This window comes from Pelodiscus sinensis, chromosome 4 (genome assembly GCF_052426305.1).
Source record: "Pelodiscus sinensis isolate ZL-2025 chromosome 4, ASM5242630v1, whole genome shotgun sequence".
NCBI lineage: Eukaryota > Metazoa > Chordata > Testudines > Trionychidae > Pelodiscus > Pelodiscus sinensis.
The window spans coordinates 106,917,122-107,048,135 of NC_143055.1; the positions used below are offsets into that span (position 1 = coordinate 106,917,122).

The following is a 131,014-nucleotide window of genomic DNA, read 5'->3' on the forward strand; positions in this document are numbered from 1 at the left end:
CTGTATGTACAAAGTATTTTATTCCTTTCAAAGTGTAAAACAGCAGCAGATAGAAGTGTTTTTGAAAAAGTTAATTGTTGTTTGTGACTATCCTACTCTAGGCTAGTCTTGATTTCCTTTCTGGTATTCTAAAATTTACTGCTAAAGCAATTATCAACATTAATTTGAGCTGTGACATTTAAAATTTTGACTGAACAAATCTAAAAACAAACACTCCCCCTCAGTAGGTTTAGTAAGAGTTTTTACATTACACACCCAAATAAGGAAACTTTCTACAGCTACAACAAGCTGTTTCTTGTTCTTATCAAGCTTGTACAGAACTTGCAAGAAAATGACCAGATAAATATTAAAAGGAGGTATAGCTTCACCACTGTTGAATAATACAACACAAGTGTTGCAATGGCATAAATATCTCTCAGTACAAAAGAAGTGTTTAACTTCTTCCACACTACCGTGTGAGACATGTAAACAAGGTTTTCATATGGCAGAAAGCTTGTGGATGTCAAAATTCTGAGAAGTACCCATCAACATCACAAAAGGAAAAATATGTACAAATGCATTATACAGTACCCAGGTCACCAGAGGATATCTATTTCTGCATGAATTAGATCAACATTTAATTCTTTAACATAGTTGTAAAATCCCAGTTTCCTGAGACATCTCAAAACTATGAACATGACCATTAAAATGACTTTAAACCTTGATGAACAAAAGGCTGTTATGGGGAGTTGTAGGTACATAGTGTCGCTTCCCTTTCTCTGAGTACCCAGAGCTCTCAGCCCGTTCCCCTCAGAACTCTGATTCATTGTTTCCAAAATTGTATCCAAGGATATACCCATGCAAACAGCAGCAGCATAGATGTGGCAGCAGGGGGTTTAGCACAGGCTAGCAACGCAACATACTCAGGGCCCCCACTGCGCTCTTACAGCCATGCTGCTGTGTCTATACTGCTATTTTTAGCCATATTATGTTAGTATAGAAGAATAACTGATACCAATCCAACTCATATACACAATTGATGTCAAACTTAAAAAAATGTTTTCTTTTAATATACCTGCACTTTTGTTCAGCTACCCACTGACTTCTGAAACATTTCTATTATATGCATATGAAATATTACTCTGAATAGACACCAGAACAAAGAACTTGCCTGCAGCTATCTTCTGAAATGTTAGAGGCTTCAGTTGCACATTATGTCAGCGTGAGTCTACATTTAGTATAATTGAAGAGTAAGATAACTCCCTCACTATCAAACTGTGCTGGAACAGTCTTGGATTAATTTCATTCCTGACAAAGAAGCTCCTTCAAGTGTGAAGTTTTAACTACATCACTGAAATTACTGAATTATTGAATTATCATTAGGATTTAATGGGCAAAAACAAAAGAAGTGGGCTTTTTGTGGGGGTTTTGTTGTGAAATATTAGCTACTGATGTCACATTTATTCAGCATATGCCCATTTTGGTTAGTAACTGTAGTGGACTATCTTAAAATGAAAGAAAGAACTTGAATCTGCTCTTTATTCTTTATGGAAGTCTCTATTTCCCCAGCACTGTAGTTTTCAGTCTCATTTTCCAACCATCAGGGTCTAGATCTACCAGAGTTTATATGCACATATGTACTTTGGGACTGGCAAACATGTTGTGATACAAATATAGGAAGCAATAAAATATAGCCACAGCATTTGTGATAAATATATTTGATTCGCCTCAGCTGGAGCTTTTCTTTACAAAAGGTGTGTAGACTAATAGTAATGATTAAAGTGTATAGTACAGTATACACAACAATCTACCAGCAAGCTGAGACACCTACCCTAAAGTGTATGCAATGTAAATGAAAATTAAAAAAAACTAGACATAAGATAGCAATTCAGGTTAAAAAAAAAAAACAGAATGGAGAGATTAATGCAGGTTAGAACAGGAAAGGAAGCATTCCAGGAAGATATAAGTGGTAAGGAGGGTTTGGAGGAAGATGCTGGCCATTGTCTGAAATGGGAAATCATGACAAGCCTGGAAGATAGAACTTGTAGAGCCTTGCAAATCCACAGAGATCTGTTTATACACACATCCGCAGCTCATTTTTGCAAACCAATACATATTTTGTATCAATAACCCTGAAAAATTGTGGATATCCACTTTATATCCACAGGTATCCACCTCTGCAGATATCCACAGTTCATTTTTGTGGATATGGATACAAATTTTGTAAACAGGAAAGGCTCCAAAAATGTGCAGAAGCAACATAAAGGCACCAGGAAGGAGAGAATAAAATGGGGAATCACAGAAAAAGAGCACAAAAAGGCACAATAAGGTAGGGAGAGAGAATACATAAGGTTTTGACAGCAAGCTTGAATTTGATGCAGTAATACGGGATGAAGAACCTTTTTTGGGTCGGGAGGCTGCTGACACACTGAACAATCAGTCAGGAGCTGCACAGAAGTGAGAAGCAAAAAGAGCCACAACAAAAACAAATCCCTCAGTGTCATGGCTCCCAAGTAAGAAACAGAAAGACACTCCCCACATTCCCTTCACATACCACAGCTTAGGCTCCAGGCTAGTAAATTTTATGTACTCCAGACCTGTCGTGGGGCAGTGGAGGGACTGGAGTGCCAGCATGGGCTCCCCAAAGCTGGGGAGGGGAGCCCTGCAGCTTGGGGGTCAGATCCAGGCAAGTGAGGTGCCATATGCTGCCCCCAGGATTTAAGTTTCCCACCCTTGCAGTAAGAAATACGAGTCCAGTGAAAGGATTCAGAAGGGGAATAGCTTGGTCAGAACAGCAAGTTCCACATTTAAAAAAAGAAAGATATTTTAGAAAACAAAATACCTAAGGGTGCATCTACACTGCACGATGGCTGGAAATAAGAGACACAATTTGAGCTATGCAAATTGCATATCTTATTTCAATGCTATTTCAAAATAGCTTATTTCATCATTTGGCGTTGTCTACACAAGCTCGGAATAGAGCGCTATTTCCGAACATCCCTTACTCCTTGTAGAATGGGGTTCACAGGGGCATCAGAATAGCGAGCCTGAAATAGCAGGCTTGCTGTGCAGATGTGGGATAGCTATTTCGGGATACTCCGGTATCCCGAAATAGCGTTGCAGTGTAGACGTACCCTAAGTGTGCACATTACGCTAGTGACAGAAAGGCAGATTCTAAGTAAGGCAGCTGTCACGCTACTGTTGGGGCAGGGGGGACGGGACATGCAGGCCCTGGTTTTTAAACCTGTGCAGCAGTGAGGCATGCAGTTGTCGGCATAGTTCTAATGACCAAACTCCCCTTAACTCTGTTTTGCTAACCAAGCCACATGGCAGAGACCCCTGGGAGACAGGCAAGGCCGACTTTAGGGGTGCTCAGATCAGCATGGGGGTCTGGAATCAGCCCACTCGTTAAAAATACAGGGGCCAGGTCTGAAATGCTCAACTGGCTCCTGCCACCTCAGATCCTGCAGGGCGGATGCTGTTGGGAGCTGGAGTTTGGGTCAGCCCAGTGATCCAAAACAAAGCCGCTCGCTGCAGTGTGTGTGTGTGTGGGGGGGGTATTATTGCAGCCCCCTCCCCAGCTGGAGGAGAGCAGCGGGCTGGCCTCTGAGTCCGCTGCCGTGCTGGGGGTAGCAGCCAGCCCATGAGGGATAGGATTAGGCGGCCCCATGAGGAGGTCTCCTCCTCAACCCGCAGGGCGGGGAGGGAGAGGCTTCGGCTGCCTGGAGCGAGAAGGGGAAAGAGGCGGCGGCTGAAGGAGGGAGGCGGGGTGGGGGCGGGAGCAGCAGTCCCCGGCAGGCCAGGAAGCAGCGGAGGACCAAGACGGACCCGGCAAGGCTGCTGGTGGGAGCCGCACTTCGAGTTTTCCTTTGTGCCCATGGCGAGCTCCAAGCACCTGCACCTCGGCAGCAACTCGGGTAGGGCAGGAGAGCCCGGCGCGGGGCGAGAGGAGCTGCTGTGGCTCGGTGGGTGGGGGGAGGCTTCGCGGTTGTGTGTGTGTGGGGGGGGGGGGGAGATATTGTGTCTAGGGGCGGGAGGGACTCCCAGGCAGGGGGGAGAGAGGAGCCTAAACCCCCTAGTCCGGCCGGGCTGGACAGGGGCGGCGCTTCCCGTTGCTCTTTTAAAGAGAAAGTAAAAGGCGAGGACGGAGGAGCCACCGGGCCTGCCCTTTGTCTGCCGCCCAGCGCTGCTGCCTCCCAGCAACACAAACAGCGGCCCCGGGGGAGCTGCTGCTTCTCGTGCGTCGCTCGTGCGCAATGGACTAGGTGCCAGGACTCAAGCAGTGTGTATTGCCCTGCCTCACTGACTCGCCAAGCCCCCAGGGGCCAAGGCTCTGAGCTGTCACATCGAGAGGTGTCAAAACAGAGGCACACATTAAGCACTGGTTGCACTGCACCCGTTCTGCAGGGCGAGGCAAACCGCGGGCTCATTAGCAGCAGCCAGCGTGGGTTGGCAGGGTGAACTGTCCACTCCTGACTGATAGTGGTGAAAGGAGAGAGCCAGCAATGATTCGAGTGCAAGCATTGCAGGTTAAATTAAGGGGATGGGCAGCAGTCACACTCAAACTAACGGTTTCTTAAAATCAATGAAAGTAGGTTTGCAAGATATGAACAAGAGAGATGTAAAATCCTGATTAATCAGTTAAAAGTTAGGCAAACCTAACATTTAACTGGTTCATTGACTGAGCAAGGTCCTGGGCAGGGGACTGTTCCAGTCTGGCCGCAGCCTCACAGGGTTGGCTTCTGTCTCCCTGGTCCCGCTGTACAGTGCTGGCTGGCGGCCCCATGCAGGGCCCGCTGGGGCTGCTCCTGATGAGTCATTCACATCTCTAATTTATAAAGGTGATTTGACAATGCTTTTTACAGTTATTTTATCTCTTCTAAAGCAGTGTTTCTTAAACTAGGGGAACACTAGTGTCCCATGAACAACGTGCAGGTGTGCCGCAACCTCTTCTTTGTTTGTCTTTTTTTGTTTGACAATTTTTTTTGAAGAACATTTTCATAGGTGTTCCCCGTAAAAAATATTATTGATTGGTGTTCTGTGGTCTCAAAAAGTTTAAGAAACACCTTCTACTATACCCTTTTTACATTTAATGTCTCTTCACACATACATATGTATTAATCCAAAAATCAGTTTAAAAGGAATAACCAGATCACTTCCCCAACCATCTGTTCAGAGCTAGCATGTGTAGTAAAAAGAAAGAAAGAAGCAGGCTCTTAAACCAAGGTCTGGTGTACAGGAAATTTTTTTAACCAATTATACCAGTGTAGTTGTAGCTGTATATGCCTGTGGATACTTATTTCATTGTAAGAGTGCCTTTTCCAATTTAGCTTCAGCCATCTTCCTAAGCAATATAAGCTAAGTTTATATTCTTATGCCAGAGTGAGACTGTCTACACTGCCATTTTTATTGATTAAAATTTTCATCAGTCAGGGACGTGAAAACACCCACATCCCGATTGACATACTTTTCACTGGCAAAAGTGCGGATGTAGATTGGGTTGTGTTGCCCAGAGAGACTCTCCTGCAAACATAGCTAACACTTCTCAGTGGAAGTGATTTAATTATGCCAGCAGGAGAGCTCAAAGAGCAGGTAGATGGGAAACCTTACAGTGGCATGGCTGTAGTGTTGCAGTTGTGCTGCTGTAAGGGTGTGTCATGTGTACATAGCCTAAGGCTACGTCTATACTGCACCCTTCTTCTGCAAAAGCTTATGCAAATGAAGCACGGAGTAGAATATCACTGTGCTTCATTTGCATAATTAATTGGGGCGTTTTTGCACAAGAGGCTTTTGCGCAAAAAGGAGGTGTGTAAATGACTCCTTTTTGTGCAAAAATCCCCTCTTGCCTAAGAGCTGTTCTTCATTTTTTCAGGAAGAACAGTTCTTGTGCAAGAGAGGGTTTTTGCTCAGAAAGGAGCCATCTACACAGCTCCTTCCTGCTGCTAACCTTATAATGGGGTTGGTGACCTATGGCTGGGGAGCGATTTAGATATGGCTCTTTGACTCTTCAACAGCAGCACTAACCTTCCTTGCACCTTGAAGGTAAGCTGCTGAAGGATGGGGGCGCGGGGCAAGACTGTGTGGCAAGTAAACAGGCGGTGGTGAAGCCTGTGGGGGGGGGGAGGTCAGGCCTGGGGTGCACCCTGAGTCACCACACTGTGGCTGGCTGAAGCTCTGGCAGTCATCAAGTGGCAGGCGGCTGCCAGTGTTTTATAAACAGCTCAGTTACGCTGGAAGCAGGAGTCATGGGGGAAGGAGAGAAAGGGCCCGGGCTGGCTGAGGTGGGGAAGAGAGAGAAAGGGCCCAGGCAATGGAGGGGGAAGGAGGGTGGAAATAAAGGAGGGGACTTGGCTGGCAGATAGGGGAGGGAGAGGGAGCCCGGGCGGGGGGCCCTGGCTGATGGAGAGGGTGAAGGTGAGAGGGAGAAGGGACCTGGGCTGGCATGGCCACAGCCCGGTCCTTCCCAGTGGCCAGGAGGAGAGCCAGGATTACCTACCCCCTGTGACAGGGGGGTTGGTGAGCACAGTGAGCAAGGAGCACAGCCCCCTAGTATTTTATGAAGAGAGGTTAAAGTGACTGGGACTTTTCAGTTTAGAAAAGAGGAGACTAAGGGGGGATACGATAGAGGTATATAAAATCATGAGTGGTGTGGAGAGGGTGAATAAAAAAAAGTTATTTATTAGTTCCCATAATAGAAGAACTAGAGGACACCAAATGAAATTAATGGGTAGCAGGTTTAAAACTAATAAAAGAAAGTTCTTCACACAGCGCATAGTCAGCCTGTGGAACTCCTTGCCAGAGGAGTCTGTGAAGGCTAGGACTATAACAGAGTTGAAAGAGAAGCTAGATAATTTCATGGAGGTTAGGTCCATAAAAGGCTATTAGCCAGGGGATAAAATGGTGTCCTTGGCCTCTGTTTGTCAGAGGCTGGAGAAGGATGGCAGGAGACAAATCGCTTGATCACTGTCTTCGGTCAACCCTCTCTGGGGTACCTGGTGTTGGCCACTGTCGGCAGACAGGCTACTGGGCTAGATGGACCTTTGGTCTGACCCAGTACGGCCATTCTTATGTTCTTTATACCAAACTAATGTCATGGGGGAGACTAGAGTTTCTCAAATTAAGAGTCCTGACCCAAAAGGGAGCTCCAGGGATGGGACATAAGGTTATTTTAGGGGGGGGTTGTATTACCCCCCCCCTTACTTCTGCGCTGCCATCAGAGCTGAGCAGCAGCTGTTGGCCAGGTGCCCAGCTCTGAAGGCAGTCCCCCTTCAACATCAGTGCATCAGTACGGGTAGCAATGCCATCCTTACTTCTGCACTGTTGCCTTTAGAGCTGGACAGTGGTGGCTGTTGACGGAGGGCCCAGCTCTGCAGGCAGCAGTGCTGAAGTAAGAGTGACGATATAGTACGGAGCCATCCTTTTGTGTTGTTGCTGGCAGTAGCTCTGCCTTCAGAGCTGGGCTCCTGCCTAGCAGCTGCCACTCTCCAGCTGCTCCTCTCCGAAGGCAGCAGCACCACCTGCAGCAGTGCAGAAGGAATGGTAGCAATACCACAACCTCCCCATACAAGAACCTTGCAAGGCCTCCACAACCCCTTTTTTGATCAGGACTCCTACAATTACAGCACTATGAAATTTCAGATTCAGATAGCCAAAACCGGTACATTTACAATTTTTAAAATCATGACCATGAAATTGACCAAAATGGACTGTGAATTTGGTAAGGCTTTAATTCACACCTTAGCTTATAACTTTCCAATGTAGACAAACGTTTAGTCTGCATCTAACTGAAAATTGTTAACACAATAATGGTTTTTTGTTTAATATTGTATGTATTTTGGGAGCAACATTTTTATTAAAACAAAGTGTGGGTGGAGCAGGATGTGGTTGCTCAATCCTCCATGAACCCTGAGGCACACCCCTAGCACAGGCTGAAGGGCAGCATTGGCACTTCAGATGACTCAGGATGAGATTAGAGAGAATAACTAGTGCTTTGAAATTTGTACCCATGCTATCTGGTATACTGTCCTCTACCCACGCAACCTACTTATTGCCATTGCAGTACACTTACTGAAGATACACATGACTATGCGTTCTAGTAAACGGACCGTGTGACAAGGCTATAAAGATGTGTGCACATTGACTTATGCCTGTGCCTATGCTCATAGGAAAGAGGGAAAAAGGCATTCCTGTTGTTGGAGGAGAAAAATCAGTGAGGAATTTAATAGGTGAAGGAGGTCATCAGGGCCACATGTTGAATAATGAAGATAAAAATAAATGGTTTTCGAGTACCATTCATCTTGAGAACTGAAGAAAACATAATATGTAGTAAAAGATTATAAGATGGAACCTCTCTAAACTGGAACTCTCTGGTCTGGCAACATAGAGTGAGGTGCAGAGGCAGGAACCCTGCGGGGGCCAGGAGCCAAACCGGGTTGGCTGCAGGGGGGTTGGATGGCCAGGAGCCCTGCTGTGGGAGTTTGGCTGAGCTGGCAGCAGGGTGGTCAGAGCACCAACAGGACTGCAGTCTGCTCTGGTGGGGCCAGGAGCCCCAGTGGCGGGGCCATTGGCTGGGGCTGGGAGCCCCGGCCTGGTGGGGCCAGAACTCAAACCCCTGTGGCAGAGTCGCAGGCTGCTGCTATGGGTCTGGGAGCCCAGCATTGCAGTGGGATGGGAGCAATGGGACCCAGCAGGGCCCATAGCATGGGAGAGATGGCAGGGAGGCAGGCAACTGGGCCAGGAGGAGGTGGGCTGGGATGCTGGGGGGGGGGGGGGCGCAGAAATGACCTCCTCTGATCTGGCAAAATCCCTTGTTTGGGACCAGTAACTTGCCAAGGGTGCCAGGCCAAGGATGTCCAACCTGTATCATTATTTATACATTCAAGAATGCGACAGATTTCACAGCCAGACTTAATTCTGACATTGACTAACTTGAGTGCCTTAATTTACATTACAACATCAAAGTTCTTTTTAAACAGTTTTTTAAATGTAATTATAGTTGTGCATCTCCCAGTTCTCATAGGATAAAACACTCTAATCCTCAATAAATACACTATTATTATGCGACTGTAAGCATAATATGTTTTCAGTGCCCAAGAATTCACTTAGAGCTAACCAAAAGGGAATACAGGCAGTCCCCGGGTTACGTACAAGATAGGGACTATAGGTTTGTTTTTAAGTTGAATTTGTATGTAAGTCGGAACTGGCTCAAGATTCAGCTGCTGCTGCTGAAACTGACCAGGGGCTGACTACAGGAAGCTGGAGGCGGAATTGCTCTGCCCCCAGCATCCTGGAATCAGCCACTGATCAGTTTCAACAGCGGCTGAATCTCGAGCCTGGGACAGAACAGCTGGGCAGCCAGGTAGGTCCCAGCTGCTCTACCCCAGGGTCCACAACAAAAGCCTGGTCTGCTGGAGGGGGGGGCGCAAAGCCAGGGAGGCGGAGGGGTCCCGCGCCTCTGAGGCTTTGCTCTGGCAAAGCTTCAGAGGCGCGGGACCCCGCCACCGCTGCGGCTTTGCGCCCGGTGCCTCTGGTCTGCTGGGGACCGTCTCCAGCAGACCAGGGACACCGGGAGCAAAGCCGCAGCGGCGGCAGAGTCCCGCGCCTCCCCGGCTTTGCCAGAGCAAAGCCTCAGAGGCGCGGAACCCCTCCGCCTCCCCGGCTTTGCTCCAGGTGTCCCTGGTCTGCTGGAGACGGTCCCCAGCAGACCAGGGGCACCCGGAGCAGCTTTTCTCGCCCTGGCGGGACCGCTGCGCTCTGGGCTCGGGGACTGCCTGTACACAGATCTGAGTATCAGTGAACTTTGAAAGGCATGTTATCACTTCATTTGGCCCAAAGTTTATTCTGGGATTTTCAAAGGCGACAAAAGAAATTTAGGTTCCCATATCCTACTGCATTTCAATAGAAGTTGGGTTCCCCTCTAACTCCCTGATGTTCCTTTGAAAATCCCAGCTTTACAAGACTTATAACCAACAGAACACTCTCATTAATTTAAAAAAAATAAGGATTTTGTAAAGAAAACTGGAACAGTTCCCAGCAGCGCTTGCAATTCGAAGACTGTAACATTGTTTCACATATAAAGAAAAAAGTAAAAATTACTGGAAACTGATTAAACAAAAATAAAATTAGGTACAAGCAAGATGTCTTCTTTAGTTTTCTTTAGACTGAAACACAGCAAACCAAGAGTATCTTACCTCAGTTAGATAAAACTCAACACACTACATAGCTTATTTCAGCATAATTTACCAAAAGACAATTCCTTTGGCTCAGCTGTTAATCCTGGAAGTGTATTTGTCTCAAACCCCTTGTTTGATTCTTTCACTTTTCTAGGATAATGAGGAATTACTTAATTTCCCCTGTCTTGGACTCCTCTGCATATCCCATCATTAAGCACATATAGCTGTGGCCTTTCATAAAGAGCAAGACTAACATTTCCTTGTCAATTCTTATAGACACCTTAATTATGTATTTGCATACTTAGGTATATTTTTTGGGAGAGGCTGGTAGAAACTTAACTTGGAATTTCTAAAGTAATGACAGTTTGTAAGGAAAACAGTGTTTTCAGGGATTGGCTTTATTTTGGCCAAAGTGATACTTTATCAGCCTTATTTTTCCAGGTTTGCAAGCAGAAACTATTTTTAGCCTCATATGCTCATGCCCTCTATTATAGTTCTGTTTAGGGTTCTGAACTACATGATCGCAGCTAAGTACTTTTCAGCTCTTCTACCATCATTAATCTAGGATCCTTATTGCAGTTCTGGTGGTAGTAGACTTGATAGTGTAGACAGTTTACAGGTGTTTTCTATACTGTTCCATCTAACCTTGATGGACAACAGGATGGTAAAAACACTGGCAGCTGATTTACATTAGCATTTCCACCTTTGCTGTTACCTGTGCTAGATCAGTAATAGACATGTCAATGTGGACAAGTACTTAGTAACTTGATTTTAGTGGTAGGGTGCCGATGAGGAAACAAAGGGCAAAAAATCTTCACAAAAATCAACAAACATGGTCTCTCATGGTTCAGTGCTATGACTCCATTCATTTGAGAAACAAATTATTACAGAAACAAATTATGAAATGATGAGAGTTATATATATTAGAATGTGTTTGGGTTTTTGCAGCTGATACATTGTTATGATAATGACATTAGTGTTCTGTGTTCAATTGCAGGGCAAATCCAGTTGGATAGTAAGCCTGCTTTAAAGATCAAAGGTACAGTAAAGTGTATTACTTTCATAAAATGGCTCTTTTAAAAAGAGTATTGTGAGTGCTCACACTGTTGGTAATCTGGATTGTGAGAGTTCTTCAAATCAATGGACACACTAATATATAGATGGAAGAAGATTAGAATGAGACAGAGTCGACAGCTTTATCTTTAATATCTGTGGAATAGTAGCTCCAGCTCTGTATTCCTTGTGTGCTCAATAGTAGGGATATAAGAGTTTAATCAGTTAACTGGTTAACCAACAAACTGATGCTTATCAGTTCCTGTTAATGATTAAATTCTGCCAGGGAGCAGAAGGCCGGCAGCTGGGAGTTAGTGAGGCTGGCAGCATTGGGAGCCCATGAGGCTGGCAACCCACAGAGCCCACAAGGCTGAAAGCACCAGCAGCTCACAGAGCTGGTGGCAGATGGGGACCAGCAGCAACCAGTGGGGCAGCTGTCCGTCCATGGAGCCAGTGGGAACCCACACGCAGTGTGAGCTGTGGGGGCCAGTGGCAGGGATCCCGAGGAGCCTGTTGTTGATGAAATTTTGTCAACTGATGAAATTTTGATTGGTTACATGATTACTGTTTTGTAACACTTTTTACATCCCTGCGCTATAGTGTTAATTTCAATGGGAGTTTTGGGTGTACTAATGCCACTGATGTACATATTCTGTGCATTTTAGTAAAAGAAAGTGTGTGAGTTGTTCAGTGTTTTGGAATTTCTGCTAGTTGGATGTCCTTATACTTACACCACTACTAAACGGTTGAATAACACAGCTAATCTCCAAGAAAATGCTTAGTGTCAGACTGATTGCATCATGTATTTAATAGAAATGCCACTATCTGCTAGAAATTAAATAGGGTACAGAAAAAGCACAGACAGTTTTTGCAAGATAATACAGATGCTGAGTGTTAAAATCACGAGACAGACAAGTTGTCATCTGTACATGCAGTGTCCATGATTGCAGACATACAATATGTGCGTGTGCATTTTCGCAACTTTAAAAACGTGGTCTTTTGGAGTCAGATGTTAAAGAATGGCCTCCAAAAGTAATCCCATGAAATAGTGCACCCCAATAACAGTTAATACAAATGAAGGAATTTCATACCTATCCTGCCTGTGCATGAATTGTCCTGTTTATGCGACGAGGAGTCCTGTGGCACCTTATAGACTAAGAGATTTATTGGAGCATAAGCTTTCATGGGCAAAGCTTTCATGGGCACTTCGTCAGATGCATGTAGTGGAAATTCCAGAGGCAGGTATAAATATACAGGCATAAGAAGAGTACCAAATCAAGAGTAAGGCTAGAGATAACTAGGTCAATTCAGTCAGGGATGATGAGGCCCACTTCTAGCAGCTGATGTGGAGTTATCTACACCAAGAGAGGAGAAACTGCTGTTGTAGTTGGCTAGCCATTCACAGTTTTTGTTTAAACCTAAGCTGATGGCATCAAATTTGCAGGTGAACTGTAGCTCAGCAGTTTCTCTTTGAAGTCTGTTCTTGAAGTTTTTTTGTTGCAGGATGGCTACCTTTAAATCTGCTACTGTGTGTCCAGGGAGATTGAAGAGTTCTCCTACAGTTTTTATATATTTCCATTCCTGATACCTGATTTAAGTCCATTTATTCTGTTACGTGGGGAATGTCCAGTTTGGCTGATGTATGTAGCAGAGGGGCATTGCTGGCACATGATAGCGTATATTACATTGGTAGATGTGCAGGTGAATGAACCCAGGATGGTGTGGCTGATCTGATTAGGTCCTATGATGGTGCCACTGGTATAGATATGTGGGCAGAGTTGGCATTGAGGTTTGTTGCAGGGATTGGTTCCTGAGTTAGAGTTACTGTGGTGCGGTGTATAGTTGCTGGTGAGAATTTACTTTAGGTTGGGAGGTTGTCTGTGGGCAAGGACTGGCCTGCCTCCCTTGACCTGTGAAAGTGAGGGATCATTGTCCAGGATGGGTTGTACATCACTGATGATGCGCTGGGAGAGGTTTTAGCTGAGGATTGTAGGTGATGGCCAGTGGTGTTCTGTTGGTTTCTTTGTTGGGCTTGTCTTGTAATAGAAGGCTTCTGGGTACACGTCTGACTCTGTTAATCTGTTTCCTTATTTCCTCGGGTGGGTATAGTAGTTTCATGAATGCTTGGTGAAGATTTTGTAGGTGTTTGTCTCTGTCCGAGGGGTTGGAGCAAATGTGGTTATATCTTAGTGTTTTGCTGTAGACAATGGATCACGTGGTGTGTCCGGGATGGAAGCTGGAGGCATGAAGGTAGGCATAGCGGTCGGTAGGTTTTCGGTATAAGATGGTGCTTATGTGACCATCCCTTTTTTGCACCGTAGTGCCCAGGAAGTGGATCTCTTGTAAACTGGTCCATGCTGAGGTTGATGGTGGGGTGGAAATTGTTGAAATCGCGGTAGAATTCTTCCAGAGTCGTCCAAATGATGAAGACATCATCAACGTAGCATAAGTAGATAAGGGGCAATAGCGGACAAGAGCCGAGGAAGTGTTGTTCCAGGTCAGCCATAAAAATGTTGGCATATTGTGGGGCCATATGAGTGCCCATAGTGGTGCCACTGGTTTGGAGGTATATATTGTCACAAAATCTCCCTGGACGCAGTAGCAGATTTAAAGGTAGCCATCCTGCAACAAAAAACTTCAAGAACAGACTTCAAAGAGAAACTGCTGAGCTACAGTTCAACTGCAAATTTGATACCATCAGCTTAGGATTAAACAAAGACTGTAAATGACTAGCCAACTAAAAAAGCAGTTTCTCTTCTCTTGGTGTTCACACCTCCACATCAGCTAGTAGAAGTGGGCCTCATCCTCCCTGACTGAATTGACCTCATTATCTCTAGCCTTACTCCTGATTGATACGCTTTTTTTATGCCTGTATATTTATACCTGCCTCTGGAATTTCCACCACGTGCATCTGACGAAGTGGGTATTTGCCCACGAAAGCTTGTGGTCCAATAAATCCGTTGGTCTAGAAGGCACCACAGGACTCCTCGTCGCTTTTGCAGATTCAGACTAATACAGTTACCCCTGTCTTGTTTATGTTAACAAGCATTGTTTATAAATGATTGCATGTTCTCTACCTGTGAGTCCTTAAAAAAAGCAGCATTGGAATGGATTTCTGGAACTGTCACTCATACGTGATAGTAATGGAACACTGCAAAAAATGTGCTAGGCTGGCATTCAGGGTGTTAAAGCATGACTCAAGCCCTGATTCAAGTTTAAATGTGAAAATCCCACACTATCTAAGACAGGGGTCACCGACCAGTCGATTGATCAACTGCTCAGTCCTGGGGACTCTACCTGTCTGTCATGATTTCCAGCAGCGTAGAGGGGCTGTCACAAAGCCAGGCTTGCTCTCTGCCTGCGCTGGCCCACACCTCTCCCTGAAATGGTCAGCATAGCCCTGTGAGAGTGGGGAGGGCAGAGATCTCTGTGTGCTGCCCCTCCCTTCAAGGACCATTGGTCAGGAATGGGGAACTGTGGCCAATGGGAACTTAGGGAGCAGTGCTGGCACGGAGGGTCTATCCTAAGGGGCACATTGGCCCCTTTTGGGAATGGTGTGGGTCCAGGGCAGTTAAAAAGCCTTCCTGAGCCTTGCTGCACCGCCAGCCCATCTGCAGTAAGTACCGACTGGTGGGAGGCCATAGCCTATACGCCCTCCTGCACCTCAAGCCCCGAATCCCCTCTCAAAGACAGCATCCTGAGCCCCCTTTTGAATCCCTGCTCTAGCCCTGACCCTCCTTCCAGTCCTTACCCCAAAAGCCCTCCTTTACCCCAACACTGTGCCCCAGCTGGGAACCCCTTCCTGCACCCAGACTCCCTTCCAGAGCTTGCACCTTTCTCCTGCTTCTGCACACCAACAATCTGCCCAAAACTCACCCTGGAGCCCCTTCCCACGTAGAAAACCCTTTGGCCTCAGCCCAGAGCCCATACTCCCATCAGAACCCCAGAGCCCTTCGCCAGCCTGATGAAAACGAAGGAGGATGGGGAGAGCGAGCAACAGGGTGCGGGAGAGGGCAGGGCTAGATTGAGCAGAGTGAGGTTTTGGGGAAAGGGTGGGGCCTTGGAGAAGACAAGATAGTTCCTAAGTTGTCCTTAAATTCAAAAAGCGACCTTGGGTGTAAAAAGGTTGGACACCATTGAACTAAGATATCAAGTATTCTTTTAGTAGCTGGCTTAGTAATTCAAACACCCTTTGGCTCTCTATTTATTATAGGTGAAGACCAAAACATCACAGAAACAGATGCTTTTGGGAGAAGGTAAAGGCCTTTGTTTTAATCCGAATGACTAAAGATGGTAATGGAAAGTGAAACTCAAAATATTTATGACTTGGGTTTTTTATCTCTTTGGTAAGAGTCCACAGAAAGGCCCCCTAATGATACAGAACATGTGGATCAAACTCCTACATATCATTGTAATAGTAGAGTTAATTATTATTTATTATGACACCATCCGGAGGCGCTAGTAAGGACCAGAGCTCTTTGTGCTGGACTGTATACAAATACATACAGTAGGAAGGACACTTTGGGTTAGATGTATGAGAAAACTTAGGCATTAGAACACCAAATTGCTTGGCATTCTGCTGTTGAGTAGAATTCATAGTCCCAAGTCAGGAGCTCAGGTTTCTCGTGCAATGCATAGGGAGAGTTAGATTCCTAAGACGGGATTCACTGGAGCCAGCAAGCTGATTAAGGAGCTGCCTAAGTTAGCCAGGAGTGAAATGCAGAGGAAAGGCTTAGGGTTTAGGGCAGGGATCTGCAAAGGGACTTAGGTGCCCAAGTTTCCAATTTAGGTGCTTCTGTGATCCACAAACTCACCCAAGATGTGGGAGTGAGCTCCTCATCTGATTTTGCGGAAAAACTTGCCAGCTTGTCTACACTGGCTGTTTGAATTTCTGCAAGAACACTGACGATCTCATGTAAGATCGTCAGTGTTCTTGCGGAAATACTGTGCTGCTCCCGTTCAGGAAAAAGCCCTCTTGGGCAAATCATTTGCGCAAGAGGGCCAGTGTAAACAGCACAGTACTGTTTTCCACAAAAAAGCCCCGATTGCGAAAATGGCGATCGGGGCTTTTTTGCGGAAAAGCGCATCTAGATTGGTCACAGACGCTTTTCCGCAAAAAGTGCTTTTCCGTTAAAAGCATTTTCAGAAAATCATGCCAGTCTAGGCGTAGCTTAGGAGTTTCTGTGAACTCTTTGTATAAGAGCCTTCAAAACAGGCCAGAACTAAAGCCAATACTTGATTAATATGGAAAGTAGTATTTACGTACACACACGCATACACACACGTTTTATCTTACATTTCATATTAGAATGAATGCACAATATCAAACCAAAACAGATGAAAGCTTGAAACTGGAAGTGGGGTTTTTTATTTCGTTCTCATGGAAAGCTTTAAAACAACTCAGGATGCTTGAAAGAATCTTGGAGTATACCCAACGGCTCTTTCATAACAATAATATGCTTGGCAGCATGGGTCCATAGCACTGTCCATGAGCACATTGTATGACTTTATTTCAGGCATTTAAAAGAACTGCAAAGTTATTACTGATCACAGATGACCACAAGGCTGCTACCTATCCTATTCAGGGCTGGACAATGTCTCCTCCTGACCTTTAGTCCAGTCTTGGGGGTTCAGTGTGCAAGGACTTTATCTCTGAGACAAGCTGTGTGATCAAAAGGTTCCAGCTGGCACTGACCAATGAGGACTTCAATCCTCTAGAGGCCAGGTCTCTATAATACATCCCTATTACTGATAAAAATCAAACCATCAAAAATGCCCATCAGTTGCTGTTCACAATGCATATGAAATGCCTAGTTTCCTGTTTAAGAACTGGACTAGAGAGTGAGGGTACCTGTGAGCCTGGCCCAATCACATTTAACTCAAGCAGAACAACTTCAACAGATAAGAGATCAGCAAGCCCAGGGCTGTTAAGGTATGTCTACACAGCAAAGTTAATTCAAAATAACAGCCGTTATTTCGAAATAACTGTCCTAGCATCTACACAGCCATTCTGTTATTTCATATTTAAATTGAAATAGCAGAGGGTTTATTTCGAAATTGGTAAACCTCATTCCACAAGCAATAACGCCAATTTCAAAATAGCTATTTCAAAATAAGTGCTGTGTAGACACTTATTTCAAAATAGGGGGCCTCCAGCCTTCCCAGGGTGCCCTGGTGGCCACTCTGGCCTCAACCAAGAACACTCCTCTCCCCCCCACCTCTCCGAAGCCCTTAAAGGGGTAGACTCTGGCCTCAGTGCCTGTTCCAGCTCCAAGCCAGCCATCCCAGCCCAGAGCCAGCTGTCGCTGCACCTGACCCAGTGGCCCTAAAGCATGAGCCAGCAAGCCACTGGCAGCCAGCCCTCTACCTCTCCCCAGGAGCAGTCTGCCAGCTCCCAGGAGCCTGCCAGGGCCTGGAGAAGGCGGGCGCCTTTCTGGTCCAGGTTGGAGATCATGGATCTTATTCAGGTTTGGGGGGGATGCCCCCAACGTCCATGATCTCTGCACTAGATGGAGGAACGCGGCCATCTATGGCAGGATAGCTACCAGCCTGGCCACCAAAGGCCACATGTGAACCCAGAAGCAGGTTCGCATGAAAATCAAGTTGGTCCGGCGAGACCCCCAACCCTGAGCTTCACCTTCCCCTTCTTCCCCTTGCTTCCTCCTTCCAGCTCCCTCCTCCCAGGTTTCCCTCTCCCTTCTCCCACCAGGGAGGCTCTTAGTGCTTCTCAGGGTGAAAACTCTCCCACAGGGCCTCCTGGATACCGACAGCCCCCCGATGGACCTCCCAGATGGCAGCCTGCAGAAAGTGCAGCCAGGCTTGCAGCAACGTGTCCAAGAGAAGACCAGCATGCCCAGGGGCAGCGCTGGCTCCATGTTGCTGAGTGCTGAGATGTCCTGAGTGAGGACAACCATAGTACGCAGAGACAAAATGCTTTGCTGTCCCTCATCGAGGTAGGCAAGCAAGCAGGGAAACCTGAGAACTGGCTGTCTGGGGTGGGGGGAGACCTTAACCTCAGGAAGCAGCTATACAAAGTAACTCCTGACCTGATGCCCTGCTGGACCTGGTTCCAGCTGGCCTTAAATGCGATTCAGAGTCCACTCAGTGTGGACGCGCTAGTTTGAAATAGCCAAATGCTATTTCAAAATGCATTTTCTGTGTAGACGCGTTATTTCAAAATAAGCTATTTCAAATAATGCTGTAGTGTAGACATACCCTTACAGAACAGGGGCAGGCACAGCGACCCTCAAATCCACCCCTGCTACAGTCCAAGCCCACAGACAAACCTCTACAATACAGATCAATCTAGAAGCAGCTCTTGGTCTAACCAATGTTTAATTAAACCCCTTCCATAGGCAATAGGGAGAAACTGGCACCACATTGCCCAGGGCACACGCAACACAACTGTGTTTGAAACCCCTCCAAAGCCCTTCATAAGGAAGGCAGAGAGTGGCTTCAAACCCACACCACAGATAGTTTAACCATTGAACTGCAAAGTGCAGAGCTGTTGCTGCCTAATATTTAGCTAAAGTGTACAGGTTGGATCTCCCTGGTCTGGCACCCTCAGGACCTGACTGGTCCTGGATGAGGGATTTTCCTGGCTCCCCCCTGCAGCCTAGCTGAGCTGCATGGCCAGCCCCTCCCCAGCCCATCTAAGCCATGCGCTGGCTCCCTGCTGAACCCCTTCACCAGTTCAACTGAGCTGTGTGCCAGCTTCTGGCTTCCTTCCCCCAAACCCCCACCCTGCCCGCCTTGCAGGCCAACTGAGCCACAGGCCGGCTCCCAGGCCCCCGCCCTCCTGCAGCATGCCAGGACTCTGATCCTGGAACATCTGTGGTCATGCTAGACCATAGAAGTTACCAGACCAGAGAATCCCAGCTTTTAAAGGTAGAACCTGTATCAGCTTCAACAGGCAAGTTGAAGGGGTCTCCAGCCTCCATCACCATAGCTAGCTATATATCCCAGACTTGTACATGGGCTGTTGCCTCTTCCCTCACACCCTTTTCAAGAAGCAGAAATAGGCAACAGGTTTATACCAAACCAAAGGTGGCGTGTCTTCCTGCAAGGCACAGTCAGCATGTGGTCCTCCTTGCTAGTTGATGTTGTGAAGGCCAACTTGTAAGTGGGTTCAGTTAAAAAGTGATCAGTTGCATGGAGAATGTCTTGAAGGGTTATTAACCAAGATGGTCAGGGACACAGTCCTGTGCTCCAGTCATCCCAAAACCTCAGACTGCCAGCTGCTGGGAGTGACCGACAGAAAACAGATCACGTGATAATTGCTCTCTTCTGTCCATTGCCTTTGAAGCATCTGGCATTGGCCACTGTTGGAGGATGGGTGACTGGGCTAGCAGGATCATTAGTCTGATGCAGTCTGGTCATTCTTACAGTCTTAATTTCCTCTGTGGTGTATAAGGCTCCCTCTTTAGGCCGGTGGTGGGGCTTCTCTGTGTCTGCAATGTGCAGGGGGCCAGACTAGATGATCAGGATGGTCCATTCTGGCCTGAGTCTAACAAAAAAATTTATGAATCAACTAGATTTACTATAAACACTATAGCAAGAGTGGATCTTTCAAAGGGACTCAAATGTGGAGAAGGTAGAGATTTTGCATATGAGCACAGGAAGGTCATGCCATTTATAGGGGCAGTGAGTAAGTGATTAATAAGGAAGAAATACTGGGGAAACTGTGCCCCAAACCATTTCTACAGATAGAGAGATGACATGCAAGAATTGCCTACATGCTCATACCAGCCAATATCACAGATTTCATTCAATACCCCTTTCTCCAACCATTAGCCAGCCCCTCAAATATCTTTTCCCCTCATCATCTTTCTTTCTGCTAGATAATATCCAGGCCCCCAATAGCCCTGGCTATATGTTTATAATAGTTCACAGCATTTCATTGCAAGTCTGTTCTGTTTATCAGAATAATTAGTGTATACATATGTTTATATGTATATGCATTATATGTAGGCTAGTCAGACATGATCTGCACATACAGATGCATATAATGCAAAGAGGAGAGCACAGTGGAAGAACAAATTGCTTCTTGTGACAAAGAGACATAGCAGTATAGGGACTAGCAGATGAGAAGCAGCCTCCAGCAAGGTCTTTGTTTACTGGCAACATGACATGTCAGTCCTAGGGTGCCAAGAGTGATAGTCCAGGTCAGGTCACTCTGCCTCAAAATGGGCTCTAGTCATGCTAGTTATTTTTGACAGGTTAAGTATTTGCTTTCATGGCTTCTTAGGTGGACTGTTGAACTTTTGACCTGATTTCAAGAGAGAAGCTGTTTAAAATATTGTCTTAGTGGGTGTTTGGAAATAGTTTTTTAACATGCCTTTCAATTTAGACAAGGATCACTGTTTGATTCCATAAAATAATGTCTTTCTTCACTAGATTCTGATAAGTTGAATGCCCGAAATATTTATAGTTTATAGTCATGAAAGAAAAACAAAACAACCCCCTTCCAAAACCTTGTTGTGATCTATTGTAAAAATGTATCTTTTAGATGTTCACATTGTTGCTGTTCAAGTGATTTGGAGACTGCAGCTCAGAGGTCTCGAACTCCCAGCCTGCAGGCCATCCCCAGCCAGAGCAATTGCACAGTCCAGTCTGAGAGGCCCAGTGGTCATGGGGGGGGCCTATCCATTACTGGCTCCCGAACCCTACCGCTTTCCACCTTCACCCTGCCCCCTTCTCCCATGGCACCACATTCCCTGAGCCCCCAGCTTCGGGGATCACCAAGGGGTGTGTCAGCAGTCCTACTCTGCCCTTGCCCTGGACTTCCTATGGTAGCAGGAGCTTTGGGGGCAGTGGAGCACACTGGGTGGTTCAGTGTGGATGTGTCAGAAATAAGTAGTGTCATATCAACATGATAGTTTTCTTTGAGGGAGTAACAAGCCTTATGGATAGAGGGGAAGTGGTAAACATGGTATAGCTTGACTTTAGTAAAGCTTTTGTTACTATCTTGCATGACCTTCCTATAAACAAACTAGGGAACTGCAACCCCTAGATGGAGCTACTATAAGACGGTTGCAAAATTGGTTGATAAATCTCTCCCAGGGAGTAGTTATCAATGGGACATGCTCAAAAGGCATAAGAAGTGGGATCCTGTAAGGATCAGTTCTGGGTCTGATTCTATTCAATATCCTGATCAATGATTTAGACCATGGCATAGAGACTGCACTTAGTTTGTAGAGAGTACCAAGCTGGGGTAGGGAGGGAGTTGCAAGTGCTTTGGAGAATAGGATTAAAATTCAAAACAATTTGGACTAACTGGAGAAGTGGTCTGAAATAAATGGGATGAAATTCAATAAAAACAAATGCAAAGTACTCTATTTAGGAAGGAACAGTCAGTTGTATACATAGACAATGAGACGTGATTGCCTAAGTAGTAGTATTGTGGAAAGGAATCTGAGGATCATAGTGGACCACAAACTAAATATGAGTCAACAGCATAACCTTCTTACAAAAAAAGCAAATATCATTCTGACATATATTAGTAGGAGTCTTGTAAGCAAGACATGAGAGATCATTCTTTCAGCTAGAGTGTTCTCTCCAGTTCTGGGCACCACATTTCAGAAGTCCAGAGAACAGCAAAAATAAAAAAGAAAAGAAAAGAAATGTCTAGAAAATACGAACCATGAGAGAATATTGAAACAGTTGTGTTTCTTTAGTCTAGAAAAGAGAAGACTAAAAGGATACATTATAACCATTTTCAAGTACCTAAATTCTGTTAGTAAGGAGGACTGTTCTAAAGCTCTCAGAATAGGACTTAAATTGCAGCAAGGGTGGTTTAGGTTAAGAAAATCTTCCCCTAACTTGGAAGCATTAAAATAAATTACATAGTGAGGTCATGGAATGCTCATAATTGGAGCTTTTTAGAAGCAGGTTACACACCTGCCAGAAATAGTCTCTAGATAAAATACTTAGTCCTTCCCTGCGTGCAGGGGATTGGACTAGATGACCGCATGAGGTCCCTTCTAGTCCTATAATTCTGTGAAAGTTATGTGCTGCTATGTTAATATTGTGTGTGATTTAGTAAGCAGTAACTTGAAACAAAATTCCAACTAGTGCACATTTATATTCTTGAAAGGTGTCTTCACTGTCATTTTTAAAGTAAAGAATCTGGCTAAACCGTGAAACCTAAAGAATTGGTAATGAGTCCAAAATCCACTTAAATTTATCATAATGTACCTGGTTATTGGACTGACAGTTTTCTTTCCTGGAAGTCAATGGATAATCCAAGCAAACAATGAAAGTTACAGAAACAGCTTTTTAAACTCAGAATTGACTGGCCTTTATCTACTGCAGCCAGTTCTTTAATGAGATTTTAATGTGCCCCAGTTTTTCAAATGTGACTAGGGATTTGGGTATATAGCATCTCTTAAAATCTTGGCTTCTGAACATGTGTAGGTGGACTAATAATTATTTAATGTTTAATTAAAAGGCATGTTTTCTCTTTCTAATAGCCAAGCTTTTGATCCAGAAGCACAATACAAAATGAACCACAGGCGTAGAGGGATTGCTTTAATCTTCAATCATGAGCGGTTTAACTGGCATTTGACACTGCCAGATAGACGTGGCACTCTTGCAGACAGAGACAATCTGAAACGCAGGTAAGATATTTGCTGGTTTTTCTGAAGGATTCTTTTTTAGATACGTTAAATAAAAATATGCAATTCAGAGTGATTTGTCATACAAGTTATGCCAGCAGCTCTAAAATAACTGATTTCATTGTGTAATTGTGACTGAAAGGTTTTGCACAGTACCCCATGATAAAGAGTTAAATGCCTGCTTCTGCTCCTTTTGAAGCCAGAACTCCCATTGATTTCAATGGGGACAGGATCAAGCCCTGTGAAAATAGATTGTTGAGGTACAGACAACTATCAAGGTGGGGAAGACAAAGTGGCGGTCTTAATTTTTAAAGGCTTCTTAATTTTGCATAACTAAGCAAATTGTATTGTTGCATTTCAATATGAGGGCAGACAAAATATTTTCAGAGGTTAACAAAAAAAGAGGTAAATTTCATTGTAATGTCACAAACTGGTAGGGAGAAAGGGAGGTATAGTACTTGACATTATTTTTAGCTTTTTATTTTATTATAATTGACTAGATTTCAAGCTGACTGTCCATTTAATATTGTTTGGCAACATTCATTTATCTAATATCCCTAAATGCATTCATGTGATGGCTGAATGCAAGTGTCTGCTGTTGAAACAGAAGTTCTTTCTTTGTGATTCTTATAATTGTGGGGCTTATGGTAGGAGATCAGTTGACCTTTTGCTGATTCATATCTTACGCCTACTGTTATTCACTTAACCAGTAACAGTAAATGTTCAAATAAATCTACAAGAGGCCCCTGACTTGTGATGCAATTGGTTCCGAAAGAAGCGTTGCAAGTCGGGGGTTTGTAACTTGAACCCTCATTTATGGTAGGCACCGTGCACCATCGTAAATGTGGGCTGAGGATGTGAGTCAGGGTGTTCCAGCCCCTTCCACACTTACAAAAATGGGCATCTCGGGGGCCTCCTGTAATTTATGTCATCCAATAGCAGAATAGTTCAATGTTAGATCGGTAGGATAAACAGATGTGCTATGGTATAATTTCAAAAACTGACTAAAAAGTTGAGGAGGTTGAGAGAGACCTTTATTCCTATTCACCTAATAAGTGCACACAGTTCTAGGTATTGCCTATTTTGTATCTGCTAACTGGTAGTTATCGAAAAGCAGCTTTGGGGAAGCCGGACAGCTGTGCAGCCAAATAAAGCTCTAGGCCAAGGGTGGGCAAAAGGGCCTCTGTGAGTTGGATCTGGCCTGCCAAGCAGGTTGATGCAGCCCATGGAGGCCCTGCCACTCCCCCAGCCCCAGGCCAATTAGGGCCTGGGGATGGAAGGAAGCTCATGAAGATTCCTCCGCTCTGCCAGCAGCACATGGCTCCTGGCAGGATGAGAGGAGACTTCGTGCGCTCACCCGCCACCAAGCCCTGATTGGCCTGGGGGCAGAAGGGGGAGCATACAAAGTGTCATCCCACCGCCAGGGGCATGGGTGCCTAGGGGGAACCTTGTGGGGGGGGGGGCAAAGGCACCTCCCTCCCCACCCCTAGACCAATCATGGTCTGTAGGTCAGGAAGCAAGTAAGAATCCTGGCCCCACCCCCTTTCACTTGAGGCCCCGCCCCTTCTGGTACAGCCCAGGGCCACTTCAGAAATTGCCCACCCGTGCTTTAGGCACAGTCGTGATAGTCACATTATATATATATATATATAAAAAAAACTCAAGGAGCCAGTATAATCTAAGTTTAGTCACATGCTATTTTACAACAAAAATAGATACCCACAAAGAAAGGGATGCATTACTTACAGAAAACAGCTAGCTCTAGTTGCCTTCCTTTGTGGACTACCAACAAATTCAGAGTCCCATCACTGACAATATGTTAGCTACAGAGAGACCAGGTGAGCGAGGTATAATCTCTTTTATTGGATCAACTTCTGTTTGGTGAGAGGGGCAAGCTTTCCAGCCACACACAGGTCTTCTTTGGGTCATCCCCAGGCTTGAAGAAGCACTCTCTCTGACTTGAAGGCATCTCTCTCTCACTAACTAGAAGATGGTTGGATAAAAAGTAATATCTCACCTACTTTAGCATTTCTCTAATATACTGGGACCAACACAGCTATTACTACACTGCATACAATATTAGATGTAGTAATTAGAAACATGTCCCTCTAAAGAAGTGGTAGCAAGCCTCCTATTCCATTCACAAGCAGTGTAGTTCCATTGTGATTTTTGCTTTAATGTATAGACCTATGCACCCAGCAGCACATCATGGCATTGAGGAAATGAATAAAAATTGGTAAGAGCACCCAGGGTAGGCTGGTACTGACCTGATGTCTGTAAAGTAACTAGTCACCATTGTGTAGTAGATTGGCACAGACAGCCCTGCTGATGGAGAGGTTGGGGGCAGAGGACAATTTCCCTGGGGCTCAGCGATTCAAGGGGGCCTGGGACTCTGGCAGCTGCTGCCTTGAAATTGCTGCTGGAGTGCAACAGCACATGGTCCAGGCAGCACTAAAGGCTGGGGGAGGGGGAGTGGAGAGGGAAAGCTGTGCTGTACTCCTAGGCTGTGTCTAGACTGGCAAGTTTTTCCACAAAATCATCTGCTTTTGCGGAAAAACTTGCCAGCTGTCTTCACTGGCCGCTTGAATTTCTGCAAGAACACTGTCGATCTCATGTAAGATCGTCAGTGTTCTTGCGGAAATACTGTGCTACTCCCGTTCGGGCAAAAGCCCTTTTGCGCAAATCATTTGCGCAAGAGGGCCAGTGTAAACAGCACAGTACTGTTTTCCGCAAAAAAGCTCCGATCGCGAAAATGGTAATGGGGGATTTTTTGCAGAAAAGCGTGTCTAAATTGGCCACGGACGCTTTTCCGCAAAAAGTGCTTTTGTGGAAAACGCGCATTTCCAAAAATGCTTTTAATGGAAAACTTTTCTGTTAAAAGCATTTCCAGAAAATCATGCCAGTGTAGACGTAGCCCTAAGGATTTGCAGAGGCTGCCCGCTCCACTGGGCACAGAGCTCACAAGGCAAGGGGCTGCCCATAACCAAATGAAAACATAATATAGAGGAGGTTGCATGGCCCAGCATTAGCACTTTTCAAGGCATGATTAAGTTTTTATGTTCTGTTTATATGATGTTTCTGATTGATGGTATTTTGCCCCTTCAAAAAAAAAAAAAAAAAAGTCCAGAACTGTCATTTAGGCTAACAGTGGTCTGAAAATGAAATTTTGGCAAAAATGGAAATTGTCCTACTTTATTTTGCATTTTGGTTTGGTGGTTGGTTTTCAGATAGGTCCCTGGGGAAGTACTGAATTTTGTTTTTCTGTTGCTCTTTAAGATAATTCCTATTTTATTAAAATACCTTCACTTTATAATTTTTTTGTTGTTGTATGCAGCTTTAAGGCACTCCTAGCTATCAGATTTGGGTGTCATTACATAAATTGACATGGATATTTATTCTCTTAAGGAACAGGTACAAAGTTGCAAAGGGAAGCAACAAAAGGGGTGAAATTTATAACTCAACAAGGATACTTATTAAAATGTGTGTGTTTAATGATAGTTTGACAGCGCTTGGCTTTGAAGTCAAATGCTTTGATGACCTTAAAGCAGAAGAAGTGTTGCAGAACATTTATGAAGGTAGGAATCTATGTCACGGGTATGTCTTAGTCTGCTTGCAGAGGTGGTTCTAGATAAGATTGTATTTCTCCATCACTGGTAGACAAATTCATGTTAACCTGTACAGGCAGTCCCCGGGTTACGTACAAGATAGGGACTGTAGGTTTGTTCTTAAGTTGAATCTGTATGTAAGTCGGAACTGGCATCAGCCGCTGCTGAAACTGATCAGTTTCAACAGCCGCTGAATCTGGACACCAGTTCTGACTTACATACAGATTCAAGATAAGAACACCAGGCGTCCCCAAGTCAGCTGCTGCTGAAACTGATCAGCAGCTGATTCCAGGAAGCCCAGGGCAGAGCAACTCTGCCTCGGGCATCCTGTAGTCAGCTGCTGGTCAGTTTCAGCAGCGGCTGACTTTGGGACGCCTGGGGTAGAGCAGCTCGGGTGCTGCTGGCTTGGTCCAGTAGCGCGGCTGCTCCTCGGAGCTACTGGACCAACCCAGCAGCACCCCAGATGCTCTGCCCCAGGCATCCTGATTCAGCCACTGCTGAAACTGATCAGCAGCTGAATCTGATCAGCAGCTGAATCAGGACGCCTGGGGCAGAGCAGCTGGGGTGCTGCCGGGTTGGTCCAGTAGCGCCGAGAAGCGGTGCTGCGGGACCAACCAGCAGTGCCCCACCTGCTCTACCACAGGCCCCCGGCTTTGCTCCACGTCTCCCTGGTCTGCTGGGGGGGGGGGGGGCACTAGCTGCATCCCCCCCAGCAGACCAGGGAGACGTGGAGCAAAGCTGCGGAGGACCCGGGCCGAACAGTGGCGCTTCCAGATCAGCGCCGCGGTCCGGCCCGGGTCCTCCGGGGCTCTGCGCAGCGTCTCCCTGGTCTGCAGACCAGGGAGACGCTGCACAGAGCGGCGGAGCACCCGGCAGGACCCGCGCCGCTTCCAGCTGATCTGGAAGCGGCCGCGGGTCCGGCCCCCGGTGCTCCGCCGCTTTGCTCCTGTCTCCCTGGTCTGCTGGCTCCGCCAGCAGACCAGGGAGACGGGGAGCAGCTTTTCTCGCCCCGGAGAAGGCGGGCGGCGGGACCAGGCGTCCCGCTGCTCTAGTTCTCCGGGGCGAGAAATCCCCGTTTGTAACTACGGATCCGACATAAGTCGGATCCGCGTAACTCGGGGACTGCCTGTATTGTTTTCCTTTTGTGATGAATTCCCATAACATAAAAAGACTAAGTAACAGAAAATACGTAATTTTATACCGGTATTATCTTCATTTGTATTGCATTGCAAGCATTTATATTCCCAAAATGCACCTGTGACCAACAAAATTAGTATTTAATAGGCATCTCTCTGACTTCTAGTAGACTGGCTACTCAGGTTGTACGGATCAGTGTAGTTCCAGACTTCAGCAGAGCTGATTTACAGCCACTGACAATATGGCTCAACATATTTGGAATAGGACTGATTTGAGATTAAGTCATTTAATGAGGTTTTGAGTAGACTAATTGTGTGGTGTTTAATAAATAGCATAAAACTTGCATAATCATCTAAACACAGCTCCACTATTCTAGTGTCAATGGACAACCACAGTGATGCTGACTGCTTTGTATGTGTGTTCCTGAGCCATGGTGAAGACAATCACATTTACGCCTATGACGCTAAAATAAAAATTCAGACGGTGACACACATGTTCAGAGGAGACAACTGCCAGAGTCTAATAGGAAAGCCTAAAATATTTATAGTTCAGGTAAGATGTCGGTTTTTGAATTTATGTACTTCCCTTTCTGTGCTATTACCTGCCCATAGGCTGTCTACACTACAAGGTTTTTGCATAAAAAATGGTGAAGCGTCCACACCTCAAGCACATTTTTGCACCAAAATAAACAAACCTAAAAACCCCGTAAATCGGCAGGACAGAGGGCTTTTGCCAGTAGAGTTATTCCTCTCCAAACGAGAGCTACAGCTCTTGCACAAAAAGGCATGTGTGGACACTCTGCAGGGGTTTCTTGTGCAAAAAGAGCCTACAGAAAAAGCACAGGTGCTCTGATGGCCATTCTGTTAATGGCAATCAGAACTTTCTTGTGCAAGAGCATCCATGCAGTGTGGACACACTTGTGCAAAAGCACATCGCTTTTGCGATGCACTTTTGAGGTGTGGATGCGCTTTTGTGCAATAAGTTTTTGTGGAAGATCTCTTCCACAAAAAGCTTCTTGCGCAAAAACCCTGCAGTGTAGACATAGCTTTAGTGAGAGAAAGTCTTCTCTGTGGATCAACTTCTTGTCTCCACCCGTCTCTGGCAACACAAGCACTGCATGATCTCGATCTCTCTCTCTCTGCAGGTTAATGATAGGTGCATACCACTTCCATAGTCCTTGAGTGTTCCTCAGTCCATTTCATTGAATTCGCTGAGATTCACTGCTCCCAAAAGACTAACAAACAGCATCTTACTTGAGTCAACTAAGATCCCCCACTCTGCCTAACAGATGGCACTTAGATATGTTTAAAGTGAAAATAAGAATGTTTATCAAAGAATAGAGATTCAAATAATAGAAACTAAGACTATTAGAAACAAATGGTTACATATAAAACCACAACACACTTTTGTGGAGCCTAAACTTAACTCATGGAGCATTTTCCCATCTTTTACATGATAGCTTTACTCCAGTGCCTTTTCCAGCCAAGGTGGCTGAAATCCCTCTTTTATAAGGTCAAGAGTGCTAGCAGGATCTCTCTCTGCAGCCCCAAATATACCAGATGAGAACTTATATTTTTACCTCTTCTCAATTCTCATCAAGTTCTTCATGAGCATTTAACTCAATATATTAAGAGACATCTATTGAAAGACACAGGGATCTGCCAATGAAATAAACTTCTCCAGATAGGAGGTGGGAGACACTTGTTTCAAGATGTGCTGTTTTTAGCTACAAGGCCTAAAAACAATTTTCACACACACACACACACACACACACACACACACAGCCATCTATTGTGACACAGGCTTCCATCAGAGACCCTACAAAACACCTTAAAGTTAACCCAGGGGATCCCTGTCTCTTAATGCTAGATGGCATCAAATCTTTGGGTTACAGTTATGTACTGGGGTTGGAAAATAACTAGTGTACAAAAGCTTTTGAGAATCAGCTTAAATTTAATTTTTTGCTATGCTTAGCTAAAACAAGACAATCTTGTATTGAAGCTGCCACGGTCACAATGGTAAAATTATATGGATACATGAAAGCTAGCTCAAAATCAAGACCATGTAAATAGCCAACAATTGTCCAATGGCAGACACACCTTTACCATCAGTAATTTGAGGGAAAGAATCTCAATTCCTTAGGTAACCACAACTAGTGCTTATATACCAGACTTAGGAAAGCTAAAAACTGAATAGGCATACTCCATGAACTAAGTTCTTGCCTCATCAGATGGTTCCCTTCCAGTCAAGGTTGAGGTCTCTTGGCCTGATGCTGTTGGAAGTTTGTACTACATGACCTGTGCTGTACATTTTTGTGTAAACCCCATTTATATTTGGAGCTCAATTAGTCATGCACTATATGTTGGCCTCTCATGACCTTTTAGCAAAGAAATTCTTGCTTCAGTGGGTCTCAAAATTGGCTGCATAATTCAACATGAGTAACAGTGGCCAGGGCCTTCAGGAGATGAGTGGCCTCCATTTACAGCAATCGTGGGCAGACATGGCCATAATTTAAAGCTGTTCCCCTCCCTGGATGAATCACTTTATCACTTCTCTCCTCTTGGGACAAAACTTCCTTCAGACTTAAGAGTCCCTGCAGAATTAAACCTGCTGCTAAGTCAGTATCTTATACTAAAGAGTAAATCCACTTTGGATTTTATACAAGTCAAAACTGCAAGAAGGAGAAATGTTCAGTACCACAACTGGAACTTTAATTATTTGGAGGCTCTTACTAATGTAGACTCATCCATAAAACAACACAACCAAAAATCAGTTCCACCCTTGTTTTAATTTACAATGTACACTAAGACATTAAAAGATAGTAATGATGACCCTGCTGAAATATTGGAGGCTGCAGTGAAGAAACTCGCATCTTATTGCGTCCCCGACTTTGTCTCCTGTGCTACACTGAGTGCATCAGCCTCACACTACTGCTTCTCCCATGAGTATACCACCACACTGTTTTCAAGCTGCTGCTTAAACACACACCACCATCCCTGAACTGATCTGTAAGGTACTACCACCTTCTTCCAGAAATGGAGAGCAGATCGGTACCGTGTCAGCTATGCCTTGATATTTCTAAGTTAATGCCCTTCACTCTTAACCAGCTTGCTCTACCAATGAAAATATTGTAGTAGGATAGAACGTCGTTCTTTCTGAACACAGCTACATTAATGAACAGGAATGCTTCTGCTTTTAGCATTTTGTTCTGTGATGGCTAACTGTACTCAGTAGATAAGAGGAGTTGACAGTTTTCTTTCCTGCTAGGCATGTCGAGGAGATAAACACGATGACCCAGTCATTGCTCAGGATGCAGTGGACAGTATTACAGATAAGTCCAACATCAATGAAACTGAAGCAGATGCTGCAACTGTGTATACGTTACCTGCAGGTGCAGACTTTCTAATGTGCTACTCAGTTGCAGAAGGTATGTTATTTTGCACTGACATTTCTAGCATCTAACTCCTGCAGGAGTTTTGCAGCTGTATCATTAAGTATAGTAGGTTTGCAGTTTCTTCACTGCACAATCAAAACAAGAATTCAAGTTCCTTAAACTCACCACTTTGCATGTCTGCATTAGTGGCGTCTCTCCCAAGTGGTGAAAGGGTTGAGAATAAGTCAAAACATGCCATCTAACTTGAAATTTTTAAATCAGTTCGCTCCTCAAAGCATACTGATCACATCCTTATCACTGAGTTACTTGTTGGGAGGAAATAGTCTTCTGCATCTCTCTTCAGTGTCATATTTCTTCAACCTCTTCACATAGCAGGATGCCCTCCCCAAACCATCTCTCAATCCTAAAGACTATCTCATAATTCCACAATGGGTGAATTTACAGAACTGTTTCTGCTATTAAATTAATATTGCACTTCATTTAACATTGCCTGATGTTGGAAAGGTATACAAATATTAATACAAAATAATTTTGCATAATATTGTATAAAAGTCAAAGAGCAAAATTAAACACCAATGTGCAACTCCAGTGACAGAAATGAAGAGGTAGCAGGTTTAAAACAAGCAAAAGGGAAGTACTACTTCACACAACACGCAGTTAACCTCTGGAACTCATTGACAGGGTGTGACGTGAAGGACAAAACTAACTTGTGGGTTTTTTTTTTTAAAAAGGTAAGTTTATGGAGGTCCATCAATGATTAGCCAAGATGATCAGAGATGCAACCCCATGCTCTGGGTGTCCTGAGCCTCTAAATGCCAGAAGCTGGGCATGGATCACTTAATAATTGCCCTCTTCTGTTCATTCCCTGTGAAGCATCTAGCAGAGGCCACTGTTAAAGAGAAGATACTGGGCTAGATCAACCATTGGTTCGACTGTGTGGCTGTTCTTATTAATCCCAGGTTAAATTTGATTATTCAAATCTGCCAAAGTGCTGTTTTTATCTCTGGCATCAGAGTACCCAAGATAGCACAAACAGTGAAGAGAGATATCTAGAACTTACCTGCAGCCCATGAAAATGACTGGCAATAAGTAAAGTGTGGCATTAAGTGTTATTAACTGTCACTTCTAGTCTTCATTTAAGGTTAAATGGAATCCTATGCTCTTATTTCCCAATAGGTTATTATTCTCATCGTGAAACTCTAAATGGCTCCTGGTACATTCAAGACTTGTGTGAGATGATAAGGAAGTATGGTTCCTCCTTGGAGTTCACAGAACTTCTCACTCTGGTGAACAGGAAAGTATCTCATCGCGAAGTGGATGTGTGCAGAGACATTAATGCCCTAGGCAAAAAGCAGGTTCCTTGTTTTGCCTCAATGTTGACTAAAAAATTACATTTTCATCAAAAATCAAAGTAGAAATGCCCATCTGTGAGTGACATTTTATCCACAGTCACCCAAAATATGGAAAATTTCTTCATCACATAATCTAGTAATCTAGATCACTGAAAGTAGTTTAAAATATGATTTTTTGATGTGGCTAGAGAATTTCACAGGTATTCACCTCATGCATTTTCCTCAACAGGACCATTTTGCAAAAATGCTAGGATCAAATTTCAGGATTAATTTAAATATTTTAAAAAAGTTTCTGTATTAGAAATAGCTTTGTTACAATACATCAGCATTGCAGCAATAGCATTCTCAGGGAATTTTTGGGGAAAATAAATGTAATATTGATTTCTACGTAATAAAAATTGCAAGGTGCTCAGATCCCATGCTAATGAGGGTTATGCAAGTGCTAAGAGAGAAGCACTTTTTAAACCAATTTTTTAAAATGTTCTGATTTACACTTGAATGACACTTTCTGCTTTCTATCACTTTGTAGCTTTTCACAATTTGTAAAAATTGCATTAGCTTATAAAAGCTTTTTTCTCCTCTACTCTCAATTTATGGGGAATGCAACTAAGGCATGTTTTGTAATTTTTCAGTATCTTAAAATATACTTCACATCTTCAACACATTAAAATGTGCATTTCAGTAAACCCCCAGCCTGTGTGATATTTTGCCTTTAATTTAAGGGGAGGAACTCAACATCTGAGAAGCACTGCTGTTTTGGGGTTCTTCCTTACTAGATCAATACCTTTTCTTCGCTTTCCTTTAAAGAGTTGATGTAGTTAGAAAAATGACTGCATGTGTTCCATTTATTCTCTAGCTAATTTACACAGTAACTACACACAGTTCACAACCTAACTGACCTATTAATAAAAAAAAAAATTAAAAAAAATCGAACCCCACTATTCTTTGTATTGAAACTTATAGTACCCTGGACACTGCATGCCAAACTAATCTTTTACTATAATAGCACACTGAGTTTATAATAGTGCTACTCAGGAGAGCTATGTACATATATGTTCTTCAGCCACCTGAACATGAGCCTACATGTCACACTGTAAAATTCATATACAATATATTATGAATTAAGAAAAATACAGATGATTGGTGACAAATTATTTTTTGTTTCAGATTTAAGGTACTATATTATATAGACATCTGAGATGATGTACAGTATATAGTGACATATGATTAGGGATGTTAAATTTCGATTAACTAATCGAATAGTCAATGGGATTTCCATCAACTATTTGATTAGTCCATAAGGATTAACGCATTCTGCCTTTTATGTACAAGAGGCCCAGCTATGTGGAATCTGGGGCCAGCGGGGAGTCCCACTGACCCAAAGCATGTGGGTGCGTCTGCTTTGAAATGTACAAGAGTCTCCAGTGGGACTTTGTACATTTCAAAGTTCGCCGTCGCTGCACCCCTGCCACCTCCCACGGAGCTGGAGCTAACCAGATTCCCCCAGCACTTCTTCATCCTCTCCCCCCCTCAACCTTGCTGCTTCTTTGTGCTAGAGGCAGCAAGGGAGCAGAAGCAACCAATTGACTAGTTGCTTACATCCCTACCTAAGATCAACTAGTTTTATTGTTAATTCTATTAATTCCTTGTATAAATAGCACGGAGGATTTGAGTCTGTGGTTCAAGGTTTTAGTGCTTTGACTTTGTCAGTTAAGAGGACATAACTGCCAGAAGTTAGATACATGGAGAGAAATCCAAGAAACTTTTCTTAATCCTGGGTCAGGGATTTCCTCAATGACTATGGTTTGGTTAACTTTCTCCATCTGTAAATGTGAGTAATACTTATCTACTTTCATAAGTGGCAAGAGGTTCTGGATGGAAGGTGTTATGGAAGCACTTATACACATTCTTAATTTTAAACATAAACTTTCCTGATTGGGACTTAACCAGAAACCCGTTAAAGCATAAAAATACATTTGGCCATAAATACCAGAAACCGTTCCATGAGATCAAGTTTTCTGAGCTATTCACCTCTGCTGTTAATAGACCCATCAAAAATAGTAAAATGCTTCAGTACAGTAGAACACCATTCTGACTCTTATGCCCACATCAATTCACTAAAATGGAGAGAGATTTTTATTACAAGATCAGAATGCATATTTTGAAGGATTTATTTTGGTAATTCATTTTTAAAAATCTAATGATATAATAGTTTTAATCAGAATTTCTAGTAATGTTCAGAACTACAGTCGTCAAAAATATCCAGTTTGCAACATAGTAACTATATATTGAAATCAGTTTTGAAAAAATTAATCTTTATCATTCATTTCCTGTATTGGAAGTCTCAGGTGTAGAGGCTGATGCAGGCGTCTCAGGGACTCTTCAGTCTGTAAACACAAGAGAAAATTAAATGGATTATGTGTCCATATTTATCCCTTTCAGCCACCCTTAATTTGTACCTTCCTTTCATACTTCTGATATTCTTTTCATGTAGCCAGGTCTTTCATTTCTGAGAAAACACTAACCTTATGATACAGATTTCCCACAATAATCACAAGTACAACCTATCATTCTAGGGATAATCATCCAAAAACCATTCTTGCCAGCAGTGAGTTAATCTGTCAGACTGACCACAGGGACTATAGTTATACAAATGCACAAACATCCACTTTTCAGGCAACTGAATGTACCACTCCACACACAGTGCTCTCCCACCTTCAGTTTAATGCCTAAAAACATTTATAAAGCCAATTTTCTCCAACAGCAGAACTGAATTATTTTACATGCTCTAACATAAATTGCAAAAACTTCAAACTAGTGTCAGATAAAGTGAAAATATTTTGAAAACCCAGCTTTGATAAAAGGAACTAGTTTGAATCCTACCCATTTTTTTAAAATTACCTCCCTTCACTTGATTAAAAAAAACCCCACTGAAGTAAAGTATTTCCGTTTACTTTAACTAGACTGCAAATCAGGGTCCTTTATATTTTATTGAAGACTGGGGGACTTTATTTCTCATGGACCACTGAAGACTTTCCCCAGTTCCATATCACTGCTACTACAGAAGATGGAGATGGGATAGAAACCAATTTATCACTCTTGAGAAACACAAGTGAGTGACTTCTCTTCTCCCTCTCTTCCAGCCTCCATGGGCTGCCTGTCCAGTGCTGAAAATTTCTGTCCAGATAATGTGTTACATGTTCACATTTTAGCCTTGATGAAAATCAATAAATCTACAAGTCATTTTCCAATTAGCTCATGGTTAACTGCAAAGTCACAGTGTCTTGATTTCACTTGTACCAAGAGACTTATGAAAATACCTCTGCCAGCGCCTCTTTTAGCTTGTTATATTGTTCCACATCAAAATGTTGGCTTCTGGATATTTGATAGAAGTAATGGAGGAATTGCCTGTTTTTGACATCTGGGTAAACATAATCCTAATAGACAGAAAAAGGACACAAATGTTTGGGGTTCTGGGGCAGGCAGGCAGACAAAGACATTTGTATAAGTAGAGTTAAATCAAAAGAACGTACATTTAAAAAAAAACAACCCTTAAACCTTGACAAATAAATGACCTTATTTTTAGAACTGCCAAGCACTCAGTGCTCCCATTAGACTCAATGGATGAGTCCATCACAGGACACTGAGGAAGTGGGGCTCTTGACTCCTTAAGTCTCTTTGAAAATCACAGACAATGGCAGCCTCTGAAAATCAGGCCATTCATGTATGTATCAATTTATCCCAAACAGAACTACAACTCTCCAGAAATTCAGCAGAAAGCAAGAGTAGAAACACTCACAAATCCAGCTCTCAACAAACCAGCTGAGCTCCAAAACCCAGTATCCCTCTCCACCTGATGTTTCATATCTATCATAGTTCCATATATGCAAGTAATGGATATTCACCAACTACATCCATACCAAGCAAAATTAAAATACAGGAGTGCATTATTGAATATGCATCACAAAAAAAACGACAAGTTACTATCCAACAATGTGCTTTAGGAGCCCAAATGTGATGTGGGTAAACATGTAAGCTCCTTTAATTATATGGGAGTTGATGATCATTTCAACATACGGTACTCTGTCCATGTTCTGGGTTTTTGCTGTTCAGGAACTCTCCTCCCACCCCCTTCTCTTAAATATGCCTCACTTCAACTTGTGACTTCTCCTTTGCATATGCAAGAGCAAAAAAGGAAGTTAGGCCACTAAGAAAAATCTGTATCTTACTCAAGGAAATAAAATAGGGATTCTTAAATGGTGGGTTAGGACCCCAAAGTGAGTTGTGACCCCGTTTTAATGGGGTTGCCACGGCTGGTGTTGTCCCTGGGACCTAGTAAGTCTGAAGCCCAAGCCCCAACACCCAGATCTAAGGTTCCATGCCTCCCTGCCAAGGCAGAAGCCTTTGGAGCTTCAGCTTTTACCCCCGGCCTGGAGTGGAAGGGCTTAGGTGGTGGGTCTCGGACTTTGGCTCTGGGATTGTGAAGTAATTTTTACTGGTCAGAGGGGGACCATAGTGCTAAGTTTGAAAACTGCTGAAATAAAGTAGGGGAAACAGCTAGAAAATGTCCCAACAGTTGGGCCTCAAGTCAAATATGAATGCCATTAAACAAAAACAACAACAACAACAACAACAAAGATGGAAGTTTTCCCTGGCCCATCATGAGATTGCATTCCTTGACCAGCTCTGGTTTAGTACTTGCACTCTGTTTGCAGAGAGGTATGCAATACAGTAAACATCCAGGCCACATACAAAGAATAGACTCAAAGAGGATAGTTTCCATTTCCAGTATCAAATGGCACCTCCCCCGGTCACTGATTCCAGGCAAGCTTTTTAAGTGCAGTTCATATGGGCAGCTCATTTGTGAGCTTCATTAAAAACCCAAGTTCCCTCTTGAGTGCAGTTCTACAGAACACACACATGCTTTGACGCTTCAATACAAAGGGTAATTTATTATGAAAATTGGCATAATATTAACTTCAGACCTGTTTATAGAATGGAACTTACCAGCTTAGTAAGTACAAAGTAAGCATAGAATGCCAGGGCACTCCCGTAAGTGATAAAATACGTGACCGGCTCCATTATATCCCATGAATAGACCCACCACGTGAGCCAGGCCAGGGCACCACCTTGAGTGGACAATAGCGCTAAGCCAATCCATAGGAGCCTACTAGTCCTTGCATCTGCTCTTGTTGCAATTCTGGCTTTCATCTAGGACAGAAGAGTTACTCATTCAATATGTGGAAATTAATTTCATACATTTCTCAGACACAAAGGAGAGAACGTATTCCAGTATATACTTTCCTCCTGGATCAGTGCTTGCATTCAGGAGTCCTACTCATTGGCCGGTCTTCCCAGAAAGGCTTTGCATTCATTCCCACCATGGAGTACAGAAGGGAAGAGTTTTGCCTGGCCCCAATCTTTCCCTTCATTCACACCTTCGGACTCTACCACTTAAATCTACATGCATGAACAGATGCTGCCTGATTTTTCAGAGGGGCACTTTGACAGCACATCTGGGATTTCTGCTTTTCAGTGTGAGGTCTGCTCCCACATCATGCTCTTGCTGGTCTCCTCCTCCCTACTATGCATTCAGGTCACTTGAACTTGGCCTGTCTTAGATTCACAATGCTTGCCCTTTCCATTTTAGGTTATGGTCATCATTAGTCAGACTCAGCTGGCTGACATGGGATAGCTTTGTAACAGAAAAGCAATAGTGTTATTAACTTTTTTTTGGTGGCATGACACCACCACTCTGGGCACACAAAGTGAACAACCAGGTCCAGGCATAGTAACCAGGTGGCAGTCCAGGATAGTGCCAGCGCTCACCATAGTTTTTCTCCAGCTCTAGAAGTTCTCAACTGGATAAGCCAAGTAAAAGAAGAAGGCAGTGGGATGGAAATCTTGTGTCCACATTGGCTATCTCCAATCTGCCTGTCTATTAAGGAGGGCTTGCCTCATTTTTTCATGCTCAAGCTATTACATCATGGAAATTAGTGTAGAGAAATTTGTTCTTCTATTTAAAAAATCCTTCCCAACCTGCTCAAGAGGTACCAGCTGGTCCCTCAAACGGTCCAGTTTCTGAAGCAGTTCTCTCTCTCTCCTTAACTGGTGGTCTTCTAAATGAAGGGCCGTGAACAGTCTGTGAACCAAGGATCTGACATCTTCTGCTTCAACAGCATGCTCTTTAGTACACTTTTCTGGAGAAAAAAAAAAAAAAAAAAAAAAAAGACCACGGTTGTCATTATAGGGACAAGGTGGGTGAGGCAATATCTTCTATTGGACCAAAGGAACAAGTTTTCCAGTTTTTACAGTAACCTTAAGACCTTCGTGTATTTTTGAAAGCTTCTCTCTGACACCAACAGAAGTTGGCCCAATAAAAGATGATTACCTCTCCCAGCTTTTTTCTCTAATACGCTGTGACTAACATGACAACAAGACTGAAAACATGGTTGTTGTGACTGGTAAGTATCAAGCAATGCTCATTCAAAAAAACCCAAAAACCACACAAACAAAAACAAACGAACAAACCTGTCATTGTTTACAGAGTATTTGTGTGTGGTCACAGTCTGAGGCTCAAAGGGAAGATGAAGCCACTTCTGTTTTGAGAGGACTGCCATGATTTTTTTTTTAATCACATACAACTGGATAATTAGATTTATTAAGGCTTCAACAGAGCTGTGGTTCTCACCTTTTACAGGGACGTGTACATTATAAGTTGTGTTGTTGATTACAAGTTTGAAGTCATTCATCAACAAAACTTCCATCAATGCTGTAGCAGGGATCTTGCTACCGTCTGCAGGAGAAAACACAGAGGCTTAAATCCTTCACACAAAATTACTTTATTTAAAAAAAAAAAAAAAAGAGAGAAATAGAAAAACCTTTGTCATCAGTTTCCAAAAAGAAATGTCAGCCAAAAATGTCTTAATAAATATTGCATTAAGTCTAGAAGTAAACAGTATACAGCTACAACTACTAACTGTGCTGAACAAATATGCTTCTTAACCAGGGCCGGCCTGAGCCATTTGTGCGCCCCAGGTCCCGGGAGCGCAGCACCACCCCCCCGGGAGTGCGACACATGCATGGCTCCGCCCCCGGGCGCACGGCACTCTCCGCCCCCGGACGCTTGGTGCATACGCGGCCCCACCCCTGGGCGCCTGGCGCATGCGCGGTGCCACCCCTGCCTGGCCTGACAGCCCCGCGCGGCGCCCTGTACAATGGGGCGCCCCAGGGGGGTAGCCTGGTTGGCCCAGACCTTGGGCTGGCTCTGTTCTTAACAATATTAAACCAAGAGAACATCACCTGAAATACTTAGCATGTGCCTATATTTCACGTAACCTGTTTGGAATAACTCATTATTAGTAACCTTTTTATTTTAGTTTTAGGGTGAGAGACAGTAAAGATAAAACCATATTTAAAGACTCTCTTTACCTGTGTCAAGACCTTAACATTCTCTCTACTGTATCTAAACCTATATCTTTTTGTGTTACTTTTTGCATCTGGAAAATTAAACTATTTAGACCAGATTCACTTTCTAGACAAAGAATGGTCTTGTGTGATTACTACACAGTACTTCTACCTCAGGAAATCTAGCTTCACCAAACTTATTGAGGGGTCCAGGTAAGTAAAAGTTTCTGTGTCTGTTTTTTCTTAGTTGGAGACAATGTTTGTAGTGTTTTGGATGGAGGATACAACAACATAAGACTGAAGACCTTAGAAATTTCAAAGAACTACTCAAGGATTGAGAGATTGTCAAAACTTCATTGAAAATACTGCATTTCCAGAATTGTGTATGTAATCATCAATAATAAATAAATAAATACATACATACATACATACATACAAACAATCCTCCAGGCACTATCTCTGAACAGATGCAATCTGGAGTCTCTCTTCCAAACAGGGCTTAAACACATTTAACTCAAGTAAATTAATCATGATTAAACAAAGTTTTAATCACACTGTTAAACAACAGACTACCACCTGAAATGAATTAAATATTTTTTTACATTTTCAATTATATTGATTTCAATTACACAATTCAAAATGCTCACTTTATATTATTTTTATTGCAAATATTTGCACTGTAAAAAATGAGAAACAAAAGAAACAGTATTTTCATCATACCTCATACAAGTACAGGCAGTCCCCGAGTTACACGGATCCGACTTATGTCGGATCCGCACTTAAGAACGGGGCTCTCTCGCCCCAGAGCTTGCAGGCACGGGACCGCCCAGAGCGCAGCGGTCCCACCACCTCGACCTCTGGGGTGAGAAAAGCTGCTCCGGGTGCCTTGTGAGAGTTCATCTGCATCTAAACCAGAAGTGGAAGATAGATCCTCCTGGATCCAATCTCATGTTTTGTTGTTCTACTCCAGCTCAGACCCACTAGCACTGTGGACTTCAGTTTGCGTGTGGTGTACTGATAGCCCCAAATTTAGGAAAATATGTAATCATAAGTTTAAGTCCACTCCTAATGCGCATAAGCACTTGCTTAAGTACTTTGCTGAACTCGGCCCGAAGCACCTGAGACCGACAGACTGCCCTGGTCAGAGAGTAAGTTACAGTCCGAACCGTTCCATCGGTTTCCACATGCCTGCTATAAAAGCACTCTCTATGTACCTCCACACCTGTACTCTCTCATTGATACTCTGTTGCCTGGATCCAGCTGGCAGTTATCTGCTGAGACATCTACTCATAAGCTCAGGAAGCTGACACACCAGCTGGCTCTGCCTATCCACCTTGCATGGCTAGAACAACAAGCTGGGAGCACTATCATTTTCAACCAGAAAATGGAAATTGTGCACATCAACTCAGTTTTTCAACATTTTACAAATGTCACCTTAATAATTTACATGTAAATGAGCTTCAGCAGTCTCATTAAAATGACACTTAGGACAACAATACTTCAAAAAGGAGCACTTATTTTTAAATGCCAAGAAAACAGGATTTTTTTTTCATATTTGATGCAATACTGAGATTTATTAACCTGACCAATGGTTTATTAACTGGAAGAAAAGCAGAAGAGAAATGGAAGCCTGAAAAACAGAACCATTTTCTGGACAAGGCAATTTCCCCCTTCCATTTATCATATCCATAGAAAATTAAAGTAAATAAGTCAGTTCAGGTTAGCTTATCTTTAAAAAAAAATACAATATTAGGTTTGATCTTTCTACTCTCATTTTATCTACTAGCAAAATCAGGAGAACTATTTGCATTTAAATTTATTTCTTGTTTAAAGTGTGTGTGTGTGTGTGAGTGTGTGAGTGTGAGAGAGAGAGAGAGAGAGAGAGAGAGATTTTAAGATGTAAAAACCCATAGTGTTCAGATTTGGCTAACACTTTCCCCTATAATACTCATTTCCTGATAAAGTGAATAGAAAAGTTATTCTTCGTTGTTACAATTATTTGGCATTTGAGGGAATGCAGTGGAGAAGATTAACTAAGTCACTACTGTTAAATGCAAGCCAAGTATTTATCAGATCATATGTTTCTATCCTTTGTGAAGTTAGCCATATTTCCTTTAGAACTGGTAGCCTCATGGACATCTGCAAAATGTGTGGCCTTGGGTCAGTTGCAGGGAATATGAGAACATGTTACAGAATATAACCTTTATAATGCCTGTATTTTATCTACATGCTCAAATTGACTATTGCCTTCATTAAATCAATCTACATGCTTCATGGATTCAGAGGATAAAAATATTTTAAGAGAGATGAAAATCAATTACAAATAGAATATTAAGAGCCTATTTTGTAGCTCAAGTATGACATGCTCTTTTTCTCTGGAAAGAAGAAAATCTGCGTTCCTGCTTATAATTGCAAAAACGTATAAGTAGAAATGTACTACCTCAGAGATGACAAAATTCTTACAATAGAAGCACACCACAGTAGTGACAGTCTAGTTCTGGTTGAAAAACTACTTTCATTATAAACTTCTATTTATAGTGGCACCTTAGAGACTAACAAACAAACAAATTCATGTGTGTGTGTGTGTGTGTATATATATATATATATAAAGAGAGAGAGAGAGAGAAATAATGAGCTGTCATGGGCAAATCCCACTTCTTCAGATGAGCTAGAACGGAAATCATCAGAAGAAGTGGGTTTTGCTCACAAAAGCTCATGATATTATATATAATTTTTGTTAGTCTGTAAGGTGCCACAATTACTTGTTTTTAAAAGTTACAGAGTAACACTGCCACCCTTCTGAGGCTTTCTGTTTTCAGGAGAGTATAAATAAAGTTCCCTGCTTAAAAAAAAATTCACTTCTGGCTCATAAGCACACAGAGACCAAAGGCATAGTTTTCATAAGAAAATTTGCCTGGTTTTGTATTACAGAGATTTGAAAAATAAAAATGTCTCATTCCTAGTTAAAAAACTACAGAAAGTGCACATTCTAATAATTTATCAAGTGACTTTATGTTAAAGGACTGTGGTGCTCATAGCAGTTTGTGTTACCAGGATGTGTGTTTCTTTAAATTTAAAAAAATTGGTAGAAAAATAAAGATACAAGGCAACATTTTCAGAAGTACTCAAGTGACAGTTCAAGTTCTCTTAGGGGTGGATCAACCGCAGTACACACTGATCGTGTCAGGTGTCTGAAAGAATCTATCGCTCTTTATCACTATGCTGTGGGGCTTGTTAGGTTTTTTCCCCTAAAGGATTTATGCAGTCTACCCTCGGGACAATAAGTTCTAGGTAGAGTGCCCTTGATCAGTACCACGTTTTTAGGGCTGCTACAGTACCAGTGATGTTGGGGTTGCGTTAGTGTCCAGCCCTTTTATTTACTCCCTCTTCCCTGTGCCAATCTTGGGAGTAATATGACACACAGGCTGCGGCAGGGATAGAAGTGAAATTAGCAACAAATAAAGTAATACAAGAACTTCAATTTTTCCCATTGCAAGCAGGGGGATCCAGAGAGAGATATTGACAAAAAGGAGGAGACAGGATAGGTGGAAGAGATTGTGGTGAAGAGGTAGATTTTAGAGTAACAAACAACGGAAGCATAAGAGGTCACCAAGGGAAAGTATGTATGGTCTTGAAGGAAACAGAAGCAATGGCAATGGGAAATGTAAATTTTTCTTCATAAAGGGGTTTTAAGTTCGCAAAACAAAGTCATTAGCCCAGTCAAAAATTCCCTCATGACAAGTCTATAGGTAGATCCCAAATTGCCCATAACTGAGCAAGTCCTTAGGAATTTTTATCTTTCAGGAAATGACAAGAATTTAGTTCCACAGTGCATATTTTTTTTCAGAATAATGGAACTCACTTGGTTTTGGTTGCAGAACAACCGAAGACAGATTCCTTAGCATGGAAGGAAAATCTATGCTTACAACTAAATAAAAGACTCACCGTTTATTATTTTCAAGTCATCCCTAGCCTCTACATCAGGGCTACTCAACTTTAGAAGCCCCGGTGGCCACAATGATACTCACAGCACATACCGAGGGCAGCAACTTAAGTGTGGTTGCACATACATGCAAATATATATGCAAGTATATGCAAATAGCTTCTTTCACACTGACAGGCATGAATACAAAGATTAAGGCAAGACTACACAACATGCAGGCCCCATTTAAGTCAGTGCTGCTGATTATTAAAATGCAATACTTACCCGATTTCCACCTACATGACAGCACTTTTAATGAGCAAGGACAGTCCAGGAATTTAACTACTAAAACACACATCAACAGAGGACCATTGTATTAACTACTTTTTCTTTTGGCTCCTACCCGTGGGCTATGTGTTAAGCCCTGCATAAACCCAAACCAAACCAAGGGCCGTAAACAAACAGACTGCGGGCCGCATGCAGTCCACATGTCGTGTGTTGAGTAGCCCTGCTCTACATCATACTTGCAGAAACTCTGATAGACACAGCTAGTCACAGAAAGAAACTCTCTCAGCCCAGTACAGGGGCCCTTTAAGATTAGCAGTAAGAGAAGTACTGGGAAAGCCAGAAGACACCCATTTAGCATTAAAAGTCACTGTAAAAACGGTGCATTTTTTGAAGAATGTAACAGAAAAATACCAGATTATAATACTTGTAAATTGACAGGTCCAAATTTGTATTTTTAACCAGGTTTCTCTAAGGATAAACTGAAATTATCCCTTGAAAAATCATTAATTTATTATGCTCTTTAGGAAAACAATAAAGAACCACCTGTCCTCTTTAGGTCTATAGAATCTGATCGATGACTGAGAAAAAGATTATTGTCCAAGACCATTCATTATTCTTTACAACCTGTTTAAGAAAGGACAAGTTCAGGTTATTTTAAATAGGCAGCAGAGTTTGTAAATACCAGCTGTAAAGGCTTCTGCACTCTCAATTCCATTATCTTCTTTCTGTAAATCGTGCAGGAAGGTCCCTACTTTTGTTAACATTGGCTTGATGGTAAACTGACAGCGCTCTTTTCTCGAGGGTAACATAAGGGTTACCAAAGGAAGGCCATATTTGTAAGTGACGGTTACTTCTGGAAAAAAAAAAGGAGAGAAATTGAATCATATGGTAATGTAAAACGTTTTTTCACATCTGTTTTTAAAGACAAAAATGTTTAATACAAAAAGACAAATAGCGCTTCTGCATTTGTTAAATGTGGTGTGCTTCACTGCAACACAATGTCTTATACTTTAAACTTCTGGAACATCTTTCATTATCAACAATAATTAAGACCCACCACCCCACAGTGAAACCAGTGTCCTTCCCATTTTAATCCTGGGGCAACTCAAGTACCAAAAGGATAAGCAAATTGCTCCAAGTCACTTAAAAGCCATTGGCATGGGAGGAATAGTAACCCAATCTCCTGACTTCTAGTTCTGTGCAGTAACCCCTCAATGTGGCTGAATGAGAGGTAGTGCACATTTCAATGTTTCTATATGTGTCCATTTCAGACATCTGGAATTGAATGTTCAGTGGATTTAAAAAAAAAAAAAAAAGATGAGAAAACTCACCATCAGATGGCACCAATGTGCCATAGCATGCTGTTTTATGGTGCTTCAGAGATCCAATTTGCCTCAGATGCTGCATCTGAAACAGAGATTTCACAGTTTGAACTTCCTCAGTCCACCACCCTCAGGACCTGACAGGTGCAGAACCAGAGAATTTGCCAAATTTGCCATGGGAGCAGCATTACCAAAACTTCTACTGCTCACTGGACTCTTAGAAGACATTTAAGGGTAAATCAGAGCTAAATAACAGCATAGAACACAGACAGGCCTGGTTTCTGCAAACAAACTTTATGGGACGGCAGGAAATTTGGCCACACCCACGATAACTGGATATTTGGCTAACTAAAATCATTTCGGATCACAGATGTTGCCAGACCAGAGAGTGCTAAACAAGAGAGATTCAACTTGTAGCTTTAAGAGAGGATTAGGATAGAATGCTTCCTTGGTAAGAGGTAGCCCACAGCCCAAAATGGTAACTTACTGCACAGACCGATTGGCAAATGTCTGAAAATCATCTTCTTGAATACAAAGGGCTTTAGAGACCCTGCCTGTTGAGCAGAACCATACCGGTTTCAAACAAAAATAGTTTGCAAAACCAGAAAATAGCTGGAAAGGAATAAACAGTGAGGCTACGGCTATACTATACGTTTTGCCAGAAGAGGCAATGCAAATGAAGCACGGATTAGCATTTTCTCGCGCTTCATTTGCATAATCTCTTCCAGTCTGTTTTTGCACACAAACAAGCAGTATGGATGTTTCCTTTTTGCCTGGGACGCATAAGGATCTTGCGCAAAAAGGGGGTTGTGCACAAAAAGGAAACATCCACACTGCTTGTTTTTGCGCAAAAACCCCTTGCACAAAAACGCACTGGAAGAGAGTATGCAAATAAAGCGCAAGAAAATGCTAATCCACACTTCATTTGCATTGCCTCTTCCAGTGAAGTGTGTAGTGTTGCCATAGCCTGAGTGGTTATAACTGGAAGCTACTTAATGGAAAAAGGTCGCTATAGATTTGCTCTAGGGTTTGTTTTGTGACTACCCTTGTAAATGTCATATTTAATCAGAATATAAACTTATAACAAAGGCTTGCTGCTGCAAACCATGTTCTAGCAACCAATATGTAGCATCACAACCAGATTCAGAGGCCATGGGACTATTAATTAATTAATTGTCACTATGCTGTTTAATGTACAAAAACATAAGCGATCAGCCTGAGAGGGAAAAGAGCCAGTAGAAAGTAATGACACTTACTCAACAAGACATCATGCAGCAGATTGCCATGGGGCACGAGCCTGAGACCTCGGCAGCGGGACCAGGGCCAGGCTGGCAGCAACACCATTAGACCATGGAAGCATGGGGCCAGAGCCCCGGACTGCCTGAGGAAGTGGGGCTAGTGCGGGTTGGGGGAACGGAGCTGGAGCCCTCAGCAGCCCCTGGCAGCCCAATCAGGGCCAGAGTCAGCCCCCAGCAGCACTGGGCTAGAGCCTATGACAGCCCATGGCACTGTGGGCTGCTGGAGCTCAGCAGGCAGCCCAGTCAAGGAGTGGCAGCGGGGCCATTAATCCAGCAGGCAGCCCGGCAGGGGCTGGAGATAGTCCCCCACTCCTCTCCATACCCGGAGCTGGCAGAGCAGGCGGCTGTGAAAAGGAACCTTCTCTAGTCCAGCAAATTCTCTCGTTCAGGATTGGTCAGGTCACAAGGGTACCAGATAAGATGTCCAACCTGTAGTTCACTTTATAGTTGGCTTAATAGGAATAAGTTCTTTGGCACTTGGATGTATTCTTCTTAGAAGATTGTGTATTTTTTGTAACCCACTGGAAAAAAATTCTTTTATACTATATTTATAAAGATTTAAATTAAATTATTTGAATAAGATGAAATGGATATCATTTGGATCTGTTAATTAAGCACTGTTTGAGTGAAACAAAAGGAGTATCCTTCTTTTGTATTTTATATGGTTTCTTTTTCTGCAGACTTTTTTCTGTGCTTCTCATCAGTGCAACAAAATAAATATAAACAAGCCTTGATTATATATTTTTCTTCCCCCCAAAAAACAACCTGTTTATAATCAAAACATAATACTTACACAGAGACAGGAAAAAAAGGAGGCTATTCAACTGGTTTTATTAGCTTTAGAGAATGAGATAGCAGGGAAAGTTACCCACTAAGAGTGGAGTCATGCTTTAGGGGATAATTTATTAAACTAGAAAATAGCTGGAAAAGGAATGAGTGGCTGTAACGGGTATCTGCTTGATTGAAAGAAGGCACTATAGATTTGCTCTAGGGTTTGTTTTGTGACTACCCTTGTGAATGTCATATTTAATCAGAATATAAACTTACAACAAAGGCTTGCTGCTGCAAACCATGTTCTAGCAACCAATATGTAGCATCACAGCCAGATTCAGAGGCCATGGGAATATTAATTAACCAACTGTCTCCATTTATACACTATGCTGTTTAATGTACAAAAACATAAGAGATAAGCCTGAGAGGTAAAAGAGCCAGTAGATATTAATGACAACTGTACAACAAGACAGTCATGCAGCAGATCAGTCAAGAAAGATTTGCTTGCAAATGCAGGCTAATCATTTGTCATCTGCACAGCTGCAGTACTGAAAGACACAGGTACATCAAAGGAGCACAATTCAAATCAAACCAAGTTATTGTTTCAGTGCTAAGCCTAGTTTTTCTGCATGGGGAGGACAAAGAGGTGAGTTAACATCCTCTCACGGCTCAGGATTTAAATTGGGGGTGCCAGATGTAATTTCAAGTATGGAGCTCTGGCCATTAACCTATCCCCTCCAGTGTAAAGCACTGGGCTGTAGCAACTGCAGTTCTAAAAGGTCATGCTGGTACAATAAAAGCTAATATCTTTTCAGACTACTGTCACTGTTTATAAAGAGCCATGAAATCACCACACATTTTAGTAAAAACAAGCAAAGACTCAAAATACATAAATGTCAAAAAAGCCTACAATCCTATTTCACACCCTGTTTTGCGATAGTGTTGCCTCTTCCAAGGAGTTCATCTTTAAGCATGAGGGATTTACTGTATCCTAGATTAGATTGCCAGACACAGTAACAAAAGTTGAAATACATTACATTCTATCATAAGCTTCTCTTAGCTTAACCAAGTATCATATCTTCTGGTTTTAGCGTAACAAAACTATTTTAGGCTGTGTCTACAACACTAACACAAGTGAGTTAAAGGACCCACTTACAAGACTCTTGCAGTGTGTGTCTAACTATGTTCTGTCATCAGTCAAAAACTTGACTGATTGATTAATCCAATTACAAAACACTTAACTGACTTAGCTACACTACACATTACTGACATAAAGGTCAGCCATATTACGAAGAGATCCCTTGACACAGTTCAAGCCCTCAGGGTGAGAATCAGAAAGACCAACCCATTCTTTTGTTGACATCCTCCAAGAATTCCAATAGATTAAAATATTCCAATACATTAATACATTTTCCATTACAGAAACCATGCGGGCTTGTCACTATTACAGCTGTTCCATCTGGACATTATAATTGTCTCTTTACTTACTGTGTTAGTCAATATGTCTGGTCCTAAAACCCACAGATCACTAGTTTTGAAGATAACCCTTAAATTTTTTTTATTAAATATTTATCGACAGAGACTACTTCTGCTACCAGTCAAGAGAACAGTGGATATTGATGCAAGACAGCACATTTTTTATAACAATCCAGTCACTTCAGAACTCAGGTGTTTGCAGTTTGACACTTATTGCTAATTAATGTATCAACTTGTCTTAAACCTCCTCTTTGGACATCTTAATCAGACAATTTTTCATCTTTATTACTTAAAAAGGGTGGTTTTGGTAAGTCTCTCTCCAGCATCCTCTTTGATGAAGACTGATGGAGAGAAATCATTTAGCTACTCTACATTTTACATTATTACCCTCAATTATTCCCCTTTACCTACCCCATGGCCGAACACACTGAATCTCCAATAGGCTTCCTACTTCCCATATCCTTAAATAATTGATCTGTCAACATTTTAGTTTATTTGTTCTTCAGATTAATCCTCTCTCCCCACTCCCAGTTTCATGTTACATTTTGCCTGCTATAGTTTATATTCATTTCTGTTGACTTTACTTGGGCTGGATTTCCATTTGTTAAAGGATACCCCAATTGATTAAAATTATGACTTGATGCTTGGCTATTTCACAATACCAATTGTGATTTGCCGTCTTACTTTCTTTTTCATTTAGGAGTCTGAATGCTTTCCTGATGGTGTCCTTAAACAGCTTTCAGACTGGGTTTTAATTGCCTTGTTCTTGACTGTAAAATACCTTTGATAAGTTTTCTAATTTATTGATTGCAAAGCTCTATGTAATGTTATGTTTAATATTACAGCAATAGTTCCGGATACAGTTCCTTCTCTGAGAATGCTGAGTTTGTTTGTAATGTAGTCATTATTGCTTAGAACCTCAATTATAATTATTTACTTGAGCCAGCTCCTGTGTGTCACTTAATGCTGTGTTGAAGAGAGCCTGTCTTCCTGTGTGCTCCACAATTAGCTGTTCCAAGAAACAACGAAGCTGTTAAAAAAACTGCTTCTTCAAACCTGGTCTCCAGATTTACATTTGACTAGTTTAGATTTAGGTAAGCTGAAGTCATCTCTCATTAAGGCTTGATCTCCCTAAAACATGACACACTCAACTTTAGAGCTAGCTAGGAAACAGGGTTTCTATTCCCCAAGGAAATTCTGACATTTCTGCACACACTCACTCACACATACAAAAAATAAATTCTGAATCTGAATGAAAAGTTTGGAATTTCTTGTTTAACAAAAAGTCCAAAAAGTTTTGACTTGCAACTATGTTGCCATGACCAGAACAAAATGTTTCAAATAGTTTCACTTAGGTAAGTGTATTGTTTCAATAAAGTCAAACTCTGTTTCAATTTGATCTTTTAGAGTCATTCTGTTTAGATTATTATACATTAAAACATTTTAATATGTTTATATAGGATTTAATTTCAATGTAGAAGTCAAAATGAACTGAAATGACATCAAAATAAATGCGAAAGTTGAAAGAATTCACTTTGCCCTTTTTCCCCATTGAAAATTTTGGGTAAGTCCATATGTTCCAAATACATGTTGTTGTTTTTTCCTATGAGACTGCATCTTTGGATGGAAAAATGTTCCATCATAATTTTTCAGCTAGCTCTACTCACTATAAATTTGCCTGAATCAGAGTGTCATTAGCATAATACTATTAATGTATTTGTATTCTTCATGCATGGGAGTTTATCAATCATTTCAAGCGTCAAAGATGCTGCCTTTAGAGAAACTAACTGCCCCAGATGCTGCTATACTTCATACTGTACATGCTAGGCAACCTGTGCTCACATTTCTCAAAGGCAATGATCATTTGTGTTCTAGGCTTGATCTATGGAAGGAGCAGCCATAACCTCCATCTCAACAAGATAAAGTGGAGGAGTAAGTTCTGCAAGGGGTTCCATAGCTTTCCTCTACTGTAAGGCTGTGTCTAGACTGGCCAGTTTTTCCGGAAAATCAGCTGCTTTTCCGGAAAAACTTACCAGCTGTCTACACTGGCTGCTTGAATTTCCGCAAAAGAACGGACTTCTTACTGTAAGAAATCAGTGCTTATTGCGGAAATACTATTCTGCTCCCATTCAGGCAAAATTCCCTTTTGCGCAAAGCTCAGATTTGTTTTCCACAAAAAAGCCCTGATTGCGAAAATGGCGATCGGGGCTTTTTTGCGGAAAAGCGCGTCTAGATTGGTACGGACGCTTTTCCACAAAAAGTGCTTTTGCGGAAAAGCATCCATGCCAATCTAGATGCTCTGTTCCGAAAATGCTTTTAACGGAAAACTTTTCCATTGAATGCATTTCCGGAAAATCATGCCAATCTAGACGCAGCCTAAAAGTATATTGTCTCAGTGCTCAACTGCAAAGAACCCAGTAAAGTTAATTCACTGGGACTGTAATCAGTCAGAACCCAGACTTTCCTAGACACTCATCTGCCCCGCTGCTGAACAACAGGCTTGGTGGCTGAGGGGTTTCTATGCTCCTCAACATTGGATTAGGTAAACAGAACTGTAGTTTTAATATATTAATATGTAAAAATATAACATGAGATAAATATAAATATAACCTGCTATTTATGAGCAAGTTCTCAGTATTTTACTTATATGTTTTAGCATTCTCCCCACACAGAGATGCATGCATGCATGTGATATTATTTGAATTTTTCTCTTTGAAGAGAAACATCTGGAAAGCAATTCATGTGGAATGACAAGATTGAAGAGCCAATAGCTGAGACTAGCGACTCTGTCTGTACTTCAGAAATAAATGAAGGTTTAAAAATAAAAATAAAAAGAAGTGGCACATCCCAAATCATTACTAATCTACCTATCTTATCCCAAAATGATTCGGTCTTTCAGAAAAAGTTTGATAAGTACAAGTGAAGTTACAATTTAAAAGTCGTTAACTAGACTATATTTTTTCTAATGTTTTCTGTTAGAAAGAAAAAATATGTATAAGGGAACAAGATATTATAAGCCCTAATCACCATCCACCGTCATTTTGTATAACTGTTCATTTGAGCTATGGAAATGCCTTCCAGTTTTGCCTGGCCACCCTTGTATTAACATTTGAATAATTTCTTCTCGTTATTGACCAGAATTTTCTTTGTGTTCTCAGCAGCTCCTAGAATTAAGTCACCATGCACTAAAGACATTATTTATACAAATTATAACTCTTGTTCAGGAGGCCTGTAAATCTGAGCAATTTATCAGTTAGAGGACAAATAATCCTTACGAAAAAAAATCACTCACTCTGAAATAATACTGCTGTAGAGTTACAATTGTACTTCAGAGAAGATAAATGTTCAGTGCTCCACATGTTAGAAACTGCAGTTTTCCCAATCCTGGGGCAAGTCACTGCTGATACATTCTGTTATCTTTCTCAGCAGCTTCTGCATCACAGTAGGAACTAGCAAGCAACACAGTTCAACCTCACAGCTATAAACACCTCCAGAACAGAGGTTGTTTGTAACTATGAAATGTTCATGACTCTAAACCAGGGATGGGCAATAATTTTGGATGGGGAGCCACTCCATGAATTTAGTAAGTAGTCAAGGGCTGCATTTTTCTATGTTTTTAATGGAGGGAGAGTGGGGCTTAGGCGGGAGTTTGGGTGAAGGAGGGGGTTGTGAAATGGAGGGGGTGCAGGATCAGAGAAGGAGTTATGACTGGGGCAGGCCTCAGAGGGTTGTGTTCTAACCTGTGACAAGGAGTTGACGTGCAGGAAAGAGTGAGGTGGCAGGAGCAGGCTCTGGCCAAGAGATGCTTAGCCTAGGCAGCTCTCAGCCAGCAGCTCAGCTAGGGTTGCCAGGTGTCCAGTATTGAACCAAACAGTCCAGTATTTTCGCCTCCTGTCAGGTAAAAATATTCAGAAGATACCGGACACCTAAAATGTCTATGAGAATGGCACACAAGAGACTGACCTTTTTCTTAATTGGCTTCAATTCTTCATAACATTTAATGATCACTAAGGATCTTTAAAATGTCATCCTGTTGCACAGCTCTCAGATGGTTAAACACTGGATTTAAGTAGCCAGATAAAGAAAATCAATGGCTAAAATGACAGCATTAATTTGAAAACCACAAATAGTCTAGTAGCACTTTAAAGATTAACAAAACATGTAGATGGTATCATGAGCTTTCGTGGGCACAACCCACTTCTTCAGATGATCGGAGTGTTGGAAGTCCAGATCCAAGAAATTAAGCAAGCATATCAAGAGGTCAGAATCCCAGGATAATTTTAACAGGAGGCCAAATACAGCCTTTCAAGGGCAGAAAACATTTCTAAATTTGCTTCAGAATTGAGTTTCCATTCCAGCAATACAGGTACGTCCTTAGCAGACTGACACCATGTTTAGGCCAAACTATGCTCCTTAGATTCACAAATCTCGACAAAAGAGCTCCCTCTGCCCTACATGGAAAGGAGCGAAGGGGATGTCAGTCATGTTGGAGCACCACTCTAGGGCTAGTGGAACTAAAAGGTGAAACACACTAGCACAGATTCACTCTTCAAACTAGATGAAGTGTAAAACTGCATATGGGGGAAGAGTAAATTAAACGGCTAATTATCTTATTTTTAATAATTTAAAATGCATTTAATACAAGTTAATTTACATCTTAAAATACTGTAACATGTAGAGGTCCCTTTAAATGGGACTCTGACAACTGTGAGTATAACAGACCAACATGAATGTAACCCTTTTTAATGTAGCATGTCTCCCTTCAGCAGTGTAAACAATAGTGAATCTCAAGTTGATTTTTCATTATCCAAAAAGGACAGTACACTAAATGTAGAGGGAGGAAATGCATATGTTGTTGATATATCTGAAAATGTTTTGTAAGCACATGAAGAGACAGGCCAACGAACTTCTAGCAAGTGAATAAAGAACCAGGAATAAATCCAAAGTATTTTATCAGTTTCATTGCTCTGCTCAAGCCTAGCACACTTACGATTTCTCTTACCTCTGTCTCTCACTGTGTCTGGTTTTTCTTTAAAACAGAAAAGAAAACAAAAAAGGAAAGGAAAGGAAAATAAAAGTTCAGCCTCATGCTCTTTTTCATGCGAAGGACCACTCCAAAAAAAAAAAAAAAAAAAAAAAAAAAAAAAGGACCTCTAGAAAGAATTTATGCTTGCTAAAATTAATGGAGTAGACAACCCTTCTGCAAATGAGAACAGTATGTATCTTAACAAGGGCTTTGTAACCAACCAAAAATAAATAAAAATCAGAGTTCCGTTTTTCAAACTATTGCCTTTGTAGTTTAAGCAAAACAGCCCTTCGAGGAAAACACTCAGTAAATTTTAAGCAACCACAGAAACAAATAATGGGCCAAGTTTATCCACTCTGAAATGCAGTTACACCACTGATATGTTTGGTCCATTATCCTGAAGCTGAGGCTAGATTAACATGTATTCTCCCCCCTCTTCATTGTCTCTTTATTAATTTTCTTTTGCTGGTTTCTCCTCTCACCTCTCTTCTCACATGAAAGGTTAACCAGTAAGCATTACCCTTGACCATTAAACAGTGGGGACTGGAGTAGTATGGTGTGTGTATGTATATTAATTACAGCTCTAGTTATAACTTTATTGAAAACTGAACATCTATTTTGGAGGCACTGGGACTCATCACCATCAGTTTGCAGTGCCATAACAACAGATGCTGAAAACACTAACACTAAGGCAGGCTGAAAATTAAGACATAACCTCCGCTCCACAGAATGCTACTGCCGGAACAGCACTACTAGTCTGCAAATGAGCATCTGTGAAAGCACTGGGGAGAGGGAGGAAAGAGAAAGAGAAGGACTGAACAGCAGAATAGAGCTTCTGAGAACAAGATCCTCCAGGAAGCACAAAACTATTTGGACACAACAGGTGCCTTCCAGGTTTCCTTTTCAAAGCAACAAGACTGTCAAGCAAGCGTGAAAGGAGGGGCACAAAGAATAGAATAAAATATTGTTATACACATTGGGTGCATCTGAATGTGTACATATAAGTCATACTTGCAGTCAAGGAAGAAACATACTGTACTGCAAATGGATTTAAGAAAATATATTTAGACATGAAGTTAAATATTTTCCTTTTCACACCTGCACAGTAAAGCCATTATGGTATGCCATTCAGAGCTGATGGATTTATTTGGGAGTGCATGGGGGGTGGGTGGGGAATACAGCGTATTACAAACTAGGACAATGAATTTAAAAATGGTCTTCAATCTTACCCTGGCTCCCTAGTTTATGGCTCTCCCTCACTATTGTCTTTCTTCCTCATGCTTCAATATGTCTTTCTTAGAGTCTTCTTCCCCCCCCCCCCCCCCCGCCCATCCCCATGCATGAAACCTTGCCCCTATTTAAGTCAATGAGAAAACCCCTACTGTCCACCTTTGAGCATTTCATTACTCTCTACCTCCTGCTAGGTATCCATTCTGCTCTTCTTTCTCAAAGGGAGAGGAAGGAACAACTCAATAGCTTCTGAAAGATTTATGGTTTCAGAGCCCAAGCCATCCACTTTTAAGAAAACGTAGAGTCCTCAGACTACAAAGAATCTATACAATCTTTATAATCTATTTTATTCACAGGGCTAGGGCTGTGATCCAGAGGGAGGCTCAAATCAGGATCAGTCAGACAGTGACAGGAAAGGATTATAGCAAGAAAATATATTTGCTTCTAATCAGGAGGTAAAGTCTACATCTGAGAACTACATCTGTCTTTGAATAGGATTTTCGGTAAAAAAAAAGAATTTGTTGTAAGAGGCAGGAAGTGTTCCAGTTGTTCTACAGAATAACTCTCAGTTCTTGAGGTCAGCGTGCGTGGACAAGGGCTGACCAGAGAAAAGCTGTTGCAATCTTTGACTTTACAACTAGCAGAAAGGGACTTTGTTCTTAAAACCCGGCTTAGAGTATGTCCTATTAGATAATCAGCATGGTTGCCCCTCTCTCTGCAAAAATTTAGGAAAGAGCTTGGCATAAGACATGTTAATTGACTCTATCCCTATTAAAAATAATTCAGCTCATTTCTAGAAATAGCAAAGTTCTTCAGATTGCCTGAGAAAGTAAAACTATATTTTTTGTCTTTGTTTGTATTTCAGCAGAGATGAGTTAACAAATAAACAAAAGAGTGCAAACCATCAGGTTAATCTGCTCATCCAACATTTGTTGCTTTCCCGAAGTTCTATCTAGCTAATTTTTCTTCAGAAAAGCTTTTTAGCCATCTGAAAAACATTCCAGAAGAGAGTAAAACCATTCTGAATAGCAGATCAAATTGATTTTTCAATTAAAAGTGATTTGAATGAGTTATTTAAAATTGTATTTAAAAATTCAAAAAGATTTTAGAAACTCTCAAAAAATGAAACCAAATGTTCAAATTTTATACTTTCTGATTCCCTACATTTTTCCCCTCAAAACATATGCATTTTGGACACCTCTCTACCCTTCCCCCAACAATCCAACATTGTTTTAATTTTTTATTTTTTGGAATGGCCAGCGAAGCAAAAGAGTTCTTTGCACACTCTATCACTGACTCCTTTATATTTTTCCAAACTTCACATTTCCAGAACGTTTTACTGTAGTTTTGATAAGGAATGCACAGAATGTAATTAATCAGTGTCTTATCCTAAGGGGATGGCCCAGTTAGAATGCCCTACAAAACATGCATCCCTGGTGCAGGGGCGGTTCCATGGAAGCATGCAACAAAGCTTTATACTGAACACTTTTTTACTCTGCTTCAGAATCACTTCCTTCAGGGTCATCATATCAATGGTGGAGAAGGCAAGGTCACTGCGCCCAATGTGTCTGTTCCATGTTGTTGTGGGGGAAGAAGCCGTAACAGCCCTGGAGTATTTGTTATTTGTTGCACATTGGCAGCAGGACAACAGGGATTCTAGTTGATTCCTGACAGCATGGGAGGAATCACTGACACTCCTGACACTTGATAAGAGTGGACAGGTGGATGCCCAAGACACCTCCTAGAGTTTTGCTTTGGGTGCATTTGGTAGTAGGAAGCACGTAAAGAGGAGCTGGAGAGGCAATGTACATACAGTGGAAGAATAGTGAAATAGTGAAGGGCAACAGAACAGATAGAAGAGACAAAAATGGATAAAAGTCCATCCTGCCTGGGGAGAAGCAAGAGTCTTAAAACACCACAGACAGCATGAGCTGCCACAGAAAGCAGACCAGGCACTGGAAAATGGAGGAGCATCAGAAATTAAGGCAGTGGTTAGAAATATCACCAGTGGAGCTGCTGTCTTCAATGACAGTTAGCCTATAGCTTTTCATCTCTTGCTGCAGTCACAGATCAGCTGAAGATAACCCCCTAGGACAACCGAAACTATATGATGGCATCAGTCATCCATTACTGAGATGCACTATGAGCAACTTATTTTGTTTCTTCTACAAGCCACATCCATATTTTCTATCAGAAACATGCACATTTCAGTCTCTGTGAACACTGCATTTAATCTTTAATAGGGATGTAAAATCCCATTTAATTTAATTGGTTAACTAGTTAAATGTGAAATTTAACCAGTTAACCGATTAAAGGGAGGGGTGCAAGCATCACATCTCTAATCTTTGCTTAGATTATAATTCCACAAGATACAGAAGCATGTGCCTAACTTTAAGCACAAGTAATTCCAACATCCTAATGAATCAGGACTATAATGTTCTCTTCCCGCTTCTCTCTGTCTCATTTAATAAGTCATCAAAAGTAATTTATTGTAGCCCTGTAACACTAAAACCAAAGGGGCTATGAGTTTTAATTGTCATCTAATAAAATGCATTTTACCACAGTTGAACTTGTGCATTATCACTAGCATTCTGCATGTACAGATACTACCATCCTCGCCAAAAATAGAATATTTCTTGGCAATACAGAACTGTTAGCTGTAGATCCACCGAAAGTTGTGCAAGCTTTTATCTCACTCCTTTTATCAAGCCCAGTTTTACAAACCATCAACAGCTGTGGACTCCTACCCTTTCTGCTTCATTTGTTCTTCTGTTCCCACCTTTAGGTTACTGTAAGGAAGGGAAGCAATTCTAGTGGGAAACACAAGGCAAAGCCTTGTAAAATCTACCCACCCACTCACAAGGGGGGGAACAAACAAGTAAAAGATGAAGGACAGGTTCTGTGATGCACCTCTCAAGGGGCACAGCTCATATGGCGTAATTCAAGGGCACAGGAAGCAACAATCACTACTATCTGATGTGGCTCCCAGGGTAAATTACAGAAGCAAAGTCAGAATGTCTGTCTGGCTGTTGAAGACCCTGCTCCCATTTTCCTAGTGTACCTGCATTTGCAGGCATCATTTGTCTCGCAGAAGTACTTTCACTCTGGAATTTAATGAACACCATACAACTGTCATTTCCTGAGTACCTCTCTACTGTTGTGTCTTTTGTATGGTCTGCTATTAGGACAGCTGCAGGTAGAAACCTTTCCAAAGGAAAAAACACACCAGTTTCTTTCGTCCCTTTAACAAGTGACATAGGAACACAGGACCTGTCACTCTGGATCAGGTCAATGATGAATCTACTCCAACATCCAGTCTTTGAAAATCGTCATTATCAGTATGCAGATGTAAGGTTCAGCAACTCTTACAGTAGAAAGTTACAGAATAACCTACCTATGGGGAAAGTTAGCTTATGTCCTGAAGCACCAGATTTAAAATCCTTATTAATGTTACTGGGGATGTTCCTGTAGGTCACAGAAGTGGCTAGTACTTTTTAAACTGCTTATATACAGATTTCAGTTGTTTATTAGAAAAGAAATTCAAAGGGATCTGGAAAGAAGCCACAGAGAGCCAAAGGAGCAAAGGTTTGAGAGAAAAAGAAAAAGAGGGATAGAAATTTTTTAAGAAAAGTTTGATTTGCTAACATAACCAATTGTCAAAAAAAGAGCAAGATGAAAACTCAGCTCATGTTTTGGAACAAAACTGGGGGGGAGGGGGAGGAGATGGTATACTTTAAATTTAGACTCAGGGGATACAAACCTAACAAGGTTAGGCTATTTAAAACCTCAGAACAAGCCTGTAATATATCTAAACCTAGCAGCTGATGGATGGGAACAAACAAAAATACTAAGAAAACAAACAGTTTTAAAAAAAAATAAGAAAATTAGATTACTTACCTGTAACGGAAGGTTCCAAGATGTGTGGTCCCTATCTGTATTCCACTAAGAGGTTATGTACTTGCATCATGCACCCGGAGCAATGGTTTTTGAAAACAGTACTGCTTCATGGTCCACACACGTGCCCTGTGTCGCTTTGTGATCACACACAAGGTGATAAAGGGCACCGCGGGCTGCTTGCATCTCCAGTTCCTCTAGGCTCTTGACTCCACAGAAGAGGGAAAGGAGGGTGAATTTAGAATGCAGATCAGGACCACACGTCTCCAAGAACATTCAATTACTAAGTAAGTAACCTTATTTTCTTCTTCAAGTGATGGTCCCTACTATATTGCACTGAGAGTGATTAACAAGTGGTGCTCATGTGGATGTTGGGAGATTGTGCAGGAGAAGTTTGTTGTTCTGATCAAAGTGGGCATCGCAGAAATATGCACTATATAATACCTACATTCCAGTTGAGGTATATTATAATTATATGGTAAACATTCGAAAGTGGTAAACATTAGAAAGTAAGAAATTTTTCAGTAATAGTATGCTGTGACAGTTCTGTATTTTTATGCCTGGTTTTGTAAGCCATTAATTTTCCAAGTGTGGTGCAACTTCAAATACAGGGGGTCCCCGCTATAAGTCGTCCAGGTATACATCCGTTCCACACTAAAGTCATTGACGTTTGTAGGAACTGATGCATAAGAAGTCCTCCCATTCCCTGCTATAAGTCATGCAAAACACTCCCTCCAATTTGCTTAAATGGAAGTCAGCTGCGGGGAAAAAAAAATACCCCGCTTTAAGTTGTTTTGCTATAAGTCCAAGTTTTTTGGAATGTATCTTGGACTTCTAGCGAGGGACCTCTGTATACAAGACAAAATCCTGCAATGAGTGGAGTACTCCGGAAAGGCTGAAGATCCACTGGTCTAAGGTACTGGGAATTCTCTACAGCAATTACTCAAACTAGTGAGACTCATTTTGGGGGAGGAAGGGACTGAAGAGGTGGCTGCATCTGGACAAGATGAGGGATGCCTCCCCCAGATCCATGGATATGATTAGACTCTGCAGCTGTGTTGGAGTGCCATTCTGAGGAGGGTTGTGGTGATGAAGTGGGAGAGCTGCAGCAGCATCCCAAATCCTTAAGCAGGTACAAAAGGAAGAACCGAACAAAAAAAATTCAGACCATATAAACAAAAATCTGAACTATGAACAGCACTAAGGAAGTGTAACTTTGAAAATGCATCACAGGGCCAATAGAAGAAGCTCTGACGCAGGCCACGTGGCAGAGAAAAGAAACTGGATCCTCTGGAGGCCCACCGTGCCCTTTATTACCTCAGGCCAGGCCATGAGGTGGTCCAGGGCATGTGCGCAGATGCCGAAGAGTAACACTTCCAAAAGCTTTGGCTCCAGGCACCTGGCACATAAACCTCTGTGGAATACAATAGGGACCATCACTCAAAGCACAGGACTGATTTGAGAGATGAGAACACAGAATCCACAACAAAGCCAATAATAATCAACAGGTTAAAGGGCTTCTTGCTTCACTGCACTCTTTGGAGAAGAGCTGCAACAAGTCAGGTTTACAGGAATTATAACAGCAACAGTATCATTACACTTCAAAAGGCAGCTTCATTCTAAGCATCCATTTTCAGGAGCTTATAAATATTCTAGACAATTTAATTCCCTCTCCCTGCTTGAACTGAAGTAGTCCAAATCTAATGATCTTCCAGACATCCTGCAAGGCCTATATCTATTTACTTGGCATGGGGAGATTTGTTGGGAGAAATTGCTTTGTTGGTGCAATAGGTGCTATTTTAATAGGATTATTTTTTATGTCAAAGAGGTCTAAAATATATACTAGTGCCTGAACTATGGAGAAATAGGGGACATTTAAGTAAAAAGGAGTTTACATTTTTCCTCACGTAACTAGAGCTAATCAGGTGCAATGAAAATAATTGCTAATTTAATTGAAGTTAGAATTAATTGAACTGCATGCACACTGTTTCCTGCACAACTTAGGTAGGCCATGGAAAAGAAGGGTTTTTTTTATTTTGATTAATCTGAAGTTTCCTCTGGGCCACATCTGAATCATGAGACTAGAGGGCAAAGTGACAGGATTCTAGGGAATTCGATATATAATCTTATGCAGTATCTATCTTTCTTCATTACTGTAGAACACGGCTACTCAACATGTGGCCGCGGCCTGTTTGTTTGCTGCGCGTGGTGTGGTTTGGGTTCATGCAGGGCTCAACACATGGCCTGCGGGTGGGAGCCAAAACAAAAAAGTAATCATTATAATGGTCTTCTGCTGATATGCGTTGTAGTAGTTAAATTCCTGGACTGTCATCGCTCATTAAAAGTGCTATCATATGGGTGGAACTCAGGTGAATATTGCATTTTATTAATATCAGCAGAACTGACTTAAATGGGGCCTGTGTGTTGTGTAGTCTTGCCTTAATCTTCGTATTCATGCCCATCAGTGTGAAAGAAGCTATTTGCATTTATATTTGCATCCACACTTAAATTGCGGCTCTTGGCATGTGCTGAGAGTATCACTGTGGACTCCGGGGCTTCCAAAGTTGAGTAGCCCTATTGTAGAATGTTTTAACATGCTGAAATATATTGCTAGATACTAAGATGAATGCCTTTGATGTTCCCTAGGTTGTAATTTTTAGAAATACGTTATTTTAATATAAGACCTAGAGCTATTTGAGGTGATGTTAGGTGATAGTCTTTCACAAAGGTACAGGCAGTCCCCAGGTTACGTACAAGATAGGGACTGTAGGTTTGTTCTTAAGATGAATTTGTACTTAAGTTGGAACTGGCATCCAGATTCAGCCGCTACGGAAACTGACCAGCAGCTGACTACAGGAAGCCCGAGGCAGAGTTGCTCTGCCCTGGGCTTCCTGGAATCAGCCGCTGATCAGTTTCAACAGCAGCTGAATCTGGACACCTGGGACAGAGCAGCTGGGGCGCTGCCAGGTAGGTCCCCGCAGCGCCGCACCTCGGCACTGTGGGGACCAACCTGGCAGCACCCCAGCTGCTCTACCCCAGGTGTTCCCAACTCAGCTGCTGCTGAAACTGATCAGCGGCTGATTCCAGGAAGCCCAGGGCAGAGCAACTCTGCCTCGGGCTTCCTGTAGTCAGCTGCTGGTCAGTTTCAGCAGCAGCTGACTTGGGGACGCCTCGGGCAGAGCAGCTGGGGTGCTGCTGGGTTGGTCCAGTAGCGCTGCTCCTCGGCGCTACTGAACCAACCCAGCAGCACCCCAGCTGCTCTGCCCCAGGCGTCCTGATTCACCCGCTAATGAAACTGACCAGCAGCGGCTGAATCAGGACGCCTGGGGCAGAGCAGCTGGGGTGCTGCCGGGTTGGTCCAGTAGCGCCGAGGAGCAGCGCTACTGGACCAACCCAGCAGCACCCCAGCTGCTCTACCACAGGCATCCGCGAGAAAAGCCTGGTCTGCTGGGGGGAGCGGGCGCACTAGTTGCGCCTCTCCCCCAGAAGACCAGGGAGACGTAGGTGGTGGGACCGCGGCACGTCTGGGTGGTCCCGCCGCCCCGGTCCACCGGGGCAAGAAAAGCCCCGTTCGTATGTATGGAACCGACATAACCCGGGGACTGCCTGTATTGGGTTTTTGTTTTTTGGGTGTTTTTTTTTTTTTTTTTTTTTTAAGTCTTCACTATTCGTTGCTAAATGTAAAAGATTATCAGTTACTCTAGCTAGAAAGGATAAATATATATTTAAAATTCAAACAGTAGTGGTGTTTGTTCCTCAAAGAGGACTACATGTCTGATATAGTCCCAAAACTGTAGTATTAAAGATTTCATGAAATTTTCCAAAGGCTTTTCTAAAGCTTATGGCTTTAAAGAAGATATAGTACAAAGAGATCAAAGTATTTTTCATCTTTTTATGCCCTGGACAACACATGTGTTCCTGTGTCCCCCTCATTGCCTTCCTGAGGAACAAATGAGTAATTGGAATGTTAATATCTTGCTTTTATAATTAACACCCTCAAGCCCTTTGAACTCCAGCTAGGTAAGAGCTGTTCTGTTTCCTCTCTCTCAATTAATTCACTTAGGACATTTATATCAAAGGCTGATGTGAAGATAGCTCTTGGGAAACGGAACTGTACTTTTCACATACAGTATTTTAGAAAAAAAAAATGTTTTCAACATAACTAATCCAAATAATATGAATATGAAATCCTACATATGATAGCCATTTTCAAGTATTTAAAAGAGTGTCACAAGAAGGGGGGAGAAAAATTATTCTCGTTGGCCTCTGATGACGGGACAAGAAGCAACAAGTTTAAACTGCAGCAAGGTTTAGGTTGGACATTAGGAAAAACTTCTTAGTTGTCAGGGTGGTTTAACACTGGAATAAATTGCCTAGGGAAATTGTGGAATGTCCATCTCTGGAGATATTTAAGAGCAGGTTGGATAGACATCTATCAGGGATGGTCTAGACGGTGTCTGGTCCTGCCATGAGGGCTAGAGACTGGACTTCATGACCTTTCAAGGTCCCTTCCAGTTCTACTATTCTATATCGAGTGGCCTGTAATTACTTACAGCTTAGTTACAGAAAGAGTAATGGAAGCTTTATGAGTTTCTCATCAAATGTACTATGTATGGTAGTTGTTCAATAAAATGAATAATGCTTGAAGTTGAAATCCTACAAAATTTAAAAAACTGTTCTTTCACTTCCCTTTTGCAAGCACATTAATAAAAAATTCTATTACACACATTTACTTTCTTTCCTATAAGTGTAATCTATGCAAAATGACTTTGTCCAGTCAACAGCAGGCCGCTCCTGCTAGTTAACACTGAAACTCATCTGATGCAATAATTTGAATTTCCAACAGATAATGGCTATGCCCAAATTCTAATGATTATAAGGCATAATAAACAGAGGTACATACCATTCTAAGAAAAGTAAGTTACACTCTTGTATATTCTGATATAATTGTGGTTACTAAAACCACCCTTAATATTCCCAGTTACTCAGCCTCCAAAGGATATGTCTATACAGCCTTCAGTAGTGAGTCTCCTAGTTAGACGGACTCAGACTTGTGGAGACAGTGCAACCACACTAAAAAAGGCTGCATAGATGTTGCAACTCAGGCAGAAGCTCAGGCTCTGAAACCCACTCCCTTACCTTGGCTTCAGTACAGGCAGTCCCCGGGTTACATACAAGATAGGGACTGTAGGTTAAGTCGGAACTGGCGTCCAGATTCAGCCGCTACGGAAACTGCCAGTGGCTGACTACAGGAAGCCCGAGGCAGAGTTTCTCTGCCCTGGGCTTCCTGGAATCAGCCGCTGATCAGTTTCAACAGGAGCTGAATCTGGACACCTGGGACAGAGCAGCTGGGGCACTGCCGGGTATGTCCCGGCTGCGCCTCACCTCGGCGCTGCGGGGACCAACCTGGCAGCACCCCAGCTGCTCTACCCCAGGTGTCCCCAACTCAGCTGCTGCAGAAACTGACCAGCGGCTGATTCCAGGAAGCCCGGGGCAGAGCAACTGGGGTGCTGCCGGGTTGGTCCAGTAGCGCCAAGGAGCAGCGCTGCGGGACCAACCGGCAACGCCCCAGCTGCTCTATCACAGGCGTCCGCGAGAAAAGCCTGGTCTGCTGGGGGGGCGGGCGCACTAGCTGCACTCCTCCCCCTCCCCCCAGCAGACCAGGGAGACACGGGGGGCGGGACCGAGACGCGCCGCGGTCCCGCCGCCTGGGTCCTCCGTGGCTTTGCTCCGCGTCTCCCTGGTCTGGGGGGGGAGGGGCACCCAGCAGACCAGGGAGACGCGGAGCAGCTTTTCTCGCCCCGGAGGACGCGGGCGGCGGGACCGCGGCACGTCTGGGGGTCCCACTGCCCGCGTCCTCCGGGGCGAGAAAAGCCCCGTTCGTAAGTACAGATCTGACGTAAGTCGGATCCACATAACCCGGGGACTGCCTGTACCTGGAACTGCAACATCTATTGATTAATGAGAGACCCAGATGCCCAAGTTTGCAGATTCATTGCTGTGAGCTTCTACTCACTGTGCAGACATACCCCAACAAGCCAAACCAGAATTTCTAGATTCTTCTTCTTGAGAGTGGAGACCCAGAGTTAAGATACTATAGTTTATACTTATACCTGCAAGCTCTTGAGTGAGCAGCCTACTTTAGATCCTTTCATATGTCCAATTAACCATGTCATGTTTATAACTCGCAAGCTCAGGCATGTCTCTTAGTCTTGCCTCTTCAATGTTACAGGGAAACTACAACTAAAGCCAAACTCCAACCAGAGGCCAATATATGTTGGCAGCTTTATATCAGTGTAAGCAGTTATTAAAATAGTTTTGCCCAAGGAGTCCTTTGTGTTCAATTTCAACCCCCTCTTACACACACACACACACACACACACACCCCCCACACCCAAAATGGGTTCCAATATCACGTGACCCGAACACATCTCTTAGCAGAATCAACCATAGTCCAGGAAAAGCAAAGCTATTCACAAATCCAGTGTTGGGCAAAATCTACTTATAGGCAGGAAACCAAACAATGGGGTGAGGGGAAGGCAGACACCAAGGCACCCCCTGCTTACCACTCAGATGCCTGCTGGAAACATCTAAGACTAAACAGCGAGAGGGATAATGTGCCCAAGTTAGGAGGCCGCACAGATTGTGAGAAAAGACTGATTAGAACTAAAGTTAGGGCAAGAAATTGCATGCAACAACGTTCCTTGAGTATTAAGCTTAACTGCTGTGTTTTGTTTTGTTTAGCTTAATAATTTCTTTTTATTTGCTTGTTTTCACTTGCAACCACTTAAATACTACAGGTTGGACCGCCCTGGTCCAGCACACTTGGGACCTGCGCGGTCTTAACCCAGGGAGTTTGTCAGACCAGCCAAGGTCAGGCTCCTCTCTGGGCTGTGGGGGTCCCTCGAGCCTGGCCTCCCTGCCCTGCTGCCAGACCCATGTCAGGACTCCAGGGGTCAGCCTCCTTGGGCTGGGACTCTCCAACCGCCACAGGCCCTGCTTCTGTCGGGGTTCCTAGCCAGGGCCAGGGGTTTCTGGGCTGGGGCTCTCTGGTCTGGACTTCCCACCTACCACAGAATCAGCCCCTGCTGGCCCAGCTAGGGCTCCCCAGCACCCACGGGATTCTCAGTTGGCTTGTGCTTCTCGCCTCTGGGACTCTCTGGTCCGGCAACATCCATGGTCCTTCCAGACCATGGAATTTTCTGGACTACAGAGTCCTGGATTTGGAAGGTTCAACCTGTACTTTTTTATATTTATTAAAATCCCTTTTATTATTAGCCCAGTGTAAATAACTGTTACCTGGGGGAGGGGAATAATGGCCATGTACATCTCTTTCATTGATAAAGGGAGCAAACAACTTATGAGCTTGCTCTGCATAAAACTTTTGTGCAGAGTAAGAGAGATCTGTTTGGGATTCTGGTTCCACTGGGGCTGTGCACCTGGGTGCTGTGTCCCTCTGACTGAGCCTTCCCAGAGCTGAGTTGCTCTCAGTGTCTGTTTCAGTTTTATCTGAAGTGGGCTGTGCCCATGAAAGCTCATGATGCCATCTACATGTTTTGTTAGTCTATAAGGTGCTGCTAGACTATTCCTTGTTTTTTAGGTTTTTCTCGGTATCTGTGTTGCTCTGCTGTGGGCTTTGACCCCCAACTCTGTGCTTTTGCTGGGGAAGACCTGAGTTTTTGGCTCAGCAGAACAGGTAAGCAGGTAAGTGGGCTCAGCCCCTCAAGTGACAGTCTCAAGGGAATCTCTGTAACCCAACTCTTCACAAAACTATCCCAGTAACAGTCTCACTAATGCCCATATGGAGGTTTTACTACTACTTGATATTCCAAAATCTCATGTGAATTTTTTCTGATTGACTATCCAAGATTTGCGTCCCCCCCTTGTATTTACAGCATCACATTGGGATTTCATGTTCAACTGATAATCTACTGTGACCTGTAAACTACAGATGTGAACTGTTAACCGGTGCAGGCTGTAGCAGCTCCCCACTTGGGCTACGTCTAGACTGGCCACAAATTCCGGAAAAGGGATGCAAATCAGGTAAGTCAGCATAGGGAAATCCGCGGGGGATTTAAATATCCCCCGCGGATTTAAATAAACATGTCTGCCGCTTTTTTTCCAGCTTGGGGAAAAGCCGGAAAAAAGCGTCTAGACTGGCGCGATCCTCTGGAATAAAGCCCTTCTCCGGAGGATCTCTTATTCCAACTTGGAATATTCCTACTTGGAATAAGAGATCCTCCGGAAAAGGGCTTTATTCCAGAGGATCGCGCCAGTCTAGACTCTTTTTTTCCGGCTTTTCCCCAAGCCGGAAAAAAAGCGGCAGACATGTTTATTTAAATCCGTGGGGGATATTTAAATCCCCCGCGGATTTCCCTATGCTGACTTACCTGATTTGCATCCCTTTTCCGGAATTTGTGGCCAGTCTAGACGTAGCCTTGCTGTGGGTAGAAGTCTACTCCAGACCCTCCTCCACCCCGGGGGGCCTGCCACGGACAGGGATAGTTCCAGAGGGGCCACTCCATCCCAGCCATTGTGGATGGAGGAGCCACTGCAGTTCGGCAGGGCTGGAGTGCCCCCCTGCCTCCCCACTCTTTTGCTCCTATACATATGACCTTCCATTTGGCTGTATCAAAATACATTTTGTAAAGCAAGCCTACCTTGACAGAATACTGGACTGGATTCTATTCCCAGCTCTGCTATTAGTGAGGTGACTCTGGGCAGTCATCTCTTTGCGCCTGGGTTCTCTCATCCATATAAAATGGGGGTAATATTGCTGACCTCCTTTGCAAAGACCTTTGAGATTTACTGATGAAAAACAGATTGCAACTGCATATTATTATTAACAGCTGCAAATGATCCAGATCACTCTGTATAATAGACCTGCTTAATCATTACTTACCACTCTTCTAATTTTTTGAGTTTGCGGCAAATGTTACTGGTAATCATTTTAAATTTTCTCCCAGATCACTGATGAAGATACTGAATCACACTGAGCCAAGACCAGATGTCTGCAGGACCAACTAGAAACACCCTACTGGATTCAAGTCTCCATTTATAAATTGTTTTTTGTGGTCTGTCAGTTAACCCATCTATAAATCCATAAACAAGACATGAATATACTCAAGAGAGAGGATGAAGATTAACACTAGGGTAGCTCAGTCACGTTCCTTCAATTCCAGCCTCGTGATTTTTCACACTTTTGAATATAAATGGATTAACGTGTATATTTCTATGTGCTATCTTTCACACATCAAGTTTTAAAGCTCTGCTGACAGTCAAATGTAAAGAGAAACAAGTAAGTTTAAAAGGGGAGTTTTCTTGTTTTTTTGTTTGTGTGTTTTTCAAAAAGAGCTGGCTTAGCAAGGGGTTGGAGGGAAGAGGAGAAACATGCCACCTGCTACTCTCCATAGAACTATTCTCCATTATAATATATTATATATGAATGGGTATTTTCTCACAGAAAGGACATCTCAGCTAGACTCTAGCCTTTGTCAATGGATGAGCAGCTGAATTTCTTTTTCTGTTTTGAAAGACTCTTGGCTGCAGAGATGGTCAATTTCCAAGTAATCAGTAAAAGCTCTCCAATCACCCTTCAACAATAGGAATTCAGCTGACGGCAGAATCCTCGCTCATCTTGTTCCTGATTCATGGCAGAAAAATAACGGCAGAGCATACTGAAATAAATGGAAGAAAGTCAAAGATTTGTAAGAAACTAAACCATTTACTGCCTTCAGCAGACTCAGCAAATCAGTACTGTTAATAAAGGCCAGCAAGTCAAAACACCAAATGTCTCCGAGAAGGTACGAAAAGATGTATTTCTAGCCACCAAGTTTTACATTTAGCCTAGTGAAAATGCAAAATGGAGGAACTGAAATGAATAAGCAGCACACAACCAGTGAACAAAGCCTAGAGCAAACTGAAAAAAAAAAAAATCACTCATTGCCCACCACTCGTAATACAAGTCCTATTTGTATCATGTCCTCAATCCTCACACCCTTCCAACATGATTTGCTAAACTCCTTGCAGGAAAAACTCACTCCTTTCCTTTTTTTTTTTTTTTCCTTTTTTTTCAGTCAGCCTTACCTCAGTTCCCAGAAAAATCAGGGAGAGGATCCTCAAGGAATCCATTTTGAAGCACTTGAAAGAGGGAAATATGATCAGGAATAGTCAACATGGATTCACCAAGGGCAAATCATGCCTGACCAATCTGATTAGCTTCTATGATGAGGTAACTGACTCTGTGGACATGGGGAAGGCAGTGGATGTGATACACCTTGACTTTAGTATAGCTTTTGATATGGTATCCCACAATATTCTTGCCAGCAAGTTACGGAACTATGGATTGGATAAATGGACTGTAATAGGACAGAAAGCTGGCTAGATTGTCAGGCCTAACAGGTTGTGATCAACAGCTCAATGTCAGGTTGGCGGTCGGTTAAGTGAAGTGCCCCAAGTATCAGTTCTAGGGCCGGTTTTGTTCAACATCTTTATAATGACCTGCATGAGGGGATGGATTGCATCCTCAGCAAATCTGTGGATGACACTGACCTAGGGGAGAGGTAGATATGTTGAAAGGCAGAGATAGGGTCCAGTGTGACCTAGACAGATTAGAGGATTGGGCCAAAAGAAATCTGATGAGGTTCAACAAGGAAAAGTGCAGAGTGCTGCACTTAGGACGGAAGAATCCCAAGCATTGTTACATGCTGGGGACCGACTGGCTAAGTAGTAGCTCTGCAGAAAAGGACCTGGGGATTACAATGGATGAGAAGCTGGATATGAGTCAACAGTGTGCTCTTGTAGCCAAGAAGGCAAATGGCATATTAAGTTGCATTAGGAGGAGCACTGCCAGCAGATCTAGAGAAGTGATTATTCCCCTTTATTTGGCTCTGGTGAGGCCACATCTGGAGTATTGTGTCCAGTTCTGGGTCTCCAACTACAGAAAGGATGTGGATGCATTGGAGAGGGTCCAGCAGAGGGCAACCAAAATGATTAGGGGGCTGGAGCACATGACCTAAGAGGAGAGGCTGAGGGAGTTGGGTTTATTTAGTCTACAGAAGAGAAAAGTGAGAGGGGTTTTGATAGTAGCCTTCAAAATCCTGAAGGAAGATTCCAAAAAGAATGGAGAGTGTCTGTTCTCAGTAGTGAGGGATAGCAGAACAAGGAGCAATGGTCTCCAATTACAGTGGGGGAGGTCTAGATTGGATATTAGGAAAAACTATTTCACCGGGAGGGTGGTGAAGCACTGGAATGGGTTACCTAGGGAGGTGGTACCATCTCCATCCCTAGAGGTTTTTAAGTCCCAGCTTGACAAAGCCCTGGTTGGGTTGATTTAGTTGGGATTGGTCCTGCTTTGGGCAGGGGGCTGGACTTGATGACCTCCTGAGACCTCTTCCAGCCCTAGGATTCTATGAAATAAAATATGTAGCCCTGCCCTGAGTGCAATGGACTGAATTACAAGACCTACTGAGGATGGTTCTTTCAGCCCTAACATTCTCTGATCATTCAAAATCCTCCAGCTCATATCTCATGCCCCTATATCAGGCCACCCCATCTTCATAGATAGTCTCAGGCAACACTCAGCTTTAAGTAAGTCTTTGCCAGACTGTTCCAGGCCAATGTGACTTTTATGCTGGCAAGTGAGGGGCAAGAGAAACACAATGGATCTCCTCTCTCCAAGCTTCTGAATGTGCTCCACCCACATTTCCAGTACTTGCTGGCCAGAGAAAGAGCTCGAGTCACAAACTTGAATCCCTCCTTGAATCACTACCAGGCCAGCTCTTTGTTTTTCATTCTTTGATTGCTTTCCTATTAAATTTGAGTAGTTTTCAGTTGCACTTGGTTGCTATGCAGGGGTTATCCTCACTGCCATTTGGTTTGGCCCACAAGCAGCCTGAGGGGCTCATTTTGGACCTGCTGAACATAGAAGTTCATATTTTGATAGTGGTGAGGAGTAGCTTCTTTCTCCAATGTGCAAGAGGTTCTGAAATTCCAGTCCCTGTATCCGGGGCACATCTTTCCTCACACTGTTATCCTGTCTCTGAAAAGCATTGAACCAACTAGTTTTGTTTTTGTTATTTTGGGGTTGGTTTCTTTTCGCAAATGTTCATCTTATAAATTGTGTTTATTATTTAAACACATATTGTAACTGTTGTGTACATAGGGTCAGATCCTCACTGGCATGAACACTGACATAGCACCATTTTGACTGTATCCTTGCCAGCTAGGGATGTTGGGTAGTGAGTAATTGAATAGTCGGGTAACTGCACAAAATAGTATCAGTTACATGACTATTCGATAGTCCCTGGGGGTGGGGGCCAGCAGCCAGTGCACTCCTGGTCCCACTCCTGGGAAGCCCCCTACCACTGCTGCCTAAAAACCAGCTCTCCGCGCAGACCGGCTTCCCACTGTACTAAAATCCAGCTCTCTGCGCAGACCAGCTTCCACTTGCTGCCCTGCGCTGCTGCTTAGGTTCATTGGTTAAATCGTGTCCACGACTACATATTGACATCCCTATTGTCAGCTAGTATAAAACACCACCAAGACAATCTTCAGTGATATTCTAATGATTGCATGTTGGAGTTTTTAGTTACTATACTCTCCCATCAACACTCTGAATTAGGGATGTGAAAGGGGTAACTGGTTACCCAGTACGCATCACCCTCAATGGGTGACGCTCATCAAGTAACAGTTATTCAGTACCCAGGAGCAGCCCCACGCCTGCAGCCCACTGCTGGCTCCCAACCCACGTGGGCTGAGAGTTGGCCACCTCGCTCAGAGCTGGAAGTGAGAGCCAGGTAGGAGGGGGCTGCCGCTTTTGGCCTGGTGTGAGGCCGCCGACTCCTAGCCCACGCGGGCAGGGCGCCAGCAGCCCAACTGAGGATCAGAAACAGCCAAGCTGGATCTGCCCACTCCAGCCCACTCACCCCCATTTAGCCAGTTAACTAATTAAATGGGATTTTACATCCCTACTCTGAACAGCTCTGTAGAAGGGAAGAGCTTTCATGTATCATAACACTTCCCTGGCTCCACCCCACGTCAGTTAGTCAGCGCAGTAACAAATAAGCAACAACTTAAGTTAATGGTAGGAAGAAAAGCCAGTCAACTATATGCAGAATTTTAAGTGTTCCAGTGTGCCATATATTTCCATTTCTCTAGCACGTCACCACACAGACAAAAAAATAAATAAATAAAATTTAAAAAAATTTCCAATGGCCTGGAAGCATTTCTCAGAGGAAAGAAGGAAAACTATAGGTTTGAAGGTTTTCTTTGTTGTAGAAAGCTCAGTGTTTCTGAATCATTCTGCACCCATTTACCCCAAATCTACTCCACCCACATCAGAAATACTTGGCCGAGCAAACGGATGGCTGCAGATTCCTTCCTAAGGCCTTTCTGTTCTCTTTTCTTTAGATGCTAGCTCAAAACCACTCAAAAAATTCGAGGGAGGCATGGGAGGGCTACACAGAGGAGTTAGCCAGGACTGTAGCACCATAAAAGGGAAAATACATCAGTTGCTAAACAGCCCAAGAAAGACTGGCAGCACTCCCTCTCCTCCTCTAGAGGTCTAGCCAGCAGACCTTTGCTCTTTCCCTCTGCAGAAAAGGGGAAAGGACAACGTACTGTAACTAGGGGGCTGTGCTCTGCTCACTTTGCTCATCCACCCCTGCACTGTTCAGCCACTTTTGTGGCCAGAAAGCCTGACAACATAATTACATCACATGGCAGGAAAAACTTTTTTATATAGAGAGACAGCAATCATTTTCCTTAGTACCGATCATTTCATGCCTTATTCCCATCTTTTCCCTTAGAAAGCACTAAGGAAAGTCCTTTTACACTGTCCCTTATGTTTAACAGCAGCTGAGAATTAAGATAGCTCCTCTTCCTTAATGTCCTCTGCTCTGTGAAGTCTCCACACATTGAGAAGACCACAAGTAGGAAATGATGGACCAAACCAGTGGAGTTTCTATTTGTGGAGCAAATTGCTTACAACACTATGAGTGCAACAGTATCTTCGTTGACAGCTTTAATATGCCAAGTTTATGCCACACTCAGAGAATATGGTTTGCACAGGATTTTGGTGCTGTACTTTCACAAGGCAAAGTGCTATACATTTTTGGAACCAGTTTTTAAAATAGTTCATCATGTATCTGTTTCCTGTTGCTATCTTTGGAAATTAAAAAAAGAGCAACGATTCTACTAATAACCACCATCCGATGACAGCTTTAGCAGTTTTTAAATGCCCACACATAAAAATGAGAAAAAGAAATTCTAGTGGTGCTTTTGTGTGAAGTGACACAAAATGCTAACGGTGCTGCAGTTTCTGTACAGGAATATTTACGTCCCAAAGCTTCATGCCATTGTCTATTTCCGTGGTGTCCAACCAGTTCTGAAGCAGTAGCCACTATAGTAGCTACTGCTATAGCAAACTAGCCACATTATTCTAAAAATGTAAAATAGCAGCTACTCCTATAGCCAACTAAGTATATTAAAATGTGGTTAACTGACTAGTCGACAAGCACTTCTGCATTCCTCCTTTGAAATGTACAAGAGCCCCTATTGGGGCTCTTTCAAAGGAGGAATGCGGAAGTCTGTACAGCCTGGGCTGGGCGGCACACGGGTGCATGCTTTGAAATGCAGTGCGGGCTCTTTCATTTCAAAGCCACGGAGCCTGGGATTAGCGGGAGACTCTCAGTCCCCCGCTGAGCCCAGGCTCCATGCTATACTGCATGCCACTAGGAGCCCGGGGTCAGCAGGGGAGTCCCAGGGAGTCAGCTGGGGAGTCGCTGCAAAGGCAGCATTTTAAAGGAGTAGCCGCTGCACAGCTGATCCATGGATCAGCTGTGCAGCACCTGCCCTTTTGAAAAGCTGCCTGGAGGTTTCAAAGGAGCAGCACCGCTGTACAGCACTGCCTCTTTGAAGTACCCCTTTCCTCCCACCCCCTTTGCTGCCTTTAGAGAGGCTGCAAAGGGGGATATCAACTAGTCAAAATACTATCTGGTAAGCAAATGCTTATTGGACAGTCGACTAGTCTTTCACATAGCCAACTAGCCACACTCAACTGGACAAATAACCACACATGGCTAACGGCTAGAGTCAAGGTTCCCTGTAAGCTGCACACTCACGTGGGCGCGCAGCTGTTTTCTGTGCTCCGCTCAGAGGTTCAGCGCGTCTATGCAGGGAGCTCAGTTAACCTGCTGCGAGTGGGGAAGAGGGGGAAGGGAGGAGCGACATGGGACGGAGCAGAAGCAGTAGCAACGGCACCAGGCAACAAGCAGCTGATTTGCAAGGGGAGCTGGTTTTTAAACTGGCTCCCCTCATGGACCAGCTCCCGCCTGGTACCCTGCGCTGCTGCCTCTGATACAGTGGCTGCAGGCCCTACCCCCAGGGACTACAGAATAGTTGACAAACCAATAAGAATTCATGAGGTTACTCCACTCTTCAATTAAGTGATATTTAACATCCCTAATACATCTCACAATGTTTGCTTTTTTTTTTTGCAAGACACAAGAAGTAGTTTTTTTTTTTTTTTTGCTTTACTCAGTGCTGATAAGGCCTCAACTGGAGTATTGTGTCTAGTTCTGGGCACCACATTTCAGGAAAGATGTCAACAAACTGGAGAAAGTCCAGAGAAGTGCAACAAAAACAATTAAAGATCTAGCAAACATGACTTGGAGGGAGGATTGAAAGAATTAATTTGTTTAGTCTGGAAAAGAGAAGACTGATGGCAGTTTTCAAGTACCTAAAGGGAGAAGGGAGAAAAATTATTCTCCTTAACCTCTGATGATAGGACAAGTAGCAATGGTCTTAAATTGCAGCAAGAGAGGTTTAGGTTAGACATTAGGAAAAAGTTGCTAACTTTCAGAGTGGTTAAACACTGGAATAAATTGCCTAAGGAGATTAGAATCTCCATCACTGGAGATTTTTTAAGAACAGTTTAGCCAAACACCTGTCAGGAACGATCTGGATGGTACTTTGTCCTGCCATGAGTGCAGGGACTGGAACTGATGGAACTTCTGGAGGTTCCTTCCAGTTCTAGGATTCTAAATTAGGACTGAAGAGAGACAAGCCACATATAAACAAGCAACCTGAGAGGTGAGGTTAAATAAACATGCTATTTCACGCTCTTCCACACCCTACAACTATCTCTACAGGTCATGAGTGAAATACCTGGGTTGTACTCTTAGGGGATCTCACACTGCCACTTACCTATTCTGCAGGTAAAGAGACAACTTTGTTCTGCAAAGTTGCCAATGCTGCACCCTTCCCAAGCATTCCGGTCACAAAAACACCCTATTCTATTTTCATTTTTAAGAGAACAGGTGTTTATTTTCCAATCTCTCAAGGCAGAGCATTGCTTTTGCATCTTGGGGAGCTATTTTAGTCATTTCCCTCCCCTCCCCCCCAAATATTCCATTACATCTGTGAAAAGCTTATTATATGCACTGCTGCAATACTGACAGAATAAGAAAAATATCAGCTTAATGTATGGAAAATATTTAGCAATTAGAATTATGCCAACATATTTCAGGGATTGATTCATCATCTTCCTTAATTTAATAGATTGTCAGCACAATATTTTGACCTTCCCACTGCATTTAGCCTTTTAGCTCAATGAGATAAGTGACACATTCTGTGTAACATTGCTATTTTCTCCTCCTATGACTAGATACCACTACTAATGATTTATGACAAATGGACTAACCCAAAGTGAACTTCAGTCACAGATACAGTTTGTTCAGACAAGGAAATATTTCCTGCTTCAAAATCTCAGCTTCACAAATTAGGGGATTAACGGCTTGGCTAGGAAATGGAACTGAGCAGATAATTTTTCATATTCACAGTGGAGCAGCAGCTATTTTTAAAATCATTCTCAAAGAGCAGGGAAGGGAAGGAAACCTCAGACTTTTCAAAAAAGAAGAGGCATCTCTATGTATTGGAGTAAATTTGGTTATTACTTGATGCTTCAAAAGAAGAATTTCTGCAACATGGCCAAGTGGACAGATGCCCTTGAGAAAGCTGAACAGAAACAGTACAGGAAAGTCCAAACCTCTTTCTCCCCCCACTCCAATAATGATTGAAGATAAATAAAATTTGGTTTGAAAGTAATCTGCAGACCAACCAATAAGTGAGCCCTGCAGCATTCTGAACACCTCAGATGTCAAGGTTCAGTTCAAGTATCACGGTTACTTTAAACAGTATCAACAATAGGGAAGAAAGAACTTTTCTGTAACTGTGTTGCTCTTAGAACTTAACACTGGTTTAGCATTATTAAATTGTATAGACAGTTAAGTCAATAATATTTTCCACAGCATCACAGCCCAGCCCAAAACAACAAATGAAATCAGCTACTAGGCAAGGTTGATGGTCATCTTAAGAGCACACAGATGAAACACAGCTTGAGTAAGAGTTCCTTGAGGAGGGGCGTGAGAAGTGGCTTCCGTCTCTCAAGTAAGCCTTTCCAGCCCATATATAAGGTAGCAGCCTGCCTGCCTCCAATTCAGTATGCCATTTTGAAAGACTTTATTTCAATATAACTAAAGTACAAGGATGCATTCTTAATTTAAAAGAACATCCAACACCAGAAACTAGGGTTGACAATCTGGTATTTGCGCTCTCTGTCCAGCAGAAAAATTCAGAAAATACCAGACATGTGTAATGACCAGTATTTTCTGAATTTCCGGCTGGGCACCGGATGGAAGCCTGGCAGGAGCAGGGGAGCAACTGGGAGGCGGGCCACCATTGGTGCTGGGAGCCCTGTGGACACGCGCAAAAGCTGGGCAGGGTGGGGGCAGTGGCTGGGACTCCCAGCCACTGCCCCCGCCTGGCTTCTGCACACAACCAGAGGCTCCCAGCACCAATCACGGCCCGTCTCCCAGCTGGGAGCCTCTGGTTGCATGCAGAAGCCAGGCAGGGGGAGTGGTTCCCAGCCACTCCTCCCGCCCCCACCCAGCTTCTACTAGCAACTAGAGGGAGTGCCTGCCAGGGGCGCGGCCTGTTGGACTCTGGCTGCAGCCAGTGGCTGCACCCTCTCCCCCCCCCCCAGCTCTGCTTCCTGACCCCTCCTGTCCAGCCTCCCCGGCCCCCGGTCCCTCCCCCAAGCTCTGCTTCCCACCCCCCACTCTCCCCCGCCAGCCCCGCCTCCCACCCCCCTTCCTCCCAGCCAGCCCCACTCCCTTCCTGGCCAGTTCCTCTCCCCTTCCCCCCCCACGATCAAGTGTGTCTGGTATGGGGGGGGGGGTCTACCTGATAACCCTCACCAGAACCCGTACTGACACACAAGGTACTTCAACACAGCAAACTTGCGAGTCATTGCACCACATATAGGCATACCCAAAACAGATTTAATAAAGCCAGAGCGAGTGAAGCTGTGGCAGCGCAGGATTCAGCATAAGCTGTACGGGCCTGCCTTGGACCCTGGGTACTTATTCAAGAAGGAAGCCCTGCCTGCTGCTGTGGCGTTACTGATATTGGTACCCAAGGTAGCTCACATATGTCTATTCAACCTGCAATCACAACTGACAAGCCTCAAGACTCACTCTGCATTGCTGGGTGCTCTGCTACATGGCTCAAATGCAATTACAATACAAGGGATTTAAGGCCTGGAAAAAAATTAATATACATTTTTGGCCAAATTTCAATCACCAGTATCCTTTAATTTTGTTCATCGCCAACTTTAAATATGCCAAACGAAAGTCTTCCATCTAGGGTATAAAGAGTCTAATATTGTATCTTATATACCATATGGGAACTTATAGGTATATGAAATTGCTGAAAGTAAGTCACATATACATGTTAACTGGGCATTAAGATACTCCACGGACACCAAATCAAAGATGCCAATCTGAAGCTAGTACTGCACCATCTGTGATGTTATAATTTCAGCTTTTTCCTCTTCTTCCGATATGCCATTGCAAGGTTTGACAAAGTACTTTCATTTCTACCTCTGTGAGATGCAGTAATAGAGTATAATTATATTGCTTTCAGAGGGGAAAATGAAATAGTTTCTAACAAGAATTCAGAACAAAACACTTACTTTAGCAGCTCTTGCTCAGTATTAGCAGTGTTAGGAAAATGTCAGGATTTCAGTCATTCCTTCCTTAACAGAATACACAGCAAGCAGCAGCTCTCAACATTACATCACCCATTTAAAATCTATCTTCCACTAAAAACATACGAGTCAGTATCAAGGCAGTTTCTCAGCATGATTACAGGCAAACAGATAATTATAGTTTGATTTTAGTCAGAAAAACAATTTTTAGTTTCCCTCGTCTAACTCCTATGTCATTCGTGGATGGGAGCAGGAATGCAGACTATACCAACGTATCAACTGCAGCAGCCAACCTCTTCCCATCCAGAAATACTTTGATCAGCCACCAACATTGCATCTAAAATCCCGTAAGCTTCCCTGGCAGTGAGTGAGGGAAGTCATGGCCAACGTCAAGGAACTATGTCGAGCTAAATGGCAGCAAGTAGACATCCCAAACAAACATCTTGTGCTGGATCCCACTACTGAGCAGAAAGGCTTCAATTTTCCCTGGAGACTGTGGTGTGTCCTAAACCGGCTTAGGACTGGTCAGGGAAGGTGCAGTTATCTACTGCCTAAGTGGAATTTGTTGCCATCTCCACTTCGTGATTGTGGCAGTCTGCAAACTATGCATAGGCATGCACAGCACATTTCATTAGGGTGTGCATCCAGGGAATATTATTTTTTATAGGCAAACATTTATTGAATACTCAATCATAAAGGACATTATTTTTATTCAAACAAACAAACTAAAGAAACTAAAACTTAACTAAGCTTAATTTTCTTTTAAATTAACAACTAAACTTTACTTAAAAAAATACAAACTTCTGCTTCACCCCCAAAATCCTCTGGCACCTGCACCTTCCCTTACACCTGCACCCTCCTGGTGCCTCCCCCTTCCCCCACTGCCCCTGCCCCCTTTGTCCTCTTTTTCCCTTATGCCACCCCCTCACCACCCTCTGCCCCTGTTCCCCTCATGCCCCTGTGCCCTCACATATGACTTGCTCCATCCCCACCTTCCTCATGCCCACCCCTTCTTTCAACCCTTTTCCCAGCACCTCCCTCTTCCCCCTCTAGCCCCCAATGTCATTAACCTCTCCTCTCCCAGCATCACCCTGTCCCCCCTACCACTGACACCTCCCCTCCTGCCCTTTTCCTCATTGTGTCCACTTGGCCCCCTGGCATTTGTCTCTCCTCCACCCTGTCCCTTGGTGCCTTCCCCTTTCTTCTCCTGATCTGCACCCCTCCCCTCAGCACAGGTCCCTTTTTCTCCTACCCTTTTCCCCTATTTTTCCCCCCTTTCCCTCCCTTACCTTAGGCTTCTGCCTTCCAGTTTGCAAGGCTGGAGTCTGTGGTCGGGCCCCAGAAGTCCCCACAGACCGGGCCCCAGCTGCTTCCAGGGCTCCAGACCACATGCCGAGCTGTGACTTCACACCATGCCTGGGCGTCTCCCCTCTCACCTGTTGCACAGCGTTTGAGCATGCCATGCATACGCTCCCTCGGCCCCGCTGTGCCCTGTAGCTGGCCGGTGTGTGGCGCCGGGGAATTTAAAGTGCGGGGCTGCGGCGCCCCCTTAACAAATCCCCCTCCTCCTCCAGCAGCCACCAGCTGGCCCTTTGAGACATTGGGGTGTGCTTGGGCATGATCGGCACACCCCGTGCACACACCTATGAAACTATGCATCTCATTGTTGCAGAATGCCCAACAGGAAAATTCACTGGTTCATCGAAGGATATCCACAATCTAACCAGCAACCCGGTTCACTAGCTAGAGAGCATGGACATCCAACTTAGACGAAGAAATATAGCATTGAACACAGCATTCGAAAGAAGAAGACTCCTACATCCATCTTAAAACGGGGAGGTCTCCACTGCAGTCTAAGTTGCTGTAACTTACGTCATCCAGGGTTGTGAAAAAGTTCCTCCTCCCCCCTGGGTGACGTAAGTTTCATGCTGTGTACACTAGTGCTATGCCAGTGGGAGATACTCTCCTGTAAGCATAGTGCATCTTTACCATATATGCTCCAGTGTGCAGCTGCGCCCATGTAGTGCTGTAATATGGACTTGCTCAATGATTTAAGGTACCAATGGACAGCTGTAACTAGTGGAGCTGTAGCTTCAGGTGGTAGCTGAGTTAGTCTTTACAGGATAAACTTAAACAACAAATAATCTGGTAGCACTTTATAGACTAACAAAATATGTAGATGGTATCATGAGCTTTCATGGGCACAGCCCACTTCTTCAGATGACCAGAGTTTTGAGTTTAGGATGTCCAGACCCAAAATAAATAGGAGAGAAGAAAGAGGGGGAAGGAAAAAAATGGAAGGGGGCGGGAAACAAGAAGCAGAAGGTATGTAAATATCAAAGGGAAAACCAAACAGGCACTGTATATATGATTAGGGGTTTTTTGTTTTGTTTTGTTTTGCTTGGGTTTTGTTTTCTGGGCTGTTGTGAAAAATACTTGGGGGGAGAAGGGGTACTGGTTTTAGGTCAACTTTTTTTGGCTAAAAGTTGATGTTCTGAAGGTTTTATTACAATTATTTAAATAAAATTGAAGTGAACTGAAATAGTTGTTTCATAAAAGCCCATCACCTTTGGGAAACAAATCAAAACAAACTGTTTAAAAATTGTTCACATGTTCTCTCCCTAACTGAAATAATATGGCAAGTTCAACACAAATTCAGAAAACGTTTCAGTAGACTTAAATCTACTTTTTTCCCCAGCAAAAAAATTCTCCCACCTCTCTATTAATCTGTACTTTGTTCACAATTTGTTAGTTTTGAATTTATTGTATGTAATTAAGAATAACTAGCAAGTACTGAACGTTATAACAATTTCTAATGTTTTCAAATACAGCCATATTAAGGCCTTGTCTACAGTAAAAAGCATTTGCATGATATACTTCCAGTGGAGATGTAACTTAAAACAGGTTAAAAAAAATGCGCTTTTGCCAGCATTGTGTATACTAGTCCCAGAACAAAATAAGCTATACCAGTTAAAACTTCTTTTGCCAATATAACCGTATCTACAATAGAGCTTTTGCCAGACTAGCTATGTAATTTAGGAGTGTAAAAATATCTCAGTCCTAACTGATGTAGCTGTGCCAGCAAAGTTTATAAGTACAGACAAAGCCCAAGTCTCTTATACTATATCCTATCCTCCATGCAATAATTCTACAGTGGCTCCAAAAGAATCATCTCTCATATACGTTCACTTTTGAATGGTATGGATTTATACATGTACACACACTGGCATACATGGGAAATGTCTAGAATTGTAATAGGCTAAAAATAATATTGACTGAAATCTATCAGAATCCTAGAACTGGAAGGGATCTCAAGAGGTCATCGAGTCCAGTCCCCTGTCGTATGCTTTCCTCACCTGTCACTAATGTACGCAGGGTAGATGGGGGACACACATATACACACGCAGCTATTCCCATTTGCAACCATGTTGGAACTAGTCTATTCTCAGAAGGGCAAAAAAAAAAAAAATTATTAAGCTGACCATGATTGTTCATATAATAATGAGTTGAATTAAAACCTAGTTGAAACTGATGTATGAATGCATCCTTCCTTCGCCTACAATTGCAAGAGACAGCTATGGGGCTGCACCTAAACCCAGGTATAATAGAATCTGCCCAGCAGCTAATAGCATATGGAAGTTTCCAGAAAGACAGAGTGTAAGAAGTCGAGAGTCTTGAGTCAGGGGTGTTGGCTGAAAGAAGCTTGCACCTATAAAATGAGAAACTGTTCCTGTTGTTCTTGATGCATTCAGAAGCAGTAATTTGTACATTCTTTAGAAATAAGCCAGACCGAATCAAATTAAATACCAAGCTTCATCATCAATTTTGACTTGATGCTCAACAAAAAAGATGAAACATTCCCCCACAATATTTTTTAAAGATTAAAAATATTAAATAGTCTCCAATTCATATTTTCAGAGGAGGGAAGGGAGTCGTTTGTTTTTACAGACACACAGTTCTCAAAGGCATTATTTCATAAAATGTAAATGATAAAGATATTTCTTTGGAGGCTTATTGTTGATTCCAATTGTCAGCATGCTTTTTAAAAACAATCCTCATTTTAACAACTGCTAATCTACAATACCAAGAATTTTTGAAGCTGATTTCCATTACATTTTTTTCTTTAATCCACATCAAAGCAGACAGACACTATACAGCAAAATATTAACACAACAACTAGAGCATTTCAGTAATGCAGTCAGCTGTAATATGAGAGTTGAGCTGAGACAGCTTATTATTAAATATATTTATATGGTGCATGCTGTACATAAAATTCTTCCTTGTCTTTTATAATTAGAAATCGTCTATGCTAGTTTAAATTTGCAGTTACATTAACTTCATGCTAATATTCTGTTTAAGATATTTAAGCCAAGCTTCCCAATGTAAACAGAATGCAGCTGACCAATCATAGACTGCAGTGACCATTTACTGAAGAAAAAAAAAAAAGCAGCTCAAGCTTCTTAGTAATAATCTTGTAATTAAATAATGCCAGTTGCACAAACCCAGGGACATTTGGTTGCATACCAGAATATCCTCTGCATTCAAGGAGATTATAACCTTTTAAGGGCAAAAAGGTATCCCAGGAATTTCTAACAGTTTTAGATCTTTTAATTATTGCTACAAAATCTAATATAAACCTTGACACATCTAACTTTAAGAAAAATTTAGCCTCAATCCTGCAAACACTGAAGCCCATGCATATATTTACTCACAAATCAGTCCATCTGATTCAGTTAAAACCACTGTAATTATGCTGGTGTAATTCCCTTATGTGGACAAATTTTACTCCAGAATAAGAGTATTTTTTCCATCTTAAACAGACTCCACAGCAACATAAGCTAAAATGGAAAAAGCCACTCTTCATACCAGAGTAAGTGTGCACACAGGGAGTTATACCAGTATAACTACAGCAATATAAATTTACACTTACCTTACACTTGTATAACTTCCCAAGCAGACAACTCAATGATGCTAACAAAGGGCTTAAATCAAATACATGAAGGAATTCCAGAATTTGAATGAAGGAATGGGCCACATTTTAGCTCTTTTATGTATTCCATTCTAGGAGATCAAATGTTTTTGTCAAGCCGGGCTGATACATTTAAAAGACCTGCAGAATGTAGTATTTCTCATCTGAATCTAAGGTTTTGTCAGTTTTTTAAGAAATCTTGTCTGGGAGACAGACCCATAGTCTCCTATAGACAACCACCTAACCTCAAGATGATTCTTACCAACCACCACAGGACATACCACACTAATATCAACCCTGGTACCTTCCCTTGCAACAAACCCCGTTGCCAGCTTTGTCCACATATTCATTCTGCTGATACCATTATTGGACCTAACCAAGTGAGTTATAAGATCAAGAACACATATTCCTGAGCATCCAGAAATATAATTTATGCTATCATGTGCCGAAAGTGTCCGTCTGCTATGTACATTGGACAAACATCTCAGACATTTCGCCAAAGGATTAATGCCCACAAAACAGATATCAGACAGGATCACAAAGAAAAAACAATTTCTTGCCATTTCAACCAGAAAGGACACTGTCTCAACGACTTAACTACCTCCATTCTGCTACAAAGACCTTTTACATCTGCACTTGAAAGGGAATCCTCTGAACTGTCACATTCATGCTAAAATTCGACAGTCTCCGGGGGGGATTGAACAAAAACCCCAACTACCTTACTCATTACAAAGATAGCTTCCCCAATTTTCACCTCTAATGCCATTAGCTCACAGACATCTACCTTTCCCCACCTCTAATATTAACTCACAGACACTTACCTTCCTCTCCCCCCCTCCCCCCCGCATCCCCCTTCTGTTCTGAAATGTGATTTGTCCTTTTCATGTGTGTTCATTTTTTTAAATTGTATCCTTTGGTATATATGGTTGTGACTATTTTCTTCCACTATTTGATCTGAGGAAGTGGGTCTGGCCCACGAAAGCTCATCATCTAATAAACCATCTTGTTAGTCTTTAAAGTGCTACATTGTGCTGCATTTTGTCAACAACAGTATGGTTGAAATTGCAAATAAGCCTTTTTCCAGCTTTGTTGACAATGTACTTGGCAAAGCTTTTTCAGTCATAATAAAATAGTCAGTCCAATTGAATCTTGGTAGGTTTTGAATGACAGTGAAAAAAGTGCTTCAAAAGAAATTCCCTGAAATTACTTTCCTCAATGTAGAAGTGTAGTCTATTTGGAGAATTAGTTTAATGTGTGGGAAAGACAACTTCTGAAATGCAGTAGTGAAGCCTCTTTCCCTGCAAGTTCTATACATGATTAATTGATCATTCTAACAAGGCAACCTCATTAGTGGAATCTTTAAATTGAATGTTCCTACAGATGGGGCAGTGTTGGTCTTTGCAGGTTATTCCCCAATCAGAATGACAACAGGATTCAGGTGCTCAGAACCATGAATCTCAGATAATCTGCTTAAGGCCAGGATGAGCACCCCATAAACCCTGTTATTCAGTATTGGCTGCCAGCTCCCATGACAGTGTGTTTACAGAAGCAGTAATGCTGATGCCTCCAAAGCCCCCCTTTTCCAGAAGGGATTTGACATGGTAGAGTAACCTGAATGAATATTAATGCAGATGGCTTTTTCTGCATGTTACATGAGTATGAGTATGCACATACATAACATAGCTCTCTTGCAGACAAGAGATTACATGAGCATCTCCACTTTCATCAGCCTCCCAGACAGGCTGCCGTCCATATATCTTATAACCAGCAACCTTATTTCTCAAGCAAGTAATTTTTGGAATGCTAAAGATTACATGCACGTTTCAATACTGGTTTATTACAAACCTAGTAGATTTAACAGCAGTAACTTCTGGAGAACCAGGGATAACACAATCATATAACCATGCGTGTGCCTTTGAGAGGACAAAGGGCAAGTTATCAGTCTCTCTCACACCATTTTTGCTACAACAGGCTGTTTCAGTAGGTCAACGCCTAGAATGAGGATTTAACTAACAGTTGAAGATGCTTTGTCTCAGCTGATGTATGGCCAGGCAGAACAAGAAGAGATTAAACATTGAAAAAAACCCAAAAACCTAAACAAATCATTCTATGAGAATGAAAAAGACTGAATTTTTATTAAAATACTATGAGTATGCCAATTATACACTCCATATGACAAAGTTTCTGGAGCTATTGACAGGTTACCTTGGCAGAGAGGACAGGCATTCAATAATACCACACATAGGTTTGACTAAGAAAATGGAGCTTGAAGACTTCTTCAGCTATAAAAGGGCAAAGATCACCATTGTGCACCACCTCCTTCAGTTTGGATATGAAATTCTTCTGCAGCAGGTCTGTCAGTGATGTAAATGCCTCCCCACCCCACCTACTGGAGAGGGCTGATAAAGGGTCTCAAAATTACCGTAATTTAGCGAATATAACCCGCAGGTTATATTCGTTTTTACAAACCGCACACTCCCGTGGGGATATATAGCGTTTTTTTAACTCACCAGCTGATTTTTTTTTTTTTTTACTCACCGGAAACTGGTGGTTCAAGTGGCTGTGCAGGAATGGGCAGGGGGCGGGGGAGCCTGGAGGGTGGTGGTTCCTGCTTCCCCGCCCCTTCCTGCGGCTGCGGAAGAACCAGGGGGATAAGTGCTCTCCCACCCGGAGGCTGGCAGCTGCGCAGGAACCAGGCCGGTGAGTGGCTGCCTAATTCCCTCCTACCCTCCCCCACACCGTAAGTTAGCAAATATACCCCCGGCACAGAAAAGTCTTGTATACCCCGCAAGTTATACTCGTGTGCGGGGTATACAAGACTTTTTTTTTTTTAACTGAAATAGAAAAAACCGTGGAGTATATTCGGGTGTGGGTTATATTTGGGTGCGGGGTATATTTGCTAAATTACGGTACTCCTGAAGGATTTCTGCACCAAAAAATTAAAACTTTTGCAAAATTATGCATATTGTATTTGTCAAAGTAACAATATAATCACATCATTTTCAATTATTTGTGGACAAGTATTTAGAAATATATTTCCAAAACAACTGAAAAGTGTGATTATATTGTTATAGTGTCACTGAGGTTTTTTTGACAAATAAAATAAGAATTTTTGCAGAATTTTCCCAGGTGCAGTGGGAAATACAGATGCACAGGGGTTTGGTGTGGGGTTCTGGGTTCAGGGACTCTTGGACTCTATAGGGGAGTTCAGATGAAAGTGGATAGTGCATCCAGGTATGGGGAGCTCTCAATGAAGGAGATGAAGCTCAGCACAGTAGGAGCCATACCTTTCTCCATCCTCCTCCATCCAGCTGAGACTAACATCCTTAGGTGGCTGGTATACCTCCAGACCCCCTCCGGTGTTTTACCTCTCCCCATCACCTGAACAGAGACTTCTGAGCAGCAAGTGAGCACTCATGCAACTTTTCTTTACGTTCCACAGAAAATGATTTCTGTGGAAAAGCAGAAAGAATCTGCAGGTGGGTATTTTTCTGCGGAGCAGCAATGGCGCAGAATTCCCCCAGGAGTAAGAAACATAGAAAACAAAGATGCAGCCATCCTGATGGGTTTAGTCTTCAAGAGGAAAGGGATGGGATGAGTAGTTTGAGCATGAGAAGGTAAGACACGAGGACACGGAAAGTTTTCACTTTCACACATGGGACAACTCATCTGTCAACTCCCAACAGAAAGCAGTCTAGGATATTTAAGAATGTGTAAGTAAATGTGATTAATAGCATTTTTCAAGTGCCAAGTTAACTTACTTCCTGCAACAAAGCTTTCATATGCAACATCTTAGGGAAATTTAGTAAGACAGTTTGATTATATTCTATATCCTCACAAGTTCCCTTTCTCCCTCCCCACCATAATTTCTATCTTGCACACCATTTTAATAAATCGTGTGACATTGTTTGCCTGCATCCTCTTTAAGTGAATCCTCACTCCGTATTTTTCAATGACTGATGCCCCGAAGTGTAACCTCTCTCAAAGATACAGCTGTCTGACCCCATCAGTCAGGCAGACAGAAGAGCATCTGAAACAGATTGCAAAAGAACTTCAAAAACTTAATCTAATTTTGAGATAAGCTAAGACGACAGTACCACAAAACTCATCTTTTCTATTTCTTCGAGCTTCTGGCTGCATTATATTGGTAGGCACTGAACTGAAACAGTACTGAAGCATTTAGGGCATCTCCGTGGCAGAAACTGTGAGCAAAATTCATGGGGCTAGTATAAGAAGGTGCAAATCCTCAATCGAGATGGACTACGTATTCCAAAAAAATTCTCAAAAAATAGGAAGGGTCCTCTCCGAAACCAGCTGCCAAATGATATATAGTGACTGACATTCAGTCCCAATGGAGCCTGACTGCAAGAGAAACAATAAGAAGCAGAGAAAACACCCCCACCCAAATCTAGATTATTTATTAAAGCCAGTTTAATGATATTTGCAGGTTTAACATTCGCTGGTTGTCCATTCCCAGTATCTCTCAGAATATTTGTGTTACAGGGTACTAGAAGATTTACCCAGCCTTGCTTGAGTCCTTAACTCAATAAATTTTTGTTTTTCTTCATTTAAATCATTGCTCTCGGGTGGGGCTGGGAAAGAAAGGTTCAATTTGCAGGCTTTCCCAGGGAAGAGAGGGTTACCTCAGCCCTCTCTCACCACAGAAGCACCTCTCCATAGCTGCTTCAGCTCCAGTGGGCATGGTCAGGCATGTCCCCCATCTGGGGCAGGTCCAGGTTCATCTGAGCCTTGCACTCCCCAGAGCCAGGCTGAAGAATGGAGCAAACTATGCACTTCTCTCTCACTCCCTGACAAAGGGGAACTGCCAGCAATGTTCCCATACAAATGGGGGGGGGGGGGGGGAGAGGCGGAGAGGAGGTAGCTTCACCCACCCCCGCCTTCCTTAGAAGAAGCCTGGAGCATGGGAGGCTCCAGGCTGGGGCAGTCCTGGGGAGGAGGGGGCGCGCCGGGAATCACACCCTCAACAAGCCACTTTCATCTGGTCTGGTAATTCTGTAGAATAGTGATAGAAATGTAGCCGTGTTAGTCTGGGGTAGCTGAAGCAAAATGCAGGACAATGTAGCACTTTAAAGACTAACAAGATGGTTTATTAGATGATGAGCTTTCGTGGGCCAGACCCACTTCCTCAGATCAAATAGTGGAAGAAAGTAGTCACAACCATATATACCAAAGGCTACAATTAAAAAAATGAACACATATGAAAAGGACAAATCACACTGCAGAACAGGAATTTTGTGTGTGTGTTCATATATGAATGGGAGGGGAGCTTCAGACCACCATCACTGCATAACCCAACTCTACCTTCCTTTATGTTACAATAAGAGGAAGTGGCACACCAAATTTGGTAGTCCTCGCTTTTATTATTTAGGAGGAGTTCATGAACAGAGACAGACAGACTCGCTTGCTCACAGACAGGCAAACTCTCTTGAATATATGGATGTCTGCCTTGGAATATTAAAATCTCCTATTTTGTCACAAATTTGAAGGGAAGCCAGCCTGGGATGGTACCAAAACATACTGACCATGATCTGTCAGTCCCCGCTGGCTTCTCTTCGAATTTGGGGATATTGCAAGGTTTCCAACTCTTACAATTTTATCCTAAGTCTCAAGGTATTTTCTTAAAACCCCAGCTCCTGGAGTCATGGAACTAACATGGCCCTATGTTCCTTCTAAACTGCATGGCCGCAGATTGTGTGGTTTTAAGAGAAAAGCTTGAAAATACGAACCCTATAAGCTCAAAACCCAGAAGGAAAATAAAAGGCATTCACAATTAAAAAAAAAAAAGCCTAATGATTCAGACACGTTTTTGGACCCTAACTCATGACATTTGAATGCAGAGGACTGGCAATACTGAGAAAATATCCCCAGATTAAAATCTTATCAGTGACTAATCTAAGATAGGAAATGTGCATTCCAAATTCCAGTTACATTAGGAGAAATCTGGGGGTACTCTCAAAAGGAAGGATCAGGCTCTTTTCTGGCCTGAACAATGTAGAGGGGCTTTAGATAATTTATTCCATCTCTTCTACATGATTAATTACTCTCTGATTTCATTTGCAGGTCCATGGCAGGGCCAAACCTGAAAATTCTCATATTCAAATTATTTGATAATTTTAAAAGGTGTCTGGTATTCATCCAAATAATTTAGAAGAGAATCCTTACTCTATCATACTTTGACGTGTATTATTAAAACCTATTAGAAACCACAGAACATACATTACATTCTCTACCTGAAAGATCCCAAACAGAGCAAAAAGGTCTTTGGTCAAAGCATGCAGATGTAAACACTGAACAAAGAACTGTGTCTTATCCTGCTGGATATCATTCTGTCAATCCCAAAATAGAAATGTTAAGAATAAAATAACTACATGAAAAGGAGAGAATTTCATTGTTTGAATAAAAAAAATCCCACCGTGGATAAAAAAGTCTTCATTGTGAATTAAAATACAGACTATCCTACAGTTTATAAAACAGCATTATCTGCATTACAGGAAATTGCTGTGATTTTGAAAGTGACTATACTGACTGAGAAATTCTTCTGATCAGGTAACAGTTCCTGATGAACGGTACCATTATGATGCCACTATGGGACTGGAACATGTTTTTGCAAAAATTCTTGGAAATGATCTATTTGAGCCTCTCTTTTCTCAGCTTAGATGAGCTGAAATTAGCTTTGCACTACTGCTTTACCTAGTGTAAAGGGCTATAAACTAAGAGCTGGGGGAAAGCCGATGGGTAAGAAAGATCACATGGATCGAACAGAAACAGCTCTTAGGGAAGGACCTATTAACAGAGATTCTCCATGGTCTAGTAAAGAGGAGAGGATGGAAAATGATAAAGTATGGGCAAGATCAAATGAAAAAAAGGCTAACACATCAGGAAATGGCAGACCGATAAATAGTGACAAATTTCTGAAGTGCTTATACACGAACGCTAGAAGTGTAAAAAATAATATGGGTGAACTAGAGTGCCTCGTATTAAAGGAGCATATTGGTATAATATGCATCACAGAAACTTGGTGGAATAAGGACAGTCAATGGGGCACAGTCATACCAAGGTACAAAATATATCAGAAGGACAGAACAGATCATGCTGGTGGGGGAATGGCACTATACGTGAAAGAAAATGTACAATCAAATGAAGTAAAAATCTTAAAATAAACCAAAATGTTGCACAGAATCTCTATGGATAGTAATTCCTGTACTAATAATAATAATATAGTGGTAGGGATATATTATCGACCTCCTGACAAGGATAGTGATAGTGACTATGAAATGTTAAGGGAGACTAGAGAGGATATCAAAATAAATAACTCAATAATAGTGGGGGATTTCAACTAGTGGGGAAGAGTCAACATGGTTTATGTAAAGGGAAATCATCCTTACTGAACTACTAGAGTTCTTTGAGGGGGTCAACAAGCACATGGACAAGGGGGATCCAGCAAATATAGTGTACTTAGATTTCCAGAAAGCCTTTGACAAGGTCCCTCACCAAAGGCTTTTAAATAAAGTTAGTAGTCATGTGATAAGAGGAAAGGTCCTCTCATGGATTGATAATTGGTTAAAAGACAGGAAACAAGGGTAGGAATAAATGCTAAGTTTCAGAATGTAGAGAGGTAATCAGTGGTGTCCCACAAGGGTTTATACTGTGACCAATCCTATTCTATCTACTGTATTTATAAATGATCCAGAGAAAGGGATAAACAGTGGAGGGCACATCTACACAATAGCTTAATTTTGGAATAACTGACGTTATTCTGAAATAACATAGCCTGCATCTATATTACAATAAGTTATTTCAACATAATGTCAAGCTAGAGGACTTCTTACTCTGACTCTTGTAACCCTCATTTTATGAGGAGTAAGAGAAGTTGGAGAAAGAGTGCTCTTTCTCGGACTTCCTGCTGTGTAGTCATCGTCAAAAGCCAAAATAAGCTATTTTGACTTACGCTACTCAATTGACATAGCTCAAGTTGCACAACTTACTTTGGCTTTAGCCCTGTTGTGTAGACATGCCCTGAGGTGGCAAAATTTGCAGATGATACTAAACTGCTTAAGATAGTTAAGATCAAAGCAGACTATGAAGAGTTTCAGAAAAAAGATCTCACAAAACTAAGTGATTGGGCAGCAAAATGGCAATTGAATTTTAATGTTGATAAATGTAAAGTAATGCACATTGAGAAAAAGATAAATCCCAACTCTACATACAATATGATTGGGACTAATATAGCTACAACTACTTAAAAGAGACCTTGGAGTCATTGTGGATAGTTCTCTAAAAACATCCACTCAATGTGCAGCGACAGTCAAAAAAAGAAAACAATGTTAGGAATCAAAAAAGGGACAGAGAATAAGACAGGAAATATCTTATTGCCTCTATAAAAAGCCATGGTACACCATATCTTGAATTCTGTATACAGTTATGGTCACCTTATCTAAAAAAAATACATAGTGGCATAGGAAAAGGTTCAGAAAAAGAGCAACAGAAATTATTAGAGGTTTGGAACGGGTCCCATATGAAGAGAGATTAAAACACTTGGGGCTCGTCTACACTGGCCCCTTTTCCGGAAGGAGCATGTTAATTTCAGCTATCGTAGTAGGGAAATCCGCGGGGGATTTAAATATCCCCCGCGGCATTTAAATAAAAATGTCCGCCGCTTTTTTCTGGCTTTTAGAAAAGCCGGAAAAGAGCGTCTACACTGGCCCCGATCCTCCGGAAAAAGCGCCCTTTTCCGGAGGCTCTTATTCCTACTTCAAACCCTAACCCTAACCCTATTCCTACTTTGTAGCCTAAAGAAACAGCATCCGCAAGCAAGACTCTGCTTGTGAGGCCAAATGAAAGCTCTATATGGCTTCAAGAATATTTTGGTGGCTGGAGGAGACAATAACTGCTAAGTGCAGGCAGGGATCATGAGATCAGGTTATCACAAGCCAGCTGCTGAGAACTAAGGAATACCTCTTCTTTGTAGTTTCAATTATATTTATCTTTGTAATGACAAAAAACTCTACTTGCACAGTCACCCAAATGACTAGTTTAAATGTGCAATCAATTCAGAAATATTAGTCTCATGCATGACTGTATTTCAACAGTGAAAACTGTCATTCTAATTCTTCAAGTTTCATCTTAACATTGTCACAATACAGGTTGACAGAGTAAGGAGCTGGAGCCATGAATCATACAAATGGTGTGCTTTAGTATGAAAACGAAGCCTGGGAAATCTCCAGGGGTAAATTAGAGTTAAATAATAGCACAAAACACTGAGAGCCAGGATTGGTGGCTGTAACAAACTTTACAGGACCCTGGGAAACTTAGCCATACACCTGGTAAGTAGACATCATAGAATCATAAGGCTGGAAGAGCCTCCAGGAGGTCACTGAATCTAATCCCTTGCCCAAAGCAGGACCAACCCCAACTAAATCATCCCAGCCAGGGCTTTGTCAAGCTGTGACTTTTCTGCACGCACGCACGCACACCTCTTCTATAGACTAAACTAGCTAGAGTTACCCAGCATTGCTTGGGAAAGTTGATACAACTGAGGTGAGGAGCCTGAGGGAAAAGAGGGGGAAGGGAGCCGCGCATGAGCCCACCCTCCGCTTCCTTGTCCCTCTGCCGGCCTTAGTGAGTAACTGGCCCCGCCGATTCCCCCGGGAAGCTGCTTCTCCCCACAGTGCCAAGCTCCGTGCAGCCCCGGGGAGAGGCATCGGTCTCTCATCTCTTCCCTCCCACAGTCCCTTAAAACCTTCTCCTGGATGAAAGGTTATCCCATGCAAAGTTTGGTTGTGGTAGCTCTTACAGTGTCCAAGTTATTAAAGCACAAAGATACAAACATTCCTCCTTTATATATTAAGATAAGCTCAAATCCCTAAGCCTCTCCTCATAGGTCATGTACTTTAGCCCCCTAATCATTTTTGCTACACTCTACTGGATCCTCTCCAATGCATCTACATCCTTTCTGTAATGGGGGTCCCAAAACTGGATGCAATACTCCAGATGTGGCCTCACCAATGCTGAATAGAGGGGAATAATCACTTCTCTAGATCTGCTGGCAATGCTCCTCCTAATGCACCCTAAGATGCCATTAGCCTTCTTGGCTACCAGGGCTCATTGTTGACTCATATCCAGCTTCTCATTCACTGTGATCTCCAGGCCCTTTTCTGAACAACTGCTGCTTAGCCAGTTAATCCCCAGCCTGTAACAATGCTTGGGATTCTTCCATCTCAAGTGCAGGACTCCACTTGTCCTTGTTGAACCTCATCAGATTTCTTTTGGCCCAATCCGCCAATTGGTCTAGGTCACTCTGTACCCTATCCCTACCCTCCAGTGTATCTACCTCTCCCAGTTTGGGGATTCCTTGAGGATCCCCTCCATGATTTTTCCACAAACTGAGGTGAGGCTGACTGGTCTGTAGTTTCCTGGATTGTCCTTCTTCCTCCTTTTTTAAAGCTGGGCATTACATGTGCCTTTTTCCAATAGTCTTTGATGTCTCCCTATCTCTACGAGTTTTCAGCGATAACAGCCAATGACTGCAATGACACCTGCCAATTCCCTCAGCATACTTGGATGAATTAAATCTGGCCCCACGGATCTGCATATATCCAACTTTCCTAAATAGTTCTTAACCTGTTCTTTTTCCACTGAGGGCTGCCCACCTTTTTCCCATACTGTGTTGCCTAGTGCAGTAGTCTGGGAGCTGACCTTGTCTGTGAAGAGAGGCAAAATAGCATTGAGTATTTCAGCTTTTCCCACATCATCTGTCACTAGGTTACTTCCCTCCTCCAGCAAGGGTCCCACATCGTCCCTGACCATCCTCTTACTGCTAACATGCCTGTAGAAACATTTCTTGTTTCCCTTCACATCTCTTGCTAGCTGAAATTCCAATTGTGCTTTTGCCTTAGTGATTAAATCCCTGCATGCTCAAGCAATATTTATATTCCTGCCTAGTCATTTGTCCAAGTTTCCACTTCTTGTAAGCTTCCTTTTTGTGTTTAAGCTCTCCAAGGATTTCACTACTAAGCTAAACTGGTTACCTACCATATTTGCTTTTCTGACTGCGCATTGGGATGGTTTATTCCTGTGCCCTCAATAAGGCTTCTTTAAAGTACTGCTAGGTCTCTTGGATTCTCTTTCCCTTTGTGTTAGGATCCCAGGGTGTCCTGCCTATCAGTTCCCTGAGGGAGTCAAGGTCTGCTTTTCTGGAGTCCAGGGTCTATATTTTACTGCTTTCCTTTCATCAGGATCCTGAAGTCAACCATCTCATGATCATGGCTTCCTAGGTTGCCACCCACATCTAATCCCCCTGTAGATCAACATCTGGGTCATCACACCAGGTCACAGATGTTGCTGGATCAGACACTGCCCAATTAGAGAGATTCAACCTATATATACTCGATCACATCAGGAAAAGAAACAGAAATAACCTCAAGAAAGCTCTATATTGGATAGAATGGTGATGGGTCCTGACAAACATAAGAGTGTACAGCAGATCACTGGGAGGTCAGCGTGAAACGTTATCAAAGGATCAAGAAGGTTTCTGAAAATTTTGCTATGATGTCATCAGTATTTAGACAAACAAAGAGATTTTAATTTACTTGCCACGAGAGACTATAATATCCTGATTCTGAAATAGCATTCTCGTATATTTCTTTTAATGGTGTTTATATCACTGTGCTAGTATTTTTGCAAAAGCTGACTTCAGATTATCTCTACAGCCAATGCAAGACGGGGCCTATTATGGGCTTAGATTAAACCTTTTGAGGGCTCTGCACTTTCCTGTAGTTATGCCGTTGGTTTATCACCTCCTCAAAAGATTTTAAGACAGCTTTAATCCATCTTCATTTGCTGCAAGTAATTTCAGTTGCAAACCTCAGCCCAGAGCAATATCGAACACATTCTGTTCCAAGATTAATCCACTAAAGGCAATCACTTTAGCCTTTAACTGTAGCCATAGCTCCATCAGAAGTCCTATTCTGCCTCAAAGTGCCCCTGACTATTTCATTAAATGTCTATGGCTGAATCTCCCTCCCCATAGCTACTCCCAGGTCTATCCATCTTCCCCCTCAAGCATATAACCCTAATGCCAAGGTTTAATGCTCATTGTTCTTTCCAGGCAGGCCGGAGCTGCAAAGAATAAAATGGTGGCCAACGAGAAGATGGGAATGATGATCTGATCAAAGGGCTCCTTGTCTTCCCCTGTCACTGAATTCTTATTCAATTTTGAAACAGAAGGTATAGTTATCTATAGAACAAGGAACTAGGCTCCTTTTCCCCTGCCATAGGCCCAGCAAGAGAAAAGAGAAACTAGCCAGGAGGAGGAATTAATATAAGAAGCCCTGCCTGAGGACTAAGCCAATGTCACAGCAAAGGCAGGCCCAAACATTTCAGACCTCAACTGGACTTCAAGAAGCAGAAATCAATGTCCCATCACTGGCCACAGCAGAACTTAGTGACAACCACTCTTCCATGAAAGGTAAAACTGGAATTTCGCCTTCACCATGGATTTGCAGGCATGCAGTTATGGAAAAGGTGAATTAGCAACACTCTACTAAACTTTCTGCATAGAGATATTTTATTAGCCTATTTCTAGACAAGAGAATCAAGGTTTATAATTTAACTGGAAGGTGCACTGCTTATTGCTGAGGGCTGTTTATTGTTTCCTGGTATGTCGTCAGCAGAACCATCATAACAGATTCCTTGTCTTGGAAAATTTGATTAACAAGTCTGTAACACAAAAACTAACAGAAAATCATCCTTTTGCATCAAAACAGTTTAAAGTTTAAAGAAAAATCGGGAGTGCACTAAAAGTGGAAAAAGATGTAAATCAAAAGAGTTCTTACACAAAATAATTGCATGGTTTAAGTCACTTAAAACCCAACAATTATACTGTACTTCATGGTAAGCTTTCAAAGTACTCAAGATTTTACTGACTCATTCTCACAACTGCCCTGTAAAGTAGATTGTGTAGTTGTAACCTGAGAATGAGACAGAGAAAGAGAGAAATGTTAAAAAACAACAAGAATTCCTATGGCACCTTAAAGACAAATTGGTTCTCAACCAGAGGTACACACACCTCTGATGGCAGAGTGAAGGCACATCAACTCACCTCAATATTTACCTACTTTTACAAAAGGCTACATAAAAAGCACTAGCAAAGTCATTACAAACAAAAATTACATATACTGACTTGTTTATTCTGCTCTATAAACTATACACTGAAAGAGGTACAACATTTATATTCCACATAATGATTTTTATAATTATGTAATAAAATGAAAAAGCAATTTTTCAGTAATAGAGTGCTGTGACACTTCTGTGTTTTTATATCTGCCAATTTATAACTAAGCCAATAGTTTAAGTGCTGTGAAACTTGGAAGTACACAAGACAAATCACACTCCTGAAACAAGTACAGTATTCTGGGAAGGTTGAGAACCACTGAGCAAGTATGATCATTTGGGCATCTATCACCTAAATCTATTCCACTACCAATGCAGAGGCCTTGAGCACTAGTGGCACCTCAGATGCTCTTGTTCTCTTTCTGTGATGCACAGCAGTTTAGTTTCCTTTGTAATTAAAAGCTTTAATGTAGCTGAAGTCACTGTGCTCAATAAACAAGCCTCTAAAGGGATATCTAATGACTGCAATACACAGAAGGTATGTCTAAGTGATCTAGTGGTCCCTTCTGGCCTGACGCTCTATGAAATCTACATAACATGCAGTCCTGACCTTCAAAAAGTTGGTATTTATTTCTTTTCTTAGGCACCACAGCGTAAACAACACACACACTGGATGGGTCTATCTACAAACACCTGTTCTGAACATCACACAAAGACTAATCTTCTCTGAAAGCACAGATGATTTTATACTCCCAAATTAATCTCTTTCCTTCATTAACGTCCCCTCCAATCCTACACTCCTAGGATTCTTTGTGATAAAAAACACCAGCTTCTTTTAAACAACACTGTTGCTATCTATAACAGATGTCAGTCTCAAATGTTGCATAGAGCTAGCTATTACAAATGTGAACAGTTACAGAATATGATATTTTGCAGATAACTACATGTATACACACAAGAATACTTCCATGCAATTCAGAATCAACTCTCAAAATAAAGACAGTGAGCAACTGTTGATGGAAATATATACAAGAGACAGTGAGTTTTATTTGCACTGCACAAAAGGTGTCTTTTCAGTGAGCAAAATATTTTTCTCAAAGTACGTAGCCAGCTGAAATAATGGAAAACATCCAATCCCAATTCCATTATTATATACTGGCATGAATGCAACATAAAAGGCTAACAAAATGAACCCACTAAGGCAGGCATGTCCCTGAAGCATGACTGAGGAATGCATGATAGATTTTTTTTTAAAAGCACCTGTGAACATTTATTTGTATGGCCCTACCAAATTCACAGACCATTTTGGAGAATTTCATGGTCATGGGATATTTAAAAAAAATACATTTTGTGATTTCAGCTATTTACAATTGAAAATGTCATGCTGTTATAATTGTAGGGGTCCTAACCTAAAAAAGGAGGGGGGGGGGAGAGGGGAGTGAAATACTGCTACCCTTATTTGTGCACTACTACAGATGGTGTTGTTGCCTTCAAAGCTGGGCAGCTTGTGAGTGGTAGCTTCGCCGGGACCCCAGTTCTAAAGACGGAGCCACCACCACTGCACAAGTAAGGATGGCATAGTATAGCATTGCCATTCACAGTGCTGTGCTGTGTGTGAAGAGCTAGGCCCTCAGTCAGCTGCTACCCCTATCTCACCACCCACTCTGAAGACAGCAGCATGGTATGGTATTGCCACTCTTACTTCTGTGCTGCTGGTGGCAGGGAGTTGCCAACAGCTGCCCAGCTCCTAAAGCAGCACAAAAGTACAGTGGCAATCCCACCACTCCTAAAGAAAAACCTTGCAATCCCTCCCACAACTCCCTTTTGGGTCAGGCCTTCCATTTTGAGAAACTCTGGTAAAATCTGTATAGTATAGAGTAAATGCACATACAAGACAAGATTTCAGGGTCTGAGATGCATTTTTCATGGCCATGAATTTGGAGGGCCCTATTTATTTTCTAAAGTCATTCCAAGTGCATAAATTCTCCATAAATTACTAAATACTTCATTAGCGTTATATGTTTTTATTGGTTTTTTATCTTCTCGTATCTATCCTAAGATTTGTGTGCAGAGAATAAATTTTTGTCTATACAATTATTTTGATCTTTCGGTGTTGGGAGGTGATCTATTCTTCCCAACTGCTAGTCTGACAGAGGTACAATTGTTCTAAACCTGACGGGAGAGGGGGTTTTAAGCCACAAATTCCCTGACCTCCAAACTTGCTGGTGACCAGTTCCTCCCCAGCATAAATCAGAATAGTTTCAGGGCTGCTTTAACCTATGATACGTACCTCTACAGTCATTGAATTGGCTGGGGTTCACTGCAGCACATAAGCACTCAATCCACAGACCCTTTCAACAGCCAGTAATACTCCCCCAATGCCAAAAGACCACACAGATTGAGTATTCAATTTCCTGGGAGACAGGGAATTCCCCAGCACACAGGGAATTCCCCCTAGTCTAGTGGTTCAAAGTGGCCTGAACAGGGGTTGAAGCTCTGGCCTGTTTCCAAGCATCAGAGGGACAAGAGAGGGTTAAACTGTACAAAGTTTCAGTTTATTTAGAATATTCAGCTGCAAGGCAGAGGCTTGGTGATGATTCATTTCCTTCAGACAGCTGCGTGCACTGTTCTGGGGATGTTGCTTTGACAGACTATGCTGTGAAATTTGACAGCAAAGCACAGGAAGAAGAGGTAAAAAACAAGACTGGCTACATTTCAAAGAGCCCTTTGGATGTTTGTCCGCATATCGGGTGTTTGCTCAGAAGATGATGCACAACTTAACTTTATAATGTAGTATTCAGAATACTGAAAGCATTACAGTAATTGGAGAGTACATGCAGACAGCTGGCAAGAAGAGGGAAGGATTGAAAAATTCACTCTGCAGAACAAGTCAACAGCTTACTAGCTGCAGGCATCACAGCATGGGTGATTTTCAGCTATGTTTTTAAACAGGATGTGAATATCATTGGCAACTGATAAGCAAAACATTTTTTCATGCTGCCTACAGAACAACAAAAGCTGCAATTTGTAACCAGAAAGACTCCCTCAGCAGTAGGGGTGACCTGCCCAGGCCTTGTTAGAACATAAAGTAGAACTGGAATATTCTTTCACAAAAACTTCTGCATTCCCCCTCCCTCCCCCCCTACTTTTCACACTCCTGAAATCTTCTGGGGACTGTATATTTCACTGCAGGGTGGCAGGAAATCACATTTTACAGTGTAAATTATTGTTCCTCAAATATAAGACCACTTTTAAAATAAACTTGTCATAAAAAGGCAACATATTTTGAATTACCGATAAAATATGAATACACTCAGATTTTGAAAATTTCTACTTTTGCCTACTAACAGTCATCTTGATACTTAGAGCCTAGATTATGATACTTCCTGCCTTATCCATATTCTTGCTGTTACTTGTTACAAAATAAAGCCCCGTCTACACTTGAAATAGAAGTACCAGTGTAGCTTCCTGAGGACAAGTTTCCAGGGTGGAGCACACCTGTGCAAAATGGGGCTTGTACTCAAGGGCTTTCCCCTGGGTTGAAACCAGAATAGGTGATTTTGAGATGAGTTTTTAAAACATGATTTCACCATTTACCCTGGTGTCACACCAAGGGAAGCCACATGAATGACATCCCCATTTTGCACAGGTGCAATACATCCACACTTGTGTATCTGCAGCAGTAAGAACATCCTGAGAACAAATGGCCCATAGTTTAGTTGTGTCTGTGAATGGCTGGAAGAAACAACCAATCCCTACATAGCAACTTTTTTAACCACGAAACCATGCTAAAATCTAACTGAGATAATTGGCAAACTCAGGCTTATACCAATATTCAGAATATTTTCTGACATTGCTATTTATGAACAACAATAGCACACGGAACCAGTCAAATGTTTTAGGTTCTGGATGTTTTAGGTTCTCTCTTCTTGGATTTTGCTAAGGATTTTCTCTCTTCTTTTATTTCAAGAGAACAGTGGCAGCAATGTACCCGTATCAGTGAAGTCAAAACAAGGTTTAATAAGATCGTGTAGAAATGAAAGAATTGGCAAGGTTTGACTTCTGAAAAATAAAATTTAATAATAATAATAAATAAAAGATCTGTGTGGATCGAAAGGTTGTCTCTCTGACAGAAATTGGGCAAATAAAAAAATATTACCTCACCCACCTTTGTCTCTGTAAAATAATTTTGAGAAACACTAAGACTTTCATAAGCTTTACTACAACAGTCTTTTGTGGGTCAAACTTTATTTTATATAGCTTGCCAGAAAAAAATGCACAATTAAATAAATGCTTTATAGTCTGCATACACTTCCAGAGGGAGGTAGGACATAAGAGATACAAGAGATTCAATAATACAAAGTGAACCAGCTTTTTCTATAAGCATTAGTCAGAAGGCAAAGTAATTACTAGAAGCTGGATTCCTGTGAAGAGTAACATCAGCAGATTGGTTAATTTTATGTGAAAAAAATCACTCAGCTGGAATGCTGACAATTAGAGACACTGCCTGAGAGAACAACAGACATCATTCCCTGCTTTTACAAACAATATCCAGTTGTCCTTTTAGGCATTACATTATGGTTCATTTGGGGGCAGAGCAGTCATTTTGTTAACCACAAAGACACACATTTTCTTTATAAATTCTAGCTATTTTAGATAATTAAGGCAGTCAGATACTGTAGTGAGGAGGGTGTATAAAATTCTACATTTGTCTTCACAACCCTTCTGTGAAATAGGAAGTACTGTCATACCCATTTCACAGATGTGGGAATTAAGGCATTAAGTGACTTGCCAAAGGTAACACAAAGTTTATGACAGAGAACTGAACTCTGTTCTCCTGAGCCCCAGACAAGTGCCCTAATCACTAGAGATAATCCTTCCTCTCCAGAGCCATGATCCAAATACATTGTTTAATCCATAGAACAATGGCAACCCATAGGCACAAAGGCCACAAATGGAAAAATGGTAACCGGAAAGTTGGTTAAAAAAATGTGTAGTTACAAGTCAATCAGAAAAGCATTTTACTGGGACACTCAAGGCTTGTCTACACCTCCCCAAGAGGCCGTAGCAAGATCAAAAGGGGTTAAGTTGATATCAATGTGTTGTTCAGTGAAGTGTGGACTTTTCAACCCCTGAGCCACAATTATATCCATCTAATTTGCTAGGATAGACCAGGCATTAAGGAAACTTTCTTGGTGTTAAATGCAATGAGCCTCCTGTCAGTTTTACCAGGCTTTGAAAATTGCTCAGGTTGATTTGTTGGGACAATTTTCAAACCAAGTGCCCTGTCAATTACAACAAGTGGGCTGTGTCTACATTGGCACCCCTTTCCGGAAAAGGGATGCTAATGTAGACTTCGGAATTGCAAATTCCGCGGGGGATTTAAAGTAGGAGTAAGAGATCCTCCGGAAAAGGGCTTATTTTCCGGAGAATCACGTCTAGACTGGCGCTTTTCTCCGGCTTATCCCCAAGCCGGAAAAAAGCGGCAGCCATGTAAATGCAAATGCCACGGGGGATATTTAAATCCCCCGCGGAATTTGCAATTCCGAAGTCTACATTGGCACCCCTTTTCCGGAAAGGGGTGCCAATGTAGACACAGCCGTGGTGTATAGGATTGTTCTGGTAACAAATGCTTCAGCTGAATCAACTGTTCTGCAGACTCACAACTTGTGATTTAACATTAAACAAACACTATCAAACAAATGCTATAAACATACTTATCAACCTTACTGCTAATATATTATATTAGAATTTTAGAAGATTAGGATTGGAAGAGATCTCGGGAGGTCAGCTAGCCCCACTCCCTGCTCAAAGAAGAACCAAACCCAGCTAACTCATTCCAGCCAGGGCTGTGTAAAGCCTGACCTTAAAACACCTAAGGATGAAAATCTACCGCCTCCATAGGTGACCCATTCTACTGCTTCACCACCCTTGTAGTGAAATATTTTTTTCTAATATCCAACCTAGACCTCCCCCACTGCAACCTGAGATCACTGATTCTTTTTCTGTCATCTGCCACCACTGAGAATAGCCTCGCTCGGTGGTTCCCAATCTTTTCGCTAGTGCGGACCCCCAACCACTCCCCAAACAATTTGCAGACCCCCATCAAAGCCAATTCCAGCCACAGTTCTAGTAGTCAGCGGAGTATTTTCTCACTTTTCATAATATGATATACCATCTAATCAAACAGTCAAGGTATATCATATTACGTCTGTTTGATTAGATGTTCCACTTGTTGATGCTTCACTCTACTCATCAGTCTCCTTTCTCTTCTGCAAGCCTGATTTCAGCCATTGATCCATGCTGAATGTATGGCTAACGTTTGTATGCTTCTAACCACCACGATCATTTCGTCACACGAAGGTGCCACAACATAGGTTTACGGACCGCAATTAATAACATGATTGGAAGATATTTAATTTAAAAATAATAATTGATTGTAACTTTGCAATGTATTTTAAAATTATTTTCTATGATCATTTTTATTCATTTTTATTTTTTCCACAGGCCCCCTACAATACCCTCATGGACCTCCACGGGTCCACGAACCCCAGGTTGGGAACCACTGACCTAGCTCTACCCTTTTTGACCACCCCCTGCACTCCTTTCAGGTAGTTACAGGAAGCTATCAAATCCCCCCTTGTTCTTCTGTTCTGCAGACTAAATAAGCCCAGCCCCCTAATCATTTTCAGTGCCCTCTGATGGACACACTCCAATTTGTCTTCATCCTTTCTGTACAGCAGGCCCAAAACTGGACACAGTATTGCAGATGTGGCCTCACCAGCACCAAATAGCGGGTAATAATCACTTCCCTTGATCTGCTGGCAATGCTCCTACTAATGCAGCCCAATATGCTGTTAGCCTTCTTGGCAACAAGGGCACATTGTTAATTCATATCCAGCTGCTTGTCCACTGTAGTCCCAGAGTTCTTTTCTGCAGAACTGTCACTTAGCCAGTCAGTCCCCAGCCCTGTAACAGGGCTTGGGATTCTTCTGCCCTAAGAGCAGGACTCTGCACTTGTACTTGTTAAACCTTATTAGATTCCTTTTTGCTTAATCTTCCAATTCATCTAGGTCACTCTGGTCCGTAACCTTATCCTCCAGTGTATCTACCGCTCCCCACAGCTTAGCATCATCCGCAAACTTGCTATGGAGAAAATACCCCTCCATCAAGCTCATTAGTGAAGATGTGGAACAAAACCAGCCCCAGGATGACCCCTGGGACACGCTGCCCGATAGCTGCTGCCCGCTAGACATGGAGCTGTTGATCACTACCCATCGAACCTGACAATCTAGCCAGCTTTCTATCCCCCTGAGATAGACCATTCATCCAAGCCATTCTTCTTTGACTTGCTGACCATATCAAAAGCTTTGGTGAAGTCAAGGTATATCATATCCACGGCTTTGCCCTTATCTACTGGGCCACATTTATAGAGAGGGCACATTGCAAAGACAGTTGGCTTGTTACTATGTATTCCCTCTTTATTGTTTGATAATTATGCAATAAGTGAAATCAGTTTCACTTCTGTTATGGTTACTTTCAGTTTCAGTTTTTTAGTGCTACAGTGTTTCGGCTTTCAAACAAAGCAGGGGAATGTCTCTTTTTAAAAAAAAGATCACTTTCTTATTTGAATTACAAGACACTGAAGAAAAACGTCCACTGATCTGAAGTTTCAGAAGAGTTATGTCCAAATAAGTTTGGGGACAAATATGATGTCCATTTAAAAAGATTACAAATGTACTTTAGATAGTAATGCTACTTGAATGAAATACTTCATTGGTGTCTAATAAGAATGTATAATTCAGAAAAAAAACCTATCTTTCACAAAAAGTTTCATAAAACACCACCACCTATCACTAAACTCATGAGATAAAATTCTGGCTGAACTGAAGTCAATGACAAAAATCCCAATGATTGCAAGCAGCCACCATTTCAACCATAACATTGTCTCCAACTATTTTTCAGCATGCTCAATTAGGGCACTCGTCTTCTCAGTCTTCACTTATACCCTTACCACTGTTGATGAAAAAGAGCCTTGTGCCTCTTCTTCCCCCAGCCCTCTAGAATGGCCTGTAGAAAGCATTTTGGATAAAGTTTATATGATAGATGATATATAAATATAACACTAATCCCAAAATGTATGGAGTCAATTAAAGATCATGCTATATATCATGTTATACTTTATAGAACTATTATTATTTCAAAACCCATATTGTACAAGCAATGAATTAGATACCAGTAAACTTTTTTTTGGTCTGACACAGAAGTAAATAAATTTGAGGAAATATTAAACATATTACTATAATGTTATCTTTTTTGTGCAGTTTACTAAATTATGATTCCATCTCTCCAGCCATGCATACTTTATATGGGAACTTTCTCCACTTCTGAAAATTAAACCTGCATTTTTATCTGTCACCATACAATCCAATAGTAGTCAGTTTTCAAAAGGAATTGACACTATTTGTCTGGTGCTTCTACAAACACTTCTTTCTTGCTCCTTATTTAAGGAGAGAAGAGCATTTTCAAGAGGTGCATGTTACTAAGCAGGCTCAACTCCATTCTCTGTCTAAAAGCACATTTTGGGATGATTGGCAGTTAATCAAATAATATTTTCAAAGATCAGCACAGTGCTTTTGCTTTACTGAAGCATCAGGAGGCCTGTGACTAAAATCCCTCTCAATTCAGAACCTGAAGCCCAGCAAAATACTACATGGTAAAACACAGTTTCCCCATGCAACAACAGAGATAAAGAACATACACCTTATGAGTATTCCAGATATAGCTGTCCTTTTAATTTAATTTAATTAAATGTACACAACCACAGAGGAACCTGCAAGGATATACATCACTTCAACTTTGCAGCATGCAATGGAGAATGCAATTCAGTGTTGCCTCAGAATAATATGCCATTATAGGCCTGGCCACAGATTTCAGAGTAAGGTGAAACCATTGCTGAAAAACATCTGCAAAATGGGCATAGGGAGTGAGTTGTCCCTACACCAACCACAGCATGGAATGGAACAGTTGCTATGAAGGGGCTTCATTAAAGCCCCATATTGGACAGACAATGGGTTGTGCATACAGAAATTCCAACTCCCACCTCAGCTCAGCTTGGAACTCAGCTCATTCTATCTGAGCCTATGGTCAAGAGGTGAATTTCACATTCACTGTATCAATGTTTTCTGAATATACAAGTCACAAAGGAAAATGGTTTTATTTCTAGAGGAAAACACAGTAGCTGTGCTTCTAAAGGCATGTGTATACTACAGGTCCCATAGTGGCAAAACTGCAGCTATGCCACTGTAAGTTTCTTAACATAGAAGCTTCTACATTAATAGAAGAAGTTTTTCTGCATATGTAGGTTATCCATCACCCCTAATGAATGTGTAGCTAGGTCGATGGAAGAATTCTCCCATCAACCAATGTGCACCTACATTGGGGATTAGTTGGGTTTAACCAGAACACTCAGGCGTGTGAATTTTTCATACCCAGGAATGATGTAGGTAGATTGACTGAAATTTTAATTGTAGACCGGCTCGATAAAAACAAGGATACCTTTGTTGTTCTAACAATGTTTCACTTTAGAACATTCAACTAAAAAGCCTGTAGAAATTAATTCAGACTTCTAAATTTCTAATTTCTAATTTTCATCATTGGCTAACCTCTGCACTTCAGCAGGGTCTCAGACAGGTGCAGAAGTCCACAGACACAAGTCAGACTGAAGAATAAGGGTCTACATCCAAGTTCTCCAAATGTGCACAACTCAATTGAATTTCAGAAGAAAAGCAGGCATGCAAGGGCAGAGTTCTCTCTCAGATTTGGGAGTGGGGGAGGAGAAGAAGAGGGTGCAAGTTTCAAGGACTGAGGGAGGAATAATGGGGCCTGGGAGCAACACCCTTTCAATTTTTTTTTTACATAATTGCGTCATCTCAAAAGAAATTTCTCTCCTAAAGTATTTCTGGAAGGAAACAATATAAAGTTGAAGTCAAGACTATGATAAACAAGCAGTGTTGAAGACCATGTTACATATGTTAAGACCACCATTGTAGGCAAGGCATGCTGCCTTTACCACATGCTAAGTTAACATAGTTTAAACACAGCTAGAGGCCTAGGCTGTGATTACATTGGCATGATTTTGCGCAAAAGCACTCGCTTTTGCGCAAAAACATGCTGCCTGTCTACACTGGCAGGGAGTTCTTGCGCAAGAATACTGATGTTCTAACGTGTGAAATCAGGGCTTCTTGCGCAAGAACTATGATGCTCCCGCTCAGGAATAAGCCCTCTTGTGCAACTGTTCTTGCACAAGAGGCCAGTGTAGAAAGGCAACATGAATTTCTTGCGCAAGAAAGCCGGATGGCTAAAATGGCCATCGGAGCTTTCTTGCGCAAGAGAGCGTCTACGCTGGCACGGAAGCTTTTGCGCAAAGGCACACGCCAAATACTTTAACGCAAAAACTCTTGCGTTAAAAGTATGTGCGCAAAATCTTGCCAACGTAGACATAGCCCTAGTGTTTAACTCCCACTACTTCAGTATATGCTGAAGTATTAACTGCTTTGACTACATTAGACTTTCAAAACAGAAACAAAACAAGTTGTACTTTTAATATGAGTTACCTAGTCAAGGTAAACCCTAGGCAGAAAAGCTCCCTTCCAGGGTTTAACTCCACCAGTATACATTAACAAATATACCTTCCTCCCTAATGAGCACGTGGCCAGTAATCATACTACTTTCTATACTTCATTACACAATGTCGTCCTTTTAAATCTGTTTCATTGCCATTTCACCCAAAGCTGGTGTTCATACTGCTCATTACTTTTAACTGACTCTGTACACTGCATCAGGAAACTTCAGGAAAGGGAAACTTTGCATATGTTAAATAATGGAACCAAACTTTTTTTATACTTCCTCTATGAGTTTGTGTCTGTCATTCATCCCAGTCACAGATTTTATCCTTCATTAGGTTGAGTATTTATTGCCAACATTTTTCTAAGCTGCATTAGAGCAAACTTTTTAAAAGAAATAGATGGACTCTTTAATTATCAAAATTATTGTAAAAGATCCTGACAACGTAACTTGTCAACTATATTTGTCTCCTTTTTCCAAAGCATTAGTACACAGTCACATAGTTACCTACAGCTTTGTCCATGCATCTGTACTTTTTAATAGACCTTTCTTTAAAAAAAAAAAAAAAAAAAAATTGACATTTTCTTCATAGACAGTGGCCTGGGTTTTTAAAAGCGATATCTTAAAGCAGGGGCAGGGAACCTAAGGCCTGGATGCAGCCCGGACTTACCTGGATTCAGCCCTGGAGGCTCAGGGCCCCTCCCCACCAATATGAGAGCCCACGCTGGTGCTCCAGCCCTCCCACCCCCAGCCACAGGGCTGGAGTACACAAAATCTACTAACTGGGCCCAGCCCTAAGCTCTGGTGTGAGAGAGAAGGGGAATGTCAGGTGTGTCTTTCTGCTTCTCATTTGGGGGCCACATCAGCAAGGTGATTTTTTTTCCCTTTTGCTTCTCACTTGTGTGCGGCCCCTGACTGCCTTTTATGTGGGTCAGCAGCCCCCAGCCCAAAAAAAGGTTTCCCACCCCTGTCTTAAAGGGACACTAACTGAATACACTGAGACAGAAGAATGATTTTTTAAATGTATTTGTTTTACAGATGACATTTAAGGTTACTACACATTAAAGTAATTAAGAATTACAAGTTGCCAGCCTTCAGTTTGTTTACTTAGTGCATTTAACAGTGAGAGAGAATATTGCATTTAACAGTCCATTTCACTGCTCCCCTGTTTAGACAGTTTCAACTTTTTTTCCCCCCCTCAAGGTTTTCCCTGGTGACAAAAAGCCCTTTTAAAATAATAGAATGCTCGAAATTGATAGGTGAACTCATGTATAGGTGTATTTTTGGGGGGAGACAGGGATTTAATTGACTAATTTTTTACAAGCGTAATGCCCTTTGCGAATAAGGCAATGGGGTATTCTAGTCCTGAAAAGAGCAACCTAAATGGATTTCCTGAACAGCTTCAAGAGTAGAAGAGAAATAAAAGAGAGGACACCTAGAATGGTAGGACAAGAGCAATCAGGAGTAGCCGTGACATCATGTAATTGGAAGTAGCACTTCCTAGCTACTAGTTCACCTCCAACAGAAGAAATATGAAATCCACAATTGATAACTTCTTAAATCTGGAACCATCAATGGCCCTCCCCATTCATCATCGAATTCAAAGGCTCCCTGCTGTCTCTCATCTTCATTAAACTTCCTAACCTCAAAGCCTCATGCTACTACCTCCATCACCTCCCTGTACAGAGTTGGACTCTCGTTAAAGGCTGTAAGCAGCCCTCAGACATTACCTCACTCAGAAAACTACAGTCCAAAATCTGATCTCCTGCATAACTTAGAGCTACAGTAATCAGAACTTAGAAATCAATGCCCCAGTAAAGATTGAAGCCTCATTATTCTACATGCTGTATAAAACACAGCATGAGACAGCCCCTACCTCCAAAGAACTACTTACAACCTAAACAAGCAACATAAACAGTAGCAGACAAAGGAAGCAAAGCATAAAAAGGTAAACAACTAGCAAGCTGTGCATTTGTTTGCCCCCAAAACGATCCCTCTATCTTTATACACAGCTGCTCCTTATCCCATCCCAAAGAAGCCTTTTTCCAGCCTACCCATCACTGAGAAATAATCTGCTACCCAAGACAGAGTGAGAAGGAACTGCTGGTTGATATTTCAGGTAATAAAACAGATTCATACAGCTGGATTCCCTGCACCTATGAACAGGTCGGGCTACACCATTCAAACCAGAGCGCTTTGTTCAATCCTTGAGCTTTAGCAGTTGTCAGTGCACCTATAAAAAAAATTATATATAAAGCCTGAATACAATATTCTCTCTCAGCTGGTCCTAATCAAAATGGAACACAGACAATGCAGCCTTTTCCTAGTTTGATTATAGAAAATCCAAAAGAAAATATTTGAGTTACAGCTGCATTGTCAGAATGCTAACCTTGTACATTTGCGTGTAGGGAGGGGGCGGATTCTAAGCCCAACATTGAGAAATACCTTCAAGATTTTACAATGTTAACACTCCCCCATAAAGTGCTGATTATTCTGAAACAACTACACTTAGTATTTGAGTCAGAAATTGGTACCGATTATGAGCAGAAACGGAACAGTGACTGTAATTTCCGCAAACAGTGTTGTTTTATCATCTGTGATGGATATAGATTGAAACAGCAAATGAAAATTCTGTGCACTAGATAAAAAGGTAAGAAACTTCAGGTTCAGTATCTATTGGGCTGTAATAGTCACAGTAACAAAAAAAAACAAAACAAACCAAAAAGACTTAATATGCTCATCCGGCTAATACCCTTCCAAGAACTGTGGTCAGGCTACTTTAACCTTTGCTTTTGTAGCTTTTACTGGTTTGTAAAAAATGGAGTTATTTGCAGGATTTCTTTTTTTAAGGTTCGCACGTTTCCCTTCTTCACCATGCTCCCTCTCCAAGGATATTTATCAACAGACATATAACACTCTTGTGCCAATTCAACTGTTATTCAGACAGTTTGCACTGATGATTCATCGTCAACCCAGCAGGGACCAGGGCAACAACGCTGGAGGAAGCAGAAAAATTGTGAAGACGGAGCGAATGGGCACATTTCCTGCCTTCCGTTTACAAAGCAGATCCCCGGTCAGGAGCACGAGCCACTTCGCCTGACACGGTTAAGTTGACTTCCAAGATAACAGCAGCGCGCTCCCACCAAGCTGCCTCAGCGAAGTCAGGAGCGCTGCCAACTGCCTTTGCTTCAGGTGCGCCGCCCCACGCTGGGTTGATACAAAAGGCAGGGGCCAGCGGTCTCTCTCCGCCCGCCCGGGGAAGGGTTCGGCTGGGCGAGGCTGTACATGGCTCATCGAAACCCACATTTGTCCCGCTTTCCTCAATTCCGCCCGTGCAGCCCCTTCCCCGCAGCTCTGGCCCCGCACGCGGCGCGCCCCAGCACGCAGACCCGGCGCTGAGTTCTCCCCCCCCCCCCGAGTTGTAGCCCATGCTCCTGCCAGCCACGGGCGGCACCGCCGGCGGCTGGAGCGCGAGGAACTTTCTGCTGCTCCCTGGGGTGCCCGCGCCTGGGGAAGGAGACGCGCGGGGGGGGGGCGGCGGGCCCCACCCTGTGCGCGCTGCTTTCCCAAACTGGGGCTCCCCGGGCCGCTCGGAGCCGCGCGCCCTGCCCCGGGCCGGCCGGGCAGAGCAGGCGCCGGGCAGGGGAGGGGAATGGAGCCCGCTGCGCCGAAGTTGCCACGTGCAAACTTTCCCCGCGCCTCACCTGGGGAGCCGGCAAGCGGCGGCCGCTTCTGGCGACGAGGGTGGTCAGGGGCTGCTGCCATCCCCCCCTGCCGCTCCGGAGCAGCTGCCCTGCCCGCGGCAGCATACTCCTCCTGCGGGCCCGGCAGCCCGCTTCGCCCGCGGGCGCCTCTAGGGCTGGCGCATGGAACGCAGCAGGGCGGCGGCTGCTTCGCCCGGCCGCGTCCCGCCCGCAGCCCCAGCTGCTGCGCTGAGACTCGGCGGCTCGACTGGCTTCTGCCGCGGAAGGGGCGGCGAGTTAAAGGCGAGGGCGCTGCCTCCGGAGCCCGGGTTTTCCTTCGGCCGACAGAAAGCGCTGGCTGGGGCGTTGGTCCCTGGCCGTGTTAGATGAACAGCGTGGCGATTGCTGCTGAGGATTGTTAGAGGCTCGCCTGCAGGGAAAGGCTGCTGTGTATGGTGGAAGAAGTAGGCTCCAGTTGGGTGGATGGGGCAGACACTATAGTTTCAGAAAAAAACAACAAATGGTCGGGTAGCACTTTATAGACTAACAAAACATGGAGATAAAACAAAAGGAAAAACTATGTAGCACTTTAAAGACTAATAAGATGGTTTAACAGGTGATGAAACCATCTTGTTAGCCTTTAAAGTGCTACATAGTTTTTCCTTTTGTTTTAGCAAGATCAGACTAACACAGCTACCTCTGTATTACTAAAACATGTAGATGGTATCATGAGCTTTTGTGGGCACAGTCCACTTCTTCAGATGACTGGAGTTATGAGTAGGGGATATGAAAACTGGAATTAAATAGGAAAGGGGAAGAGAAAGGCAGGGGCGGACTGGCCCAGTGGGATACCGGGAATTTCCCGGTGGGCAGTCATCCGAAGGGCCATGTGATGAAGCAATGCCGCCCGCACTCGCAGCCAGATCCGCATGGACATGAAGCCAGGGCCGCAACCGGCGGCCTGGCAGCAAGAAGCAGGGAACATGCTGGAGCACGCGCTGTCCACCGTGGCCAGGAGTAAAGGGGGCAGGACGGGCATGCCGGAAGCCCAAATGCTGCCATAGGTGGCAGAATGGAAGTGGGGAAACGTCTGGATGTCACCTTAAGGGGCGGGCCAGGGCATGACTCAACGTCTGGATGACAACGCAAGGGGCAGGGCGAGGAGAAAGCGGGCCCTTCAAAAGGGTACCACCAGTGCACAGCAGTGGGAGGGAAGGAGGAAGGTGAACAGGAGAGGAGCGAGCTGGGAACCAGGTACTCGGGGAAGGGCCAAGAGGAAGATCCGGCAGTAAGACGCCAGGAGAAGGAAACAGAGGGAAAGGAAGTAGCCCAGGACGGGGCTGGGAACAGAGGCCCACGGACTGGTGAGTTGAAGCCTACAGCCCCGCCAGTCAGGACAGGGACCAAAGGTCCCTGGATCCTTAGGGTCCTGGGCAGAGGCTCGGAGAGCGGGAGGGCCGGAGCCTCCCTTTCCCACCGAGGAACCCTCCCCCCTGTACTGAACTCAGATTCCCTGTCATGGTCTGTGCAAGTGGCTGTTAATGCCAGGGGTATCCAGAAGCCTGAAAGAGGTGTCCCGTCCCTGCAGGTCTGACCAGGTCGGGGTACCGGAGTGATGGTGAGAGTAAAGAGGTGGTCTGGAAGACGTCCTGGGCGAGGGCCTGGGGACCTGTGACCCCTTAGAGGCTGGCTGACGGCTGCTGGAGGAGGAGGGGGATAAACCCGGCAAGCCGCTCCTGAGACTCGGAAAGGGGGAGGGGCACACAGGGGTGATGTCATGGGGAGGGCCCTTCTCAACCCATTTCCTGGGCTTATTTTGATTGCCAGTGCATTCCTGGAGAAAGGAAAGAGGAAGGGGGGGAACCGGCATCATTAAGTATCTGGAGAATGGGTACTTAAATCTAAGCAGATAAAGATCAAAGTCAATAGGTAGATTGCTGAGACAGGAAGGATACCACTCAGAAAGCTGTGAAACGATCACCAGGGAGAGCAGCTTGAAAAGAGCAGCTATTGACTTGTTAAAATGTCCAGCAAGTTTCTTAAGGTGGACACTCACTAGGAAGCGTTTATGTAGAAAAGCATGGCCAGCTCACACTGGTGCTTCTCACCAGCATCCCTTGCATCAGGCATTATGGCATGCAGGGAACAGGCGGATAGAAGGGTTCCTTGATCAAAAAACCAACAAATGGTTCTGTAGCACTTAGAGACTAACCAAAAAAATAAAAAGTATCATGAACTTTTGTGGGCACAAACCACTTCTTACCTGTTCTGTCCATTCCTTCTGGGACACCTGGCACTAGCCACAGTTGGAAGACAGGATACTGGGCTAGATGGGCTTTGATGTGACCCAGTATATCAGTTCTTAATGTTGACTGAACTAGGTGTAAGGGGACTGTAAGGGGAGTTTTTGGTTGGCCAGCTCCCAGTACCAAAAGGGGAAGGGGTCCATGAGACTGACAGACCTCAGGGACAATGGGAAGAGGCCAACACTCCAGGTCAGCCTGATTGAGAGGTTGGACAGGCCAATGTGGGAATTAGGAGGCCAGGTCCCTTCCTCCGTGTGAGCTGGGATTTTCTGGGTCTGAGTCAAAGGGGGAGAGAGCTAAGAAGAGTAGCAAGGGGTCCAGGCTGTACTGACAGGCAGACCTGCAGCAACTGAGCCAGACACACACAGCCCAAGAAGTGCAAGCTGTGCTGAAGAGCATACCTGTAGTGACCAGAGCCAAAGGGGTCAGAGAAGCAACGCAAGGAGCTGGAGGCTGGCAAAGCAGCACAGTCTGGAGCTAGGTGTGGTGAGCAGCTAGGACCAGTAAAGGGGGGAAAAGAGGCTCTGGGCAGGGAGACACCACCAGCCAAGAGGCCCTGCAAGCCAGATTTGGAGAAGGATTGTAACTCCAACTGGGAGAGGGGTCCTGCCACCTAGAGCCTGAAGTCATGTGGCCACTGCCAAAGCAAGCATGTCCAACCTTCAGTCGCCCCCTGCAGCACAGCCAGGACCCGAGAGCAAGCCCTGGGACCTATAAGGAACAGACTGAACTGTACTTATACTTTGAAAACTGCTGGTTATGATGTCCCTGTGCTACAGAGCCTCTTTTAACCTTTTTCATTTTTTCCTTATTCTTTTCTTTTTAATCAGTTGCTGTTTAATAAATTGTATTCAATTTGAACTGTACGTAATGATCAGTGGGTCAAGAAAGCATCAAGTGTGAAGAGTGCACCTCGGAATGGGGACACCCTAGCTCCTGTGCTAAGTAACTACAAAGTCAGCGGTTAAGCCCCAGAAAAACCTGTGCCTAGCCTTGTTGGGATTTCGAGGACTCTGCTATGCAGGAGAGTGGAAGGGGAGCCCTCAGGGTCAGGGAGGCCTTTGGGTAAAAAGTGGGAGTGGGGACTCAGATCCTTTTGCTGGTCCATTTCACTGGGGTAGTATAGAAGCCAAGAAAGTTCCCCACAATAGCAGGACCATTCCCCCGCTTACATAGGAAACATGAAGATTCTGGCCCAGCACTGAGAGCAGCTTTCTTTCAGACCTTTTGCCATGCTATAGTGTGTGATTATTATACCTAATAATATAATTATTTTGCCATAGAGATTCCCTGACTGCCAAGTGGCAGGGAGCATACCACCACACAATCCCTCACATCTGGCCTGATACACATATTCTTCCAACACACGGCTGTCGTAATCTGTACCTACGAGCTAAAAGCTGTGATGTAAGGTATCATGCAAACAGGTAACATGTTGGTCATTAATATCATTGTCATGTATGTATAGGCAGCATATAAAAAATTATAGATGTCTTCTGAAAATTCATTAAAAGGTGTTTTGCAAACAATGCATAACCTGAGCCTGTCCTAGACAAAGGCATGCTATTGCATGTGTTTTACTGTGTCTCCAGCATAAACTGATTAGGTAATATCTCAGAGGACAGTGAAAAGTACATCTGCATGGAAGGTAAACAGCCATCAAGCTAAACAACAAGTGGGGGAGGAGGGAGGAAGATCACTTACCCATCAGAGATAGAGCCTGCACCCCCAAAAAGTCTTCCTGGCTCTTGAAACAGATACTTTGGAAAATATAAGATGAAATAGAAAGCTGGCGTAGCCCAAGGTCCAGTGTGTTTCAGCAGCAGCCCTGGGAATTACAAGTTGTGGACTACAAACTGCAGCATGTTGGGAGAACTTCCTGGTTTCTGCCAGAATGTACCCTCTGCCCCCAAAAGGGTCTCAGCAGGGACTGTGTTAGAAGCCGCACACAGGCTGCATGCCGAGAGAAGGGGCTGCTGAACTGTTTTTCTGTTCTATGTTTTTTACAGGTAGGACCAGAAAGGGCTATAGAGCACCCTGCGAGGAGTTTAAGTGACACAGAGGGAGAACCTGGACTTGATTATTGTGGGATTTAGTTACGTGGGAGTTAGAACATGTTGTGAGGGGACTGTATTGTGTGCTATAAGCTGTGCCCCCAGCGAGGGTCTCAGCAGGGACTGTGCGAGAAGCAGCACACAGGCTGTATGTTGAGAGGAGGGGCTGCTGAACTGTGACCTGTTGTATGTTTTTTTACAGAAAAGCCTGTTCCTGGTGGTTTGTCTGATTGGGTCTGGTCTGAGGTGCACTCACACATACACAACGCAGAACACACCAAGCAGCCTCAGGCCTAGCCTCCCATAGTGGTGTAAAAAGTCACAAGACTTCCCCTATGCTGAATAACCTCACACTGGGTAAAGGAACAGAATCTGGACACCATGGCTGTGTCTAGATTGGCAAGTTTTTCTGCAAAATCATCTGATTTTGCAGAAAAACTTGCAGGATGTCTACACTGTTCGCTTGAATTTCCGCAAAAGCACTGACGATCTCATGTAAAATCATCAATGCTTTTTTCCTATGATGCTCCCATTCGGGCAAAAGTCTTTTTCCGAAAGACTTTTGCGCAAAAGGACCAGTGTAGACAGCATAGTACTATTTTCTGCAAAAAAGCCCCGATCGCGAAAATGGCGATCGGGGCTTTTTTGCGGAAAACCGTGTCTAGATTGGCCATGGACGCTTTTCTGCAAAAAGTGCTTTTGTGGAAAAGCATCCTGCCAATCTAGATGTGATTTTTCCGAAAATGCTTTTAACGGAAAACTTTTCCGTTAAAAGCATTTTCGCAAAATCATGCCAGTGTAGACATAGCAAGCAGGAGAGTTTATTATACACACAGTGCTGGGTGAAGTGTCACTTGCTAAGCTCAGTGAATACTGCCAAACAATATGTTACAACTAGTTATATAGGATGCTCAATAGGCAGATCAAATTGATGCGGGGGGGAGGAGGGGAGACAAGATCCCCTGGATAGATGCCAATAGTAAGGCAAGATAAGAGCAATAATATAAAGTTACATAGTGTTTCCAGTAAAACAAGTATTTAAACAAAGCAGACATCAATCATCAGGTAAGTGGTGATATGTCGGTCAGCTTCAAGAAGGTATCTCTGCAGGATGTGGTCCATCTGGGGATTAAAGCAGAGACATTAGCACCATTGAGTGTGTCTTGTCCTGCCTCCCATCCTGGGAGATGGCTTTCCGTTGATGGGCTAGACTGGTGGGGAAAGGGAATAAACATGTACTGTGTTTATGTGCCATTCCCAGAGTCTCAATTTAGATTGGGTTCTTAACAGAATATCATAGCCTACCTCAGAAATTTTCATCCTACACAGGGCTAGCAAACAGGAGGGGTTACACTGTGTTAGCATCTATTGCTTAGGGAACGAGGGAGCAGAACACTACGAACTTTTGCCAAGTGGATCATCTTGGCTTGAAAATGAAGAGTTGCTGGAATGCACTATGGGTGAGAAATCTCCTTAGATAAATATTGCAATTTACCAAAGATAAGTTTTAGGCACTAGCAATCATGGTTTTTTGTACTTGTAACCATATCTGTATCTTCTATTTTTACTTATCACTTAAATGGTTGTGCTTTGTTAATAAACAGAGGCTATGTCTACACTGGCAGCTTCTTGCGCAAGAACTGTTTTGCGGAAGAGTTCTTGCGCAAAAACTCTTCCACAAGAGCACATCTACGGTGGCATGTGCTTTTGCGCAAGAGCCTCCATGGCAGTGTGGATGCTCTCTCGCGCAAGAAAGCTCTGATGGCCATTTTAACCATAGGGGCTTCTTGCACAAGAAATTCATGTTGCCTGTCTACACTGCCCTCTTGTAGAAGAGCTGTTGTGCACGAGGGCTTATTCCTCATGGGAAAAGGAATAACTCTCCCGGAAGAATCCCTGTTTTACAACGCTGTACTGTATATTTACTTGTGAAAGAATGCTCGTGCAGTATAGACAGCAGGCAAGTTTTTGCACAAGAACAGTTGTTCTTGCGCAAGAAGCCACCAGTGTAGGGGTAGCCATTACTGTTTTATTGCAAAATATTTGCAGATCTATGAATTAAACTCAAGGGTGAAGTTCCCCAGCTAAATTAAAAAGCTAATGTGTATCCTATCTTTTTGAAGACAGCAAATTGAGCAACTTCATGTACCCAGGGAGACAGAGTGGACAATATAGAGCAGATGGTTTGGAAGAGACTCAATACTAGAAGGTTTGTTGCTATTTCCCTGCAAGAAATAACTCCTTGAGCCAGGGCTCTGAGCCAAAATTGTCCATCACTGAAGCATCTAATGTTACAGGACAGGCGCTGATGGAACACCCATTAGTCTAAGTGAGCCCCCAAAGTATAACAGTGGCATTTTAGAGATAGGATGCAACAGTACTGATTGAAAAACATTACAAGCTGTTTCACTAACACTTAAAATAGGCCTCCACTTTGCTTACTGTTATGGTTTGCTCCAAATAACAACCCTTAAGGCTGAAATTTGCAGAAGCAGTTTTGATGTCATCCATTATTTTGCGGGAACACTGAGGCCAAGATTTTCAAAAGCAAAACTTTTAAAAAAGGGACCCTAATTTCAAACAATGGGCAAACAAAACTATGAGGGCTTGTAGCCACAGAAGGTTTGGAACAGACTCATTTGATGCATATTATTTATTACATAGAACACAATCCACACTAATGAAGACTGTTGTACCCGCTTTCATTCACATCACTGTGTAAAACATGGAATTCTCAGAGGGTAGCCTATGGTCTTTTCATGCATCCTGGGATTTTTCTTGTACTGCAGTATGAGATGCATAGCAGTACCAAGCAGGATCAACTTTGAAAAAATAAACCAAAAAAAGTGTCTGAGGTCTTTACCCCATGCTCCATCTGTGCCCAGTCTAGCACAATTTCCCATTTCTATCAGCCAGCATGGACCCAACAATGTTTCACACTACAGTGCTGCTACTTGTAAATACCCAGAAGCTGTTTGGGCCCTGTTTTAGTTCTCAAAAATCAAACAGCTGATGTGTAGGCATATGATTCATATGGATTTTATTGATTTATATATTGATTATAATGAATTAATGGGATAAGACTGAATGGCTGTGTCTACACTGGCCCCTTGAATTTCCACAAGAACACTGACGATCTCATGTAAGATGGTCAGTGTTCTTGCAGAAATACCATGCTGCTCCCGTTTGGACAAAAGCCCTCCTGCACAAATGATTTTACGCAAGAGGGCCAGTGTAGACAACGCGGTATTGTTTTGTGCAAAAAAGCCCTGATGGCGAAAATGGCAATCGGGGCTTTCTTGCGCAAAACCGCATCTAGATTGGCACGGACGCTTTTCCGCAAAAAGTGCTTTTACGGAAAATAATCCGTGCCAATGTAGATGCTCTTTTCTGCAAATGCTTTTAACGGAAAAACTTTTCCATTAAAAGCATTTGCAGAAAATCATGCCAGTCTAGACGTAGCCACTAAGAATAAATGTGTTTGTGCTATGGTTGTGCAGTGGAAAGAAGAAGCCAAAGAGGCAAAACATCAGAAGATCCAATTGTGTAAAGTGACTATGGGACAAACAACATGAGAAAAGCATGGCTAAGGAGAGAAATTGTTTGAGTGATATCCAGAGGAAAGTCTTACGCGGCAGTTTCAGAGGAAAGTGTTACACAACAGTTTCTCAGTGAATAGACAGAGCTACTGATTAGAAGTGTATAAGGATTCTTCACACTGAGTCAGCACCTGCACCGCCAGATCTCCTGCCTCTTCCCACTGCTTTCAGAGTTGGTCACCTGATAAGTACACTTGTGTGAGCATGCTTGAAAAGGAAAATAGAATCTCACAATTACATATAAGTGATCTCAACATCTCTGTCAGTTGATCTCAACATCTTTGTCGGTTGATCGCGCGCGCGCGCACACACACACACACACACACACACTACTTTCATTGCGCCCTCAATCCTTCAACTCTCTATATGATTCCTGGGCTATGTCTACACTCGCGGTTTCTTGCGTGAGTAATATAAAAATGAGGCTAAGCGTGGAATATCGCCGAGCCTCATTTGCATATCTAATGAGCCCCCCTTTTTTCAGAAGAGGCTCTTGTGCAAGAAGGAGCGTCTACACTGCCCCTTCTTGCGCAGGAAAAACCCTCTTGTGCAATGCCGTTCTTCCTGAAAAGTAATAGGGGTAACGGCATTGTGCAAGAGAGCTTTTCTTGCACAAGAAGGGGCAGTGTAGATGCTCCTTCTTGTGCAAGAACACCTTCTGAAAAAAAATGATGGCTCATTAGGTATGCAAATGAGGCTCAGCAATATTCCATGCTTAGCCTCATTTGCATATTTCTTGCACAAGAAGCTGCGAGTATAGACATAGCCCTGGAGGGGTCTGATCATCCACACCCAGAGGGACAGATTTGTAACAGTGGCGGCAGCAGCCAGAATTTCAGCAGTAGGAGAAGCAGCAAAGTAATGACAATGAGCAACTGTTACTACAGGAGCTGTTCCTGGAGCAACTTTTCATCATTCAGTGTCATTTCTAGTCTCCGGATTTTTGAAAGGACTGTTCTAAACACTTGGTTAATGAAGCTATTCACAAGCCCCATGGACAAAAAGGAGAACAATGGCCTCACTAGTCGCAAAATGAAAGAGGAAATTGTGCCTCTAGCAATTTGAAAGAAAGGTAGAATGTTTGTGCAATAGGTTGTAACCTGCAAGAAAAAAAATAAGCCTAAAGCATGTTGTATTTTGCACAATATTTGTGGAAGGAGGGAAGGAAAATCTTGGCCAATTTCTGTTGAGAGGAATTGGTAAAATAGGTTTATCTTCAGCAGACAGCACTGTTTGTAACTGACAAAAAATGTTTGATAATACCAACTTGCCCTTCTGCTGGTTTTTTTCCCTTTCTGTCCCTTAGGGGCAAAGAGTTCAAGAGCTACAACTAACTTGTGGTTATTTCTCATGGCAAGTTTGAGCTTCTTAAAGACAAGAACAACATTTATAAGGCTTTTCATATTTTGGTTAGCTAGGATAGTTACCAGGTCCACCAGGAAAACACTCTCCATGCCAAGTTAAAGATATTGGCATGTCATTAGAGACAGTTTAATGAAGACCCTCTTTAGATAAGCAGCTATGGTTGAAAAAAAGCAAACAAGATATTAATATGTTAAAATGCATAAGGGCCAGGATGATGAATAATGCAGAGCTAATGCCTTTATAGAAATCAATAGTGTGACCACATCTGAACTCCCATGTGCAATACTAGTCAGATCATCTGAAAAAAGGACATTGGAGAACTAGAGGAGATTCAGAGAATGGTGTTGAAAAACAAATATGAAAAGAAACTGGAAAATTTGGATCGTTATCTTGGAAAGGAGCTTAAAACAGGGGACACAATAGAAGGATATGAAATAATAAATAGTCTAGAAATGGTAGACTGGGAACTCAAGTTTTTCCAGTCTCACACAAAAGAACAAAGGGACATTCAATGAAATTGAAAACTAGCACAACAAAATTCTTTTGAATACAGCATGCAATTATACCATGGAACTCATTGCAATATGAAACTGTTAAAAAATCAAGAATTTAGCAAGGTTCAATAAGGGATTGGATATTTATTCGGATAACAAGAATATCCAGAAAAAAACAACAAATGGTCTGGTAGCACTTTATAGACTAACAAAACATGTAGATGGTATCATGAGCTTTTGTGGGCACAGCTCACTTCTTCAGATGACCAGATCGGGCACTACATTTTCCAAAAAATTACCTTTATGAGTATGCTTAACTTTATGCATTGAAAATAGGTCCTTTGAAGTCCTATGGCAAACATACTAATGGATACTTTTGAAAAGAGTCAATAGTAAACACTACCCTGATAGTGATCAAGTCCTAAATATTCACTATGTAGAGAAAGTATAAAGGTAGTAGAATGCACCAAAAGTAGTAGTTTAATACACAACTTTGTTCCAGTACATTTCGAAATTTGGCTTTGCTTGGTTTGACTATTTATATATAGCTCATGTTCTTTATGACAGACTTGTAGGCCTCCAAAAGGTAGTCTTCACTTGAGGTTCAGTGCTCTTTACATAGCTGCAGAAAATTAATTTAGAAATAAGTTATAATTAGAACTGTCATTTTTCACAAGTTGTGTATGACCAGAACTACTTAACAAGAGACACTGCAATTTTAATCAAGACCATCCACTTGTGTTTGGTTATCAAATAAATGTTAATTATGCTAGTAATCCCCAACTCATTCACTTTGTATTGATAAGAAGAAAGGCTAAGCGTATTTGTGCTTACTTAGTATATCCGGTTAGAAGTTTATCAATGTAACCAAGTTAGCTTTTAACTGCTAAATCCATTTCATGTCAATGTTCAGTTTACCTTAACATGGAAAAGGTGAGATATTACGGGAAGCTAATATTATCTACATTGTCTTCAGCTTATCTATCTGTGTTATCACAATGAGGAGTTCTGTGGTAACTTAGACTAACACATTTATTTGAGCATAAGCTTTCATTGGAGGGATCCCACTTAATTTTTAAACCAGCAAATCTGGTTGCTTATGAAGTTATATGTTTTTCATTCACGTAATTCTTGTTACATGCTTAGGATATATGATAAATTGTTCATTCCTTCTTCCAACTACCACCTACATTATATAGCATCTAGAAACCAAATGGAATAAAAAATATATTTATGGATCAAATTTAATTAGAAAATGATAGTCAAGCACATACTTGGTACTGTCATACAAGATATAAAAAGAGATACTGAGCCATAAGGATCTACTTAGTGTCAGTCTTAGGATATAGGCAATCCTAATGTGATTGAAATTAGTAATACTCCACCCCTTCACTTCCTGCTTCAGATGTTTCATAGATCAATTAAAAATGTACCCGTTGTATACCACACTACCGTGTTTCCCTTTGTTTACAAGACAGGGGATTCAAATTGCTAATTGACACATTGAAAAAAAAGAGATCATTTAATCTATCACAGAGTTGAAGAATCTGGCAAATAAGTGAGGCACTTGTGTCCTACATGTAGATGGAATACCTATTAAAGTCTTTATCCTGAAAACATGCACATGCTTAATTTAGTAATCCCATTGATTTCAAAAAGAATTATTTAGACTAGTAAAATTAAGCACATAAGCACAGAATTGCCAGCTACTTGAATAAAGGTAAATGGCACTTACATACAATATTCTCTAACATTGGCTTGAAAATGAAGGTGGTAATTCCAACCTCAATTGTGCTTTGGTAAATAAGATCTAACTCTGCTTAGATCAATGGATTTACATTTCAGTTTCAGATAATCAGCAGTTCCAGAAAATCCAGTATTATATCATACTCTGAAAATTTTGAATAAGCTTCACTGAATTTAAAATAATCTACATAAAAGTTTACATCTGAAATTACAAAAAACAAAAACAAACAAAAATCCCTGAAAAATGGTCTAGAGCTATTGGAAGAGCTAAGGATACTAAACATTTGATTTATGCCAATAATAAAATTTGTTCTTTCAGCAGCTGCAAAATAAAAACAAACCTGGATGCAGAAGAGAGGACCCAAGTATTCTTTATTCCGCCAACTAGAAAATCATAAAGGATGCCTGCCTTCAATTAACATTTTAAAATTCTGAACAAAATTTGACTGGAGCCCACAAAAGTCTTAATTAGTTGGATCTGAAGGACACAAATTGTTCCTGGCAGTGCTTGAAAAAGCTAAAGGAACATATGCATGTTTGGGGATTGTGCACAGGTGAAAGCTTATTGGGAGACTACAGTTGCTTAACCATCACATTTTTAAAAGTGAACTTGGCAATACTATCTTGTGTATTGAGCCCCTCTCTCACACAGTTCAAAGGGAGATTTAAAGTGCCCAGGTTTATTCATTGCTAAGAAGGTTTAATAGACACTGGAAACATATCACTACTTACTGTACCTGAACAGACTGTACCTCTAAAATGCACTTCTAATAAGAGACTTTTTTTGGACTTGTCTAATGAAAGCAGTGATGTTTTTCTAAAATACTGAAAGTCAAAAATATAGAGAAAACATCCTTCTCTCTCTCTCCCACATACATGACCTTTGTTTTGCTTTTCCCATCCCACTCTTCACCCCCCCCCCTCAATCTTCACTTGTTTCCTTTACTTCAACCATATAATTACATTATATGAAGGAGCATGGCGGAAAGGGATCTAGGGGTCATAGTGGACCACAAGTTGAATATGAGTCAACAGTGTGATGCTGTTGCAAAAAAAGCAAATATGATTCTAGGTTGTATCAACAGGTGTGTTGTAAGCAAAACTCGTGAAGTCATTCCGCAGCTCTACTCTGCACTAGTTAAGCCTCAGCTGGAGTACTGTATCCAGTTCTGGGCGCCACATTTCAAGAAAGATGTGGAGAAATTGGAAAGGGTACAGAGAAGAGCGACGAGAATGATTAAAGGTTTAGAGAACATGACCTATGAAGCCAGGCTTCATGAACTGGGCTTGTTTAGTTTGGAAAAAAGAAGATTAAGGGGGGACATGATAGCGGTTTTCAAATATCTAAAAGGGTGTCACAAGGAGGAAGGAGAAAATTTGTTCCTCTTGGTTACTGAGGACAGGACAAGGAGTAATGGGCTTAAAGTGCAGCAGGGGAGGTTTAGATTGGACATTAGGAAAAAATTCCTAACTGTCAGGGTGGTCAAATATTGGAATAAATTGCCAAGGGAGGTGGTGGAATCTCCCTCTCTGGAGATATTTAAGAACAGGTTAGATAGACATCTGTCAGGGATGATGTAGACGGAGCTTGGTCCTGCCTTGAAGGCAGGGGGCTGGACTCGATGACCTCTTGAGGTCCCTTCCAGTCCTATTATTCTATGATTCTATGATTATGGCTGTGCTATCCTCCTCCTTCAACAGTATATGTTTGTCTATTTTCTAAGCTGTTGATGCAAGAATTAGGCCTGCTCTACATATCTTGTGGCCCAAAACTGCCTTTTGCAAAACAGAGAGCATTTACATTGCAATGTGACTTTTCTTGGGAAAAACATCCTGTTTTGGTAACCAAAAACTTCCACCCCTGCAAGAGACTTTTGTTTTTTCCCCTCCCTTCAATGTCAGAGTTTTGTTGAGAAAACTGGCTTCTGCCAGTCTCCCACAGTGCGTGCCTTGATGGCTGTGCTCAGTGTTTTGTGTTCTCTGCTCTGCAGGCATGCACCCCTTCCCTTTCAAAGCTCTGAGAAGTATCTGACAGCTGAGTGAGCTGTTCTCTTTGTAGAACAAAGAATAATTGGAATGCTTCTGTTCTGTCCTGCACTAGGAACGCAGTAGTAGACTGCTGCTGCAGGGGGAGGGCTGGAGAAACTGTTGTGCTGCTTTGAAGTTCCTTAGCATGTAGAGCGCTCAGAGCTACAAGAGAATCCCCAAAAGCACAAGAATCAGCTCTGCCTTCCCACAACACTGTACAGTGGGATGCTTACCCACATCACTTTGCTCTATCTGTCAACAAGGTGCTAGCAATGTGGCCATGAAACATCGACAATGGGAGGCAGAAAAATCTTGACTGGTTTTCACTTTTGCATGTCTACAGCACTTTTGTCACCAAACCTTCCCAGTGTATCATAGAACTAGAAGGGACCTCAAGAGGTCATCAAGTCCAGGCCCCTGCCCTCAAGGCAGGACCAAGCACTGTCTAGATCATACCAGACAGGTGTCTGTCTAATCTGCTTTTAAATACCTCCAGTGATGGATATTCTACAACTCCCTTAGGCAATTTATTCCAGTGTTTAACCACCCTGACAGGTAGGATGTTTTTTCCTAATGTCCAACCTAAACCTTCCTTACTGCAATTTAAGCCCATTGCTTTTTGTCCTATCCTCAGAGGCCAAGGGGAACAATTTTTCTCCCTCCTCCTAGCACCCTTTTAAATACTTGAAAACTGTTATGTCCCCTCTCAGTCTTCTCTTTTCTAAACTAAACAAGCCCAATTCTTTCAGTGTTGCCTCACAGGTCATGTTTTCTAGACCTTTAATCATTTTTGTTGCTCTTCTCTGGACCATCTCCAATTTTTCCACATTTTTCTTGAAATGTGGTGCCCAGAACTGGACACAATACTCCAATTGAAGCCTAACAGTGTAAAGTAGAGCGGAAGAATTTCTTTACATGTCTGCTCACAACAATCCTGTTAATGCATCCTAAAATGACATTTGCTTTTTTTGCAACCGTGTCACACTATTGACTCATATTTAGCTTGTGATCCACTTTGACCCCTAAATCCCTTTCAGCAATGCTCCTTCCTGGACTGTGACTTCCCAGTCTGTATGTATAACACTGATTGTTCCTTTCTGAGTACTTTGCATTTGTCCTTATTAAACTTCATCCTGCTTACCTCAGACCATTTCTCTAGTTTGTCCAGATCATTTTGACCCTGTCCTGTAGGCATAACCTTAATTACATTTTGGAAGAAGGAGGCAATATTGAATCTGTATTTTAAAAAATCCTTCAGACTTCAGCTTCAAAAATACATTCATTTTCACATTTTTAGAGTAATACACAGAAAATATATCACAAACAAGAGTACGTGTGGCATACATTTAGTACTGTGGCCAGCAAACAGTAAGCATTAACCAAAAAGGTTGTTTTAATATTTACAGCAACATTAAAATACATTTTAATATGCCTCAATGCTTTGTGGAGCCATTACTATCAAAAGGTGAGTGCTTGAGCACAAATAGCTGAATGGAGAAAATGGAACTACAATAGACACTTGCTTTATAATTTTGGTGAAACAGACGTGCTATATAATTAATGTACTACCAATGTTAATGGTGATTTCTTCTTGTAGGCTAGGTTCGCATACCCCTTAGAGGTAGGCAGATCATTTGCTGTAAGGCTCAAGTGTGATTTTTAAAAATGAACTTTCCTTTCTGTACCACAATGGAGCTGCTGCAGAAGGAGGAATCTGCTTCAGAAAAAAAAAACCGTCAGTGGCAATTGAACCTGAATTCTCTCTCATCTCCCTTTCCTGCAAGGAACTTTTTACTCCACCTCCAAAAATGTTATTGCTCAGTTGCCAAAAAAGAGCAATAATTTATATAGGATGAAGTGGCTGTAGATTAACAGATCTCATATTTTATATTTCTCTGGTTGTCTGCCATCACCTTAATAGATGTATACGTAGGTTTTTACTTAAAAAATATTTCTACCAACTCTGCCCCTTTTATTACTGCTTTGCCAGTGGCCATGAAGACATCACTGTTATTCATTCCTCAGCTGAAAGACACTAGTTTCATCTAGCACAGGAATTACCTTCATTTTACTACTTTTTTCCCCTCTATCTCCTTCAGAGTCCCAAACTCCAGCTCGGATACATAGTGTTCTGTAAATCTGGTTAGCCTTCTGTTCAAGTCTATGACTCCTTTCATCTGGAAAGGGGGATGTTTTTCTCCTTAATATAAAAGCATTTCTGAATAAACAGTATTGTAATAAAACATTAAACATTCTCCCAAATGAAAAAATACACATACTACTTTGGAGTGGATGGTGTATCTTTGTACAGCTTTCCAGCTGGAAGACCGATCCTTTTCATCTTACAGTCTAAACTCCAACCTTAAATCATTTGGCTGAACTGTGTTCTTGACAATCTTTTGAATGCAGCAACCTCACACTTTAATTTCTTTGCAGTACCCCTTAGGTATCCCAAAGACTGTCTTCATTCAGACAGAGGCCCTATTTCAACTGGGTTTCAGGTAACCTTATCTAGAACCCAAGCATGTTTCTGCAGCCACGTGTTTTTTCTAAACTATTTCTCTGGTATAAATATTTTCAACTTTGTCACAACTGCTTCCTGCCACAAAAGCAGAATAGTACACTTTTTAAATGCACCTAGATAGAAGGTTTCTTGCATATATTCAAACAGGTCTGCCAAGAAACCATGGTGCCATTGGTGTCTGACAAGATGAAGAGTGACAAGTGACCATCTTGACAGAAAAACAATTTTTCTAGGGTTTTGTATTTTTATTTAGCTTACTATTTGTAGATGGTACTAGACTCACTCAGGCTATGTCTAGACTGCAAGCCTCTTTTGAAAGAGGCTTTTTCGAAAGATACTTTCAAAAAGCCTCTTTCGAAAAAGAGCATCTAGACTGCAAGCGGGACTTTCGAAAAAGCAAGCCGCTTTTTCGAAAGAAAGCAGCGAGTGAGTCTGGATGCTCTCTTTCTAAAAAGCCCCGTTGGTATTCAAGAACGCCTTTTTTCGAAAGAGCACTTTCGAAAGAGACGTTCTTCCTCATGAAATGAGGTTTACCGACGTCGAAAGAAAAGCCGTGTTCTTTCAATTTAATTTCGAAAGAACGCGGCTGTAGTCTAGACGCAGGTGAAGTTTTTTTTCGAAAAAAGGCTACTTTTTTCGAAAAACCCCTGAGTCTGGACACAGCCTCACAGTAGGAACTCAGAGACACCCAACATCAAAATTATTGTTAATCACAGCTGATTTGGAGGGATGATATATACGATTGAATGTGGGGCTCCAAACCCAGACCCATTTAACTATTAGGTTCCTCTGCGAAGGCTATTAGTAATGGTGTATGTATTGCAATACCCCTGCAATAGTAAAAACAATTCAGGCAGAAGTCCAGCAGCAGGAAGGGGACTATCCAGTTTATTAACTGTGTTGTGGGCAAATAACACGTGCAAGTCTTTGCCTGCAAAGGTAAGTTTAGGCTCTTGAGACCAGGGCTGGTGGATTGGAATACTAAAGGGAGACAGGGTGGTACATTTCTGGGAAATAGTAAAGCAGTCCCACCTCCAGTCTGACAGCCTCTATGTTGTAGAGGACAAAAGTCTTGGGGAAGGAGAACGTCAAGCTGCAGTGAAGGAAAATAATCCCCTACTTGGGATCCTCCTTCCGATGTCATGATACTCTCTTGCATTGAGAACACCCTTTTGGGGGAGGGAAACCTAGTTATTAGGAAGAGGCAGATGATCGTTATGGGGGATTCGATTATTATAAATAGTTAGGTTTATGAGGACCAGCAGAACTTGCCTACCAGATGCACAGCTGTGGACCTCTTGCAACATATAGACTGATGTACATGCAGCATTGGGGAGGAGCCACGGTTGTGTTACATGTAGGTATTAATGTCATCGGGAAAGGTAGGCAAGTAATTAAAGTCCAGGAACTCCAAAAGTAGAAATCTTTGAAATGCCAAGTTCAGGGCCAGTTACTCAGGCAGAATTGTTTTGTCTCAATATATCAATGAGATGAAGATGTTAGGTATAAAGAGTTAGGTTTATTAAGAACTTGGAGCTTTGGGGGAAATGAGGCACCCATACAGGAAGGATGGACTCCACCTGGACCAAACCAGAACAATATCGCTGGAATGTAAAATTAAAAAGGCTGTAGTTTTTAAACTAAGGATTGGGGGAAATCAATAGCTACTGAGGAGCACTCACTTAGGACAGACATTCCATAGGGGAAGATCCATTAAAGGGGATGTTCTCTTTACTAGGATATAGAGTAAGTCCCATTGAATTACATGAAGGCAGACAACTAAATAATGACAAAAATTTGTGCTTGTATACAAATGCAAGATGTCTAAATACTAATATGGATGAACTTCACTGCCTGGTATTCAATTAAATTAGAATATTCATATATGCATCAGAAACTTGGAACCATGATAATTAATGGGACATGGTAATACTAAGGTACAAAATACCTAGAAATGACAGAGTAGGTTGCGCTGGTTGGGGAGTGGCATTCTTTGTGAAAGAAGAGAGAGTCAAATATAGTCATCTTAAATGGGTCAAACTACGTCAAAATCTCTAAGGATAGAATTTCCATGCTTGAATAACAGGAGTATAACAATACAAATATACTATTGATCACCTGACAGGATGGTGACAAGGACTGTTCAGGAAGAAAAGAGAGACTACTAAAAAAAAAAAAAATAAATAAAAAAAGGCAGCCCAATAATAATGGGGGCTTTCAGCTATCCCCATACTGACCAGAAATAGTCACATCAGGATGGGACGTAGAGGTAAAATTCCTCGACACCATTAATGTCTGCTTCTGGGAGCAGTTAGACCTAGAATCCACAAAGGGAAATGCACTATCTTGATTCAGACCTAAATGGTACACAAGAGGTCATTATAGCTGAATCACTAGCAAAACTCCTATTATATAATTAAAGTTTAATGTCCTGGTAAGCAAGGAAAATACCAAAGAAGCCTGAAGTAGAATTAACTTCAAAAAGGGGGAACAAAAATGAAGCTAAACAGAAATTAAAAGGGAGTCATAACAGTGAAATGCCTACAAGCTGCATGGAAATTTTAAAAAGCACCATCAAATAAAGCTCAAATTACAGATATACCCAAGGAGGAAAGTAATTGATGTTTCTTACAGGTATTGTCATATCGCACTCCCCCACACCTTTTCGGAGTCAGTCTCAGGGCAGTGGGTTAGCAGGGATTTGGCAAGTATAGGATACCAGGTAAGGGTGTTACAGGAGTGAGGGAGTGTGGGACTCAGGTGTAGGGGTCAATTGCAGAACTCTGTAAGTGTGAAGTATAGGGGTGGTGAGGCCTGCATTCCCCCCTTTTCCAGCCTCCTCCCTTCCCTACTACTGATGAGCCAAAAGTAAGACTCTAGGAACATACGCCATTGTAGCAAGAACGAATTGTAGATAAGGGCGGGAACATAATCTTGTTTACCTTAATGAACTGATCATGTAAACAAAGTCAAAGGATAGGAAGTATAGCTGAGCCACACTGTAAGAAGTGATGAGTAACCCTCGGAAATTTCCAAGCTGCAGAACAAGGCAGAGACATTGTATTTAAAGCTGCACCAGAGCACAGAAATTTGGACTCACTGATGGCCTTTGGGTACCGGCGCCTCAGAAGCTGAGACAGCCTCCCACTTCATCCGCAGCTGAAACGGCATTCACCGGCTAGCAGAAAGGATGTAAGAATGCCACTTCTCCTATCATGCTGTTCTTTTAGTTAAGGGACACAGCTGATAGCTGTCAGAAAATCAATTGCTTGTGATTGACAGATACCTGCGTAACATATCTTTGTACTTTGAGCACCCAGTGCTGGACCTGAGACTTACTCTTGCTGGCAACATCAGGGCAGAGTATGTGAAGGAGCCAGGATTACGGGGTGAGAGGAAGGGGTCAGGGCAGAGGGTTGAGAGAGTGTGGGGTGTTAAGGGCAGGGGAATGTGGGGTCCAGGAGTTGGGGCAGAACGCTGCTCGCTCTTCCCTTTATCGGGAAGCAAGAGGAAAGCACACAGCATGGCTCGCTCACTCTGCACCTCTCCTTCCTAGTCAGAAATGAGAGGAATTCACACACACTGTGTACTTTTCTCTTGATCCCTGAGCGACAGGAAGAGGAAAAGCAGTATCCTGGTAGGGTCCGGGGGGATGCTTCAGTTCCCATTGTTCTCCCTAGATGGTTCCAGATTTGGGGGGAGGGGAGGAATAAGGACTAGGGCAGGTCCCAGAATGGTGGGAGAAGGCATGTTCCCAAACCAGCCCCTTTCACCTGAATAGCTGCCTGCTGCTTAGCTCATTAGACTGCAGGAGAGGCCTGCCAGTCAGGCTGGGAGCGTGCTGCACCTCCTCTTGCAGCCAAGTGCCCCAACTCTATGAGCACCAGGGTGCACCACCTTAGTTTCATCTCTGGGTATACCCAACATTTTCTAGAAAAGAACCAAAAATGCCACTAAACAGAGTAAAACAGGCAGTTAGGGACAACAGGCATAATTTAAAAACTGAGGAAAACAGAAAGAAGCGTAAGTGCTGGTAAGAGTTCCCAGACTGACGAAAAGCTCTATGTAGCTCAAAAGCTTGTCTCTCTCCGCAGCAGAAGCCGGTTCAATAGAAGACCTACCTTGTTCCTCTTTAAAAAAAACAACAAACACCACCACATTTAAATTACCCCTTCACATAGCACACGAAGCAGGCATCACTCAATGAAATTAGTAAGCAGTAAGTTAAAAAACAAGTACTTCAGACACCTCAGAGTCCACCTGTGGAACTTTCTTCTAGGTGTTATCAAGGCAAAAATTAAAACTGGATTCAATGCAAGTTGAAGGAGGCCCATCAAAGACTATTAGCCCAGATGGACCCCTGCTCTGAGTGTTCTGAAACCTCTCACTACTAGAAGCTAGGACTGGATGCCTTGGAATGGATCACTCAAATTGCTCACTTGTGTTCATTCCCTCTAAAGCAACTGGCACCATCTACTGTCAGCAGACAGGATATGGGGC

At 42.6% G+C, this 131,014-nt stretch overlaps 2 protein-coding genes across 4 annotated transcripts; one reads left to right on the top strand and one right to left on the bottom strand.

The window, feature by feature from the left end:
* Positions 1-3,738: 3,738 nt before the first annotated feature.
* Positions 3,739-33,235, top strand: CASP6 (caspase 6). 2 transcript variants are annotated; one of them, XM_075929718.2, is made up of 8 exons: positions 3,739-3,896; positions 11,149-11,190; positions 15,418-15,460; positions 22,676-22,822; positions 26,318-26,394; positions 27,938-28,113; positions 30,829-30,988; positions 32,132-33,235. In XM_075929718.2, the coding sequence occupies exons 1-8, from the start codon at positions 3,857-3,859 to the stop codon at positions 32,368-32,370; spliced, it is 924 nt and encodes a 307-aa protein (XP_075785833.1). In that variant the 5' UTR covers positions 3,739-3,856; the 3' UTR covers positions 32,371-33,235. The 2 variants fall into 2 exon arrangements, with proteins under 2 accessions (XP_075785833.1, XP_075785834.1); XM_075929719.2 differs by lacking the exon at positions 15,418-15,460.
* A 1,225-nt stretch (positions 33,236-34,460) lies between these two features.
* MCUB (mitochondrial calcium uniporter dominant negative subunit beta) lies at positions 34,461-110,698 on the bottom strand. 2 transcript variants are annotated; one of them, XM_075929721.2, is made up of 8 exons: positions 110,420-110,698; positions 45,256-45,331; positions 44,607-44,774; positions 38,999-39,103; positions 38,347-38,507; positions 37,315-37,518; positions 35,628-35,744; positions 34,461-34,694 (listed from the first exon to the last, which is right to left on the bottom strand). In XM_075929721.2, exons 1-8 carry the CDS (start codon positions 110,522-110,524, stop codon positions 34,617-34,619), a joined length of 1,014 nt encoding a protein of 337 aa, XP_075785836.2. In that variant the 5' UTR covers positions 110,525-110,698; the 3' UTR covers positions 34,461-34,616. The 2 variants fall into 2 exon arrangements, with proteins under 2 accessions (XP_075785836.2, XP_075785835.2); XM_075929720.2 differs by having other exon boundaries at positions 44,607-44,777; positions 110,420-110,695.
* Positions 110,699-131,014: the final 20,316 nt, after the last annotated feature.

Bases quoted from the DNA above. Each gene is read 5' to 3' on its own strand.
- CASP6 (XM_075929718.2), top strand. From the start codon at position 3,857: ATGGCGAGCTCCAAGCACCTGCACCTCGGCAGCAACTCGG. The intron at 22,823-26,317 runs GTAAGATATTTG...GTTTAATGATAG, and splicing joins AGAGACAATCTGAAACGCAG to TTTGACAGCGCTTGGCTTTG. The intron at 30,989-32,131 runs GTATGTTATTTT...ATTTCCCAATAG, and splicing joins GTGCTACTCAGTTGCAGAAG to GTTATTATTCTCATCGTGAA.
- MCUB (XM_075929720.2), bottom strand. From the start codon at position 110,524: ATGCTGCCGCGGGCAGGGCAGCTGCTCCGGAGCGGCAGGGGGGGATGG. The intron at 38,508-38,998 runs GTGAGAACCACA...TTTTTTCTCCAG, and splicing joins TGTACACGTCCCTGTAAAAG to AAAAGTGTACTAAAGAGCAT. The intron at 34,695-35,627 runs GTATTTTCATAA...TTGTGTTTACAG, and splicing joins TAAAAGAGGCGCTGGCAGAG to ACTGAAGAGTCCCTGAGACG.